This window comes from Pezoporus wallicus, unplaced genomic scaffold (genome assembly GCF_028554395.1).
Source record: "Pezoporus wallicus isolate ANWC-B61680 ecotype Strahan unplaced genomic scaffold, APGP_CSIRO_Pwel_v1 contig_4901, whole genome shotgun sequence".
NCBI classification, from domain to species: Eukaryota; Metazoa; Chordata; class Aves; order Psittaciformes; family Psittacidae; genus Pezoporus; species Pezoporus wallicus.
The window spans coordinates 145,826-265,175 of NW_026640354.1; the positions used below are offsets into that span (position 1 = coordinate 145,826).

General features: G+C 37.8%; 1 protein-coding gene across 4 annotated transcripts; it reads right to left on the bottom strand.

Moving 5' to 3' along the window:
* Positions 1-2,376: 2,376 nt before the first annotated feature.
* On the bottom strand, positions 2,377-81,524 carry MYO6 (myosin VI). Of its 4 annotated transcripts, XM_057418803.1 has the most exons (34): positions 81,390-81,524; positions 75,328-75,397; positions 70,436-70,509; positions 68,251-68,380; positions 67,164-67,269; positions 65,225-65,280; positions 62,825-62,922; positions 60,606-60,770; positions 55,955-56,035; positions 50,506-50,686; positions 48,041-48,185; positions 40,709-40,866; positions 39,642-39,733; positions 39,292-39,364; positions 38,040-38,167; positions 36,864-36,959; positions 34,984-35,157; positions 31,273-31,311; positions 29,561-29,654; positions 28,186-28,316; positions 28,004-28,081; positions 26,996-27,125; positions 25,102-25,192; positions 23,720-23,870; positions 22,138-22,346; positions 21,695-21,773; positions 19,755-19,915; positions 16,975-17,004; positions 16,480-16,518; positions 13,002-13,105; positions 11,522-11,653; positions 8,526-8,552; positions 6,399-6,617; positions 2,377-4,984 (listed from the first exon to the last, which is right to left on the bottom strand). In XM_057418803.1, the coding sequence occupies exons 1-34, from the start codon at positions 81,504-81,506 to the stop codon at positions 4,785-4,787; spliced, it is 3,858 nt and encodes a 1,285-aa protein (XP_057274786.1). In that variant the 5' UTR covers positions 81,507-81,524; the 3' UTR covers positions 2,377-4,784. The 4 variants fall into 4 exon arrangements, with proteins under 4 accessions (XP_057274786.1, XP_057274788.1, XP_057274787.1 ...); XM_057418804.1 differs by lacking the exon at positions 8,526-8,552 and having other exon boundaries at positions 2,379-4,984; XM_057418805.1 differs by lacking the exons at positions 16,480-16,518; positions 16,975-17,004 and having other exon boundaries at positions 2,378-4,984.
* Between the last annotated feature and the right edge of the window lie 37,826 nt (positions 81,525-119,350).

Sequence of the window (119,350 nt, forward strand, 5' to 3'; positions counted from 1 at the left end):
TTCACCTTTTCAGAACATGAGATTTCTACTCAAAAGTACCCTCCCAGGAGCACGTAGGTTACAGAACCGTACATGAGCATGCATGCTTTGAACTTGGTATACATAGGAATGATTTTGAAAGGTTACTCTTAGTTTTTTTAGAAGGAATCTAAGCAGACAATGTGTGGCCATTAAGTATTTTATGCTAAGTAATTAAGGCTTAGTAATTTATGCTCTATGGATGCACAATCCTGATTCACATACAAGTATTATTTTACCTAGAATATCTTTTTCTTGAGTATATCTGTATTTATGTCATACCAGTGTTGTACAATACCCAGCCAATACTTGCTGCTTGGTGCATACCAGAAGTTGTACTTACAGCTCAAACTGAGCTTCTACAAAGTTGATGATTAAGCTGGATGCTAGCTCCTCATTCAGATGGGAAACTTTCATGCATCCAGAACAGCAGCTGATTTTAGTGACAATTCTTTCTGCTTCATACCACACAGATACCACAGCCAAGACTGATCTTTGGTTTACCGTATTATCTATGCTCAAAAGAACTGTGCGATTCCAAACAATTAACTGCAAAGATCTGCCTGCAAAACCACCACAGCTGGTGACTGTGTATAAATGAAGGCAATGCATCAAGAATACAAGGTTGAGTTTTTGAAACCCAAGATGTGGTTTTACACAGTTATGCTAGAATAAAATTCTACAAATACTTCTGGCAGCGCACTGGATGTCATCCCTGCCAACAAACACTAGCTTTTCAATCTTCCTCACCTAAGTTAAGAATGCATTAAGAATGCTGAAAGCATTCGATTTTTTTTCACCACAAATGTATTTTTGTATGTGTTTAGTGTATTTCAATTTGTACTAGTAATCACCAGTCAGATTAAAAAACTAGTCATTTTAAAAGGTGTATTTTAATAATGATTATTCATGACTGTATTTATCACTCTCAACTATTAATTACCAAATATATTTGCTGGATGTATGCCTTTTGTATTTCAATAAAATATAATAAAACTATTTACTTGAACATTTCACAGGGAATTGAACTGGTATCTAATCTCACACTGAAACACATCACATTACCTTAAAACTACACGTATATAAAGCTACAGCTGAAAGCTGTAGAGAAAGGGAAACAAAATTATATCTTCCCAGGTATCAAAGTCTGAATAAAACATAAAGCTCTTCCTGCCACACACAATCTCAACGTATAAGTGGTTTCACGCAGCATGGCAAGTGATAAATACATTGGAAGTGATGGCAACAAAGGTTACAAAAACAGTAATGAAAGCTAGAAGACACTTGTTTCAACAAATACTGAGAAATGAGGGAGCAAAACCATAGTTTTTTTAATACCAGAGTGTTATTTTAGAGGAACACTTACCTTCGAAGGTACAGACAAAATCTCTACTACAGTAGCTTTAAGTACCGCAAATTTCCGATAGAAAGGCAGCATGCAGCTCCAGCCCAGAAATCCTATTATCCTATTCGTAAATTAATTTACCATTAACTTATTAGGCTTTAAATCTTTAAAGACAAAACGGCAAGAGAGATACAACTGATATTTCAATATGGAATGTATTTATTTATTTTATTTTTTTTTTTATTTTTCAGTACAGGATTAGGAGGTCATTTAAATACTTTAAATAAAGATTTTGGAGAAAACCCCGAAGAATTCAACTAGGTGAAGAAAAACAATCTTATCAGTGGATGAAAGACAAGTATTTAATGATCTGGTGATCTTGAAGACACATTCTCTAGGAAATTCCTATTCCTGAGTCACCTAACCAGGGAGGAGTCTCACATGCTAACTTTCTACCTTTCCTGTGTTTTGGGGAGTGTTTCATGCAGAAGATCTCAGCTATGGTGGGCAACTTCACTGAGGCAGGATGAATTATTATTTTTCCTTTTAATCAAACACACAGAACCAAGCCAACATGTTTACCTCATCCCTGCACTTTAAAATGACAAATTAAATGTTTTGGTACAACCACAGATCAGAAGGGCATTAGGAACACTATAATTCTACAGATCAGCCCTCTCCCCGCACCTTTTATTTCCTCTCCAGATCAACCAGCAGCATAATTATCTGACACTGTAGACAGGTCTATAGAAACTACCTGTAAGCAGCTCAATATTGCCTGATGTGTAAAAAAAAAAAAAAAAAATAAAAATCTGAAATGAATTGAAAATTAATTCTGCTGCACAAAAAGATCAGTAAAACTTGAGGCAGATCCTGCTTTTAGTGCAGAGAAAAAAAAGAAATAAAACAAAAACCAACAAACAAACTGGACTACCCTGATTTTTGGAATGCATCTTCTGCCTGTCTAAGGCATACTGCAGGAGCAATGCAGAGAGGTGGGAACATCTCATCTGGGAGCATCTCATTTGAGGTCACCCAGCCACCAGTTCCTCTTCCACTATTTCAAAGTCAATTTAATTTCCCTGATAGCTGATATTTGTTTGCCCTTTAGTTAAGAGAATTTCTTGCATACCCCATTCTGAAAAACAGATTTTCTTTCTGATGCCAGTCAAGGAAATCCTGGCATAATCAAAGGAACAGACTGGGAAAAATCAGTTAACAGTCTTATTTATTTGAAGTTCCCCACAAGTGTTTTTACACATATATATACACTAAAATATTTAAGCATATATATGTGTATGTACATACACACATACTTACCATGTTCAGTCTCATATGATCTGTTTCATATATATATATAAACTGAGACTGAATATGTTAAGTCAAGAAGCTAAATCCAGATAGAAATAATTACAGGGCAGGGCACCTCCATCCTATCAGTTCAGTGATTTTTCTTCCTTGTATCTCATTAACAATCATAGCTTCTTGCAGTGCCAAGTTTCTGGATACTGGCAGTCCAAGTTCCAATTCAGTAACACATTAAAGCAGTAATCTTAATTTCATAAGCAGCACCCTTAGACTCATGCAACATTGTACACGTTTGTACACAACTTGCTAGCCAGCAGTCTGATGCACTTCTCCTTTCATCTTCCAGGCAAAATCACTGCTTCAGTTAAGAATTTGGGTAAAACGAAAACATTTTCTTGTTTGAAACCACATGACTGATTAGTGAAGCGGGTAGGTAGGGGAAGCTGAGATTCCCTGACATGGTGGACCCATAAACATTGCTCAAGTATCTCCACACGTATGACAGTAAGGGGTGCATTTATAACTGAAAGCAGACTGTGGCATGCAACCACGATCTGAGTTTGGAAAAGATGTATGCATTGGGAGCCTTCTCTGTGCTTCAGAGAAATTTATTAATTTAGTTTTTAAATGCATAAATATACTTAAGTTTCCAAGAGGTTTCAAACTGAACAAACAGCGAGGAAATTATTCTACAGTGTAAGCAAACTTTGTCAATTCATAGAAAAACAGCTCATTTTGACATCAGGTTGAATAGTAATTGGACATCAAGCTACTTATGTTTTGAGTTCCTATCAGAGAGATAATAAATAATCAAGTTTAATTTGTTGAAATAATGGCCAGCATGGTGAAATAATGTTTGCATAAGTGAACAAGATGCATTTTAAAACTGTATGAAATTAATAATTCCCACCCAAAAAACCTCCCATAACAAACTGCTTAATAAGGGAACTGTTGCAAGCTATGAAACCTGACAAAGGAGATTAAGATAAAGCTCAGTGTCTGAATCAATACAATATTGCAGTATACTAAAAATTGTAGCTATTTCATCAGCACATAGCATTAAGATGATTCATTATGTTATTGGAACAAAGTTTTATACAACCTATAGAAGATACAGACCTTGAGCTCATTACAACTAAAATAAACAGGATCTCTGAGGCTCAGGCCTCTTTATTCAGGTAAGTTATACTGCCACCAAAAAAGCTGAACATATTTCCCTTATGTTATCCTGAATCTTATATGCCTTCAGATACAAGTCTTGGACAGTTTTGCATAATATATTGAAATTACACTACCTGGATAAACAAACCGTCCAAGAATTCCTAATCAAAATTTGGTCAGGAAAAGAAAAGTATAAGGAAATTTGTACTGAAAGAGAAAAAAAGAAAAAGAAACTAAGAGAGAAGTGGTATAAACCCTAATGAGCAGTACATTCTTTGAGTACCTCCAATATTACACAATATTGACATATATGAATGCTCTTCTCAGAATGTACAGAAACCCATTTCTCTTAAACCAAGACAGAGAACACATTAAATAGGAATTTATGGGTCTCAAATTTAGGAGGATTTCCCGTCATTTTCTGGAAAAAGTCAGTAAAACAGACACTAACCAGTTTTCAAATCAGGACATAAAATGTCTCAGACTATATAAAAGTATACTCCAACTTCTCCAGAACAGAAGTCAAAGCTAAGGCCTCACGATTCCAGTTATTAGAAACAGCATATCCTCTTTACTAGGCCACCACTTGAAGCTGATGACTCAGTGTTTTAAAGAGGGATTTTACAAAAAGGTGGTAGCAATATGTACCCAAGTGTTAAGAGTTATAACAGAAACTGTTAAAGAAAATGCAACATATAAACAAACCACAACAAGCTACACTGACTGAAGTTTCTTCAAGGTCCTCAAACCTAGTAAAAGTCACTACAGAAATTAAAACGTCATAAAGTACAAATTAACAAACCTCATGATTAATAAAATCTGTTCACTTTATATTAAACATCTCTAATATGATTATAGAATGTGTTTATGTCCTCTGTCGTGCAGAGGAACTCTTCCCTTTGAATCACAGGCAAGGGTTCTCCTCTCAAACGCTACTGGGCAAAATGATCATTTATTTCAACAGGTTCTGCAGCATAGCTGTAGCATATGTAGGACGAGCTTGTCGGCTTTCAATGGCATTCTGAAGATACTGGATACCTCCACAGCGCTCCCAAATCTCTTCAAATTGTCTCGGCAAAATTTCAGCACCTCGCTTTCGAGTTAAGCCAGTCTCTTCAAGATTAAGCTCACACATATCCATATCATCCTTACCTGAAATGATGAAGGGAAGAAGAAAAAGGTTTTACATCATTCTAACAACCCATTAACAAAGACTGATTAGATCTTTCTTAATTAGATTTCCTCTCTCAAGCTCTGCATTGTTAACAGACTGCAGAGCTTATGAGGAAATCAGTTTGCAGAGAGAGATTTTTTTGGTTTCATTTTGTTGTGACACACAGAGCAGAAAAGCACATCAGAAAAAAACTAGTATCATATGCTGCAACTGACAAAATTGTGCTTAAAAAGCGAGCAAAAAGGAACAAAGGAAAGAAGCAGAGAAGATCAGCATGTTTATATATATTCTCCCGAAATCCACTGCAGGATGACAACTACATTTGTTTTACACTTTTGAGTTTTACACAGTTTTAAAGTAAATTTCTGTTCTTATTTTTTTTAAAAGAGGCAAAGCAACTAAAAACTTGAGACTTTTGATCAAGTGGACAGTATTCTTATTCTGTCAGCCTCCCAGGCTAAACAAACAGTATTTACCAAATGGGACTGACACTAGGAATCCAATGAAATGAGGAGTGTAGCTCACTCACTATATTTTAATCTTATTTTTAATAGGCAATCCATTGCATGTGATATTCACGACAGCAGAGCTACTTTTAGGTAGGGGCTTTGACACTGAACAGGCACAGTTGCTATATGGAATTCTATTAAAAATAATTAGCAGAAAACAAAGGAAGTTTTGTTGCTAGCAAAGCATCTCTTTGAAGCTAAACAAATTGGTTATGGCCTTTTCCTCAGTTTCTAAGTTAAATACAAAACCTCAAAACACAGAACAATAAACATCATTTCTCCAGTGTTTTCTCCCCTTCTATTATCCTCCAGAACAGGAAGATGCATTTCATTACCAGATCAATCTCTACCTATCCACTGCTGCATTTAGTTTCTATTTTAGATGTTTAACAAGTTAGATCCCCATCTAGGCAGCATAAATGTGGCAAAAGCTTCAATTTGCTATCAGCACCATACTAAACAAACTGGAAAGGCAATATATCACACCCACAACTTGTTTTGATACAAACTGCTGTAATTTTCCAAAGCTGACTAAAAAACCAATGCAATGATAGGGAGAACTTTCACAGATGAATTGTGATGTTTATCTTCACACGGTCTCCTGAGAATAATCTGAGGACACCTAAGAAAAAAGCGATTCACATTTGGATTCCCAGATAAAGTACATGTACAAGTAAAACGCGTGATCGGTTACATCTCCAAGGGATATTTTGTAACATTAGCCACTAGTAACAGCAGTCCCTAATCCTCACATTCTGCCTATACTAGAACTGCTGATGTAAAAATGAGGATACAATGTGAAAAACCTGTATCATCAGCCTCTTCTTCTAAAGTTGTCAGCTCTGAACCTTTCCAACCTCTGAGTTTTGCTTTCAATACCAACCTGCTACAAGAAGAATGGGTGCCTTGTCAGGATGGAGTTCCATTTGTCGAGCAATCCACGGCCCATCAAAATGTGCATACCACCAACCCTTCTTCTTGTTCTGGGGATCTTTGTACTGGTCTGCGGGACGGATGAAGGGAATACGGAAGTAACGCTGCTGCCTGTTCATTTCAATCTCCTGTTGTCTGCCTGGTAGCTGGGTGGTTGGATTCTGTTGAGCTATTGTACAAAAAAAAAAAACAAAAAAACCAAAACATAAACAAGCAAACAAAAAAAAATAATTAGAAAAATCAGAAAACAAAAAAACTGAATTACGACTTGCCTGGTTAATCAGCAAAGCAAGAAAAAAAAACAAACCTCCAAAACCAAACCAAACCCTTCAAAACCTGAGAGATTCTCTGAATACAAGGTCATATGAAGTCTCACTGAGCCAAAAGACTACTCCCATCTCATATAATGCGCATTCTTCTAATCACTTTAACTACCATACCGGTGAGGAAAGGCTCCCGTTAACTACTGTGTCTATTATGTTGCTCAGTGGCATTGCGTATGTTTAGACAAAACAAAGTGAGTAAAATAACACATTCTGCTTTAAATCAATATTTAAACTTAAATTTCACATATAAAATTTCTTACTAACCAGAAACATTCAGTCCATCTCTTTGCAAAACAAGGTCACAGAGCAAGGAAGCATTTTCAGTTACAAAAACACAAAGCACCACTTGAAGGCTTTTGACAGTCAACATAGAAGGGTGTTATAATACTGTTAAAAATCACTGATTTATTAGTAGAAATGCTGACAACAAATACTGCTTATTATAAAGCTGCCTCCCAACATACCTTTCTTCCTAGATTTCTGCGTCCTACACTCCAGCATTCGAATTACTCTCTTGATCACTTCCTTTTTTAAAGAAATTTGTGATCAACAGACCAAACTTCTAGAGACAGTTATACAGAAGCTTCTTATATATTTTTGGTAAATGTTTCCCATGTGCATTTTTGCACTCCCTCGGAGTCCCACACATTTCAAACTTAGAAACTTTCTTTTGGACAAAAGCAAATACTTTATGTTAACCCATCAATTGATCAATCATCTTAATGTTATATATATACTACCATAATCAGGTTTAAATAGTAAATGCTTTTACAAGCAAGATCCTTTCCTTTAATAACTGCCTCCTTCAAAAATTTATTACTGATCTTGTTTTAGAAATACCCTGTTCAAGAAATTCTGAGTATGAATTTCTCCTCTACAAAGAAAAAAACCCAGTATTAACAGTTCCGTATTTCAGCTTAAAGGCATAATTGAAAGTTAATTCCTTTTTTCATCCATTGCCTATTAAACAGCCAAGCTAATTTTTGAGCTAAAATCTAATAAACTAAAAATGACTATCACTTCTAATAATGCATTTTTTACAGTTATGAACAAGACTAACAGACAGGGAGACATACCTTACAGTTTATTAGAAATTAATTCTACTTTCTGCAAATTGTCTGAACTTTCACTTTTTGCACTGCAATGGTTATTGCTAAGGCCTGTTTCTACACCTATGGATACCTAAATCCAAGAAGAAATCTAGATAGGAATGCTAAGCAGCCAATATAGCTTCTACTTTTAAGTACTATGGAACTGCAGTGCTTTATTCAAAAGAAACCACCACCTGCATGTTAGTCTCTGTGCTAGAAAAATAGCTGTTATTTTGATTCCAGAGTTTTGCTACAACAAAGTCATTTGCAGACAGTAAAAAAATGCCAGAACAAGCAAAGTATTTCTTGGAAAGGGGGGTAGGAGGCCAGGAGGGAAGGAAGAAAGAAAGAAAAAAATAGGAGGGCATACCTTAAAGCAACGTACATAAAAAGGTTATTTCTTCTTCCTTCCCATGACTACTCAGATAGGTAGGATCTCATGAAGATGAGTACATTCAGAAATTACTAGAGTAACATGCAATTTCCAACAGTTGAATAACATCACCAAATTGCTAAAGAGACTGGGTTTTGGTTTTGTTTTTTTAACGATTAAATTTTATGCATATGTGTAGCAAAACACTGGATTAATTAAAGTTAGTATAAAGCTCTCAAGTCTTCCTATTCTTCAAAGTTAGCTTAAATAACCATCTTCCCACTTACGTGAATTGGTCAAAAATGGTGCAAAATCTGTGAACAAATATTACATGTTGAACAAAACTTTAAAGTGCTGATCCTTTATAAGTTATTGGTTCATTACCTCAATATTTTTTACCAATGTTGGTGACAGACAAATGGAAATCCTACTTACAAAATGACAGATGTTGAGCTAAGTATTTTATTCATTTTTTGCTCACAGACATATGTAAAATGTCTCCTTTTCTCAAGTTTCAGAGATATCCAACTGATTCTATTTCCATCAGGATTTAATTTTGGAATTGATTACTTCAATGATTTGCAATGCCTGTTATGAAACCTCAGTTGTATAGATGCTAAACACAGGTTGCTGTGACAAATCTGCTAGTTAATTAACGTATTCCTTTTAATTTTTGACATTTCTGCTAGGAAAAAATTTCCAGACCTCCATTAATACCAAATCTGCCTATTCCAGTAATAAAACACAAACCAGTGTTTAGCTTCTATAATGAATGTATGAACTTAATTAAGGAATACCTGTAAAATCATACTACATCAGTGAAAAGACAGTAGGAAAAAACTGTATCACTTGAAGCACATATTCACAGACACCAGAAAGACTTTTAGCTTAAACAGCTAAGAAATCAGAGTTCCTTTCTACTCCCTTCTTACTTTCTACTCCCTTAGATCACTGTAATGCATAGATGTGAAAAGTACATGTAGTATAATTATTTGCAATAGGAAGAATTACTTCGGACATTAATGAGAATCTCTTCTAAGGTCACTCTCACTGACTTTCTTCCGAACTGCAATGTTTCTTTAGGAACACAAAGCTGTATTTCAAGAAAAGCAATGCAATGAAAAGCACTGAAAATCATGCTGTAAATGTCTGTGATAAGAACATGAATATTCCAAGCTTTGTTTACACAAATCCAAAGATTAGGTGCTCTTTAATACTCCCCATTGGCAATACTGTGCACGAGTATTTATTTTACCCATTTAACTCCAGACAGAACTTACAAACTCAAATTCAGAGCAACTTATCACTTTGCACAAGTGCTTCAAATGCCCTTTCCTGCTGTTTCAGTCATAAATTTTCTTTAAAACAATGTTATTAGGCACAGCCACAAGGACCTGAGCATGTAACTCAGTAAATTAATCAAGCGGAAAGGGACACCTCTGTGTAAGGACTAACACTGAGAGTAACTAGGGCACCTGTGCCCCTTGGGGTCTGTACCCCTCATGTCCTGGGACAATGCTCTAATCCTAGGCTAACGGGACTTTGGGCAGAGCATCTTCTGCCCTTTTTTCCCTTTTCTGAGCCTCTCCCGTTAACTGTGTGGCCATGAACAAAAGAATCATGTAATAAGAAGACAGCAGGAAAGAATCAACTAAATTATTATATCCATTTGCTATGATTCCATTAATTCCTCAGATCCCTTTTATAACAGACAATCACTGGACTTTAAGGGTGGGTGGCAGGAAGAGAGTAACAATTCACTCTGCAAATATTGCTCCAGAAACCAACCACCTAATTTTCAGGTCTGCAAGTGTTTAATATGGTAACTCCAACACCACCTTGTTGAATTTGAAAGGCACTCACTTATTCTCATTAGTGCACTGCTTTCACAATAAACACCCATCTATGAAATCAGCAGAATGACAGTCTAATAAGAAAGCAGGAACTACACAAAATTTGATATTGCAATTTTTGTTTCTGGGATGACAACACACATAAAATTTTAAAAAAGAGAACAGAACCTAAAGTACGTGAGGCTTACAGTACTGTAAATGAGGAAATTATTAGCACCTTTTAAAAGTATCTGCATCTATGTCTATATACCTATACCTTGTGAAAGAATAAAATAATGAGAAAAAAATGTTATCACCAACACTTCTGCTTGTGTCAGGACCCTAAATATAACAGCGTACTACATAACAGAACGATTCCTTCCAATCTTACTTTTCAGAGCATAAAAAAAAAAAAGAAACCCAAACAACAACAACAACAAAAAACAACCCATGCAGTTCTGTTAAACGGACTATTTGAAAACAGCCACAAGTGGTGTTCCCCAGGGCTCAGTACTGGAGCCATTTCTGCTTAGTATCTTTTTTAGTGATCTAGATGAGGGGATCAAGTGCACCCTCAGTAAATTTGCAGAGAACAGCAAGCTGGGCAGGAGTGTTGATCTGCTTCAGGGTAGGAAGGGTCTACAAGGGAATCTGGACAGGCTGGCTGGATGGGTGCAAGGCAGGTGTCAGTCTCTTCTCCCAAGTAACAAGTGATAGGACAAGAGGAAATGGACTCAAGTTGTGCCAGGGGAGGTTTAGATTGGATATTAGGAAAAATGCCTTCAGTGAAAGGGTTGTCAGGCAATGGAATAGGGTGCCCAGGGAAGTATGGAGTCACCAGGCCTGGAGATATTTAAAGGACATGGAGATGTAGCACTTATGGACATGGTTTAGGGCTGTACTTGGTAGTGCTAGGTTTGCAAGTTGGATTCAATGATCTTAAAGGTCTATTCGAACCTAAACAATTCTAAGATTCTAACTATTTTTAGAACCTCTATTCTACCCTTCATTATAATTCTGTGTACTAAACTCTAACTACTCTCAGAAAGCAGCATTTTTAATTACAGAGTTCAGAACAACCTTAAAAACAAGTCTCAAAAGTCTCAAAATGCAAACCACAGTTTCATAAATGGAAAATTATCATTTAGGAAAAATTCCAGGAACGGCAATAACAAATCAAGAATTATTTTTAACAGACGTGAGATGGTATGAGAAAAGGTTTTAGGGAGAGCTATTCAGTACCTCTGGGTCTCCTGAAAGTACTCTACTTTCTGCAAAGTATTTGTCAGTTCCCATCTTTTCAAATATTTACCTTAAATCAATATAAAAATACTCTTTAAAGAAACCCAAGAATTTCCTTCAACTTAGCAAACCCAAAAGTCATTCTAGAAATATTTTCTTTGGAGTATTGTCACCAAAATTATTAGAAACACAAAATTGTTTTCCCTTACCATAGTCTGTAACTGATTTGGGAGCACGCTGTTCTGCTTCTGCATTACGTTTCCTATTCTTGGATTTCCAAGCATGATACACCTTTAGCCTTCTGTGAAACTCTTCTCTGCAAGCTGCCAGCAGTTCAATATCTGTCTCAAAAATAAGAAATGAACAGAAAAGTGAGAAAAATTGGAAAAATAATTTATGAAATGATTTTCTATATTGAGGTGAAGAACTTTAGAGCACGTTTTAATACTAATATGTTGTATAATAAATCCTTATTCTCTGCAGCAACAGGACCTGTATTTTATGGCCCAGAAAGTCCCTTTAGTGCTATATATCATTTTCACCTTTAGAGTAATGGCAGTCCCCAAAGTAGCTGTTCTACTGTGAGATATGGAGCAGTGAAATATTACAAATAAAATTTTCACTTCACTAAATTTTCCTGTTGACTTTATCACAAGTCAAACAGTTCAGAACCAGATAAAATTTCACTGCTGAACTTTATGTCTGCAACTGAGAAAAAGAAAAAAAAAATGGCAATGTGACTGCTCAGATCTAGGTTCTTCTTCCACTTTTTTAGACATATTTTAGTTTTTCTGAATTTCATGAAACTAAGAGACTGAACAATTGGAAAGCTTTTTCATTAATATCTGAAGAGTATCCAAACTGGCTTCACTAGGGGTGAAAACAAATTAGCATTAGTATTACTGTACCACCTATTCAGCTAAAAACATTGCTCCAGTCTTTCAGATGTAAAAAAAATAGATGCAGAGTCAGAATTTGGAGCTAACTTCAGGTTTTAAATAAAAATAAAGAGAATGGGTTTGTTTCCATTTTCTACATCCATGGAGAAATTCTCAATTATCTTAAATCAGAAATTAACCAACTGCTTTCAATCAGAGGAGGGAATATTTAATAAAGTAATAATTACTGTGTTTCTATCTTCTTAACATTGGGGGAAAAGTAATAAATGTCCCAACTGTGAACTTCCCAAATTAAGTTACACATTCTGAAAATTATATAATAATCTGAACATCTAAGGCAGAAAATATCCTGTGCTTTACATGTCATTCGCTTCTTTGTGATTTGGTGACAGCAAGAAGTGATAGCAAAATATTTCTTAGAACACACATATTCTTGGTAAAGCACAATAACAGTTATTCACTTTGTGGAAATACATAAAACTGAGACAATTTAATTAAAAAATTAGAATGCGTATCTCATGGCCCAAGCAGTTTAACATCACAAATATGCAATCACTAAAAGAGGTAACAAAGGAAATTCTGTTTCCTCAATACAGAAATACGTTAGTTTGCTGTTCCCTTTAGGGTAACAGAACTTTGTAAAATTAATTTAACATTCATTCAAACCTGAATAAATTCCCAAGCAAGATTTTATCTCTGTCACAGGAAGAAAGTAACAATTTTCATATTAACTACAACTTGACTTCTCAAATCAGGTAAAAAAACCCAAACCAAACAAAACCAAACTTACCACAGGATGTGTTGATTGTATCACGAAGCTCTGCATACTTCCACTTACTGAGATCATGCTTCTTAGTACCAGCAGCAGCTTTCGTAGCTTGAACTGAAGGACCCCTGCAATTTTTTTAAAAAATATAAATGCATTTTTTAAAGTATGAAACAGGAACTTTTACAACAGGATGAACAGATCCCACAATCAATACTGCAACGTACTTATTACAATGAAAACCAGCAGCAGAGAGACCGAATTAAAAAGCAAAGTACCATATTATTTTCAAGATGTCCAAATGATTAAGTGAAAGCACCTTTTACATCCAAAATCATATAATAACCTGATTTGTTGCCTAGACATTAAAAGGAGTTCTCATAAATAATGACCCCTTATGTGTGAAAAGATACATATTCTATTTATGTGTACATCACCCCGTGCTGGTGTACATTTTTCTTAGCACTAGTCAAAATGCAGAATACAGGCAACAAAGAGTAGACACATATACATTTTTAGTTCCATTCATAAAAATAGATGAGGGAAAGTATTTCTAGAGTAGACAAGAAGTAAGAAAAGGTGTTTCTTCTGCTGTTTAAAACTGGACTAGGACAAAATCCTTGTTACAAGACCATAAAAAATATTCCATGCCTTTGACTCAAGTCAAAGTTGAGAGAAGAAATCAAATTAATTCTGTATTAATTATAAATTAGCTGCCTGACAAAGGCAGTATTTATTCACGGGAGGAGGGGGGAGAAGGAAAGAGGAAATCATCAAGAGGTACCAAGGCAAAAAAAAAGACCAAAAGAACTCTCAGAACTCAGAAACTCTCAGAAGAAAGGCCGACCAGTACAAAAAGAATCATTCAGAAACAGTGATTTTCAAAGACAAAAAGTATTCATCTTGCAGGTAGTATGCAAAGTCAACAGCAAATGGAAATGAGAAATCATTACTAAAATCTCCGTCATCTTAATATGTATAAGGTTATCCATACAACAAACAAACAAACAAACAAACATTGCCTGTATGCATATAAAGATAAACCAGATATTTTTTATTACTTTCTTTTTTTCTTTAAAAATTGTAAGGATGAGAAGTAAAAGAACTCTCCCTTAGAAGGGGCAAACTTCCCATGATTGTTTGGATATAAACAAAGTTCAAAATACCTCAACATTCAGTTCAGAAGGAAGTCAAGAACAGCCGCATGATTTTACCAATCTCTGCATAATGCCCATGACTAAGAACATGAGGCAAACTGAATTATCTTTCAGGATCTCAGAAGATTTGTTCAGAATAAACTAGATATTTAACAGGGTAGCAAAATACTTGATGCAGTATGTCACATTAAAAATTCACAGGAGAGAAAACCAGGAGAAACTGGGCCTTTTCATTTAAAGTCTGTGCACAGCACAGTATTTTCGTGGGACTATTACCATATTACAGTATTTAAAATCCAGTTAATATAATTTTGAAGTTTATTTTTCCATAAATGTCTTATGAAGTTTGATGTTGTTTATTTTCCCTATTTAGTTAACAGCTCCATGTAAATGTAGCAGTTTTGAAAGCAGTTAACAAATGCAATTAAAGTTTCATAGAATAAAACAATCTGTTTAACCAAATGTTCTTTTTAATAGTAACTGAACCATCTCTACAAATGTAATTAAAAATACACAATCTTAATGTTTATTGCAGCATCAGCTTAATTATGACTACTCATACTACTAATCTGATTCAACACACAGCTTCCAGTTATGGTGTCTGAGAAGTCTGACACAAAATTACCTCTTTGACTTTTAGTCAGTACATAGATGAGGGACACGAACTTTTCCTCACCCTAAGCACTACTTGTAAGTGTTAAACAAATCATTACAGTCTCCTTCAAAACACATATTTTAATATTTTGTTAGCATTGGCATACCTGTACGACATTAAAAGATTGCTGATAAATATAACTTCCATTGCCTGGTCTCTAACCTTCTTGAACCTAATTTGACAAATCCTATGGATTTTCCTTATTTAGCAACACTACCCACCACTCTAAGAGTTTGCTACATAATTTAGAGCAGCAGAACTAGGCTGTAAAATCTCTGGTTAAACTTGTAATCTTTAAGAATGCTAATCCAATTGAACAGCTTAGTCTTTCCATTCCAGTGTTACTGTGCACTCTGCAGATCATTCTTCTGTTTTCTACATGACTTTAAGCATAACATTCTGGCAGTAAGAGCAGCATCATACTTGATAACCAGTCTTCACTGTTCAGTCTTTCACCACTCAATCTGACAAAAGTTATGTATCATAAACAGTATTTTCAGACTTAAAAAAAATTGTCAGTCTCAAGTCAAGAGTTCCAAGTATATGAAAAGTGATAATGAATATGAAAAAAAAAAAAAGTTCAACAAGCATGCAGTAAGAAGTATTGTATTTAGAATTCAACCCAAACACAGAGCCTCTGTGTTTTGGCCCAAAGTTCTGTGATACTTTGCACACTAAGAATTGACCATTGTTATTGGAACTATATAAATATATGCAATATAAACTAGCCATCTAAATTCACATGCAAATTTAATTACACACAACATTGTTTATTCCTATTCTTAAAATACCACTGCAAGAAATAAATTGGTTAACAGCTGCATTCCCAATTTTCAATGCAACAACTAGAAAATTCATCAATCACGTGAGACTGATCACTTTCAGACTACATATACACAGCATAGTACCTTGCTTAATAACAGATTCACTTTTTAAAACTAAACAATTTTACTTCTTACGTAAGCTTCAGAAAATGAATGTCAAAAGGTTATTTCTGTCCTCAAGCTGTACAAAATCATTTCTAATTACTCACTGATATGGAGGATATTATAACAATTTATTTTAACAGAGAATTAGTATTCTAACAGAAACTAGCATGAGACTGTTCCAAAAGAATTTATTCAGATCAAAATCTCCATTCTCCCTTCCTCCCGCATTGTGTGTAAAATGTTGCATTAGCATTCAAGAAATCTCAGAAGGGGATTTTGTTTAGATGTCTTAAGAGGGGTTTTAATATGCTTTTGACATGCTAATTTTCAAAACTGCTTTTATTTGAAGGAAATTGTAACTTGAAGATCACCTTATTAACAGCACTAACAGTTACATTATCATTAAATAACCTCATTAACTCAGTGGTGAATCTGTAGAAACACTCCTTTGAAAGATGTGGAGCCTAGTTTGCTATTATAATTATATGAAAGGTGAAAAGAGAACAGAGCACAAAATACCAGGGTATGTGAACTACTCTTATTCTTTTTTCTATATATTATCAATTAAAATAGCAGAAAAATAATTGCTGAAAAAGGTGTTGATAGAGGAGATTTATCTGAAAGAAATAATTGTTAATCTGCTTAGCACTTAAAACGCCCCAGATTCCAGTATTTTTCATTCCATAATAATTCAACCCATTTCATGTGTGTGATTTCTTTGTATAAATGATTGATTCATTTGCTGTTGTCTTCTCACCTACCTAGACAATATTTCTGACATTTCTGTGGCCATTTGTTCCCTATAAGAAAATTGATAAATAAGCATAAACCAAGCATACTGATATAAAAACAGCCTTTTTAACTTTGAAAGTCTCTTGCCAACTAAACTGAAGCTAATTCAAGGGTATAAAACAAAAGGCTATGTATTTTAAATCCCTTTCCATTCTAATATGCATGCATACATACAGTCCTGATCCTGCATAGAGAAATAAATCACACAGGGCAGGGAAAAACGGACGGAATGGGAAAATGTTTACACTAATTACATAATAGTCTTTAAATTGATATTATTAGGTATATTAGATTATTAAGTTGTTTATTAGACATCAGCAAAGTAGTGGATATAAGGTATTAAAAATCAATCTGAAGATTATTATGGGGTATTAGTAAATAAGAGGACAATATCAATTTTATTTGAATTAATTAGTATTGCTTTTTTTCCTATTAAGGAATTCAAATAGAAAAAAATGCCATACGCAGTCATTTGCAGTTTTGTTCCATCAGCTCTGTAAATAAAAGATATTTGTGTTAGATAGACTACTTCATAGTTACCTTTCTAATAATGTGAAAAAGTAAAAGGTGGGTCATAGCATTTCTTGCTCTCTCATCAAAGATTTTTAGACATGCTACTGTTGTACGTTATGCCTGGATAAGCACATTATAAGAAAAAACAGCAATTCTCTTGTAGGTACTCTGGTAACAGGACAAATGGTTTCTTCACGCAAGCTGTGAAAAGAGAGCGAGTTCGACTGCCTTACAGAAGACCAACATGCACACACATGCAGCACTGAATATGGTACAAACTAGAATTTATTTGGATTGCTCCATGCAAGGCATGGAACAGATATACTGACACCACCTTCACTGAGGCTACCTTATTTTGGTGCTGTATGCTATACTATATGCTTCAATAAGACACATAATTAAAAAATATTGTAGTTGAAAACAGATGGTTATTATTTAACTAATTTTTTATTTAAGTGCTAAGCACTTCTGTTATTTCACCCCTATGTATGGTAACATGCTTTCAAATTACAGATGAGTAATACAATTGGATGAAGTTAGGAGAAGTCCAGTGTATCCAGAACAGAATAAGCACAAATAAAAAATAGTCTATCCACTGCCACAACAAACAACTCTTCTTCTTTGACAGCCAATGAGTATATTTTTCAGAGAAACTACTCATGAATCCTTAAATATCTATGAAAACTAATGGTGAATGGAGCAAGGTATTAAGGAGAAAAGAAATGAAGCAGGGGCTACTCATTTTTAAATATGACAACAAGCAAGTATGACATTGTTCCCTAAAAATGAGCAAAATACAAGAGTTCCTTCAAAGTGGCACATCAAATTCACCTTGTTCTTACTATTTGCACTACACAGGTAGTTCAGCACAATGGAAAAATACCCCTTTATTCATGCCAACATAAATATAAGCAGGAAGTTATAATTTGCAAAATTGTGTGAAAACACTGCAGAACCAGTTACACTGCATTAATTCAATATGGAGTGATACCTGCTTTATCTAACAAAAGCAAAATTTAACAGAAAAGGCAAATATACATACATAAAACTCACAGTGATTTCAGTGTATCATATGGTAACACACCTGTTTTGAATACAGAAGATGGCAGAATATAACTTTTTTAGACTCTAATGAAATTTTAATTTACATCAGTTAAAATAAGTCCTGAAAATTTATATAAATCATGATGTGTTTTTTTCAAACCAATAAATAGTTTTAATTTCAGAGAATTCCCACAGTTTCTATCTTTTAGCCAATTCCTACAGTTAAGTGGAAATCTACCCCTGGATTTCCATAGAAGGCATTGGAGTCTGGAGAATGTTTTCATTTGTTTTTAAACAAACCAAAACAAAAATCAAATCAAAGCAGAAATTAAAAGCACTTTCTTCAATTTTTGGACATGCTTAAACTTCTTTGAAGTAGACTGCAGAAACTGAAGTGAAAAAATTTGCTAATGGCTAAAAAACCCCTCATAATAAGCTGAAAAATCTCTCTCTTGCTTTTTCTAGATTTATATATTATCTTGTTCAAGAAAGTATTTACATCACTATGTTAACATATTTATACCATTCTGCACTTTCCAATCATTCAGGAAAGTATCTTCATGCTCCTACTGCTACCTACACAGTGAAGAGAAACTGGCAATCATAAATATCAGGATGGTGAGTTCATTACCATTCTGGGACTATACAAGAAAAACAAATACCAGAATCATCCATGAGCAGTTGGAAACACTGTGGAGATCAGAGCTGATTGAAAAGTTACTGAATTGTCCAAGTACTTCCTTCCTATTGCCTCCCTTCTTTTGTATTTAAGAGAATTCTGCCAGGTTGGTGCACTAGAGTGGCTTTGAGTTTACCTTTAAAGTATTGCACCACTATGCAAACAGGTGAAGTATGAAAAATCTCCTGAACGCTTCTGTGAAGCAATTGGACATCTGAGTATATCAAAATCTTATCTGAGACAATATGACAGCTATTTTATAAATGAGGACAAAAGCACAACAATTTTAGTGTGTCTAAAAACCAATATTATACATAACAAAAAAATTACCCAGCTATCTCACAAAGACACACAGTTATTTAAAAAGTATGTATCTAGATAAAATTTGAGTAACAAAGACAACAAAGGTGGGAGCTTGAAATTTCATGGACTCACTTGGGATTTTCTTACACCCCTTCTTTCAACAAGAACAAACTGGGCAGACTAGCACTAATGAAGTCACCAATTATGTGATCATGTTTATAGGTCTCCTTACACAATTTGACCAATAAGTACCATTTTTATTGAAACTTCTAAGTTGCTTCTAAAGCATCATCCTTTACATGTGAAGAGCTCTTGCTCTTCAGGCAACACGGATCCATATACCAAAAGCCAAGCACTTCTTATGACACATAAAAATTCACACAAAACAAAAAAGTGTAAAAATTTAATTTTCAAACCCATCTATGTTAAATATATTAATTATACCTTAAAAACCAATACAACTACTACTACTATAACAGAAAGGGTATAATTTATACTTACCACTGAAGAAATTCCATTCAGTAGTTTAAACGAGTCATAGAAATCATAATTTAAATTGGCTATCATCCTTGCCAGAACTCAAAAAGAGAACTGTGGTCATATTCACAAGCACCTACTAAATTACTGATGTAGCAAGATGCAAAATGGAGACAGTTTTTGAGCAAAAGCAAATTTTACAGGAGACAGAAACACTTAATTCCATACCTGCGCAATCCTAAATCAAGCTGAGCCTCATCATTGATGAGTTCTGCCTCACTCTGGGCAATTCTCATTGCAAGTTCATGATCACGACGTTCCTGTTCAAGCACTGCCTGGTGCTGGGTTTCCTCTTCTCGTTCTCTAGCTAGCTGAGCTTCAATTTCAGCCTGTTTCATAAAAAATACACCTTTAACCTTATCCAATCAAAATAATTAGATGATTTTAAGATCCCTTCCAACCCAAACAATTCTATGAGAATGCTATGTAAGCAAATTATTAGAAAAATATGCCAAGTAGTATATTTATAACTTCCAAAACATGCAAATTTATGGAACTGAAAAAGTATCAGCATTCTGAAGTAGCAGCAGTCCCAAGAAAAACAAAACAGCTACAGCCTGCATCTTGGTTTTTCTATAGTTTATCAAATAATTATTGTCCACCACTCATATTTTGTTTTTAAATTATAGTGCCAATCAGTTATTCCTTATTTAAAAACATGAAGCTATTATGAATATCAGAGTTAAAAAGTTTTTAGGTTGATTCAAACTCATGATACACAGCAATACGGTTATTCCTCCATAATACTAACACAATACTCCCTTAATATTCTGCACTTGGCTTTATCGGACTTTGCAATAGGCATTGCTTTGCATATTGATCCGCGGTTCCTTTTGAAAAGGGATCAAGTCAAACACTGGAAAACTCTGTTTGAGGTTTTGAATTTAAGCAAATGGTCAAAGTCCAACCCATGGCAATGCAGAAGCAATACAGATATACTGCTTCTGCAGAGTAAAACTGTAATTGCAGTTTATCAAAGGGTCCTGCACACACAGTAAGTGAAATGCAGCCATCCAATTCATATTTCTGAAAGTCAGACACCTCAAGGCTTAGCAGTACCTTTCTTGGTGCCCAAAAGCCAACAAAGAAGACAAAGTTACTTCCCACTCATCACTGAAAATTTGCACCACTAACGCAATGTAGTAATATAAGTGACTTTATCCCATGAATCCCATTTTAGATTAGCTGACAGTAACAACCACCAGAATGACAGATAATGAGTAAATAACTGAATGTAAAAGAAAGGTAATCTAGTAGGGTATTTCTATCTGCTTTGTATTCAAACAGCATTTCTAAGTAAAAGTGTAAACTACATTCTGCATTGCAGATATTCACATCTCAGAAACAAAGAAACATAAAGATGGTCCCTAGAATGCCAGCAGACCAAGTTTTAAAACCTCCTGGCCATAGGCCATCTTACTTTCTCAGTGGACAAAGTTTAATTGATTTAAATTGCCTCTGAATGCAAACAACAGAAACACAAGTGTAAAGGGGACAAACAGCCTCAGAGTGAGAGTTTATGATGTGATCAGTAAGAAGTGTCAGGAATCAAGGGGTAGGCTGTGAAGGAGCAGGGGTTAAACTGCATGTATTTATTCTACATGAAAGTAGCCACAGGGGCTACTAGAGACAGTCCTGTATCCTCTCACTATTACTAATATTCTGAAAGTGGTTATGGTTAAGCTGGTACATGACGCAGCCCGAGGTCCAAGCACGATTTCTACTAAGGGAGTCCCAGACTTGCCTGACATAGAACATTGGCAAAAATTTCGAAGGCTAAGCTAGGGTTCTCCATTGTAGCGTATTTTTAACTTTAAAATAACTTTAAAAACCCCTTAAAAGCAAATGCACCTCTAGTCAGAAGACCAGAACTTGCATGTGAATTAGAAATAGGTGATCTGTGATGCCCTAATCATAATTTGTGCTTTACATTTATTACTAAAGCAATGCTGCTAAACGATTCTCAGACACATATTTAGAAACTGAAGCTGTTAAGACTCAGTGGAGGTCCTAAGCTGTGAAAAAGATTTTCTGAAAAATTAGAAAACAAACAAACAAAACCCCACAAAAACAAAACAGCACAACCGCCACACAGCTAAAACATTAACCTGAATACGCTTTTCTTCCTCTTCCCTCTTTTTCCTCTCTTCCTCGTCCTGCTTTCTCTTTGCCTCAATCTCAGATTTCCTATTACAAAAGAGAAGGAGGAAATGAAAATATGTTATTATGATGCAAGTGAACAAGACATAGGAAAGGATCTCCCAGAAAACTGAAGGGTAATCCAGAAGTCAGTACAGTCCTGATGACAGGACACTATACTGAAAGTGAAGAAACTAAGTTTATCTGTATTTGCAGCTGCATCGTATCATTTCTTCCATACTCTGACTACACTTATAAATCACTGGGAAAGGAAATGTTTTGACATTGCATAGCACACCAGGAGTACAATGCCAGCAACTCTTTTAAGCATAGGACTGTGAAAAATGACCTCATTAAAATGCCTTTCCTATTTTCTTCTTATTCCATAACCAGCAACTTATTCAACACTCACAGGCGTCTTTCTTCTTCCTCCTTCCTTCGTTGTTTTTCTTCCTCTTCACGTCTCTTTCTTTCTTTTTCCATTTCTTCCTGGATGCGTCGTAGCCTCTCTGCTTCCTCCTCTTGCTGCTTCTTCTTTTGCAGTGCACTCAGAAGCTGCTCTGAGCTTCTCACTAGAGCATCATATTCTTTCTGTATCTGTTCCCTAGTCATTATAGTGGTCTGCAAAATTAAAATAAGAAGAGGTGATTATATTCTTTTACATTTGCACTTCACTTTTAAAACATGCATATTGAAAAAAAAAAATGAGAGCATTGAGCAGTACAATTAAATTACATATGCTCTTTAGGTTGGGGGAGCTTGAGCACTAGCTTTCCCTTTCTTCCTGAAATCCTGGAGATCCATTACTCCCCTTATTCTCCTCTCTCATATAAAACCATACAAATTAATCTCCATTTTACCTCTGAAATTAAGCATGAATTCTCTTTAAAACATGCCTTTTTTTTTTTTTTTTTGAACCATGCAGTTTTAAGCAACAGAAATTAATTATCACCATTATCATCATTAAGGGCTTCCTACGTGCATTGTGTTTCATGTTGTTAGCTGCTAGAGTGGCTATTTACAGCTCTGCCTTTTATGTCATAGCACAGAATAGTCTTTCTTACTATGTGTGCTTGCATGCAGAAAAAGTATTGGACTGTGCTGTGAATAACTTCTTAAAAAAAGTTATTAATAGCAAATAACAGGTTGAAAATACAGCAATAACCTTTGCTACATGTGTAGCAAACCTCATTCATAGCTACAATTTAATTTTACGATTCACATTAAGGTATACTAATAAAACTACAATATGGGATGTTTGCTGACCTTTCGTGATGGTACGTCATGCAGATGATCATATTATCTTGTCTTAATTATTATCTTAAGAGATCTCTAAGTTGACAGGTTAACTCTATCATCTTTTCAACTGTGATTTTAAATAGGAAAGTCTTAATATGGTACACTAGGAAAGCTATAATTTTGCATGAAACAGAAATTCAACACATCAGTTTTTTTCTAACATTTGCAAACCCCAGCATGCTCTCATTTTGTCTGTGTGCTTCTGTGGTAAGAAATAGAGAACTATAGATCCTGAAGCATAATCAGCAAGCTGAATTCTCTTTACTATCAAGTCTGAAGAAAACTCATAAGTGGAATATAAATCTCTTCACTCTGTGATAAATGCTTGCATGTTTCAGTCCTGATTAATTTAAACCATTGCTAATATGAATTATTCCAATAATAAAAGCAACAAGCAAATTATTAACAACACTTTTCTCACAATAACAACATGCATTTTTGCTTTACATTTCCTAGTGCCAATTTTGAAAGACAGACAATATTATCAAAGTCTAAATGTACGCACCCAGATTCAGGACTCACTTCAGTAACACTCACAAGTAATTTTAAAGAGGATTTACCAACTGCCTCAAAAAATTAAGACCTCTATATTAAAATGTCTTTTCTATTAAGAAAAATACATTGGTCTTTAACTTAATCTAAAGTTTTTAAAAGATTCCAGCAATAAGAAACTATTTCTCTGTTTATTATCATACCTTAATTTTGGTCATTGATGCATCAATAGAATACTCCAGCTCCTTGACCTGCTTGCTCGTCTCTGCCTTGCCCTCCTTCAGAGCACTTACTACTTCATTAAATTTATCAAGTCTCTTCTTCAGTGTACGCACTTTTATAAGGCCATCAATGCTGTGAAGGTAAGACAGTTTATTTCTATCTTGAGATGTTTTTACAAAGTAATATTTTTAAAGTTCCAGTAATCATTCACATTAAAGAGGTAGATAGGGGATACAAGTTAAGCCTTCTGATAAAACCCACTTTTTTTGAAATTCAAAAGTTATCACATGAAGTCACCAAGCAACGGAGACTTTTGTAAACAATATTTAAACTGATTAGCAGACAGCAACTCAAAATGTAAAAAGGCAGGTTTTTTGAGACTTCATGAGGGGTTGGGTTGTTTTGGTTGTTGTTTTGGGATGTTTTTTCAATAACAAATCACTAGTATCCATTAGAGGATTTTGACTGGAGTGGATAAAGGTTGAGTTGTTCCACTTATTCAAATAATGGGACTGCATCACATAAAACTTAACTACATGAACCTAGTCATTAGTCCCACAGGTGGAGGGGCTAGAGGGAGAAGTCTGGGGAAGAGTCCAAGAAAACATGGAGCTTTTTTTAAGAACCAATGCTGAAGGCCACACATACAAGTTACAACACTGCAGAGACATCTTCTTAGAAAGAAATCACTGAACTGTAATTCAGGAAAACAAGGCACGAAAAGTAGAAACTAAATCAAATCATTAAAGATGAGTACAGAACAGCTTAAAAATACAGGGCCATGGTCAGAAATGACAAGGTACAAAATGAAATACACTTATCAAAGTCTGCAAAAGAAAACATTTTATAAGACTAGAGAGTTGGATCTCTATCAAAGAAGAAAAAGATGTCAGCAGAATATAATGACTGAAGTGCTTTTTCTGCCAGTATTCCATGCAGTCACATTTAAGCTAATGGAAATATTTAATTTCACGAGAAGAGAAGACAGACGGAACACATAATTATTTTTAAGATGAAAAAGAAAGGGTGCCTATAAAGGAAGGTGTGAATGGGAAAAGGACAAGAAATAATGAGCTTAAGTTTCATTTAGAGAGGCTTAACTAAGGATTTCTAATAACTAGGCTATCACTGAAGGTCTTTATGAACAGACAGCTAAACAAATATCTCTTAGGAGGTTCAGATTTAATCTATACACCTTTTGAAAGAGAAGAGGAACACAGAACCTCCTAAAGTCTCTCAGTCATACTCAGCATCATTCTATGAATTCAGATATATTTAGTTAAGCATAGTAAATCTCCTCTTTACATTCACAACAAAATATTATTAAGAATCCATTTTCTTCAACCAAGGAACATTCTCTTACCGTGGTTTATGCTTTCTCTTGCACAGCCACATACGAATAGTCTTTTGTATCTTAATGCAGGCACCGGCTCGATACTTTATCTTATTTTTTACTGCAAACAGAAAAAAAACCATACTGAGACTCAACGGCTTCTACAATTTAACACAACTCCTTATTACTCACACACTCGATGGCTCAAAACTATGCAGACAACATGTGCTTGAGAGCTAGGTCTATACCACAATACTTAGGACACAGCAGACAACAGAATTCACAATCCTTAGCCAAGGCATGGGGACTCTCACCCAAAACAAATAGGAAGAATTCAGCACGTGCACGCTAGCACACATGCATGCACACACACACACACACCCTTCTAGATTCACAGACATCAGAAACCTCAGTGAAAAGTCACTGGACCTAGTGAGCAGGAAGTGCTCAACATAAAGTCTAAGTACTGTGCTAAAGGGTAATCAAGTAGCCAGTATCTGCTAGAGATAATAAAGTGCCTGCAACTTTGCTGAGGATTTCTCTGCAATACTGAAATTAAAGAATACAAAACAAAAACTCCAGCTGTTTCTCCAATAGTGTCTTCATCTTAAAACTCAAATGGCTGGGACCAGGAGAGCGGTTAAACAGAATAATGTCAAGGTACAGGTACTAGCATGTGTGCCAAGTAGCTCAGAATTGCAACAATAAATTTTTTACATGTCTACTAGATGAATCATAGACGCCTAAAGATCAATGGTGCCTTCTGTTATCAACTGAGCATGTTTTGTGAACACGGTGGTTTTTAACTACTGGACTTAGATGATCACAAAGATGCACTCTACTTTTTGTGTACCTATTTCAACTTTATTCTGGATATAAAATTAGCTTCTAATTTCCTATAAAACACTAAAAAAAAAAAAAGCAAGGGACATCATAACAATATATTATTTTCCTGGGTTGCTACTATTTGGACACAGTGACAGACTTTCTGTCCTATCTTTCTGACTAAATGGCATAAATTTCTAGGTCAAAAAATTATTTTAGTGTTACAATTTCTGATGTCTGAAACCTATATGAAAAGAACTTATAATTTCTGTTTGCCCTAGTATAAATAGCAACAAATAGTATCCAATCAGTGATGGATACAGATGTCACAACTGTGCTGGCCCAAACACACAGCCAAAAGGCATGAGGCCTTTATGCTTTTCTTTCCCATATTAATGTATACTTTCCACCCTCCGTGTTATTATATAGATCCCTGACATCCTGCATCAGACCTTACCCCACCTCCCAGATAACTTTATTGAAGCACCCCACAAGCACCAGTCTCTATTCCACACCACCTTATTCCTACTCTGCACAGTAAACTGGGAAGGCCAAGCACTTAGGAACTGTGTATCAATAGTGATAGGCACTTATTTGCTCATCCCCAGTAATTGCTGGAGCAGAGAATGTTTGCCCCATAATTCAGGTCAGTGCTTTCAAACATGCAGTTTCTGTCTGAAGATGACAACCTCTGTGCAGGCACTTCCCAGAACTACGTGACTCCATGTTAGCTGAGAGTCGAACTACTGTTCTTTTCTGCTGATGCAGCAGTCTCTCCCCTGCAAGACCTGTGGCAGATAGTTATTTCTGTGCAATTGCCCAGACTTCAGCAAGCACTGAAGCAGACTGGACTCAGGAGATTGCTAGTGGGCTGGATGTCCCACTTTGAAAAACCCCTGCTCTAAGTCCCACTGTATGTCCCTAACATAAAGCATTTAAAAAATAACAATAAAACCAAATCTCACTAAACTTGAAGTCAATTGCTCAGACTTCAGTATGTAACCATCTGCTTACCCATCCTTGGCCACATTTCAAGGTGATAATAATTTCTTAGCTAGATTTTTTTACATTTTGATTTAATAAAACATGAAATACGCACATTTAATCACTGATAGAGAACACCACTGAACTTTCTTCCAACGACTGCAAATGAGCCAGCGATTTACTCGCTTCACGAGCTCTGCTAAGTGATCTGGATCAGACTTCATTATCTGATCAAACTCTGCAAACTAAAGAATAAAAAAAAAAAAGTTTTACAGAGCAGGAGAACAGAGAAAATTAGACATTATTAAAGAGCATGTTGAGTGTATGCAATCATTATATCAGTTTCAATTACTTCAAGTAAGCAGGTACATCTAGCATTGGTTTATTCTTTGATGATAACAGAAATGACTACAGGGTTTTTTTGTTTAATTGATGTGCAACACTTTGCATTTTGAATAATCCAACAATTTATTAACCACTAAAAATATTTCTTGCCACAATTCTCTCTATATCATGAATACTTATTCTGGCCTTCCACAACTTTGAGACATGTATCTGAGAAAAAAATAAAGCCCTGAAAACACTTCTTAATTTTCAACCTTTGTGTATGAATCCAACTACAGGCAACCTTTTCTGAAAATCTTGCACTATTACTTTTCTGTTATTATGGCAGGAAGAACATTCTTCTGGGACTACAATAATTCTCCTTTCCAGTCACAACAGCTCCCTACTTCATCTTTCTCTGCATAGCAACAGCAATGCTCAAAATCACAGCAACAGTTTTCAGCTATGAATAGATTTCACTGGAAAATACTTTTTCTTTGCTCTGACTAGCTCTTTTTCATAGTCAACATAAGTCTTAAGTGACTGGTAGCACATCTGGGAATACAAATATTGCATTAGGAATTGAGCAGCATTAGCAACAAGACTATGAAACAAACTAAATCAGTATTAATACTGGCTTTTTTCATAGAAAATGAACACTATTTACAAAAAACCTTGGGCAACCTTATTTAAGTTGGCCACACTTTTAGCAATGCTCTGAGCAATGTCACCTTCAGAGGTCCCTTCCAACTGAAATTATACTAAGACTTATATTCATGAAGTCCAAGAGAAACATTACCTTGCCAGGTCTAAAAAACACCTTGGTTAGCCCAAATTTGTAATCATTTTCATTCAGTCCCAAGGCTTTAAATAGTGCCTGAAACACCAAAAACAGTCAGGATTATATTCTGCCACCACTCCTCACCCTCCCCCAGTACATTTTCTGTCCTGGATATTATAGGTGAAGAATTTGTTTCTTACCTTGCAAAACAGCCTAGGATCCAGTCGAGCCAATTTTTCAGGCAAGTATTTCTTGTACATATTATATAGTTCATGAAATGAAGCTCGTGAAGGGAAACCACCTTGCATCAAATCCAGAACTGACACCATTCCTAAATTCATAGAAACACATGCGCAAAAGCTGATATCAGTAAAATGCAAAGGAAGCAGCAACTTTTATTATAACCAATAGTTTATGATGTAAGCCTTAAATATTGTTCAGAGATTAAATCACAAAGCTCAGATGGGACTTGATCGAGACTCTAATGATCATGTGATCATTCACAAAAGGTTAATACTGAACAGATAAGAAAAGCCTATATGATCTTCTTTCTATTGGAGAGGTAACACCCAATCTAATATTTCTCCTAAATATTTTTTCTTTTTAGCAGAATTGACATTTTTATTTTTAAAATAAAATGAAAAACAAGCAAATAATGCCCAACCGGGCTTTTCTTTCCATCATGTCAATGATATTTGGGAGATGTGGTGCAAATGCAATATCAAATACATATGCAGTGCTTGCTTTAGTGTGTTTGCACTGCTAGGTATCAGCTGCTAAGATGTAATTTTAATGTTGTTAACCCGCAGAAACCTACTACTAGGGATGTTAATGCAATTTTAATTGCTGAAAAATTGTTAAGCTTTTGTGACGATAACGTGACACGTTAAACACACGGGTTGGTCAAACCATCAGCTGCAGAACCTGGAAGTATCTTGACTTCAAAAAGAAAAAACATTAAGCACAAAAATTAAGCACAAAAATACAGAAAAGCAGAAAAATAGTACTATTCAACTCTATCATAATATTTAATAGATCAAAGAAAACAGGTATGTTTCAATTATTAGGTATTTCAGCTATAACTGACTGCCCCTAAATGCACACGTTTCTAACACTTCACTTGCCACAGTGATTTAAAGGGATTCTATTGTTCTGGACTGTACTGCTGCCCTATTGACTTTGTGGGCAACACGAAGAGAAGGGGTTCAACTCCGCCTTGGGAAATCTAAATTTATGCACCAATATATGGCTATATGGCTTCTTACACAGGCACTTTGTGGCTAAACTCTCATTATAATCAATGGAAAAGCAACCAATGGAAATTACACCAACTCTTCTTGTGAAGAAGAGACATTATGGCTGTTCAGATGAATTATTTCTAGGGCTCTACTGACCGAGAGCTAACTTACTAAGAACTAAAGTTACCAAGAATCTAAATAACTGTTCATAAGACATAAATAAGCTACCTTCAAGAAAGCAACTGTTCAAACTAGGAAATTATTGCTTCCATCTCACATATTTCAAACTTAGGTCAATCTATAATACACAAAGTAATAAACAGAAGAAGAACATTACCTGAACACTGAAGCTGAGAAAGAATCTGTCCTCCTTCAAAATGGTGATTTGTCATCTTTAAATTAGGTTTGATACAGCGAATAAAGCTAGAACCCTATTACCAAAACAAGAATTTAGAAGAATCTACACATTTTAAACCTTCTGAAATAGCAATTCATAATTTAAGAACTGGGGGGGAGAATGAGATACAAAATAATAGTATTTTAATAGAGAATTGCTGACGTTCTTTTTCTCTCACATATCAGTTTTGCACCCTAGCATTGGTCGTGATGTAACTGATCTCAGTGTTCAAGCTATTAATTGGACCCTCAACTTTAGAGTTTTCACTCAACTGTTCTCCTTAACATTAGCACAATCTAATTACAATTTAGCAGTCTAGATTCCACTACCCTCATTACCTTCTACAGGCACAAAACCTAAATGCCTCAGTCTTCCCAAGTTCACGTTAGTGAACATCCTGCCAGCCCCCTGACACTGGGATCACACCAGACGAACCTGACCTTCCTTTCTCCTAATTTTTACTTTTTATAATTTCTTTTGGCACAGTTTCTCTCTCCCTTCATGTTGTTCTAGTCTGCTCCTCTTTTAGCACCATGTGTGCTACCTCTACAATTTTGACCATTGCTTTGTCTGATCATTTCACATTCATTAAGAATGACATTTTTGCAAAACACCACCCAATTATTCAGATTTTCTTGCAATAGGTGGCTGTTAAAGGTAACTTATATACTAAAACTAAATTGGCACTTAGAAAACTGGTTTGCAGTGTCTTCTCTCTTTTTCCATCTTTCAGCTGAAAGACAGCACGTGCCAAGGGAGCTTGTCTTAAAAATACACCCTCAGTCACAGGTTAGCTAAATTCAGAGTACAGCAAGCCTGGCCACATACTTTTTTTCCTAGACTGGGTCTCAGTTACAGAGTGTTCTGTGTTAAAGAGATCATCTTTCTTTCAGACCAGCCTTACGAGTACAGTAAAATCTTAGTTTCCACTACACTCCAGCACCTGTACCATTCGTTTCCCATGTTTCCCCCACCACCACTTTTTTTTTTTGACAGGGCATAACCTTTTATCTAAATTTATTAGAATATGCAATCAAGAGCAAGAAGAACGTGTTCCTACAACTCCAAATTCTAAAAAAAAAATGGGTATGTTGAACTACATTCCACAAACTCTCAAATTACATCTGCTAAATTAGCAAATATTCATTATGGGAATCTGGGTTTTTTGACCATATGTGCATTTACAACCTAACACAAAAGTGAAATGAAACACTTTATTTTTAATGGCTTTACTGAATCTGAAAACAGTTAATAGTAAATTATCATCATGTTACTTCTACATAACATCTCTAAATCTTCTGCAAATTAGTTAGTCATCAGTGATAAGCAGGGAATGGAAGGAAGTAAAAGTGACAAAAAAGGAGACTGCAGCCCACACAGATTTCATATTGTTTACCCAAATTGTGTAACTTTCATTCTACAACTTTTTTAAAGGGGGAGAGGGAGAATGGGTGAAGAGGGGGGAAGGGGAAGGGAAGAGGGATAAGTAACTCAATAAACATCACCAGCACAGGAAGATGTTTCAGAAGTGTCATATAACATCAAACGCTAAAGCAATTACTTATCACATTTATTGTAAGCCATGTTGTTTAGATAATCTATTATGACATTATTTCAGAAAATTATTAGCCTGTATCTGCATATATACTTACCGTACTGTGAAGCTTCTCAAGAAGCAAATTTAATTGTGTCTGCAAAAGAAAATAGGTATTTCAAGAGGCTTACTACAACAATTACAGAAACATGCACACAGAACAGTGGTACAGCATTAATGCATGCATGTTCATTGTTAATATATCAGACAGAACTGATAAACATTCACAAATTTTAACAGACAAAACCATGCAACAGTTCATGAATGGTCTTGCGGGAATTGACTGTGTTTTAACAGTGCAACAATACTGTATGGACTAGTTACTTACTACGAAATAGTTATAAAAAAAGTGCAAGCCCATGTGTGAAATTAAAGGAAATAATGCCTATACAATACAATTATAAAGAAAATGAGACTGATCAGCAATAATTAAAAGAAAAACAGACTTAAAATTTATTGAAGCCCAAATTTAATCTATAACAAGCACATATTTGTATGTTAAGTAATTAACATAAAAAGCAGGTATGTTCAGAGTTTTCTTGGGTTTTTCTGAAGCTAAGACAATATTTATGTGAATGAACCTGCATAATATATTTTTATTCCAAACTTCCAAATTTTTAATACTGTTGATGACAATAGATTATAATTTTAAAATCACATTTACCAAAGTTTCATTTAAACATACAATCATGATAAAAGACCACAGTCATATAATTATCTGGGGGCAAGTCTACAGGATTTCCAGAGACTTAATACTACCAGGGAAAACAAGTTTCAGTTGCTATTGAATGTAACTGTTAGGGACTTAAAATATTCCAGAACCACATCAGGAAAACGTCTATACTTTTACTTTACAGATGTGTCTGCTTCACCCCATTGATTACTGCTGTGCCAGCCTTTCTAGTTACCAGCAAGCTTTAAATATATATAGACTGAAGTAAGACAAAATTCTGTACGTCCTAACATATTCCTCATTTTCCATACTGGAACCAAAATTGAAAGAATCTGACTTTTGACTGATATTTTTAACCAGATCTTTCAATTACTTTGAATCCAAGAAACCAGATTTGTATGGGCAATATGCATCACCTACAGCTGCCAGACATCCTTCCAGTGGATAAAGTCGGTTTATTTAAAGTATCATGGTTAGAAAAAGAGGAGTGCCACAAGAGGCATGACAAACACTAATAACCTCCTGCTCAGTTCTCACTTACACGTACCGTTTATATTTCTATTTGAATATAATCTTCATGTTTTCTTGAATTAAAAATACTTAATTTTGAAAGGGACAGCCTGATTTCCATCAAAAAAAAAAACAACAAACCACATTTCTGCTAGAGGCAAAATACCCCTTCCTTATACTCTGTGATTTGACAAGAAATAAGCCAGTCATTCTTAGGTAAATTTCACTAATTAAATGATCATATGAATAAAACATTCTGCTAAAACTACTGCTCTTTGAATTATCAAGATTTAGTCCATCATTACCATAGTAAGAGAAAATCATCCCAAAGATTCTTGAGTAGATCTGATTAACTACTTAATCATTATTCCCTCAAATCATTCATGAGAATTTTAATTAGTTATAAGGAAGGGATGTGTGAAGGATTTCATAAAGAGAAGTCTCTGCAACATCATCCAATAATATATGCAATTAGAAGAATTTGAGACAGACTGACATAGTGGTAAACAAAAATTCTTATTCTTAAAGGGATGAAATTTCTAATAAGATAACAGAACTCATTTTGATTTCATCTGAAGTGAAATAGTGAAATTTTCAAGGCTATTAGTGTTCATCAGCAGCACGTATTGTGTCTGGGAAGGTAATACTAAATGCATTACTGGAAGTAACACATACATTCAAAATGCCATGAAGCTTGAAAACATTGAAAGAATTAGATTGATGGGCCAGATCCAAAGAGGACTTCAGTCATGTTCGAAGTGAAGAGGTGAACATCCAAAGTCCAAAAGGCAATCCAAAACGTTCCCACTCAATTGCTGCTTAACTTAAAAAGTCTCCCTTTTCATTTCAGCCCTCCTTGGACTATGGTATCATTCACATGTCTACATCTACTGTACGTGGGGTGCTAAATATAAGAGGAACTGTAAACCCAGATGTAAGAAAGTAGAAACTATATCACAGAAATCACAATTGGTTTCATTTTGAAAATTGAATAATAAAAAACAACGGATCCTAGCTTCACCCACAAAAGACTCATGGTGCACGGTTTGCTCAGGAGATGGCTTATTTTTATGTAACTCCATTGTTCAGTCTGCATTCTGATCACGTATTTTATATTAAACCAATTGCTACAGTCTAATTCTACAACCGCTATATAATAAAAAGGAGGATGAAATAATCATCAGAGCAAAACTCAAGAGAGCAGGCTGTCCAATTCCCAGTTAAATACCAAAACCCACTACAAGTCAGGCTCTGCCTCTGGCTCCTAGTCTTCCTGGCCCCATGAAAATTTTACTTCTGGCTACACAGCAACCCGTCTGCAGAAAGGTCTAAAGAGAATTCTCTTTGGCAGAGTGAGCAATAACTTGGTGCTACAGGAAATACAACAGACATAAAACACTGAATAAAGTACAGACCTTAAGCAGAATACTGTTTCTACACAAAAAGCAAGTGCTGCTATCATATACTTCCCATTCTTCAACCCCTGCGTTATTAGAAAAGAGTTCTAAACAGTAGCCACAAGATACAATTATGCAAGTAGGAATTTATCTTGCCATCCTGATTCAGCAGTTAACCTTGACATGGAGCAGAAATGCTTCTCCACATAGAGTAAGCAGTGCCCCACTTCAGAGGAAATTTTGGACTGTCTAAGATCTGCTCTCCACACAGTCTGCGAAAGAAGTCTAGCTAGGAACATAATGCGGGGTTTTGGGTGCCCTAGGTAAGGTAGCATACCAAAAATGGTGCAGCACTTGACTTGAAAGGATACAAATCCTTCATTGGATCTGGCCCAGATGTGTTGAGAAGAGCTCTTGCTGAAATTGCAGCAGCTCTACCAACAGTAAATCCATGAGATTGAAAAATTTACCTGCAGCCCATGCTTGTGCCTGCTTTTCATCTCTTAATTCCCCTATAGTTCTCTTTCTAGCCATCCTGAGCTGGAATAGTCCAGCTAAAATAAAGCTGATGAATGAGAAAATGATGCAGAAAATATTTGGAGAAGACAAGGTTTGAAGGTCAGCTTTACAACAAGCAGAAGAAAGGAAAAAATGAGGAGAAGCATCAGATTCAGGTATTGAGAAAGGAAACATTCAGCACAATGAACATCCTTCTGTGAAAGCCATGACTACCTTTATGCTTACAAGAGGAAAAACAGTAGTTAGGTTAGGTACTGAATTTTGAGAAGGCAAACTGTAGCCAATCAATATATCTTCTAGAATGCACAATTAAGAGAGGAAGAAAGAATAACTTTTCTCACATTTAGAACTGCTTAAAGTCCACAGAATCTAAATTTAGATCTCAAGATTTGAGATCTTCCTTGTGGATTCGCAAAATTCCCACTGAAAAACTACTGTATAATCTCTGTAAGGACTATTATGAAACATCTTTCTAACAGAAATGCATAGCATGTAGCTCGAATATACTGGTTTCTTATAATTCAATAGAAAAAAACATCTATTTAACAGAATTTTCTTTATTTGAATCTCAAGTTACCACTTGTTCTCCCAGCCTTAGGTTCTGCTTATGTCAGTTAACTTAAAACTAGCAACTACTACAAGAAGATAAGATCATTTGCTATACTGTTACCTTGAATTTGTTTCCTACACTGATGAAACTAAGTTTCCCAGCTTTTTGTCTGGGATCCTTGTTGTTGTTGGTGTTAGATTCAAACAGCTGTCGAACAAACTTATCCTTGGATTCACATATAAGAGATTCAAGGGACATGTGCAAAGCATCGTTGTTTTTTTCCACAAATTGCATCTGAAAAGACAACCCAAGAAATAACAGCACGTTTGCTTCACTGCCCCAGTTACTTAAGTTTTAAAGAAAACTAAAAGAAACTAGTTAAATATGAGATTCAAAAATCGGCAAGAATATGTGGGGTAAGCACTCATACATTAGTTCAAACAACTTTTCAACTGGGCACACAAGACACTTTGGCAGAGAGAGAATATATATTCTTAAATTTGAAGGATGTTGGAATCATGAAACCCAAGGTAAGGTTTAGTGCCTTTTAAGAGATGAGTTGTGTTTTTGTCAATGATTATCCTCCTTGTTTCCATTTCCAGCACTCAGCATATCATCGCTTGGGAGTTGTGAGAAGCTTAATTCTTCACTGCTTGTAATATCACTTAAGATCTGTTGTGAAATGAGGATTAACATGCACACTTTAATTGGTGCATTTACACAATTTGGAAAGTGAAATGAAAAATGGATAGTACTATGATTATTTAAGAACAGTTGATTTCATAAAAGATATTGTCCTTTCCTACAAACCTTACCTCTCATGTTTATTTTGAATTGGCTTACCTAACTTTAGAAGTTAAAAAAAACGTTACACAGACATTCTGAGATCAAGACACTACTATGCAATTCCACACTAACAGAATTCTCAATAGCTTTTGAAGCAACTTTAATAGTTACTTTGGTAATTATGAACAGAAGAGGACAAGGCTAATTTGAAGAAAATACGAATTTGTCAGGTATCACATGAAAGGGATGAGAATCAAAAAACACAGGCCTCTAAAATTTCCTTGGACTATGAAAACACCAGATCGGACTCTGAATGCAGCCAGCTGAATGTCCTCACCACAAATCAAATTGTGAGAATTGCCTCAAATGCATTGAGAAAGAGAAACAAATAACAGGTGAGGTACAAGGTAGCTATAGTCGAAAAGTTTTAAGATCCAGGCTAAGAAAGTTCCTCTGGGGAAAGGAATAAATTAAGTCAAGCATATTAGCATAGCTTCTGGACCAAAGCTAACTCATATCTGATTCACTCTGACAGCACAGCTTATGTGCTCGTATCTGGCTTCTCTGTTCCTGAAGACACTCCAAGGTAGTATTAACATATCATGATGAGATACACAGTTAAATATAGAGCACCAGGAAAAACGTGTTCCAATTTTATTGATTATTTTGACACTGACTCACTCAGTGACCTCAGAAAAATGAGGTAGGTTACACAAAGACTTCAATTTTCTTATCTGTAAAATGACCCTACAGGATATGCCTACTTCTAACAGCACAGCAATCATTACAATTCTTGGAGTGCTCTGAAGCACATATGAAGAAGTATGCATTTTTAAATGACAAAAAAGCCATCTCTGGAAGTAGCTTTGCTCTTACACACTGGAGTTACAGACCAGAACAACAAAATAATTATGGATCTTCTGTTTATCCTAAAACCTGGTATTTTTAAAGTAAGAGTTCAGATATTGGCTTCAGGTGTTTCAATGTTTTTGAATATATCTGTATTTTGAGGATGGCAACTTCAGGTATTTTGTCAGACTGTTAATTTGAGAAGTTAAAAGAAACAGTCAATTCTGTCACATACAAAATTAGTTTCAAATCTAAGACATCAACTTTGGAATTTCTCTTCTGTGAAATTAAATTTTATTATTTAACTGAAAAATACAAAAATACTACAAAGCATAACAGAAAGAGTTTTGCGAAAGTAAACTTACAGTCTCGTAGCATACTGCTCCTGCAAAATGCCGGATAATAAAGCCTTCATCATCTCTGATATTTCTGTGAACAGCCAATTTAGACTTTCTAGGAATCTGCAATTTAAAAATTGAATTACAAAGAAGAATTACACTGGAGAATGAGAAAAAGTTTATTCTTAAAACATCACCACAACTTTGCCAGGAGCACTAGGTTTTAAAAATGGCACTTCCTGCAGTACAATTATGTTGACCACTGACCTTCCCATTCAACACAAGATACTCAAAAACCTGCTTTCATTTTCATTCTCATTCACACCCTTAAGATACCTCACATTCAAAACAAAGGTCACCAGGATTGTTAACATTAGCTTTTGATTTTCTTTCTGCCTTTAACCAACGATTTCAACACCATTCATTTCACAGCTGATGAACAGCCTTGTCATATGAACAGGATTAGACGGAAGTTGAAATTATATGTTTAGATGCTATATTTTAAAAGACAACCACCTGCCTGATCATACACATAGAGACAAAAATGTTTCATTGCACAGTAATCTAGTTAAGCAAGATTAAGTGGGAATTTAACGAAAGATAAATGGAAGACAATTTTATTTAGCTCCTTTTGCTTGCATTTTTCAGCAGGGAACAGAGTTTTGTTTTGTTTGGGTTTTTTTATTTTGCATTTCAACAGAAGTAATGTAAATTGCAATAATTTGTATGACTACTCTACAAGGTGCTGTATGTTAAAGAATTAACAACAAAAGGTTTTGCTTGTTTTCCTTATTTTCATCTGTGAAGTGCTAGCTAGACACTCCATGTGAGTCACATATTCTCTAAAGCAAGCAATTTTTGAAAGGAACAACAAAACAGTTCATAGTAGATATGAAATAATCTAAATTAAAATGTGGCTTTATTTCCTTTTCATGCATTACATGTTAATAAGCTCCAAGTATCAGTGAAGAATATGGCTTTAGCTTCAGCAGGAAATAAGAATTGCTACTTAAGCAAGACTTAAGCCTTCAGTGAACTTTTTAACAAACTAATAACTAAACGTGGCTTTAACAAAAGGATATGGATTGTGCAAACTGGTCTGGTATGAGATTTCTTAGGAAAGGTTTTCATTAACTTGGAAGTGTTACTTTCAACTGTTCCAAGAACTATTTTATTAAAACAAGACAGCAAAAATAAACCTACAGAGAGCCTGAAATGGTCCTTGTGTTTTTGGTGCACAACTGAAGTAAAATGCTGGTCGCTTGGTTGGGGAAGACGATTTTCTTCATCCAGAATATCCAGTACACCTATTAATTTTGCTTCAATCAAATCTATCAATAAAACAAAATATATTTACAAAATTTGAATATATAAATTCAGATCAGAACTGAACATTACAAATTTAAAATACTACTTATCCAATTCTGTATAAAGGTACCTAGAGAGAGCTGTGAACACAAAACACAGAAAGTAATTTCAAATTAATTCTACATATCCAAATTGTTGATTTAATCTATGTCCTATACATACCAAGTTCTAAGTCTAACACAAGCAATGTTGGGAAAAAAAAAGATAAGGCATGGATTGTTTGGTTTTTACTCTTGGTCTCAAGTTTAATTCAGTCATCTAACTCCCAAAAGGTGCCAAAATACTTCTAATGGTTGTGTGGTATAACTATAGGTCTTTATGTGGTAATTGGTTATCCCACTTCCTAAAACAATAAGCATTACAAGGCAAATACTTCCATTCACAACAAGATCCAGGAAGGAGAATTAAATGCATTTAAGAAAAGCAGATCAGACTTTAGCATACAGTAGTGGCTTCACAACTTTTTACAAGTAACTTTTCACATACATATACAAAAGCCCTTGAAAGCTCACATAAAAATTCATGCCCTTGAAAATATTAGACACAAGAATTTTGCAGCTTTTAAAACTTTTTTGTATTATCTATGAAACTGTTATTGTAAGAGGAATTTTTACTACCCAATTTTCTTCTGTGGGAAGGAAGAAATAATACTTGTACTGCAGCAAGGCCTGTGAACTCTCACCACAGACTTTAAACAGTATGAGGCTATATATAAAGCACAGAGACAGCTTCAAAGCAAAGAATTTATACTCATAAAATCTGAATACGCTAATTTAGCTACAGACAATATTTTTCACCAGACACCCTTACATGCTTCTTTATTTACCCTATTTAGGGGTTCCACTTAGTTTTCTAGGAAAACGCACAGGAAATTCACAAGTCCTAGCTGCAGTTAACACACACTGTAGGACAACATGGCTCTATTACTAACCAGAACTAGAATGTTATACAAAGCTGGAAGAATTCACAAGGTTGCAAGTCATTATAAGCATCAAGTTACTAGTACTATGTATATCTTGCTTTTTCTCCTTGAAGCTTTTTCTTCCATGACACTAATGAATAGCTCAACATTTCAAGAAGTACATACCTATACAGTCCTGATTATCTACATAGCGCACTTCATTAACCCCCAGGCCTTCCTTTTGGTAAAGTTCTTGCTCCTAAGAAAGGTAAAAAAAAAGTAATTGAAAAGATAAAGCACCATTCAACATATGGATGCTTCATTTTAATGGATGGTAAAAAAGAAGAGGAAAAAAAGACTGTTGCTTTTTAAAGAGCTATATTATTTTCTGACACAACTAGATGTCACACAGTAGGAAAGCTGTCAGCTGATTTTTTTTTAATCTAAGCATAATGTGCAGTCATACTGAAAGCAGTGCTACTTTAGGTATCTCCCTACTTAAAAATATAAAGCCTCAAATATAAAATTAAACTTACCTCTTTCAGAATCCTTTCATTAAAAAACTGCTGCAGTTTTTCATTACAGTAGTTAATACAGAATTGCTCAAAACTGTTGTGTTCAAAGTATTCTGAAAAACAGAAAATAAACTTCTATGATAAACCAGTGTTCCAAGAACTTACAGTAGAGAATAAATAAGAGAAGCTTCACAGTACTAGTACTTGAAGATGTATTCAGATCCATATCTCTTTACTTTCAGTAAAATACAAGCTTTCACAGATTTTCAAGTTGTGAATAAAACAGATATAAAAATACTGCAACAGATCATATTTCCAAGACAAATAACAGCTTTATCTGGCAGCAAACCAAAGCAAGATGCTACCATACAGTAAAACTGTACCAATACATCCTCACCCATCCATGCTACAACAGGCTAGCATAGCATACCATAGCTCTAGAGACCCGAAAACCAAAATTTCCTTGGTTCATTCTTTATGGAACACCTTAGCAGGGTGAGAGCACACCATAAAACATGCCCTAATCTGAAAACATGCCCCTAAAACTGGACAAAAGCTTTCCAGGAATGACCAATGCCCACCACTTTCTTGGAGCAACCAGAAGCCCAAAGTCCAAATCTGTAACAGCACTATCCACCCTCCGGGAAACAGTATCTTAATTTGGAGACTTCAGTTGGCTGTTAGTATCCAGTGATCTTCTCAGGACTGAACGGGGAAAGAGCACGCACATACAATATGTTTCCTAATTCTACTAGCTAGCCACAGTTCCAAATTATTAGTCCTTCAAAATCTGCGTGTATGTAGACATTACAGGAATCTGAAATCATTACAAAGATGCTTAGTTTCACACTAATGCTTGTTAGTGTTATTAGGTCACCAGGAGAAGCTCTAGACCTCCTCTACTTTCTTGGGTCTCTGGAAAGCGAAACTTTAACTGCTCTCTTGATATTTTCTTAAGTCCCTGTAACTCATCCCCCCCCCACAACCACCAGAAAAAACCACTCCCACTCTCCATTGCAAAATTTATCACTGAATCTTTGGTGGCAATAAAAGACAACAAGAAATTAATTTGTATTTTTTATACTTACCAAAACCAGCTATATCTAGAACTCCAATGAAGAAAGAAGAAGTCTCAAATGGAAAACACTGGTTTACCCTATTCACTACATGGTCAAACAGATGACTATACACCGTTTTAGCCAAGGCATCACGAGCATTGTTTGCTTGTTCCACTTTCAAGGGTACCCTAAAAGCCAAAAATACAGATCTTATTTTTCAGAATTCCTTACTCTGTGTCGTGGTTTAAACCCAGTCAGGTAACTCGTTCGCTCACTCCCCCCCTTCTTTCCCTCCCCCTACTCCCAGAGGGACGGAAAGGGGAATCGAAAAGAATGCAACTCCCACGGGTTGAGATAAGAACAGTTTAGTAACTAAGGTATGACACAAATCACTACTGCTACCACCAATAATAACAATGATAAAGGAAATAACAAGGGAAGAGAATACATCACCTCACCACCAGCCAACCGATAACTCGCCCCCCCCAGCCTGACCAAGCACCAACCCATACCTCCTCCAACCCTGCAGTCTCCCAGCCCTTCTGGCTAACTCCCAGTTACATCCTGGGCATGATGTGCTGTGGTATGGAATACCTCTTTGGTCAGCTTGGATCAGGTGTCCTGTCTCTGCTACCTCCCAGCTTCCCCTCCTCCCTGGCAGAGCATGAGGCTCACAAAGTCCTTGGTCAGGGTAAACATTGTCATCAGCTCTGCTCCCGAGCTGAAAGTCAAAACACTGCACTGCACCAGCTACCAAGAAGGAGAAAAATGACTGCTACTGCTGAACCCAGGACACTCTGAAATACTGAGCTTGAACCCTAAACTTAAAAAGTCTAATTTTTGTATATATATAAAAAAATAAAAAAATAAAAAATAACACCACCACCACCAAAAACAAAAAGGAAAAATAAAACCTGAGCTGTAGGCCTAGGTAGGAAACAATCTTGCCAAGTTAACCTAACTATCCTATTTACATAAAAAAAGAATTTTTCACTATCCTCAGTAGAGGCAGAATGCAGATGTTTTCATACTTGTTTATTAGATAATTAGAAACTATATTGACAATTATCAGAGAAAGATATTTAAAGTATATACAGCTCCACCTACAAAAAACACTTCAGCTATTTATTTCTGAGGTGCCTCGTTACAATAAAACCTATAGTTCAATTTTGCTCTGACATCTTTGTCCCTGTGCTTTCATAAGGGCTGTAACTAAGGTTATAAGGCTGTAAGTTAATCACCAATAGGTTAAAAAACATAGATAAGGGAGTGTGAAAGTTAGATGCAATTCCAAAATAAGGATTCTTTTAAAAGACTGGAAAGAGAGGCCTTTTAAGAGATGATAATTTATTCTCTCTCTCTTACTCATAAACCTTTATTCTGCATTGTGATTATTTATTGCAAGTCTATATCCCAGTTTAGCAGCCAAAAAAAAAAAACAAAAAAACAAACACCCCCTCCCTCAAAAAAAACACACACGCACACAAAAAAAAAAAAAAACAAGAAGAAAAAAAAACAAACCCACACACCAAACAACAAAAAACCCCACCACCCAACCCCTACAAGTTTTCTCATTTTTACCCTTCCAATTCTCTCCCCCATCCTGAGAGTGCAGCTGAGTGAGGCTTAGCTGCCAGCTGGGGTTAAACCATGACAACAGCTTACTGATACTGCATCATTTCCTTCACTTCCCAGAATTCACAAGCACTAACTAAGTCATATTTATTATTTCTTTATTTTTCAAGGATGGTATTTCTGATAGAGAAACATGAGACTGATGGATTTCTATTGTGACTTGTGTTAAGTCAGGGAATCAGACTCCGTTCACTAAGGACGCCTGCAGCTACATTACATTTGATAGTAATTAGCTTTAACACACAGTCTTGTCTTCCGATAAGTATCTCCTGACTTAAGGTAACAAGTACTGACAGAAATCTTATCTTATAAATAGAAAGAAGGTACCTTTACATTCCATTCTGATACGTTTAAGAGATCAGAATACTAATTCCCACACGTCAGCTGCAGGCCTATTACATAATACAATACACTAAAATCATTCATGCTTTCCATTTACTTTTTTTTTTTCCTAACAACACAGCAAACAGTCATACTTCTAGAGAATGTATTTATCAAACAGCCCTGTTCTTCAAAAATATCCTATTCTGCCATTATTAAGGAGGACTCCAGAGGCTGCACAAAACCTTATTGTTAAATTTCACAGTATGCAGCAGAAATCTACAGAAAGTAAATGTATCCCTGCAATGCATTTTGCACAGCTGAAAGTACAGAATCACAAAATAATGCTGAAATTGCATTGGGCCAGGAAATACAGAATAGTCCTATTACAGAAGTGACATTCAGAACAAGTAACTTCCTTCTCATGAACTTGCTCCCAACTCTGCTCCTCCTTTCCTGTGGTCTGCACACTAACAAAGGAACCTCTTTTGTCCTCCTGACTGACCAGGAAAAAAATATATTTTCCTATCGCCGTTTCACCTTCTCCCTTCATCAGCTACATGTAAAGAATAGGGAAGAAATTTTACTAAATTCTGAGCCATTTGGTAAGGTTGCAATAAAAAACAAAACAAAACAACAAAAAAAACCCTCAACTTGTTTGGTTTTCATACTAACTTATTCATCATGTTTTCCAGCAATCCAAGGAATCTGAGGCCTAAGGGAAAGCATTCTCGTGGGCTAGATTTATCCTGTGGACAATTCTGTGCAGTACCCAAACATTTTCTAGAACACATAAACTGCAATTAAAATAGGCACAATTTGCCCATGGTTGACAACAATTAAGGGAGAGAAAGCAGGTGAAGTGATACCCATCCATTACTGTCATCCAGTAGTTACTGCTTCACAAATAAAATGGCCTGGATGAATTAACCGTACCTAGTGAAAGGCCTACATAACTAAAGAATATAAGCAGCACATTTGTAATTTGAGAAAAGTTTCAAAATCTGTAGAAAAACCTCTTCTTTTTTTAACACAGTACTTTTCCAACAGAAGCTTTGGCACCACTATCCAAAAATATTGCATTCTGGTAGAAAATGTACTCCAAAAGGAGCTGGAAGATCAGGAGTGATGTAAGTTAAATTTTGCACACTGTAAAATAATTTACTTTATGATGACGGAAACCTTTTTGAAAGTCTTCTTGGAAATGGAGAAACTGAGCAAAAGAGGAGTACAGCACATTTACAGTCTAAGAGGTGTACTGGATTTTGAATACTAACACATAATTTCTGTATGTAAACATACTTCACATGGATGGCAAAAACATCAGCCAACATTATGCTCTTTCTGGGAGACTAACAGGGACAGATAAACACAGTGCAGCTGTCAAGTGTCCCTGGCAGTCCACCGCACATTAGTATCTAATAAAAGTCAAAGAGACAGTATTTAACATCACCCTCCTACTGTTCCTTGTTGGCTCCGTTGTGCCCAGCAGAACAAAACCTTTGTTATACTCTAAGCAGTGATTTCAGCTGAGCTATTCATTCACTGTGACCTGCTAGGACTCACATGATCTACTTGCACACAAAAGGTCCCTAAGAAAGAGAGCAAAATGAGTAGCTCTTTGGGTTGATGGAACAAAATAAAACAATGTACTTGTCAAAACCCTAATTTTGATGGCAATCAAATAATTTAGAAACTATTGCTACTGTGGAAAACCTGGTGGCTCTTTAATAAACATCTAAAACATTATAATCCACTTTCCTTGCACATGCAGTAAGGCACACGAGAAAAAGATATTTGTGTACTTGTTAGCATATGTTTGCATTTAGCTGCACAAGTTTAGAAAAGGCTAGATAAAGAGGCTTAATGCATTAATCCTTTGAGTTAGTGGAAGGAGTCCTCTGAATTAATTTTTGCTATTCACAAAATAAAACATTGGGGAAAAATGAAGTAGTTCCACAGGAACATAGCTTCTTGTGCTTGCAGACTTTTGAAACAGTACACTGCTAGCAATGCACCAGGCTTTTCAGGATAAATATGCTGAACAGAAAATCTTTACAGTCTTAACCCAAACTGAATTTGAAGCTGTATCAGAAATTGAATTTGTTCTTAAGAAACCTTCCTTGACAGGGTTACTTGAGATGTGGTGAAAGGGAAGCCATATATTATGAAAAACCTTTGCTTTAGTGCTTGCTGTGTGCCATCAAACATTCTCAAAGGGAAACTATACAGAAACACTTTATATGTTATGTGTACAACAGACAAAACTAATCTGCTCTCAGAGGATGAGTCAACAGTTCACTGAGAGCATTTCCAGTGGGGTGGCATCTGAATCTGACATGGATATGATTTGTTCAACCCCCTTCTTCTTCCCATTAACACTTTCACTTAAAAGGAATACGAAAGTAAGGGTATTTTCAAAAAATGGTCTGGTAATACCGAACTAAGAAAGCAGAAAATCTTGGTAACAACATCAGCATACAAAATTATTTTCACAAATTGAAAACACAATCTAAAAATCCACAAGATAAATTTTGGTAAAGGTGTGTGATGGTATACGTAGGAGAATTCAAAAATGCAAATACAAGATGAAGATTAACCAGGTAAGCAGTGAGCTGGCAGAGAAAGTGGATCACAAGTTGAATTAGGTAAAAAACGTTACTAACTTTCAAAACCTTCAATTGTCATACTGCCCTGTGTTAATATGAGCACCATCTGTACTGTATTATATATAATTTTCTACTCTTAATGTTGCCCATAATACTGCTAAAATTTATCCTGGATGAATACATCAACGATTTTGTGGTCAATTTAGACACGGTCTGGAAGACAGCAAACAGTAAAATCTGGAAAATACTGGCCACTGGAGGCACTATGACCTGCAAGACCCATGTCCTCCTACACGTTAAAAATTGTTATAAGGCAAAAATTACTTGTAACTTTCTGTATCAGTTAATAAAGCAGCAAGAAGATAGTGACCAAGAGTCCTCAATTTCTAATAACTGAGGGGGAGAAGAGGAATTTATAACCACTTTCCAGTAATACATTATTGGATATTCTGAAGAGATCTAGATCTTGAGCTTTTAACTGAAAGCAGAATAACCGCTCCCCAGTCATTACTTACTATTTGTCCCAGCATTATAACTCTTTCCATGGTAGTCACTATGAAGTTCTAACTCTTGAACATCCCTTCTTTCAAAGTACAGAAATAAAAAGACCACCAAAAAGCTACTTGTTTTCTCTACTAGAAATACACCCCAAAGATCAGCTATTTGGTAATAATGTCTTACTGGAACAACTGCCTATACCCATGCTAAACTTAAGACTCCTGAATATGAATTAATTCAGAAGAGCTTCTGTGTTTCCTAAAAAAAAAAAAACCATTATGGTAAAACAGCACAGACTGTCACTGATGGCTTACTGTGCTCCAGTTTTGGCCAGGAAGATCAGTTTCACCCTGCAGATTAGGAAGCAAACACTGAACAGTATTTCCATTAAAGCTATTGTATTTTAATTTATCTTTATTGGTTAGAATTAGGTAGAGTTCAAGATTACTTTTCCTTCACAGAATGAGTTCTTGACCACTGGAAACCTTCATTACTCAAATCCATTACATCACTTGAGAACTAAAAATGCTGATGCTCTCAAGTTCTCAAAGGTCCACTTTTCACCTCAGAAGTCCGACATAACTTAAGCATGCATTAACTAACACCGGACACCTTACTGGCCACAGTGACATACAAAGGTTAAATCAATCAGCTATTACTTTGTTTCAGTCCACAAGTTTATGATGTATTATCAAATACTTCATACTACAAGACATAAATATAAATTATAGTAATACATTTCAAAAGACATAAAATATGGGAAGAATTTATATATTCCACATTAATGCAGATAATTTTAACTTTCAAATATTAAACTTCTGGTATAATATGCATAAAGCTGTATTTCTGATTCACTAAAACAATCTGGTTGTTTCCACAAGTCAATAGGAAGTACCTGTGCATTCTTCCAATGACTGACGTGAATGCCAATCGGCTTCTGTATTAAAAGACTAATGCATTCAGCTAAACATTGACAATTACTTTCAACATCCTTCAAACTGTTTAGCCCAAGTTCAGTTTTTGATGCGGTGTTTTCTTTACCTCCAGAAAATACACAACACAGAAACCTAAATGTTAAAAGACACAATTCAGTTGCATGCAGCTTAGCTGGTATCCCTGACAGCTTGCATGCTAGTGGGAGCAATCTCAAGAAGAAAAAATTGTGGTGGAAGTTAGAGGTTTCTCACTAGAACAAAGGAAACATCTCCACATACAGAAAGAAAACACTACCCTAATTCTGTGCCTAGGCAGTTACCCTGATAATAGCTTCTTGACAAAATGAAAGGAATAATCACAATTTTTTAAGGTCATATTTACTTCAATAGTGATGCACTCATAAAAGCTACAGGAAAAAAAAAACAAAACACCAAACAAAACAAACAAAAAAAGACCTTTCCCTTAAATTCATCCTGTTCACTATTCTTATTACAAGAAAGATTCATCCAAGTATCTTCTGAAATACTTCAGGCACAGCACTAACAATCCTTGACCTAGTGTACCTGTTAGATCTTCTAGCATATCTAATTTTCAATGTGAGCTACGGATTTAACAGGCTGATCGCTATGCTTTCTTTGGCCACACAGCGCACTCACTGGAACGTGAGGGACTTCATAAAATGTGATAGCGACTTATTCAAAGCTGTTTTTTTCTTGAAAATGAAACACACTTTAGTCAGTCATTGTACAACTGCCACTCTTCCCAACGAAGATTAAGATAATACTCCAATAAACTAAAACCAAGCAAGCCCAGGCATCTAAAAACATGCATTTGGACCAACTGCTTTGGGAAAATAAAACCAAATAACTAAGAAAAACCCAAAAAAGCTGTGTTAATAATTAGCCATCTCTAAATTATCGTTTGCATGACGGAAAAGAATAGCACGTTGTTGCCGTTTTGAAGGGACGAAGGATGTGAGTCTGCTGCAGACTCGGATTTTTGCAGCACCATGGGGTTTGTATTTTTGTAAACCACTAAGTAAGCGACATGAACAGCTGCACTTGCGCTGACTGCAACTCGGTTAATACTCGTCAAGAGGGAGTCTGAGCGCGTTTTTCCCGCTGGTACGGGAGGGGACGAACCCCGTCGCAGGGGGCAGACCAGACCTTGATGCGCTGGGGCGCGAAGCGAAGTCTAACAGATGGGAGAGGAGCTGGGCCGGTTCCACGGCCCCCGGCCCCGAACCGCACTTGCTGCAGACGCCCCTGTGAGCACTCCAAGGCAAACCCCGGCGTACGCGCGTCTCCCCCCGCCACCCCGGGGCCGCGGGGAAGGAAAGAGAGGGGCGGCGCGCAGGACTCACTTGATGACCGTTCCTTTGGCGCCCCCTGCCGTGGTGAGCATGACGCGCGTGGTTAGGCTGCCGCGCAGGTCCTCCCGGTCGAGCCCCAGCAGCGCAGCGCAGCACTCCAGCGCCGGCTCGCTCCGCGGCCCCACCGTGCAGCCCCCTGCGAGCAACAAGCACAACCCAGCTCCGCTACACCGCCGGCACACCAACACCGCCAGGCGCTGCCCGCGGCGGGCAGGCGCTGGCGCGCTCGTCTGCTGTAAAGCCTACTCGCTAGGGTCAGTTCAACAGCTGCCATTTGGGCCGTTTTATAGGAAATTCTAGGGAAAAAACACTGAACTGGTGATGATCTTGTCATGGCGACTAGAAGTAACATCAATTTTAAAGGAATTAAAGATTGCCTCTGGAAATTAATTCCTGTATTAAATGTGAAGAGCCAGTTCTCAAAACCAAGAGCCCCCAAAGCCGAAATAACAACCCAAACAACAACAACAAAGTCAAAAAAAAAAAAAGCCAAAAAAAGCCAAATGAAAAAAAAAAAACCCAAAACTATGTGTGAAATTCTGTATTTTTTGAACATCGTTCTAAGCATGGGCTGTTCAAAAGCTAAACTGCTTGTAAATGAAAGAACTACCCCAAAATGCTAAAATGCTAATAAATACCTAGCAAGTAACTGCAGCGATGTAACTAACTGCATCTAGGTGTTCCTGCAATCCCCCAGACTTCCTTGCACTGCAACAGAAGTTCCTGGCGCAGCACTCCCAGCACTTAACATTTTCAGATACTGGTATGTACATTTTCCCAGGTAAACAGCAGGGAGGTGTGCTATCTTCTGCCTGGCACAACGGCCTCAGTGCCAGAGCTTGTCCAGCTACTACAGGTTTGTAACTCTCTAACTGAAGCACTCAAAACACTTCAGCAAAATCTAACACTTAATTACATGTGCCATGATTACATTTCCTGTTGTTCTCAGTAAAATTTATTTCTACGGGTTAAGTAAAGAGACCAAAAGGGATAGATAAAAAACTTAAACACTATGTGAAATCCTTAGCTCTACAATGACACTAAGAAAAAAAAAATAAAAAGAAAAGGTAAAAGGAGTCCTTAAAAGATTGAGGCTTTTGTGGCTTGATTTTGGAAGCTCTGAAACAGCATTTGTCTTGTAGTAACCAGCTTTTGTTTGGTGTTTCCCAGGTTTTTGAAGCAGCAACAGGACTTCAGAGGGTCTCTGCTAAGAGACACACTGCCGTGCACCCTGTGTGTACACATACAGTGTGAGAGCAGAATACAGCCTGTATTTGCAACGAACATTTCAGAAGTTCAGTAACTTATTCCAGGGGGGAAAGGTTTGAAATTCCAAATTCAGAGAAAATAAGTTTTCTGGTATCCTCTTTCTCTTCTCTAAATCCTGACTTTCCTCACTCTCTGTGGTTCTTTCTCCTTGTTTGTTTGCTTCCTGAAACTGTCTCTGCACTCACATTTGCACCCTCCTCACTCTGTCCCACCCTGTCAATCCCAAAATCCCAAATCACAGCTCAAAACAGGGAGCTCCCTGTCAGCTTACTGCTGAGCCCTGTGAAGCCACTGCTCTTCTCTACTCTGATGTTTTCCCAGATTCAGTCACATTAATCATGTTCATTTCATGAAGATGGAGACATCATGAACTGATACTGGGAAGGTTCTGATTTGACCAAAGTGGGGAAAAAAACCCAAACCAGCAAACAAAAAAAAACCCCAAACAAACAATAAAACAACCCTCACCTTCTCTGTGACAACCCTTCTCTGTGAACTAACCAGTCTGAATTCTGTATCGGCACTACTTTGTTGAGGACAAATTGGACTAGAGAGCTCCTACAATCTCTTCTGAGCAGAGTGTCTGTACAGTTCTGTGGTGACTGTGCTTGGGGGTGGGAGCCTGTGAATCAGGCTCGATTTACCATTCAAAAACTAGCTATACATACTTGAAGCAGGAGTAAGAAGAACCAATTTCACTGTATCTGTGTATCTTGAAGATAAATATCTACATACATATCTTTTCTACTATAGTTAGATTTGTAGTATATTCAGAACGTGAGTTTTTTCAGTCTTTCAGGAACCTGTGGACAGCAGTTCTTAGAGATGCTGATTTCAGTACTGAGGTAAAAACAAATGTTTCAAAAGTACTCAATCCCCCTCTCAGCTTTCCTGCACATTCTACTATTGTCTCAGTTATGCTTATACCAACATATCTTTATATCAAATTTCGCACTGAAAAATTTCTTGAACAATTTCAGTGAGAGCCTATTTACTTTCAAAGCACGTAAAGAATTACAATTTTAAAATAAACAGGTAAACCTGACTTCAAAATGGAGTGAATTAAGACTAAATTACCCTTGAACACAAGGTAATTTTCTAAAGCAGTAATTCACGTGGAAGGGAATCATCGATAAACAAGAGACATTTTCAGTATTTTTACAGAAAACTGATTTGTTTTTTCTAACCTGAAGTGCTCCCAGCTTCCTCAAAATCAATATTTCCAAGGTGAAGGACACCAGCCACTACTCTAAAAAGATCAAGTTTTTCTGCATCATCCAGTCCAATCTTTTTCATTGCTGTGCACATTCTGTTGAAATCTCCATGATCATCTAAGAGTGGATCCTTCAAGGAACCTGCTTTGAGATACTATAAAATAACAAGATAAGCAAAAATTTCAGTAAGTGATTTTAAAGTAAATGCAATTATTAGCAGTCAAGAAAAAAAAACATAACAAAAGGCAGGGAAAAGCATGCTAAACTACGTAGAAAAATATTAGAGCTCTTCATTGCAAGAACCCTAATTTGTTTTAATTTGCTGACACTTTGAAGCATGATCTTCAAACTTCAAAGAAAGCTTCAGCCTATCTTCAGAAAGCAAAAGTTGGAGAATGTTACAGCTAAGGATGGGAATACAGGACTGTACAGGAATACAGCAGTGGAAAGGAAGACTCCAGCTAGGGAGCTATCTAAACATTTATACAAAGGAGTGCTTCTAGCCTCTAGCAGTTGAAAGAAGACTGACGTCCTTGTGATAGCATGACAGAACGTCTAAAAGGCCATGGGAAAGGAGTATAGGACAAACCAGAACTGGAAGAATTATCCCTATCCTAAACAGACTTATTTAGAGAAATATACTTGCAAATGTTTGCTGGTGATTAAGAAACAGAAAAGTTGTTTGCAGTGCTCTATGGGTTAGAAGAATACCAGCTACTTTTAAAACACCAATTTAACATTTTGTTGATTTTCCCAATTTAAATACATCAAAAGCCATTTTAACTATTAATGGGTTTAAATAGTAGCTAGTAACACATCTGCATGCAATCAAGAGTAACTGAACATGCACAGACTGAGCTACATTTTTAGTTACTTTAAAATGTTTTCAACTAAAAAGGATCATTAACTAAATAGAAGCCTCCTAATGTCAAATAAGCTAACACAATTTTCATCAAAACACCACATGCATCTGAAAAATTCACTTCACACAATACTTAGACACATCAGTAAAATTAAACTACATCTCAATTATGTAAAATGATCACCTCATCTTCCTGATAAGGAAAACACAAAAATAATTTTGAGTATTAATTTACTATTCCTTTTATTAAAATAAACAATTATTTTTCATAAAATGACAGAGAAAACACTAAATTTCTGATTTAAAAACCTGAGCAATGCAATATATTTCCTGTTTAAGTGGCTACAATAAGTTTAAATATCACTGGAATTTAATCCTTTATTGAGCCTTCAAATTCATGTGGCTGTGAATTTGAAGGGATTATGTAGTACGGCCTCATATAGTAGTTCCACTACTTAATGTCTAAAACATATTTTCAGAATTACTCTGTCAGTATGTTTTACTTTAGACAATTATTTCAAATCAAGTCCTTTACAGAGCACACTTTATGACAAAACACCCGCCTATAAATCATATCAGTAACAGAAGATTGCACAGTTCATCTTCCAGCAGCAAGAATAAGTGAATATTGATATTTTATGCCTACACAAATGATCAACTTTACAACAGATCTTCATTTAAGGCAAATTAGGTAAACTGAGGCAAAAAGGAAAAAGAGTAGGAAAAAAAGAATAGGGAAAAAAGATAGGAAAAGCCTCACGCTTGCAGGCCCTTGTTCTCATGGGTGACTTCAACCACCCTGACATCTGTTGGAAGGACGGTACGGCCCAGCACAAGCAATCCAGGAGGTTCATCAATTGTGTAGAAGACAACTTCCTTCTGCAAGTAATAGAGGAGCCAACAAGGAGAAGTGCCATGCTTGACCTCGTGCTCACCAACAGGGAAGCGCTCGTTGGAAATGTGACTCTCCAGGACAGCCTTGGATGCAGCGATCATGAGATGCTCAAATTTAAGATCCTCAGGACAGTGAGAAGAGCGTGCAGCAAGCTCACTGCCCTGGACTTCAAAAGAGCAGACTTTGGCCTCTTCAGGAACCTGCTTCGGAAGGTTCCATGGGATACAGCCCTAAAGGGCAGGGGGGCCCAAGAGTCTTGGTTGATATTCAAGGATCACCTGCTACAAGCTCAGGAGTGTTGCATCCCAACTAGAAGGAAGTGCAGCAGGAGGGCCAGGAGACCTCCTTGGATGAATAAGGAGCTGCTGAGGAAAATTCAGATGAAAAAGGAGGCTTATAATAAGTGGAAGCAAGGACAGGTGGCCTGGGAAGAGTACAGGGATGTTGTCTGGGAAGCTAGGGACCAGGTTAGGAAAGCTAAGGCCCAGTTAGAATTAAACTTAGCTAGAGGTATTAAAGATAACAGGAAGGGATTCTATAAGTACATAGCAAATAAAAAACAGACTAGGGAGAATATAGGCCCCCTCAGGAAGCTGTCAGGAGAAGGCTGAGGTTCTGAATGACTTCTTGGCCTCTGTCTTCACTGGCAAAGGCTCTGACCAAACCACCCAAGATTTGGAAGGCAGATGCAGGGACTGTGAGAATGAAGACCTTGGGCCCACTGTAGGAGAGGACCTGGTTTGAGACCATCTTAAAAATCTGAATGTGCACAAGTCCGTGGGTCCTGATGAGATCCATCCGCGGGTCCTAAAGCAGCTGCTGAATGAAGTTGTGAACCCACTGGCTATCATATTTGAGAAATCATGGCAGTCAGGTGAAGTTCCCGATGACTGGAAAAAGGGAAATATAACCCCCATTTTCAAGAAGGGGAAAATGGATGACCCGGGGAATTACAGACCAGTCAGTCTCACCTCTGTGCCTGGCAAAATCTAGGAGCAGATTCTCCTGGAAGGCATGCTAAGGCACATGAAAAACAACAATGTGCTTGGTGACAGCCAACATGGCTTCACTAAGGGAAAATTCTGCCTGACCAATTTGGTGGCCTTCTATGATGGGGCTACAGAACTGATGGACAGGGGTAGAGCAGTTGATGTCATCTACCTGGACTTGTGTAAAGCATTCAACACTGTCCCACACGACATCCTTGTCTCTAAATTGAAGAGACATCAATTTGATGGATGGACCACTCGGTGGATAAAGAACTGGCTGGATGGCTGCACGCAAAGAGTTGTGGTCAATGGCTCAATGTCTGGCTGGAGACCAGTAACAAGTGGTGTTCCTCAGGGATCAGTGTTGGGACCGGTCTTGTTCAACATCTTTGTCACTGACATGGACAGTGGGATTGAGTGCGCCCTCAGCAAGTTTGCTAATGACACCAAGCTGTGTGGTTCGGTTGATACCCTGGAGGGAAGGAATGCCATCCAGAGGGACCTCAACAAGCTTGTGAGGTGGGCACATGCCAACCTCATGAAGTTTAACCATGCCAAGTGCAAGGTCCTACACCTGGGTCGGAGCAATCCCAGGTACAGCTACAGGTTGGGCAGAAAAGAGATTCAGAGCAGCCCTGTGGAGAAGGACTTGGGGGTGTTGGTCGATGGAAAATGAACATGAGCCGGCTTCAGTGTGCGCTCGCAGCCCAGAAAGCCAACCGTATCCTGGGCTGCATCAAAAGGAGCGTAACCAGCAGGTCGAAGGAGGTGATCCTGCCCCTCTACTCTGCTCTCGTGAGAACTCACTTGGAGTATTGTGTGCAGTTCTGGTGTCCTCAACATAAAAAGGACATGGAACTGTTGGAACAAGTCCAGAGGAGGGCCACGAGGATGATCAGGGGACTGGAGCACCTCCCGTATGAAGACAGGCTGAGAAAGTTGAGGCTGTTCAGCCTGGAAAGAGAAGACTGCGTGGAGACCTCATAGCAGCCTTCCAGTATCTGAAGGGGGCTACAGGGATGCTGGAGAGGGACTCTTCATTAGGAACTGTAGTGATAAGACAAGGGGTAACAGGTTCAAACTTAAACAGGAGAAGTTTAGATTAGATGTAAGGAAGAAATTCGTTACTGTAAGGGTGGTGAGGCACTGGAATGGGCTGCCCAGGGAGGTTGTGAATGCTCCATCCCTGGCAGTGTTCAAGACCAGGTTGGGCGAGGCCTTGGGTGATATGATTTAGCGTAAGGTGTCCCTGCCCACAGCAGGGGGGCTGGAACTAGATGATCTTAATGTCCTTTCCAACCCTAACGATTCTATGATTCTAAAAATCTCCCAGCCAATGGGAAGAAATGACAAGAAATAAATATCTACCAGCTTTGTGCCTCATGGTAATACCAAATCAGCATTTCTGTTAAGTCACTCTCCACCATCCCTGATTATAGAAATAAGCCCACATTCAGGCAAAAGAAACTGGCATTAAATGCTCAGCATTACAACATACACACACTATAAATCCAGAAGTAGACATTACAACATTGACTTGAGCTATACTGTGTCTCATAGCTAGGCGTGAACTACATACAAGCTCAACTCCAATTTCTCAAAGGTAAAAGAGATGGCATGGTTGTTTTGGGAGAGAAGCTCTTGAGTAAAGCTATCTTTGTATTTTTCTACATGTATATGCAGCTTGCCCTGCTAATGAATCAGAAGTAAAGATCTGATTCAGATCTGAAGTATATTCCAGCTATACAAGTCAGAAATTCATACTTTAGGTATGAAGAGATGAAAATTACATTAGAGAACAGAGCAGAAGTTTAATGAAGTGTTTGAACAACTTCCAATTCACACATACTATTAATTCAGATCAAATTCTTTAGTGTCGTCATGTGAACGCTCAAAGGATTAAATGATACAAATTCTGGTAATTACAAATGATACAAATTCTGGTAATTACAGTTTTTCAAAATGTAAAGAGAGATGGAGCAAGAGGGAAGAAATGTTTTAATGTTTCACAGTTTCTTTCAGGAAATGCCATGCTCTGCTGTAAGTAACAATTCATAGCCAAGGGACAACAAAAAACAATAAAGAATGCAGTGTACTGCAAAGGGGTATAGACTTATGCTGGAAGTGAGGCTACACTGTTTTATAAAACAGTTTGGAGCATCACTTAAAAAATCTAGACAGTAAAAATAGCTCTGCAAAAAAAACTACTACTTATAGAATCATAGAATAGTTATGGTTGGAAAGGACCAAAGGATCATCTAGTTCCAACACCCCTGCCATGGGTAGGGACACCTCTTACTAAACCATGTTGCCCAAGGCTCTGTCCAACCTGGCCTTCTTAGCAGTAGCAAGATTTAAAAGGAAAATTACAAAGTCTTGGATAGGTTTTTGTTTTGCACAGAAGACAAGCTGCATCATTAAGTGTTATCATAATATAACAATAAAAATGAAACAATTTTATAATCTGTTCCATTTGGGATTTTAAATTGTTAAAATATATTGCTAGGACTGAACTCCAAAATCAGAGTTCTGAATATACCAGCATTGACAATACCCATTTAGACTTATAAGGATGTGTAAAATGAACATTTCGTTCCACACTGTAAAACTGTAATCATTATTTTCAACTCTATCTGCATTACATAATAATATAACTAACTGAAAATACAAACGTACCTCAGGACTCTTGCGATTTTGCAAAATCTGCTTGTCTGTTTCTTTGTTAGCAAAGTATCTGGTACAGCCTCGATTTAAATACTGTAACAACAAAAAAAGTGGAAATGTATACTTAGGAGTAAGGAAAACATGCTTTTACTTAAGGCTTGATCTACGTAGCTTGATTTAATCATATGATACCAACAACACAGTAGGTATTCAGAATCCATTCCTTGAAAATGAATTTATTTACATCTACAAAATTACCAAAGTGCAACAGTAACAACATTCTATTGAAAGCTTTTTAATTTTGGCAACTAAAATACTTTTTGATACAGTGGGATATTCAATGTTTTACTCGACTAAACCTGTGACTGGAAAAGACAACCAAAATCAAGAAACAAGAAAATAAATTTTCTGACCTATGTGTAGTATCAAACTTTACTCAATTTTTTCCTCACCAGTAAAATATTTCTCTAGGTAGTAAGACACATAGTGTATTAAAAAGCTTGAATAGTATTAAAAGCTTATAACATGGTACAAGCTGAAGCCTCATTCAGAAGCTGGCTTCTGATATCCATCTCATGTTGTATAGTAAAGGGAATAGACCAGGCATTCAGATAATGACTAACTCTTCCAACCAAATGGGACTGCCAGCTTTTTCCTTCTGATTCGTTCAGCTCAAAGTAAGAGCTCTGTCTAAAAGCTTGACAGAGTTCTTTGTCTAAAGGAAGTGAACTGATTCTTTGCTCTAGCCGCTGAACAAAGAAAATGTTTTCAACTAGGTGAACACAGATAATTCTACACTTTGATTAAAATTTCTATACAAAATTCTAAAAAGGTAATACAGCAATTCTAACAGCCAAAGAAAACTAGGTGACACATTTAATACTAAACTGACAAGAAACACTGTTCAAAGTTAGCGTTGTGCTTAACAAAATATTGAAAAGTTTTCTTTATCAACCAATAAGAATGCAAAGCACAGCATATTTTAAACACAGTGTATCCCTGTATTACAGTACTAGAAACACTACTGCAGAAACTGGAGATGGAAAATGAACTTTTCAATAGGAGTGTGTGGAAACATACCTGACAGGCTGACAATGTGAACTACTACAGTATTCAGTAATAGCCAGTGTAGGAGACATTTAATCACCAGATAATGGCTTTCATTTGAAAGCTAAAAACTCAACTATATTTACATATTAAATGTAGGAGAAATTGTATTTTTGAAGCACACGAATGCACAGCTTGAGGTTACGATATACTAAGCCTAACAAACCATTATTCTTTTTTTCCCTTTTTTTTTACTGTGAAGTACAACACCCCCATACAACATCAGTGACCCAAATATAAGATGCACTGATTTCTCTCATATTAATGAGAATTACCTTAAATTTGAGATGGTCCTATTTTCAAGTGAGTTTAGTGAAGATAAACAGGGCATGAAGTAAAACATGCTTGAATCTTGATAAGTGAGAAGGCACAAGACAGGTGGCACAAAACAGCCAATGCAAAACTGCGACTTTAGGGATGGGGTTTTTAAATAACCAATTTAAGAGTATGATTTTTTTTCTCAACTAAGTTCTTGTCCAAAAAAAAAATCAGCATCACTATCAAAATCCTGAACAATCATCAAATCTTTCCTAGTCTAATATCTCCATGTATTATTAGAAGCTTAAAAGAAGGCATTTATGTGACATTTGAGAGACATGCAGTCAACAAAAAATGTGGTAAAAAAGTGGCACAGGTTGATCATTCAGACCCATTTCATGATAGATCCTGGAGCAACAAGTAAGAATGAAGAAGACAGAAAAAAAAATTATCTTGACAAAAGTAATACAAATTTAGGAAGAAAATTAACCTTTTACAGGTCTTTTTTCCAAAATTCTTCTATAAAGCACTACTTCGCAAAAATTTAGTGCAATATAACTAATACATTTTAAGTATACTTACACTCATTTATATACATACAATGATGAAAATGATCCTAAGGGTATTTTAATTGAAGATAATGTAGTTTAACTTGGGTAGGGGGAGGGAAGAAGTGTCAAAATTTTTAAATATAACATGCAGGATGGCCCTTTCACATGAGCTCAGGATTGAAATACTAACTGATAGTACAGCAATAAACATTCTTAATGGAAATGAAAATACCTGCTGCAAAACTTAGAAGCAAACAAAATATGTCACAGTGTGGTAAGGCTGATATGACTGTAAATTATAAATGAAAAAGGCAAGTGCCTACTGTAAAGGCACTCAGGCTGTCCAGTACTGCACCAGCCTGATTTTCCGCAGGTTGCAATTCTGACCGTGACATCTACAACCTTGTGTGCTCACATGAGTGGAACTTTTGATTAAAAATGTCCCCAAGAGCGGGAACATGGCATAGTCAGTTCCAGAATTAAAAATCTATTAACTACAAGAAAGAAGTCTTAATAGAAAAATGGCTGCACAATAAAAAATATAGATTTGAAAATTTGTTCAAGATTTTAGCTTTAAATCATAGATGCAGATATTGTACAGAATAACTGCACAGTAAAGAAGAAAGTTTTGAAAATTAGTTCCATATTGCATTAAAATAAAATAAAAAAATTCCCAACCCTTTAAGTATTGTGTTGTGTGTTTCAAAAGAAAAGCCTTCCTCCTAGAGAAGAGAAGCATTTCTTAATAAGCATCAGATCAACTCACAACTGAGTACAAAGAGATGAACTATAAGAAGATACAAACTAAATATTTAAAGAAGTAATATGAGATTTATAAAGACCCCTAGGAACACCACTGAGGAAGTAAGGAAACTTACCCAAAAATATTGCCAGTGTCTTTTAGAGAGCAAGATCATCCAGACATCACAGTACAGATGTATGATGTGCACAATATGCAGTTCTGTGCCTGCTTCCTGGTTTATTAGTAATCAGAGATTGACTTGGCCAAGCCAAGGGGTAGCAGCAACCTGTTTTGTGATCACTGTACACCCACCTTCCCCACAAAGAATGCACTGATTCAGGTCTTTCCTATGCAACCCCTGCTTTGCACAAAACTAGTAAGAACTTTGTATCTTTAAGGCTTCCAGCCCTCTGCTGAATTCTGATGAAACTAAGCACAAAAGATCTTAGGGAAAGTAACAGAAAAGTACAGTCCAAGTTTTATTTAGAAAATCAAGCAGGAGAATACACCAACAAAGAAAACAACCAACGCAGCAAGGTATTCTTTGTTAGCTGTGCTCCTCACCTCATTTAAGATAAAAGAAGTGTAAAAAGGTGACAGTTGATTAAAAGAAGTCCTTGTAATTCCACATTGTTGTGTTACAAAACAATTCCAAACCCACAGCAGGGATTTGGTCTATTTTAGAAATACACAAAATTCTCTTCTGTGAGATTCCAAGCCAAGCAGAAGCCAAGAAAGCAGTGAGAAATGGAGACAAATGACAGAATACAAGCAAACTGACCAGCATTTATCAGTAGGATTTGATCTGCCAATATTTTTTCTTTTTAATACAAGTCAACAAAGCCCATTGCAGTATCTGTAGATACTTACAATTCAAGTGTGATTGTCAAAAGGAAAAGAAAAACAAAACTAAACAAAAACCTAACAATAGGTTAGCAGGAAGGAACGATTGAAGGCTAGTCTTCACCTTACAAGTAACATCGGTGATGACAGTGTAAAGTGTGAAAAGGCTTAGAAGGACTCTGAAAGAGAAGGGACAATCAGGAAGACAATGAGAAACAGCTGTATCAGTAAAGCTGCACTGGTTGTATAGGGGTTCAATAATATTCTTTCCTCAAGATTAAAAAAAAATAAAAAAGCAATTATTGAGATATAACATGCTAAGAAATTAAAAGAGAATTTAAAAATAAGGGAAATGGGGTTGGAGCCTCTCAGGGAAACAGTCAACGAAACAGAGAACACAAAAAAACACTGCCAAGAAGGAAAAGAAAGCAAAAGGAAACATCACATTATTTGATCATTTTAGAAAACAATTCTGTGAAATCTGAACATAGAGTAGGGCAGGGGAAAGAAGGAAAGCTGGAACAAGTTAAACTGAAGTAGTAAAAAAGGTGGAAAAATGGTAGGAAAGGAATGCAAGAACTGAACTTAATGGTAGGAGGGAAAGCCAGCCTTTCTGTGGGATTGGGATATCTACTAGAAACCTAACACAGGATCAGGGTTTATCAGGAGAAACCTCATGGCCTCAGAAAAGGGCAGAAACCCCTAAAAATAAAGCATAGGGAGAAGAAGGGAAGGAAGTAAACAAATCAGTAGTAGTAAGAACAGGCTAACTGGATTGAATTTAAAAAGCCCATACTATCCAAGAGCTTGTCTTCAACCATGACCTCTGCTTCACCCAAGGTTTTCACCGTACCTTTCCGAGTTGGGATGACAAAACCGTGTATGCTATTTGCAAACACGGATATACATTGCAGCATAACTATTTCACTCTCCCTTCATTTCCTAACTAAAATTCTACTCTGCTTTTCCCTGGCATTGAACATTAACTTAACATTTTTTTAAAGAACTATGCACAATGATTCAAGTCTTATTTTCCTACTGTTTAAGTTCTCTTTCATTTAGGTATATTTATGAGTATTACATTCAGCACAGATTTTATTTGCATCTTATTAGCTTGTATGCAATATGAGCAGCTTTACAAACAGTGACTCCTCATACTCACCCTAAAGTTGTCAGGAGAGCTTAGATACAGTTTTTCCCTAATGTCTTCTGGAGCACCAGCACAAAGCCTGTAAAAGATATGATAATTCCTCTCCTCTTTGCCTTGCACACAAATCCTAGATTTCTCCAGAAGGTAATGTGATACAAATCCACCGACCACCGAATTCTAGGAGGAAAAAAAATATTTTTCTGATTATCTGAATATTTTTTTTAATTATTTGAGATTCAGAAGTTTTAAATTTACATTTCTCTGATCATAGGTTACTCAAGCACTGCTCCAAAGAAGATTAAAATATATCTACACCTAATACATATTAAGCTTAATAAAGGAAACCATTGCCTCCAGCATAATTTCTCCTCCAGCTCATATATTGTTACTCATACATTCCTCTTAAAAGAAGGGTCTGCTTCACCCAAACAAGCAGAAATCCTTGGCAGAATTCCAGTAGCTCCTGCAGAGCATTGCTACAGCCACCCTTGTTCTGGCCAGCAATAAGCACCATTACCAATTAGAACCTTCTCTAGTTGCATTTCCCCAACACTGTTGCAAAGGAGAATGAAGGGTTAAAACTGAAGATGACATATTTGGACAGCATCTTAGGCAGACTAATTATGAGCAAACATTTTATTTCAAACACTTGCTCTTCTTTTCCGAGATGGAAGTCTGACAGAGATTTTGAAATCCATTTATCTGGCCTGTGATAAAATTCCCTGCACCTAGACAAATCTTAATAGCAAGGAAATTCCTGAGCTTATGGCCATTACAGCAACTAAGAAGGACTTTTCATTGATGAGAAAATGAACATGAGCTGGCTTCAGTGGAGACCTCATAGCAGCCTTCCAGTATCTGAAGGGGGGGCTGTAAGAATGCTGGGGAGGGACTCTTCATTAGGGACTGTAGTGATAGGACAGTAACGGGTCAAAACTTAAACAGGGGAAGTTTAGATTGGATATAAGGAAGAAGTTCTTTACTGTAAGGGTGGTGAGGCACTGGAATGGGTTGCCCAGGGAAGTTGTGAATGCTCCATCCCTGGCGGTGCTCAAGGCCAGGTTGGACAGAGCTTTGGGTGACATGGTTTAGTGTGAGGTGTCCCTGCAGTGGGGTTGGAACTAGATGATCTTAAGGTCCTTTCCAACCCTAACTATTCTATGATTCTATGACTTACTGACTGACAAATTTGATGCCCCAGTCTGTACTCATATTGCTTTGAGAAACCAGACCTAATAAGGTCACCACAAAGTGAAGTCTTGTGAAGCATGAAGTCTAGTAAAAAAGGGGCTCAAGTAAACAGGCTGATCTTACACTGGAAAGCTGAAACAAGCTTTTAAACAGTTTCTGAAGATATTGGGAATGCTATTTACTTCAGCTGAAGTAACATAAGCTTATTAACATGAACTGGATGAACAGATAGTCCCTCTACCCTTAAAAGGATTATCTAAACTTCCAAAGATTGGAAGTTTGGTTACAAAACCACGTGATGACAACTTAGGAAAAGACCAGATAATGAGCTCAGAGTCTGCAGCAAGGGAATGCAATAATTTGTTCATGTCATCAATCAGAAAGATTAGGAGGCTTGTACATAATCTATACAAAGATTGTCAACAAAAGTCTTCAACTTGGACATGCTGGAGAGCCATACACTCATACTTAGTTGTGGAATGTGTGTATACATACACTATCCAAACAAAACTACTCCCAAACAAAGAAAATTTTTCATAAGCTACACAGTGAATAGCACTTCTGACAAAAAAACTGTTCCATTACTTCTGTCACATATATAATACTAATGTGAGGTCCCAGAATTTCATACAAATACATAAAAACATCAAGAATTTATTCAGCATATTAAAACATTATAATATTACTATATTTGCTTATATTTAATATGCAGTTTACGCTTACTTGTGCTTTAAAGGAACGCATAAATACTTAAGAGCAATTAAGTTTTTCTTTAGATACACCTTTTTGCAAATGAAGGGAACAATTTTATTCTCTTGTGGATGAAGTAATTTTGCTGCTGACTTGACCCACTGTTTTCCAGTAGTGACACAGTACTGTGTGGCTTTGGTTTTCCTTTCAAGGTGATAGAGTGCAAAATAAATCTATTAAGTAGGACAGCTATTTGCTGCAAGATTAATATCTGTTCAGCCTCCTCAGTCTAATGTTTCCATTTTATGGCAAAAAGTCATCCCTGGTTATCTGTAACAAAATTCCAGTACCTTTTCATTGAAGTGAATTTCAACAAATTTCCCAAAACGACTGCTGTTGTTGTTGCGAACAGTCTTTGCATTTCCAAAGGCCTCTAATAGGGGATTTGCTGTTTAAAAAAAAATGAAAATTCAGAGTTTTGAAATGTTAACATTTGATCAATAAACTACCAAAAAGAAAGAGAGAACAAATATATACTAATTATTCAGTGAACTTACTGAGGAAAAGGTTTGAAAATTAAAGGAAAAATACCACCTACTAGGAATGATCAATTTCATAAATTGTACTGGGTATACTGTGGTGGAACTTACCATGAAGTACTTAAATATCACATAACACTGCAAAATATTTGAATCGATACTGTAAGAAATTCAGAGACAAACACTAAATATAATTCAGTGATATTCTTCTACAGCAAGTAGGTAAATAATTGATACATAAACTGTATGAGACAACACACAATTTGACACTTCCCAATGAGTTGTTAGTCATAAAATCTTAACTACCCACTTATCCTGCAGACAAAAATGCCACTTAAATGTCATGCATCCAACATGTCAGATTGATTGGGGAATTAAGAAGAAAAAAAAAAACCAAAACGTATTAGAAGAGTGCACTGATTTCACAAAACTTTAAAATGCCCTTTTAAATTAGGTCAGTTAAGTGACTGAGTGATTATATTTTTTACTGGCTGCTGTTTTCAAGTGCCTTAAAGCCCATACAGAAGGAGTGTCAGCAATCTCATGCATACATATATATACACACACGTATAAACATCATTTGCAGTTTAAGCAGTTTGAAAATGCTTAGTAGTTATGAAACACAAGGCCTCTGAAAGACTGCATTCTGATAGCTCTGAAGATCAGGGAAAACTGATTTAATGAATCATGCTAAAGATAAACCGTTGAAAATATCTGCAAGATTTTTTATGGCTTCTAACTAAAAGATATGCATTGGAAACTAAGCAAGCAAGAAACTCAGATTTAAAACTCCAACATCACCATCTAAAAATCTGCCCCTACAAAACCCAAAGAATGAAAGAATAGCTACAGTGGTTGGATAAAGCATAGATGATAATCAAATATTTAGTACAACAACATCAGCATTAACCTTTTCTTTTTGGCTACATTTTGTTTTTTTTTTTAATATTTAAACTTATGAAAATGCAAATCTGACTTTCAAAACTGAATTCTTAATATATCTTTCATAACTATTCACATATTTTACGTAATATTAACAGTTTTAAAGGAAAGATTATGAATAAAAAGAAACTGCAAGAGGTCTTTCAGACAGGTTAAAGGTTTCTCTAGTAACACATACTCCGTAAGCATGCTCATTAAAATTGTGCCTAAAAAACTTCAAAATTCATGCAGCAGATGCTGTTTCAGATTAAAAAACCCAAACTCTTCTAAGAATACCTACAATTACCAGTTAATTTTATGGCATACTGCATCTGGCATTATCCATCTCTTGGCCGCTTTATGAGTTCCTTTAGTACACAGTAGATTCCACTAAGGAATTGGTTTAAGCAAACCTACAGTAACAAGATATTAAAGCCCAAAGTACTTCTCTTGAATAATCCAGTGGCTCAAATTTGAAAAGAGAAAAATTTAAAGAAAAAGTAAATATTTTTCGTTTAATAAAAAGACACAGAGTAATGAAATTACAAAATAAATCTACCATATGCTATAGAAGACTAAATCTGACATATGAAGCATTATTAGTTTGGCTGAGGGTTGTTTGATTTTGAGAGATACATTTTTTCTCCAAAAGTTATTTTCTGTGCAATTAAGTAGTGCCTGCAACATTAAAGAGGCTCAACTGGATTGTCCACACAGTATCTTTGGACCTTGTTTGGGAGTCTACTATAAAGATAGTCACAATGAAAGGGTTAATCCAAATTATGTGCTTTCTGAAAAAAAAAAAAAAAAAAAGTAACATAAAAAACACCCAGAACCATAACTGAAAAGAACTTCCATGTTTATCTGATTTTGGTAAGTTTATGGTGAGGAGGAGGAATTACTGGTACTAACAGATAGTAGTGAGACTCCTGGTACTAACAGATAGTAATGAGAATACAATCTTGTCCTTGCAGATTTCATACAGCTTAAAATCCAATCTTGGGTACATGTGTGTGAAGTTCAACTCAAACACACACTTAAAACATTTTCTAGACCAAGGACTGTATGACACTGTACTAAATAAAAATAAAGTGAATCATAAATAAAAAAGAGATGTTTTCAGAATTTAGGATCAAGGTAAAGTACACAGCATTAAATTATGCCCTATGAAGTCTGACTGCATTCCTGTCCTAGCTCTTATTTAGTTAAGCTGATCTTGAAAATTTCAAATTTGGAAAAAAAAAAAAGAACACATTGGAACTTTTAATTCAATGATGGAAAATTCAATACCTTCTACAATTCTGTCATCAATATCTTGGCCAGTACCATAGGATTCTGTCAAATACCTGTAAAGCAAGATAAAAATATCATTATCATTCATGTGTCATGTTACTGCAATTCAACAGTTCAGCACGGCTGTGTACCATACTTACTAAAGGGAAAACATACAGCCTGTAAGTTCCAAATACCTGTATCTTTGACAATAAATGCAGCCTGACTTTTCTTTTTTGTTAAAACAGAAATATTCTTGCAGACTTCAGATTTTTTTTTTAATACTTCAAGGCACCTTAGGAAGTTCTTTTAGACATGTATATGGAAATTACACTCTTATTCAAATATAATGAAACTATTACTGTACTATTTGTATTAATTAAAAATCTTAGTAAACACATAAGGTTTCATGTGTATTTCCTGAATTAAAGACTGTTTTCATGCATACAGTTTCTGCATTTGTCACTATTAGTGTTATTAAAAATCCCACATAGAGACTGTGAGATAGGAAACTGCAAGTGCATAATTAAAGCAAGATTTAATTTAGCAATTGAAAAAAAAGAATTTGAAAATAAATCCACAACGTACTTGCTCCACAGTTGCAGCCTTTTTTTATTTTTTATTGTTTTCCGTGCACACAGGGCATGCTTCCGGAAATTTGGGACAAGTTAAAAACAGTTCTTGAAAATGGGGCCTTCAAAAAAACCCCAGCATTTCAGGAGAACTAACAGAGCTGTATTAGTAGCTTTTGCTTTCTGATTATACAAGGGAAAAACCTTTCTGCTTTTAAAACTCACTGTTTTGTACCTGGACTCTATGGGAGCAGCTGGTGAGGAAAAGCAACAGCAATGATGTTTGCTGCTCTGAACTTCCTTTGCTGAAAAGCAGAATAACCTCCTTTGAGAGCATTCATCAAGAGATATTCTCCCAATGCCTGCCATCATTTCTTACTCTTAGCAGGACCAAAGTTAGGATGTCCCCTGTAAAAATCATTACCAGCACCTTGCAGTAGTTGTTACAGCTATCTATTAAAGGTTGCACAGGGGCAGAAAAGAGCAGTATAAAGAACAGACAGTCATGACAACTCTTGATGGGATCTGGAAGATAATACTGCTACTGTACATAAATACTAGAGGACACATGATGTCAGGGAAAAGGGAATTAAAGATTTATGCAGGGAAACAAGGACAAGCAGGGGAAGAGAGTATATTTGCACTGCCTGCACTGTGCTTCCCTGGATAATCAGGCCACCTATGATATACATCAATTTAATGGAGAAGTGCTCTTCAGCTGCAGTGTTCCAATGTGACTTAAAGCATTTAAACTATAATGAAAATATGGTCAAAAACGTTAAGAATCATGTAAGAGGAAGCAAGGCTGATACGTATCAGCAATATGGCCTCTATGTAGCTTGATATGCTTGATTTAGTATCAGTCATACATGAACATCAATAAATAAATAAATCCCATTATTCGGTCTTATTTGAGCAAAGTATATTAAAGAATCCCTGCAGTCATCTCAAAATCAAGAGTTAAAAGCCCTGGATACTCAAGCAAACTAAAAAAAACTAAGGCAGTGAAAACAGAGAAATGCACGTTTATGGCAAAACCAACAGTGTCTTTCAAGATACAGTCAAAATGCCTAGTTACATTTTTATCTACCACAATACCAGATGTGCAATACCAAAATGACTGCATCATAAACCATAATAACTGCGTGGTGTCACTACAACTGAGCTAGGGTTTCTGTGAGTATGTAGTCATTTCCATATATTATCCTGTCAGCATTTAAATTTAACCAAATTAATTTCTTGTATTAAAGTGCACACAGAAGTATATATTTACCTTACTGACTTGTGTCTGAAGCCTACTGATTACCTTACAATTCACCCTGTGTGTCAACCAAATGCATCAACACAAGAGATTCACAGAGTAACTTTTGTCCAAAAGCACGAACCTCAAAACAAATTTCGTATTTTCTGTCTTGCCAGCTCCTGATTCCCCAGAGACTATGATGGACTGACTCATCTTCAGCACTTTCATGTCACGGAATGCTTTATCAGCTTAAAAAGAAGGGTATGTTAAACATGACAAAAAAATACTTTGTAGAATTGCAAGCATAAAGTTAGGCTACAATGCAAAAGTGAAAATGTAACATTTTCAGGAATAGAAAGTAAACCTTTAAAATTTATTAGAATCTGCTTCCCCTTATATTATAGTTGCTCACCCTCCAACACCGTAACAGATGTAAGAGCTTAAAAGTCTTTCAAAACAAAGACATACTGAACTATGTCCAGGAGAAAATAAAACAAAAATATCCACCGAGAACGAAATCTCTTGAATTACATGTATTTACAGAACAGTAACCAGTCTTACTTTAATATGCTTTTTAAAGGGAAACTTTCAGTTGTACTTCATAATAAGTAACATCTGAGACAAGGAAACTAGAAAAATGTGGGTTTCTTGTTATGCAAAAGGTACTAAAACCCCAGCTGTTTATACTTTTGATTACAAAACAAAATGCAACACAGTGAGAAGGCTTTTAACAAGTCAAGTGTTGATTTGTAGTTTAGAATTTTTTTCTTCTTAATTTGTGACTGAAATCAGGTTTAACATTTAAATGGACTTTCTGCCTAGAACACTAGCATATAAAACGATATAGTGCATGTCCTCTGGCAACATAATAAAAGGCAAAGGAAATCACTACACTAAAAGACTGTACCAATCATAATTAAGTCATTCTGCACTTGTACATTCTGAATTTCTTTTTATTTTTTTTTTAATGGTTGTAAATTAGATTTAAACTGCTTAGACATAAAACACTGCAGGTGCAGAATAATCATAGCAGTGTTGCCAGGGCTGCTAATTTCAAAGTTCTTTAAACTGCATATCAAGGATAAGAAGATCTGCAATTTTAGCATTCAGTGTTTTTATTTTATGATACCTTAAAGTAAATTAATTGCTGTTATAGGTGGCAATTTATAGATAACTGCAAAGTATTTAATGTTTGTTTTGTAAAAGACAAATACAGGCTCAATACATACCAATAGCAAAAACATGTGGTGGCAATGTTCCAAGTGATCTACCCTGGTACTTTTTAATCGTCTCTGAAGAATAAAACTTAGGTATATCAAAATATGGATTCACTGCAATAAGAATGTTGGCTACATAGGTCTGTGAAGAAAAGAATTAACAGCAAACTATTACTTAGTATCCAAGCAAGCAGTTAACAGCAATTTTCTGTTACTGTTGAAGACTTCAGCCTAAGTACAACAATTACATTTACAATTCACCCCAGCTAATGCAAATACAAGCAGGGATATATTTTCAGAGTTCCTTTAATTATCTTCTACAAAATTCTCTCTGGAAAATTTCCTAACTACTGAGCTTTGGATTATGTCCTGAATTTGACCTTTCCCCCAATCTCCTTTTAAATTATTTCCTATTGTGTGAGTTACTGGATGAAGGATAGGACAACACAGCCTCCTCTTCAAAAGTGAATAAACTAAGCTCCTGGCTAGCATAACACTTCCCCAGTGAGGAGGATAACTTTTCAGTATCTGATGGAAGCAGCTCAGCAGGAAGAACTAACAAGATCCTGCCTGGGAACACGCTAAAGCCAAGCAATAAAAGCATTCAGCCGAGAGAAAATCAGCTACGGCTGCTTCCACAGCCTGAAAGACAGAATGCAAATGTGCTCTCTCACAGAAAGAATTTGAGAACAGTCTCAAACCAAGACTGCTTTTTAAATTTACATAGCATAAAGAAGACTAAAGGGCGGTTTTAGGTATATGGAAAACCAAACAAAACCCAGCTTTCACAGCTTTGTTATAATGGCCAGATCACATACAAGGAAGTAGAGATATCAGAATCACAGAAAAAAAAAAAAGCAGATTTGCAGGAAAATATCAGATAAAGATAAAAAAATAAGATAAACCTTCAGCTTAAATAACTTATTTGGTTTGTTGTTACTGGACATATCCCTGAAATACAGACACTATTGTGGTATGTTGATAGAAGGCTGGATCACACACAATACATGAATTTTCTTTGATGTTTCTATTTTCAGCACTTATTTCACTGAAGGAAAACATTTCTTTAAGAGCTGCAAGTACTAATATTAGTTTTCCTTTTAGTAACAAGACCAATATTGCTCACCAGAATTGAACAAAAAGAAAAATAAAAAATAAATTGTTGACTCAATCTATATCTTAAAGCTACAAGAAAAAGTAGTTAAAATATAAATGACCTTTATTTTTTGTTTCTTCAGAAGATACACCCACTCATGGTAACTTATTTGTAGTTCTGCTTTACAATAAAAAAGGGGTTTATGAACCTAAACACTATCCTACCTTATAACCAATTAGATTTAGAATTTTACTTCTTTTTTTGTTTTTTTTTTAATTAATATTTTTCCAGAACAGCATTCAACTGGCCATTTTTATTCATTTATTTTTAAGCTGGTGCTTGATCTTGAGCCATAAGGTATTTATAGTGATGTAAAGTTAACTGCAACAAAGAAAAACAACTGCTTTATATTTATATAAAAGGCTTCAACTCCAATTCATTTTAGAGCAGTGTGACAACATAAAAGTTGATTATTTCAACACACTTGAAAACATGTAGAACTGTTTCACATTATCAGTAGATAGCTTTCTGTAAGGAAAAAAAAAATTGAGAAAAAAGACAACCCTTATCTTTCTTGTATTTCACAGCTATCAGTGTCTGGGCAGATGGCAAGGACAAAATGTAATTTAGTCAGAATTCATTAAGTACAATTAGGCAATTTGATAGCAATATAAAAGATTAAGATGGACATCTGAGCTAGGAGGTGTCAAAGATGGCACCTGTTTGCTTCGTTCAAAAATAATGAAGAAAGAAAACCATCTTTGTTAACAGCTACTCTACTGGCAAAGTAAGTTACCTGCAGGAACAGACATTTGTGATACAATGCTGTGCTGTGGTAGCACATAAACAGTTATGCAGAGAAAAAGACCATTGCTCTGCCTGGTAAAAACTAGCTAACATTAATGTGTGCTAAATGTAATTAGATCTCAAGTATAATGTAAAAAAAAAAAGAAAACAAATAATCCTGAAGCCTCCTAACTTTCCAATGTTACCATTTCTGTTTAGTTATAGGAAAAAATGGAATTGAAAAAACACTGGTTTTGTTGATTTTTTGAAAGAACATGTATCATTAGGTTGGTTGTTATGATACGTAATACTTACGTAAATTCTGTCCTTACTGTATCGCACTTTGATATTGTGAAGGAGAGTAGCCTCATTTAAATACATAAGAGAGCCTGCAAGCAGAAGACAATCATATACCATTAAGAACTCAGGACTACCTTCATGCGCAGCTGAAAAAAAATCAAATCTTAGGATTAAGGAGAATTTTACTTTCCCTCTCTTCAGTTACAGTTTAATCCTATCATTTCTTTATTCTGTCTTGAGGCAGAACTTCTGATTCAATATACTCTTTAAAAACGATAGACCTGCTCTATGCTGTACAACTGGAGTTACAGAAAGTTGCTGAACAAAGAGTCAGACTCTAGGAGTCTCAACACAAGCCTTGCTCAGCATAAGTTCCCTTTTACCAGCCTTGCAGATGAATATGGTGCGTCACCTTACACTCCAGTGAGAAACTACAGAAACCAGTGCCTACCAAAATCCTTAATGCTGGCTGTTTCCTTTCTTCCAGCTCCCCACTCCAATCTCAGGCACAGTGTCCCCATGATAATGCCACCTGACATTCGGAGTAACTACTGGCTCCTGTAGAGGTGGCCGTAAGGCATGACTGCAACACCAGACACCAAACAACCTTTTCTGTTTCAATTCTAGATTTTGTTTCTAGTGGGCCACCTCAAAGAAACTTCTGGAGGGGCAAAAGTTAACACAAAACCTAGCTTTATTTTCCTCCTTAGCTCATTAATATAAAATAATTGAACCAGCTCTTCTGAAATGTTACAAGCAGGCAGCTCAAGGTAGTGAGTGGGTACCCACAGAAAGCTTCAGATCATACTGGTTCACATTCTGCAAAGCTGGTCCTTGTTTTCAGCTATAAAGGACCAGAAAGTGTCAGCAGCCTTCATTACAGAGGCCATTCCCAGTTCCCATATCAAAAACATCAATAAAACAGCTGAGGGTACTACTTACTGCACAGCCTCCATTTTCAAATATGGTAAATCCCCTAGTAGTGTGCAACGCTACTTTGTATATTTACAACTGTCTGACTACCATACTGGTAAACCTTACAGTATTAGTGCCACTTAAAAAGTTGTATACATCTGGCAACTGGTGATGGAGAAGGCACTGTGCCTGTAGTAGTAACTGCTGGCCTGCGCCTCATATGAAGGGCACATATGTGCCTCTCATCTGTAATGACCAAAAGATTTTTTTTCTCAAGTTGGACCAATGCCTTTTCTTGAGGGCTCCAGCAGAGAAAAACATGTTCCAACTTATTTACACGTATGTGCAAGAAGGACCACCACTTCTTGTGACCTGAAGTCAACGTTGCCCTAAAAGGACACATGAAGCTCAGTATGCAGCTCTTAACATCTCCTTCAGCACTCTTCCTGCTGAACAAAAAGATACTGGCAAAGGATAAGGTGAGCTTCTCAAGAGCATCTGTTTTTGTTTTCAACCTTCTATCCTTCATCCCACAGCAGACCAAGGAGTGGCTGTGGCTCTGCCTCCTACCACCTGCACCAGACCAGCCTGAAGCAAAGGAAGGTTCAGCAACAATTTGCAGCCTGCCTTTGGCTTGTAGCTCCACTGAAGAGCCCTTTATTCCCTCACATGACTAAATGAGTTTTGCTTCTAATAGCTGGAATCATTCACTCTTCTCAAAAGACTTTGCAGCTTCTGGATTGCTTTGAAGAAAACATCTTCCTCCACAAAATACCTTGCATGCACATCCCAGTGTTGGCAGAGGCATACAAGGCACACTTCAGCTTTACCACTAGGCAAATCTCCCCTTGTATCACAACAGCCTTGCAATTGAGCCTGTGCACGAGACCCTGCTGAAGCAGCAGGCTGGCACCGATCACCATGGCTGTTCTACTGCCACCTCAGCAAACCTACTTTTCCCCCTAACCTCATGGTACACAAGGCAACAGAGCCCAGGCACCCAGAACTGCACTGCACTGCAGAATTTCTCCTCCTCCCCTCCCCAGGTACACTCAGTCCATGCAGATGAGAAAATGGTTCTGGGACCACAAATTTCCTCCACAGACCTCTTTCCACCTTCACCTCTCTTAATGAGGTCATCCCAAGAGAAAAAGACATTAAAAGGAAATGGGCCAGAAACAGAAACTCCTGAATGCTCTAATGAAAAAAAATCTCCTCCCCTTGTGTATACCCTGGGGGCAACAGGATGTTAACTTGTGAAGTTTGTTAATTTTTCAAGTCATCTGGATTCTCAATACTGAGTTGAGAAACTACTATATAGTAATTGTCTACACACACTTCAGAAACAGTCATCTCCCTTGACTCTATCTTCCTAAGAACCTCTCAGGGTTTTGCAGGATGTTTTAGAGGAAACAGTCATCAGTTAAGCACCCTAATAAAAACTTGATAATTAACTAAAGGACAGAGGACTCCAGGTTTCAGTGCTTCCCCAGAATTCTCTTTGAAAGTCCTTAAAGAAGTTACATCTGCAGACTTGGTGCATAATGGGAGCTTGCTACTGAAGGAATGTCGCTGCCTTCACTGAAGAGATGTAAACTAAGGCTTATGTCAGCAGCTTTGAAATGAATCTTCTTCAGAATAAATCCTTTAAAGAGGCATCCATATCCAGAGCCAAAGAAGTCACCAGAGAGAGAATTCTGAATATTCATATGGCTCATGACTAAATATAACCTAAATGCAATATGTATGTGCATTTTATAGTCCATATACTTACTTATACACACACACAGAGTTCATAGGAGCAAAGTCACTAAAAGCTAGAAAATACCAATGTCAAATTTACTCATATTGGCTCATCTCTGCATGATGAAGCCAATGAAGCAGGGTTTGTATGGAAAATAATTTTATAATGTACTTGCAAGGCTCTGATTCTCTAAAATGAACTTTAAGATTCTTATCTGATACCCTGTCCCCTTCTTTTTTTTTTTTTTTTTAAATTGTTTCACCCCAAACATAAAATTTAAAAAAATCTTTTTCTTGGCCATAAAAAAATTAAAATTCCACATATGGTGACAATCCCCAAAACTGAGTGGGGCTTGGGGAAAGCAGAAGAAGAGTGTGAATCACACACACACACACAAAAAAAAAAAAAAAACACAACCCAAAACAGGTAGTAAATGCTTTGTCTCTGTACTATTTGCAATATCCACTGAAAATTCGCATTTGAGAAAGGCTAGATTCTCAAAAAGGTGCCTCTTGCAGCTAGCGCATGTGGAATATGGAAGACTAAGGGTGCAAAAAAAGCAGTACTTCAGCAAATTACTTCCCAGAAGGGAGTTAATCGCTAATGCATAGGTTGGAATGCTAAGTATATTATTAACTAGTCTTTCAGGATTTTTCAGAGCAGTATTACAAAGAAAGACTGAGAGCACTCAGTATTTATTAAGTTTTTTCTTAAAGATCAGTGATGATCAGCACAAATGCTCTCTTACAGAGGAAAACGAACTTTAGCACATCCTGGAGATAAACCTCAACTATGTTAGAAAGATCTCAAAATAATGTTTCATACAGAAAAGATTACTGGACAAAGCATTTTTGAGTTTTTTTATTTTGCTCAGCAAGCCAAAGAAGACATTTTCTCTGATAGGAAGTGTTTTGATTTAACTGAATTTTGCTGGAGTCTCAAATCATATCCATAAATCTTATTCCAAATTTGAATTTCTGACTAGGACACTGAGGTGCTAGGACATGTCAGGACATGTAGAATCACTGTGACAGATGCACAGATTAAATACATTTGCCTAGCAATCATGCACAGAGAGTACAGATACCAGCTTTGAAAAGTTTCAACCCATATAATGTTTGTAAAAATATAAGCAACTGGAAACAAGGCTACCAGCTTGGTTCCTCCTGTAACAACACCACACCATCTAAGTCAGATCATAAGCCCCACGTTTCATGTTCCTTATGGAGCAGCTGTAACAGCTGTATTTCCTGTCATGGGATATAAATACTAACCCCTATTCCAAAACAGGAATTGTGGTTAAATAACCTAAACAACTTTCAAAGTCCTAGCATCTATTTTAAATGAAGAACAATAGAAGATACTTTTGCCTACCATTTACAAAGGCAGATCTTTTCACCAACCAGCAAACACCATAGGAAGTATTTAAAAGCATTCCTTCATCAGCTTCTCAGGACAGGAAAGTCTCTGTGATTTGTTCACACAGAGCAACGTCAGCAAAGTATGTAACAGTTCTCTAAAAGCTGATGCTAGACCTTACTTGGTACTCTCTCTCCTCTCTACAGATCTGAATACTGTGTATTTGTGTCCACACATCTAACTATAAAATATTTAAATAAAAGCCCTGCAGATCAACACTGAAGTTTATTACACAAGTTCACATCAAAACTTGTTCTCCAGTAGTACTCTGATTCACTATAATCTCTTTCCTTTTCCAGTGGCCCCAACAGGTCCAGATTCCCATGTCCAGTTTTGGGAAGGTTATCTTAAAATTAATTTTCAATTACCTGTACTTCCATGGGAATGCTATCTGAGAAACGGGTAACATGCAGGAAAATGTCATACATGCTGTACAATACAACTGCTGATAAAGCAACTAATTCTTTTGCTGCATTATAAAAGATAAATTTAACCCTCATAATGCTGAATGCAGTTGATCCTGATGCAGTTAGGTGAATATCTGAGATATATCCGAAGTCAAGTAACAGTTGTAAGTGGGAATAACGTAACTATGAATTCCTCTAAAGTGTCCGTCTGAAAACCAAAAACCACAATAAATGATATTTAAAATGGGCTTACTTTAAGAACTTTAAAGGACTAGTAGAGGTCATAAATAAATTCAAGCAAAGAAGCAAAATGACAGCTACAAGGAAGAAACAGGAAGCTTGTAAGGAAACAATATACTCCTCTATGCAGATTTTTTTTTTTTATTCCAAATGCATAATTTATTTTAAAATCCATAACTTACAATTATCTTCTACATCCTTCGTGCTGTCCTCTTCCGCAGGAAACACTTGATTGATAGCAGCCTGGAAAGTCTGTTAGATGAAAAATATTAACATTGTCAGAATTCCATAAAAATAGAAGCAGTTCCAAGATATCTGGATACAATGATAAAAGTGAGTGCACTGTGACTGTGTGTGATTTAAAATGAAGTTGCCAGCTTTACAGTTCAGCACTGGAAATTTTACTGAGTTACTAGATGGAGATAAGAGCTGCTGCATTTACATGGCTACACTACATTATAAAAATGTAGTCACTGTAATACATATTTTATTGCATTAATATCTGATGCTAAATTCCAAATTTTATATTGTAATATTGTGTAGTATAAAAAAATAAGGATAAAAAAAAAGTACTGGAAAGGGAACAGAATTGTAAAAGACAGTTTCCTCAGTTCTCCAAAGCAGCACAAAGAATTAAAACCAAATTACACAGTCAAAAGACTCTGCTGTCATTATCATATGCTGTTTTAAAACACTCCTACTTATAATATAGAAGTTCAATACATAGTATCCTCCGTATCAGTAAATACTGTAGCTTGGGTTGTTGCTTGCTGGGTTTTTTTTTTCTTCAGTAAATCAGTACTAACATAACCAAAAGCCTTCCTTCAGCCCTTGTATTCCAGTTACACAAAACAGCCATTTATCAAGTGTTCAGATCCAACTGGAAAAAATCATAACAAAAGCAACATTGTTTCTTCTTTATTCTCCAGAAATCATAATTTATATTGTTGTAAAAAGGAAGGAAAAACATCCTAGCATACACACGCATTATAGCATCTGCACAAAAACACCTATTGTAAGAGGTATGTGTTTAATTATATTTTTGTTTACTGTAGTAATAGCTTGTTTGAGTTACCTATGAATGAACAAAAACCCTGTTGTACCAATCAAACACAACAGCCGCCATGCTGCCACAGGCACTGTCTCCTTTTCCCCCATGGAAAAAGAGACAAGAAGTCTAGTCGAGTATTTGAAAAGGCAACCAACTGGATCTGAATAACTACCTTAATAAACAAACACATTTGCTTGTTTAACACTGTGCTTGGCAAAACAGTCCCAAGAGAAACATCTCACATGGAAGTTTAGGAGAAAGACAGCAACTTGCTTCATCTTTACTTCACTACCACAGACACAGTATGTGAGCTCTCTTTGAAGTGGGAAAGGTTAAAAATGTCTCAGAGCAGAACCAGTTGATGCCAGTAGGAAAACAATATCCCTTCCCTACAACGTTATCATGAAGTATAAAACTCATAGCCATAATAAATTGTATTTTGTTATCCCCTTATCAGAATCTAATGAAGAAAAATATGCACAAAAAGCTTTCCTCAGGGAAATTGAGCTGTTTGATTTCACTGGAATATCTGAACATCCATCAGACCAGCCTCCTCTGAAATATCCTTTATCAGAGACTGGTGGAGACAGGGAGGAACTGAACATCTTTATCTACCTCAGAAAGTAGCCAGCTGCTATTCAGATTTTTAGCAGAGCAGAGAGCCCCCTGCCCTTTCCTCCCTCTCACAATATTACAGTTAGAACATACTATCATAATAATCTTCTCTGCAATTTTCTCAACAATAAGTGTGTATCTCATTGGGTAAAGATATATTTGAACACAAGTTTCCCTTGTAATCAGTTCCTTGTGCATGAAACAGTAGAAAAGTTTAAAAAGAGTATGACTGACTTCAGGAAAATCTAACTTCACTTCCCATCTGCTGATGTGTAAACCAAATTTAACCACTAACAAAGACACAATTTTTTTTTTCCACAGGAGAGAACAAACACAATACCCAGCTATTCTGTAAGACTCTTCACAAATCTCGGATCTTTTTAGCATTTCATGGATTTAAAGTCAGCCATACCAGATCTATCCCAGAAGAGGAAGGAAGAGGTTTTTCAATGTGCTCACCACTCAGCCTTCTGATTCAAGACAGATTTCAATGAAAAAAAATGAGAATTCACCCTGGTTTCTCCTCCTTCATGTCTTACACTCAGTGTGAATTGTATGTTAATTTCTAGAATATTTCAGAAGTGATTAAATAAGCAATATGAAGGTGGCTTATCTGAAAGCTGATATTTTTTCTGTTGGACTTTCCTAGATCAGAACATGAAGCCCAGTTTCAATTATGTCAGCAAAGAATTTCATTCCTGTGTGTCACAGTTGGACTACTGCTTTATGTAAGGTGATTATCTGTTATGTAGGCAAGTATGCTAGCTAGATGTGCAGAGCTCCAAGTATTGCCAATTACTATTAAAATCTAATATAATAAATAGCAAATTGGGCAAGGTAAGCCAGGTCTATCAGTAAAAAAATATCCAAAAAATTCTTTACTAAGTTGTCCCTTTTCGGGCATTTATTACAAGGAGGAAACACTTCAGGCATTTGGTGGAAGACTTCTGCATTAAGACACAGCTTAAGACAAATTTATTCTAAGAAAATGGAGACGTTATTAATGTTATGAGACAATAAAGTGACTCAGGAGGCAAAAGACTGGGTTTAGGGTTTTTGGTATGGGTTGGGTTTTGTTTTTTTTTCCCTCTTTGTAATGAAGCAGCCCTTGAAATCCCATGGCAATCTTAACTATTCTCCCAGAAACCAGATGAGTGAAAAATGATATCTTTCCATTCAAGAAGGATCTTCTTTCTACCATGTAATCCAATATGTGTAACCATGCCTCCCTTTATACCTTCCAGATACAGACAGAAGACATTCTTATTCTCAGCTGTATTTCACAGACCAACCTCAAGCAGTACAAAACATTGTCTAAGACAGACAAGAACGTGTCTCATTTGTGCAAGCAAGCTGCACTAACTGCTAAAAAAACCCCCAACAAACAGCAAACCCAGCCCTTAGTTTGAAACACTGAACTTTGGACATTCTGATCCTTACTTTGAAAGTACATGTATTCATTTATACTTAGCCTGGAAAAATACCTTTCTGGTTATTCACAGCATACCAGAGCAGGTGTCCCATAAAGCCCTACCATGACCCTTCAGAACCGGAGCAGAGCCACACCATGAAGCTCATTTGAGGGCAGGAGGGGTGACAGTAAGCACCCACACTACCGCACACTTTCCCCATGACTGCCAGAAACTCATTACTGCTGCTGGTTTAGGAAATGCTGCCCTTCACTCCTCAGTGCCATGAGGGTCTCAGGATGGCATTTTAGGGTGCAAGTCCCTTTGAGGCATCTCTTACCCATAGCTTTACTTAGATTTGCTACCTCCAGGAAAACAAGTAAATACGCTGTTTGTCAGTTTCGCTGCCTCTACCTTCTCCCTGCTACAGCATCAAGCAACAAAACAAAATAAGGTATGTGCAACAGAATCTGAGGTTAGGATTTCCAGTAAATCCAGGAAAGTATACTCCAAGTAGAAGTGTAAGCTAATTGAGTTTAACTGACTGCCTTTCTACCCACATCCTCTCTTTTACACTGCGTGACTGCTGGTAGGACACAGGCCAGGGCTGCCAGCCCCGTGGGTCCTAGGTGGGACCACGCTCATTAGCGAACCACTCTCCAGTTTCTCTGTTTTCTTTCCCGTCCTGGCACTTATCAGCCTTGCAAGCCAATGATCTAGTTTTCACGGAGTCACTCCTGCCATGCAACCTCTGCTCTGATAACACGTTCTTGCAGCTTGGATTACCCTTCTTTGTACAGTGCAAGCTTGGTGACTCAGATCCTCACCTCTCTTCAGACAGCCAGCTTTTGCAAGGAAATCTAAACGCTGTTGTTAACTCTGTGGTACCCAAAACTGCTATTGCTGTTTATAAGTAAATCAGCATGTGGGACAATTTGACACAGTCTGGGCTCAGTAACTTGGTTTCGTAATACAAAGCAATCTACGGCCACACTGGCCTCCTGTCTTCCATCCTCCTGCCACTGCTTGCTGCCATCCTGAAAACTTTCCACTTCTTTTTAAAGTGGATCCGTTCTCTGACCCCATGTGCTGTGTCACATACAGCTCAGCAGGCAGAACTGACAGGGTGCTACTCTGCAACACCAGAGCTAGCTATGGGTGGGGAAAGCAGGGAAGATTGTAGGACATCATGAAAGTGCTGCCTTGCAGCATTTTTTGCAATTATTAACAACATACTTTAATTAACCATTAAGTGGTATAAAAGGCAATAATCAAACATATGCATACACATTTCCTTTCCTACCTGTGATCTCTGGTAAACTACCAGCACCTACAGAGAATACGTATGACATGTTAATGACCCAGATTAAAAAATAATAATAAGTTACACTGCCCGGATATGTTTACAAGATCAGTTTACTCCTCTCCTCCCTGTAATTAGCATGGCCAACTCTTGGAGCTGCTGGATCACTCCTTCTTACTGAAGAGTCTGAACTATCTTTTTATGTAAACAAAGTTGATAATCATGGGTAATAATGCTGACTACTTCAAATTAATGTTCTAAATGCATAAGAACAGAGTCATCTTAAAAAGAAAACAAGCAATAAGAAACATTTCACTATAAAAAAAAAAATCAATGACACCTTGAAAAGGCTGAGAAAGTAATTAAGAAAATGTTTTACTTCACCTCTATTAATATAATGAAGTTTGATAATTAGAAATATAGGACTGTAATCTCTATGGTATTTAAACTGTGAAGTGTTTGTTCCCTTGGATGAGGGAACATTAAGTCCTTAATTGATTTGCTTAATTCAAGAAAACAGCCAACAGCAGAATAACAAACTTTCTAAACAAAAGAGATTGTTCATTGTGAACCATAAAGCAAAATATTTGTAGTTTAATTTTTTTTTTTTTTAATATGCTCTCTGAAATGAACATATGTCAGAAATAAAGAGCGACTCAGGAATCTGCTTATTTCCTGTTTCAGTTTCAATATGCAGACTTTTGCTCTTTATCACATCAGAATCACTTGGGAATATAAACAGAAATAGAAGTGGGGGTCAAAATCATTGAAGCAGTTGAAGACTACTGAGCCATAGCTTTGTAATATTTAATATTTGTATCTGTGTAATTTTGCTCTTCCCCAAACTGAAGAATGCATACTGCTGATACTAAACCTGCAGACTTTCTCTCCGATGCACAAAAATCAGACATTACAATTACTTTGTATTTCTAAGGAAAGCAAAATCAACTTCCTCTCCAAGATGCAGAAAAAAATAGAAGTCCTCCGCTGAAAGGAAGGACTGCTCCATAACCTTTTGACCTGTGACAAGACATTCTCTACTACTGCTGACATAAAAAACAGAGGTTAACAAAAAATGTTTTGTCTTTTCCATACCTGAAGATACAGAAAGGAAAAAACACGTTAGGAAGGGCATATACCAGGTATTCACAAAGACCAGAGTCACAACTTTTACAACAGTGTCTGCTCTTATTCCAGCTAGTAAAAATAAGGATGCTGACCATCTGAACTAGGATAATTGATAGATTCAAGGTGGTTCCAGTAAAAGCTTAAATTTAATTATGTCATACTGAAAGATGTCATGATAAATGAAGTAGTTGGAAAATGCTAATTAGAATTATGACTTCATTTTAAAAGTGACATTTACTTTGCCTTTAATTTGATGAAGCAATTCCATAGGACCTTTGTTTGACATTATGTTACTTGTTAAGGCACTTGAAGTTAAAGATTTCATCTCTCAGTCTTCATCATCTAACAGCAAAGAGTCTAATCTAAAACAGAGCCTAGCACACTCCTGCAGGACACTCTGTGTGGGAAAAGACAAAAACTAATCTCAACAGTAGACTCTTAACCAGACTCTAGCTGAGAAGAAAGTTTATAATACTGAATCAAATGGCTGTGTAGATTCAATCCTCCTCTCTTTCATGAGCACATGCAGATAACTGACAGAAAGCATGCACTTCTTAGTGGAATGTTTCATTTGCAATGCAAGCTAAAGCTGAAGATCCTTAGCCAAACTTAGAACAGAAAACTGATCTTCCATTCTTTTAGGCTGCATATAATTGTAGATACTGGCAAAGACATGGCCTAAAGGCAAAATAGTTTTTGTAAGGTTTTTCTCTGTTTCTTTGGTTGCAAGACACTTACCTTGCCTTTCTGGTTCAAAGGTTCAATAGTTAAGTTGTCAGTGCCAATGTCCACAATCATCCCCATCTGAAACCCATCAGTTGGGTGTGGAGCCCAAACGGGCTTCCCATCCTCCATTGTGCGATCTATCCAGTATTTCCTGTAAGAAAAAAAAAATAATAATAAAAGAAACTGTATACAAATTTAGTAAGCTATCAGGATTCACCACACAGGCTTTAGTTTATGATGTTTATTCCTATTAGTCAGTGTGGAAGGAACCTGCCTATAGAATGGAGCCAGCTTGTCAGGACAAGACTCTTCCAGCCTTTTTCCAACCTGAAATGCTTTGCTTACAGAGAATACCCTCAGACTTGGAAAGTATGGAGAAGATTCAAGAACAGACAAATCTGGTGGGGGTGCCCAGGGAGACCCTCAAATTTGGGGAAAAGACTGCTCTCTGCAGCTTATTTCCTGTTTTCCCTGATTTGTGAGCCAAAAGGGGATCTACCTCATGATCAACTTAGAAATACAAGACCGATTCAAAGCTAGGGCTATACTCAGGAGTGTGTATATACACATATGTATATACGCCCGTACAGACACACACATATATATGTACATGCAGTGGGGTCATATGACTAATGGATATTTCTCTGTACGTGATTTGGTGTGCAAATACTTGACTTTCTAAAGGGCACATGTCAAGGCACATGAGCAGAAATGCAGTCTCTTGTCATCTGAGACGAATGAACGTGCTCACTCTTTTCATGTGCCTGGGCATATGGCTTTTAAATAACCCACAAATATATTCACTCACAATTGATTTATCATACTTTGAGAGACTGATCTCTGATACTGTAACATTACAACTCTGCCTCTTAAGGAACACCAACTTTACCGTCTATAAAAATACAGAAATTGTTTCAGAGGAACCTATGATATACAAATGAAATAGATGCAAAGACCAAGACATTCAAACCTTAGGTTCCTCAAGTTATGCAGCTAAATAAGCTCCCAATTAAGAGGTATTTGATTGCATGCAATGTGCATTGAGCTGACCAGGAAAGTTGCCAGGATTGGCACACTCTGAATGGCTAATGGTGCCATTTTAAATATACAGAATTAGTCCTTTTTGGGTTGTTGTTTGTTTTTTTTTTAAACCTGTTTTATAATCCTTGCCCTAATAAGAATAGAGAGTCCACACAGCTTGAAAGGCTCATGTCTCCTGGCCATTTCTTACTCCTTTCCAAAACTCATTCACATACTAAACTGGTATGCTTCAGTGATTCCAAAAATTAGTAAAAAGTATCTCATTTTACTAAGGTGTAAGTTACCTCTCTTAGCATGAACAAAATGAGCCTGCCAAGCAGCAAAGAAAACACTGGCAGCAAACTCCAAGAGTCTGTAAGCTAGGAAACATCGCATATTTTTCTTCTTCCCACATCTAAAGGAAAAAGGAGCTCCAAAATTTCTCGCTACCAACAAAGACTCCAACCTCTTTACCATAAGCAGCAGCAAGGAAAAAGAGTCATCGACCCATCAGAAAGCTGTACAACCAAGAGCAAAAAAGGACACTCTTGAACCATAGAGGGGATGTCAGGACATGCTGCACATGACCTGCTTTTTGCTGCCTGCAAGGAGTTGTAGAAAACTGAAGAGAAGGAAAAGCCTTGCTGTGACTGCTTTGAGAATGCTGCTCGTCTTAGCATCTTTTCAAGGAATAAGACCACTTACTGTTAACTTTAATGCAAAGTAACAGCAGATTAAAATTAATTCTAAAGCAAAGACTCAGAATGCAAAGTCAAATTTTTTTTAAATGAAGTAGCATTGAAAAAACTAGCTATAGAGCACTGAATTTAGCACTGGTGTCTCCTTTTGTGTTTAAATCTACTCAGTTAAACGGATTCCAACCCCCCCCCCCCCCCCCCCAACACAGTTCAGGATCTAAGAAGCTCATGAAGATTTTAAAAAATGTTTCTAGTGTATTCTAGTCATGTAATTCATGCTATTTAAACATTATACTCAACACAAGAAAGCTTGTGGCTTACTTTTCCCCCATAAACAGAGCATATTAACTTCTTTTAACTACTCATAGAAAGTTTATGTTCTAAAACCTCAAGTGTCAAATTCCCTTCTATTACTTCACACATTTTGCCACATCCCACAAACTCTACAAAACACCATCATCTTCATCATGTGTCACTAGCATCATATGATAAATGCTGTAAAACAACGTCTGTATTCACTCACAATTGGCTGTTGGCCATTTTGTCCTTACCTTAGAATCTTAGAATCAGATCTAGTATACACTACAGTTCTAGGGTTTAATTTTGGCTTGGTGGGTTTTTTTCAGCCAGATCTGACCTCTGAGTACAACTGCCATTGTGGGCACGGTTGCTAAACAGCTGAATTTATTTCTGGGTATACCCAGGCCTTCATTTCTTCACAAGCCTATAATTTGCTGTTAAAATGCGAGTTCAAATTAGTACTTAAGTGATATGTCACACAACCACTAAAAAACAAGGCTCTCTTTTTACATCCTGAGTAGCACGGCCAGGGCTCTGGATGTAACTCTGCTGCACAAGAAACAAACCCTGGAATCAGTGCCAAAACTTCTGCCAATAGTTAGAATCCAACCTCCCAGTTAGCAGCCGAAGGCTTCTGCTTTGCACACTGACGTGGGCTTTTGCATTCTTACATAGTCTTAAGAGCACTTCATGCTTTATGAAAAAATTATTCTCGGGGAGCATCACAAGGTTAAAAAAAAAAAAGAAGTCCTCTTCAAGGACAGAGCAGTGACTGAATTCAGCCACCACCAGGAAATGCATGTTTAAGAAAAATACCTGAGGCTTTGCAAGTGTCTAAAAAGCCACTGGGTGAAAGCATCTAAATACAAGTGTAGTAGTTATTCCTTTTAATAAATACAGTCCTCTGCCTGAGAAGTGACATAAAACCAGCTGTAACATTTTGGTTTTGGCACCACTCCATCTCTGTCAGCTGAGACTCCGACAGGCAGCACATTAAAATTGGATACTGAAACACAGCAGATCGTATCTGCTCTATTATCTACCCCTCCATCTGATGTATATGCCACTGCCCTTGAGAGAGATGCACAAAGTCTATTCCTGAACAAACTCTTCAATAGCCAGTTTCTAGCCCAGCATTCTAAGGTGAACAGAAACAAAACAAGTTCAAAGTTCAACTACCTGACACAGAATCATAGAATAGAACAACTCCCACAATGAGTGGGATCAAGCTGACTTTTTTTTTTTTTTCCCCATGTACATCCATCTAAATCCAGTCTACATGAAGCCAACTTCACTACACTGTTAAAGAGCTCACTGTTTCTGAAAGCAAAAAGATTTAAATCCAGGCTAAAACCACCAAGGCAACAAATTTAAGAACACCAGCAAACGCAACAAACCACCTGTATAATTCTTCCAAATAAAGGAGGCCAAAAGGAGCCACCTTCCACATTTGTATATATGTACTCAATACATATTAAAGTAGTTGATTATAATTTGCTAGGTCATTTGGGTCTCCACAACTAAGACTTCTCCAACATGAGGGAGAGAATTCACAAAGGCTACACTTATAACCGGGAAGCCAGCTGCCATTTTCTACTTCTAGAGTCAGTAGAAAAGGAGACCAAGAACCCCATGCTGGAGTTTGTCTCTCTGTTGAGCAGGAGAGGGACAGTAATAAAATAAGGCTTTGTCTGAAGTCAGTAAATTTAAGAGCTATTTCTTCAAATGTCAGACTTTATATTTTCATAATTGGCAAGCAGTAATAAACCTTGCCTTAATCACCAGTGAAAGTACTCAACGCATTCAGCACTGGCTAAACAGTAGCAACCAGCAGTTCAAACAACTTGCAAGACAAAACTGTACTGCACTCCCCAGACTACAACAGTGAGAAAAACATAAGCCAGCGCTTCTCTTTTTCTGCACTGTTATTCTCTCTTTTGGAGAATGTTTAATAACATTGTTTCTCAAAAAAATTACCTACATATCACATTGAGCATATGCAACAACTAAGAATTCCTCAGTTGAAAGCTGGCACATGACCATTCCATTTACATTTCCTGATTTTGAAAGAATGTAAAATAACTGCATTTTGATTTTGTAGAGTATTCAAAAGGAATTCAAACACTACTATCTGGCAAAAGAATTCTAGGAAGGCAAAATACAGTAACGCGATTTTAAACTTGTTACCTGAGACCAGAGGTAGGCATTTGCATGATCTGATCCTATTTACTACCTTCTGAAGTTTACTATATGAAGACACTGTACTGATTGCTGAATTAAGTAATTAAAAGAAATAAAAAATTAAATTTCATTAAACAACTGACAGTATCTCATTACATTCACTAAATCAAAATTCATTAAACAACTGACAGTATCCCATTAGGTTGGCTAAATCCAAGGGAAATAAACTAGTCAGAATGGGTATATTAGGTAATTATCACAGTGAAAATATAATTACATAACTTTATATTTTAAAAAATCTACTTATTGCGTGTTTAAGAGCTGCTCAAAATTCTGCAGATTACACTGGGCACATGCTAATGCTTTGGGAAAGGTCCTGTAAAAATACAGGACAGAGAAGACAGAGGAAAACATCAATACACAGTGGTAGCTTACTGTCAATAAAGTTTGGGTTTTTTTTTTTCAATCTAGTTGATTGTTTGACCGAAATTTGAACAAATCAAAGTTCAGGCGGCATTCAGCACTCTCCTGCAAGGGACATAATATTTCAAAGGAACTGCAGATACACTACAGCGATTTCGTTTGTTTTAGCTAAATGCAACAGTCACAACTGCATTATTTTACTGAATATTCAACCCATTTGCTTTTTATTTCTTATTTAATTTTTCAATGTACTAGAAAACTTCTCTGCACTAAGACACTTTATTTAGTTTCGCCATACCAAACTGCAGTTTCTCATACACACCACACAGCAAGGTAAATGTGGCAAGCAGAGACTTCTGCCAACTCAGGAAGGAAGAAAATAGGCTAGAATACAGCCCAGCAAAAAGGTATCTTCAAAACCAATTTGCCTTGAAAATGCTAATGCTGACTTGTTGATTGCCAATACATTTTGTAGATGTATGCAGGTGAAATAAAGAGTAGGAGTTCACACATTTGAATATTACTAGATAAAAACTTCTTTTAAAGCTACATGCTCTAAATGCCAGAGACAATTTGAGTTGATTAAATCATTTTCATGGCATGCACATTTTCTTGTATATTTGCATGTATCAACATGTTTTCAATACTTAGCAGCTAGAAACTGATTTCTGTAGTACTTCTATAAGAATCACTCTTTCACATTTGTATTCACTTCGTATTAATTTAGCATTCACATAGGAAATGTCTACTCTGATGTGTTTACTACTCAAAATGTTTTTGAAAAGGCAATCCCATCCCTCATGCTTAAAGCAGAGGAGAAATATTTTCTTTTTCCACATTACATGTGTCAATTCCCAATGACAAAAAACCTGTTCTGGACCTTGGTAAAGCAACCCTGCAACACTCTGCATCGTTTCTCAAATACCTTTGCCTGGAACACCCACTCTGCAGGTAGAACAAATTTTAAGGAACAGAAAAGGGTGTGTGGTAGGGACAGGATTAGCAAAAGACCTGTACAGCTTACTCTAAACCATGCCACCTTCCTGTGTCCTAATTGCTGCTCAAGCCAATTCAGCCCAACTACACTTCCAGCTTTGGTCCCTGGTCCTGCCTCCTCCCCTCCCAGCCACCTTGAGAAATACTGATACAGGTCAGGAGATGGTCTGAGGTAGAGCAAGTACTTTGAAAGAAACACACAACTACTTTGTCTGCAAATATTTATATGGCTGTTACATTCAAAGAAGATCCTAAAAAGAACAAATTTGTAAAATCAATTAATGGTAAAAATTATCTTCACAGCAATTGATTTTTCATGCTTTTTCAAATGCATTATGTTTAACCAATTATCACTTTTGTATGTATATGCACTTTTCACACAAACATGTAGCCTATTAGAAAAGGATGACATCAAAACAAAACCACCTATCGTAGGAAGCTCATCTAACATAATTTGTAGTTTAACTGAACAGATTTCTAAAAGGCCAAGTGCCTTTCAGCTTTTGTTCACTAAGTGCCAAGAGCTTCAGTACTGCCTAAGAAACAAAAATAAATACTGTGTGGCCAAGGAAATCTGCTATTGGAGACTACAATGAAGCTCCAAGAAATCCAAAAGAAGGAGGCTTTCGGCAATTACAACACAGTAAATCTGCAGGTATGGCAGAAGAAATGAGTCCACAACAGGGGCTGGAAAAAGAGGACCACTTGTTGCATGCTGGCAAACACTCTCACAAACTGTACTATGTGGGAAGACGATGAGGAGTAGAGAAGATGGAATGTTGAATGAGACTTTGCAAAGGAAGACAGCGACATGTATTTTGTGTGAACTAGCATATTGACATTGGTTCATATTAAATCCTGAGGTAAACATGACCACACCTGTACCTGACATGATGTACTTCCATGAACAAGGACCAATGCATATATGAAGAAGAAGAAAGAAAAAGTTAATTTCTATAAAGCTGAAAGAATAAACTGAAGGGAACAAGCAGCTTCCATCTGTCATCAGTGAAGACAGATGCAGCTCCCAGCATTGCTAGCTGTAGTGTGCGAGCATTTGCTTAGATCTTTGACAGAAAAAGCCATCTTCATTTTACATGAAATTCTGTTTGGGGACCCTATAAAAATGTTAACAGTAGTTCCAGCTTCAAGAATTTCAAATCTACCAGAAAGCAACATCTTACTTTTACCAGGCCTAACCAAAAGCACTGGCTGCAAAAACCTTGGTGCAAAGTTTCCCCATCTGCCAAACAACAGGGCCTTCAGGAGCGAGTGCTTGTGGAGGAAGCTTCCCAGTGGACTCTGCCCAACTTGGCTTACTATTTCTTGGAACTGCATCCCTCACCAGACCCTGCGAGCATCGAAAGTCTTTGTTGCACCTGACATAACTGTGCTCCACTTGCACTGTGCTACCTGCACTCTTAATGGCAAGTACTGAGTGGTTCTGTTGATATGTGACATATGCAGCAATATCCTACTGGAGGAACACTTCAAAATGAGAACAAAACACACACAAAACCCCCTCAATATCATGAAGGCTATGCTGAAACAGCTCTTACTTGCAGCAATGTAACATTCTAGTTAATTTCTTAATAACATTCTTGCTAGCTTTAAAATTCTACGACTGTTAAAATTCTGCCAGTATCTGTTAAGTTCCAACTGCCGTTATACAAGACTGAGATGAATTTTGTGCAACTTGTAAGCTTGTACAGCTTTAACCATAGAGGCTGTGATCTTTTCACTATGATATTGGGAAGTTAAATTTGATTCATACTAGGATCAACAAGGTCTGATGATTTCTTCTGTGACTCCTGCTCTTCTGCCAGCTTTTTAAGCTACTGTTCTTTCAAGAACATTGGTCTTATTTTAGCTCCGACTAACAAAAATGCAGAGGTTTCTGTCCCAATTCTTGCTAATTAAAGTAACCTGAGTGGAACTTCCTGCCAAACCAAGGAATAAGTATGCCAAGGGGATCTGCACAAGCAATACCTAAGCCAGTAATAGCAGCAAGCAGAAAAGACGAAGAGTAGCAAAACCCAAAACACAATGTTGAATTTCAGCAAGAACCCATACACGCACAAAAAAGCTGAAGTTACAATTAAAGAAAGAACTCCTCAGTTATGGTCTGGACACTACTTCAGAAGCAGTGCAAAACAGAAATGAAGACCAGAAAAAAAAAAAAAAAACAGAAGAAACCCAGTATGGCTAAGAGACAGTTTGAAAGAGGCTGTTGAAACTAACTGAACTCTTTCATATTGTGCAAATCAGCCCTGGTGAAACCAGCGAGCAGAAAAAAAGTACAAGGCGTAACTCAGCAAACAGATAAAGGAACCAAAGCAAAATCAAAGATGTCTTAAGCCGTCTCATGATAAAATATAAAGAACACACAGAAGCAGACACTCTGTCTTGCAGATTTAACTGGAGTAGTTCAAGCCGATGAGGTGAACTCTGGAGTTAACTACTCCTACAGCTGAGAGACCACACTGTGTGACCACTTCAATCATATTCAGTGATTTAAAGGCAGGTAACTTCAGACCCCTTAAGCCAGCACTTTAACATACACCCTTCTGTACTACCTTTTCCAAGTGTAAACATCGGAAAGAACAAGTACTTCTTGAAGGTTGAGGATGACTCTCTCTAAGCTAATGAAATTTAAATTCTCCTACAGTTATGTCATTTTCCAGCCTCCCCCACCCATTAATCTTGTACGACTCAAACTCTCCTACTGCAAATTAGAGTGCCCCACTTCCCCACCCAATGCACACTATTGCCAAGCTATTGCTCATCTTCAGGTGACCTAATAAAAGAACATATATGTTTATTCTCTCTTAAGACTATGTACCCATCAGTTTCTCTTTGGGCTTTTTATACAAGATAAAAACTATAAATGAGCCTCAAGCCTGCAAAACACAAGGAACCTCTGCTCCAGCACAAAAAGTAGAAAATTAAATTACACAAATAAATAAAAAAAATAAAATACTAAGATAAGAAAGTGCTTCCTTTGATATACTTACAAGAAATGCTATCACTTACAAATACTGGTTTGGTATGTAAATACCTGGTCATTAACTGCCATAATCTGAATCGCAGGAGCTGTACATTTTCAGTTATCAGGACCCCAGAATTTTAGTACTCTGTAGACCATCATAAATTGTCAGCTAAAAGCTCAATTTAGTGTACCCAAAGGGGCTTGTACCAGTTGAAACAAACATATACTGCATTTTAAATCAGCTTTTGCCAAGCTGATTCAGAAAGAGGCTGAGGTAGACCGAATCCCAGCAATATATTCTAATCCTATGAACACAGATAAAGCCAACGAAGTTCATGCCGTCACAAGAAAATCGAAGGCGGACATAGTCTAGAGTGAGGCATCTCTGCCCTTGGCAGGGGGTTTGGAACTACATGATCTTAAGGTCCTTTCCAACCCGAACCATTCTATGATTCTGTGATTCCTAACCATCAATTTAAAGGAAAGAGAGAAAGAAACAAACAAAGCCCCAACTTTTAAGAGCTTCTGAATTTTTGGTAGCTCACCAGGAAATTCAAGAACTCTCCTCAACTAATTTTTCAGGAAAATACCTGAAGAAGAAATCCTACACTAACCAGTGACAATACCATGCATTTTGCTCTTCAGCAAGAGTCATGCTCAGCCCCTGAAGCTGAGGCAATCCTACAATTCCAACAGAGAAAGTCAAGCACTAACTTGTAACTTTAAGCCTATCAGTAACTTGGCTGCATTTGTGAATCTTCAGAAATACTCCGGGGACAGTCAGGGGGTAACCATCACATAACTTTGGCCACTTCCCTGAACCCATTTGTCTTGTTAAATTCTGAATTTCACCTATATAACCCTCTCGCTGCAGGGTAATAAAAAAAAAAAAGTAAGTAAAAAGTAAATACAGAGATAAGCAAGAATGAAACCTGCACTGGGTTCTATCAGTTTTGATAAATACATATGCATATAAGTACAAGAACAGTGAGACACATTTGTGTGATGATTTGTTTTAGAAGTCCAGCAATCAAAAACATTGCAAAACACCACTTCCCACTACGTATCAGAGTGAAAATGGACTGATATTTTAGAAAAATACGAATACATAGTCAGGATCCAAGTCAACTCAAATAAACTAAGCACTGAGGAAGGCAGCATCAAAGACTGGGGAAAGGTCTGTAGGAAACCTCAGATGATTGACCTCAGACGACTGAAGAGAGGCTAGACTAGAAAAAATACAATTGTACTTTCTGTCTTACTACCAGAAAAATAAATAGCAAGTAAATCAGAGGTTTCCAAATAGTACCAACTTTGATTTGGCCACTTGATTAAAGGAGAAAATACTAGAAACTAATGACAATGAGCATTTGCAGATTAATGGGTATAATCCAGGAACTGTCTATTGCCATCCTTCTTTCTACAGAAATCGTAATTCTTTGAGAGACAGAATTAGTTCCTGAAAACTTTTACATGACATTTCTCTGTATCAGTTTGTACTTCTTACAAAAAGTAAGGGTGTAATTTACAGGCAATGGGCTAAAAAAAAAGACGATCCTCTACAGATCACAGTGAACTCAGGATAAATTCCTCCTTCACAAACACATAACTACAAAAGTAAGACTCTTGCCTGTATTTATTCAATCTTGTCAAAAAAAAAAAACATAAAAAAACCTATTGCCACGTTCATAAATGTCATTGATAAAGTAATTCTGATGGACGAGACTGAAAGCCTTCACTTAACATAAAAGCCATTTAAGGCAGTCTTAACAGCAAAGAACAAAAAAGCTACCCAGAGGAAGTAATACAGGACACATTTTGTTAGCAAATCCATTGGTTTTCTTGGGAAGGTGATTATAATGGTCCCGTTACTATGATGCAGGAAAACAGTAATTACACAGAAGGACAGTAATTGCAAAGACAGCATTTACACTTATCTTAATCTCCAAAAAAAAAGACCAGGAATGTATGTTTTCAGTATAAAATCCATCTAAAATCCATAAAAATTATCAGAGGGTTGGAGCACCTCTCGTATGAAGACAGGCTGAGAGAGTTGGGGTTGTTCAGCCTAAAGAAGAGAAGGCTCTGGGAAACCTGACTGTGGCTTTCCACATATAAAAGGGGCTTAGAAGAAAGACAGACAGACTTTCTACCAAGGCTTATAGTAACAGGACAAAGGAAACAGTTTAAACTGAAGGAGGGGAGATTTAGATTATACATTATATGTATATATATATATATATATACATATATATTTAGATATAGGAAGAAATTCTCTACTGTGAGGGCAGTGAGGCACTGTAACAGGTTGCCCAAAGAAGTTATGGATGCTCCATCCCTGGAAAAATCCAAGGCCAGGTTTAACGGGATTTTGAGCAACCTGATCTAGTAACAGAAATCCCTGTCCATGGCAGAGGGGGTGGGCCAGATATCTTTAAGGTCCCTTCCAACCCAAACAATTCTGTGATGCTAAAAAAAAACCCTTTAATTCTTGTACTATTCCAGAAAAACTCATATTTTACCAGAAGGGAAAAGTGCTGTAAAGGCTAGAAATCTGAACAGCAACAAATCAGACAAAATCCGCTATTAGCACTGACAGGATCTCAGCAGCAGGGAAAGCTGCAGACCGTAACAACTTCCACATTAGCCACATCCTGACCACACATCTCAACCCTCTCATTTTTCTGGTAAGACAGTAGCTCCCTGCAAGGTTTGAGAAAGTTTTGGGCTTTCCTCAGCCTTGGTACTGTCACGGAGAATAGGGACTCTGGACCACAGCTAAACTTTGCTCAAATTTTGCCATAGCCCAAGACAAATATACTGCTGCCATACATGCTGTTTTTCTCACCACTGACTCAGTGTCTCAGGGAGCTGCAGACAGTGATGATGCAGCTCCCATAGCTCCGTACTTTTACGGACCACAGGTCCATAAGAAATCCAGGTCAACAGGCTCAGTTCTTGTTCTGAAAATGGTTAGAAGAGCTAAGGCAGAAGACCAAGATAAAAGTCCAAGTATTTTACTGACTCATTTTAAAACCTCATACATCTTCTGAACACTAATCCCCATTCCTGCCACATATAAAATGCTATTTATTAATTTAACAGGAATTCTGCTTGAAAGATTCTGTTAAAGACAACAACGACTAAAAAATACCAACCAGCATTACCACTAAAACCATTATTAATTTTCTTTCCAAGTGCTACCAGATCTATACAACAGACCAGGCTTGGCCAAACCCATCTTTCAGAGAAATCTGGGGTAGCTTTAAGGCTTTCAATAGCAAATCTCAAGGCGCAGGCAGTACAGTGAACTCACTGGCTCTTCACATGCAAGAGAGCCATCCCTGAGGCTGGGAACTGTACTAAGGCACAGCAACCGCAAGCATATGCAGTCTCCATAAATCTGATATGAAATAAATTGAAAAGAATTCATGAAGAATCAAGACTACCAAGACCAGCCCTTAAGCATAATTATGAGTTCTGGGCACAAGCTCATGCAGAGGACAAACCACCACAGTCACATGCAAAGAACAGCCTATTTATTTTGGCAAGGAGGCCAGCAGCAGAGTCAAGGAAAGCTTTTAGTCAGGTTGTAAATTTAGCCACAAAATGAGGCTCAGGTGTTTTTAAATTCAAAACTTCCTGAGCAATTACAACTAGAAAAAAAACTCTGGGAGAACGAGCACTATCTTGGTGCCACTGCTACTTCCCAGTTGGACTCAACAGCTCAAAGATGAGAGCATTCTTCCATAGCACTTGGCCCTTCATTTCAGACTATGCAAAATATTTCATACAACAAGCATACCTCCAGAGGTCAGGAAACTTGTCTAAGAAACAACACCAGGTCACCAAGTCCTGACACCACACGCTTAGGTCAACTGTAACAGTGTCAGTCTAGACGTCCAAGACATATCCAGTCCATCTGATGATAACCTGATGGATAGACACTTTAAAAGGCATAGTGCATCTCAGGTTCTCTGATAAATAAAAAGATATTGCAATTATCATGAGCTCTTTTTCCTTTTCTTCCTACAATTACACCAATATTTGTTTCCATTTAACTTTCTTTTCTTTTACAAATAGCCCAAAATTTAACACTGCAGTGGGGCTAGGATCATATTACACTGATCTTCATCTCAGGAACAAAATGAAAAATGGAAACACCAATATTCTTTTCTACTCTAAATAACACATTTCTTCCATTTTGTTGCTTTTTAGTCCTTTTGGCAATATTCTGAATTCAGCTGTAGGGTAAAACATCTTAAAGTATTATTCTTTCAAAACCAAAGGTGTCTTATGGAAGTCCTGTATTTTAGATATTTCTGGCTTGGATTTTTTGTTTTTCTTTTTTTCACTAATTATAAAGATGTGAATAATATCAATGAAAGAACTTCAGAAATGGGAGAGTATATTATTTACAAATTTTTTTTTTTGTGTCATTATTTGTCCAGACATAAATCTGAAATAAGTTTTAAACTAAATGGATACATTTATGTTAGCAAGTAATACAGTACACAGGAGCAAATTTGTGCAGTGAAACAGCAGCTCCGGAGGGCCAGTGTCCATGCTATGCACATTTTGAGGGTTTTACTAGTTCTAGTCTGTACCAAGTATCACAGTCCTCCAGACTGGATTTGAATTCATGGCTGGAGAGTATCAGGTGTTTTTCCTAAGGAGTATCTTCCACTCCCTTTTCATCCAAATGGGACTCAGTTTGGTGCCTGGACCTGCGGGGCAGTTAGGTGTAGACAACTAGGAGGTTCCCCGCAAGAGCAAGCTCCCGAGATAAACTAAAACCCCAATGGAGACAAACCTCTACTCATTCTTCATCCAGCTGCCGATGGTTCTTGGCACGGGAAAAGACAGAAATTGTAGTCTGTTGTTCTAAACATAGTCATGGGCCAAGTTAGCGCATTTTTGCCCTTTTTTATCTGCACTTTATCTTCAATTTATTGCCATTTTAATCTAAGCTTTATACTTTCATACTAAGCATTAGTGATCACATAACATATGGCTACCAATCATACCGTGCTACCAAACCCGCAAAAAAGGCCTTAAAACAATGCAAAGTTTCTCATAACTTTTTTTTAAAATAACATCAGCTAAGTTATTCTTCCTTCTTCCCTCCCAAAGACAGACAACTGCTACTACAACATGAAAATTTTGCCTTAAACCTTCAAAGTTTAATACTTGAAATGTATGCTTCTTTAAAAACCAGAGTTCAAACCAGCTAAACCAAGTTTCCCACTTCAGAGCCTATATAAGAGTAGTGATCTTGCTCTCTAAAAACAAAGCATGATTGAAACTATCTTTAGTTGCCTCTACATTGTCCCAAGATGATCTAGCAGCCCCCAGCCTGTAAGCTTTCCCTGGCCCACCCACAGGCACTGCACTGAAATGAACACCCGAAAAGCAGCCCTCTCCTTGGCTGCAGGTAGACAACTGTTGTTAATCAAGAAACAAAACTTAAAGTATTGCTTATACACTCAGCTGGTAACTTGCCACCAACTCCCCATCAGATGATGCTGTGGACTGGAAGCATGGAAGCAACAGGAATGTGATTAAGCCATGTTCCTGCATGTTTTGACATAACCCTGTTCAGCAGTCCCAAACAAAGGCTTGCACTTATTCAACCTACAAATAACTTTAATCATCATGTTTTGTCTAAAACTGGGGTATGGATTCCTCTCTCTGGAGGAGATTAATCTTCCTGCTCCTTGTCCGACATGAGATTTGAATTAGGGCTTTAAGCCAAAAAGCACAGCTAACATTTGTAGTTGTGCAGACCTAATCATGTATCAAAATTTCTGCTCTTGTTCCAACACCACATTCTAAAAAGTAAACTTTTCTTCCATTTATGGGCAATATATAAAATTTAAATTCAAATTGTTTTAAAAACACACTGAAGGACACTATTAAAAATACCCTCAAGGAGACCATACAAGGTTCTAACACAAGTTTAAAGTTTCCAAATACAAGATCAGTGCAGTGTTACTCTCCTCCACAAAGCATAGCTATCTCTATCAAAAAAGCCAAGTAAAATATTCTTTCTTCCAGGACAACTCAGCACCCTTACTCACTGTGCAATGATCCACTCACATTCAAATAGGAAACTGTCAAGGGGTATCAAGGACATTTTGTGACTTAAGGAAGAGCTTCCCACCCAAAAAAAAAAAAACCAAAACCAAAAATCAAGCCACCAAAAGAGCAGGTGAGGTAACTGAACAGCTCTCTGCCCCAAGGGCAAAAGTCACATTCCCCATTTCTTGGTCCCCTCCTCCCAGCTCAGCTAGTACCAGCCCCAGTGCCTGCAAGCCAGCTCACTGCACTGCAACAGCAGAAAAACATCTCTGCCGAAGTGCATGGTTTAATCCACTTAAATAATTCTTCCCAATTCCAAAAGAAGATGGGTGAGCTCCACTGCTCACACAAGACAGAAGTAGATGATAGTATATCCACAACAAGGCGGAGATGAGAGTAGAAAACTCTTCCTTGAGGCAACGAGTTGTTATCTTGGCTCTCCCCATCTCTGAAAATGTGCAAAGGATGCAGTCTAAGAGAAACAATACAGATCAAATATCTGCTTTTTCTAAGGCACAAAAATGAGTCCTCTTGTAATTCAAAGTTAAGGCAGACTCATTTTATTTAACATACAATTCTTAGACGTAAAGGTTTCTCTTTACTAAAAGCAAAGTATTAGATGCAGAAATATGAAAAATAACTGAAACAGCAGAGCTTCTAGAATTGATTAGCAGCATTTCTTTGAGCTATCCGAAGTCAAGGATTGTTTATGACGTGTTCTCCAACTGTAAAAGTAGTGCACTTTATGTGGATCACAGATATTTGACTAATATTACCTTTATAATTTAAGTAACACTTTTCTAGAATAGTTATTTTTAACTGCTGCTTTGGCAGCCCCCAAAAGGGGATTAAGAAAAATTAATATTCAAAAAAACCCCACAGATGTGACATTTCTGACAGAATCCAGGGGCTCAGCAGAAACTTCAGGGGCTCAGAAATCAAAAATACTATATCATTTCTACAAGGTAATGAGCAAACCTGACATCACAGTTGACATGAGAGGTTCAAACCATGCATCAGCTACACTTCTACACATACAAAGTGCAGTCAATAGGCTCGATATCAAGACTATCCAGAAAGGCAATCAAATGGAATTGCCTAAATGAGTGAGAAGGACCCAATGTAGCTGAAGCAGAACCATACTGAACAGCCATTTCCACTTATTAATTTTAAGTTCTTGAAGTAATTTCTAACTTTCTCAATAGCACTCCCAAGAAACAGGCACAACCCAATTTAATATTTTATTATATATCCTGCTATACATCACTAGGATTCACCCAGAAGACACAAGAGAAAAAACAAATTTAATTAGATCAATTTAGATTAGTTGTTATAACATCCAAGGGTTTTGTTATTTGGCACATTTAAACCTATTATCCAGTTAATCAATTAGAGAAGAGGATAACGTGAAATAGTTCTTAAGCATGCTTCAAAGATACTTAAATCTTCTGTTTTTAATTTTCATTCAAACACCTTCTGTGATCAACAGCATCTTCCTCCAATTCTAGTCCAATCTAACCAACAGTTTCAAGACCTTCCCACTAAAAAGTACATTATTACTAATTTCTAACCTTGAAGACACATGCACTTTGTTTTTCCAAGGCCAAGGCAAAACATTTTCTTCTGACGCATCTTTACAACTTTCCTCTATATGCTACAGTTACAATTACAGCCACACAAAAATTCCATGTAGTTTTAAACAAATCCTTTGTCAAATGAAAAACTGTAGGGATAACAGAATCACAGATTAAATATATAAAATATTTACATGGAAAACAGGCTATAGAATTCTTCAGTCTAGCAGAAAAAGCTTCAATACAGAGTCACTGGAAACAGAGGCCACATAGACTAGAAACAGGCACTATTTTAAACACAACCATCAATCATTTTGAAATTCTTTCACAGAATTACTTTTAACCAGTAAAACAGATTTTAAATTAGGACAAGATTTTTTTTACTAGATTTTTTGTCTTCCAAGTTCAATATTTCCCAGTCTGATTTGCAAGACATGCTAACCACTCTGTGAAGGAGTTGCCTTTTTTACCTTTTTTCAGTACATACACAAACAGAACCAAAGATAAGTGCTAGCGCCTTCTGCCAGAACACTTGAGAGTCAATTCCTGGCTGGTTTCCACACTTGCAGGTATTTCAAGTACTCAAAAATGCCAACAATGTCAATCAAAATGCCTATGAGATTGTTAAAAAAGTCGCACACAAAGTCCTGATGATAAAAACATTTAATTAATACATTTATCATTACAAGCAAGACCTTCACTGCTGACTGCCAAACAGTAAATCAGAAAATAGTCCCTCATTTTCTTCATGGAAAACTAACATGTTACTAACTTTGAAAGGGTAAGAAATACAATTCTAAACCAAACAAGTTGATCAAAGATGCATAACAGGCTGTGTGCTATTGAAGGAAAGACTGTGGGATCACATGAAACTCATCATCAATTGACCTACAAGAAAACAACCCGATGACTCCCTTGCTCAGGTACTTTACAAAGTATCCTCTTCAGCTTTCAAACCTGTGATCTGTAATGCTCCAACTCAAGTTCACTCAAGCACTCTATCTGGGACTCCAGTCTGGAGGTCTTCAGCACTTTCTGTATTAGAGCAAATATATTCTTTATTGCAGATTCACATAGGCCATATATCTTCTTGGTAAATTCATCCAAAATTTGAGCTCCATAGGGGCTTAAATGACAGCAGATCAGGAAATCTACAAGGAAGTCAGATACAACCAATTCAAATAGTTCCTTGTGAACAGAAATATTTCAAATCTGCTTTCATGATGGGTATGTCTTCAAACTGTTGAAAGACCTGAGCACCCTCTTGAAGGCACAGGGGGATTAATACTAAACTCACAGATTTCCTGTATTTTCTCTCTGCAGTAAAGATCTTCCCCAGGGAAGATGTTTTGCTTTTGAATTATTATATTATGGGAAGTAGAAAACTAAAAGCTGATAAGTATAGCTGTCTTACAACACCAAATGATTAGAGATGTAAGGTCATCTTAGAAAAAATTTCAAAACACAATGTAAAAGAAATAATTACGTGTAAAATCTGACTAAAATGAAGAACCTGGAGGGTTAATTCAAATCAGGCACTTCCTCTGGAATCCAGAAAAGCTCAATTCCACTGTTTGGTGCAGAGACAGAGCAATAAATGCATGGGTTTCAGTAACATTCCAGAGATCTATGTGAAGTCTTAAGAACTCGAGAATAACTGCATACAAAAGTGTAAGATGATTGTACAAAGCAGACAAACTGACACAACTCACAACCCACCGAGCTAAAAAAAAGCAAAAACAAAACAAAATAACACAGTCAACGCACAGACCCATTTTGAAAATGCCTCAGCAGATGAATCAGTACCCACGTCACACCATGTTAGTGGAGACTCCACCTCTCTTTATGAAGATGCACGTTCTACCTTCCACAATAGCATACGTGTCTTCAATTACAGGGACGTACATGTTGCCTTTTACTGATTGAAAGACACAAGGTTTGAAGAATTAGCTTATTATTTCTATTAATAAATAGAGGATATTTAAAAGAAACATTCTACTATAGTTCAGAAGACTGAGAGCACATTTTTTGCCACAGTATCCCCCCAAAACCAAAAGCAGTTTACTTACTACACAAAAAGTAAATTAATCATATTTACCATCAACCTGACATTGCATTTCAGGATCAGTACTTTGTCAAAAGGAAATTCACAACAGAGCAGGAACCCGCAATGGACCGCAACAACAAAAATTACTGCTTCCTGCTGATTCACATGGGCAGCAAGCACATTCTACTGCAGGGCTTCCTAGGCCATGCTGAGCACAGATCAGCAAATGTGTCCTCCACATCACTCTTCCAGCCTCAGGCTAATGAGCAGGGTTAATTTTAAGTCAACAGCTTCCAAGCAGCTACAGCCATCTGCAATCCAGTGCTTACTGGTATGACATTGGTCATCCTCAACAAGGAAAGGCAGAGTAGAGAAAAATGTGGATTTTGATTAAAACTCTCTTTCCAATCCTTAAATCCTACTACCTCCAGATGTTCTGCCCTACATGTCTCCACCACCCTTCTCACAAAACACCAAGCCTGGCTGCCAAGTAAAACAAAAACCAACATCTCTTTCATCCTTAAAAAAACACACTGATGCAGCCAGTTTTACTGGCTTTATTGTACAAACTCCATTTGCAATCTGCCTTGGTATATACAGTCCACAAAGAGCATGTGAAGCTGGCATGCTCATTTGTAGAACTGACGCCATGCAAATCCTTCCCATTTCCAGCAAGCTGTGAAATACAAAGGGCAGGATATCCTGGAAGTAGCAACATAACAAAAAAAAAAATAAAAAGAAAACACACACACAAAAAGAAAAGGTTCTTTAAAAAAGACAGGTGTCCTGGGAATGAGTTACACAAGGCAGGGCTTCTTTAAGGGTAGCAGCTGATCCTGAAAGAAGCAGTCTGATTCAAAGTGAGCCACCCACAAATACCTGCACTTGAAGCACCAAGGATCCAGACCACACCTCAGCTGCAGCCTGGATCCCAGAATGATCCAGACAGATGAACGATGGGCAAGACACAATACAACCCAGGAACCCAATTCAGGTGACATGCTAACAACATACACTGGAGCATTCACTACATTTTATGCTCTGGTGAAATCCAAATGAACACAATCACATGCATCTGGGTCAAAATTTGACTGCCATTACATCCAGTACTGCAAAGAAGCGATATCAGTTATCACCGAACCAAGATCTTCATCCTTGCATACATGTATGACCTGCTATAGCCTGAAGCACCCATGCTCCACACCAAGCCATTCACATCCCAGCTGGCTGGGGGCCCTTGGAGGACAGTCCCAGTACCTGAAAAAGGGGAAATCCCCCCTCAACTACAAGATCTTCAAAAAAAACCTTCATTCTTCTCCCATGTTTTCTTCTTGATAGTACTTAAATATATGTGAAGACCTTGACAGAAGTACAATAATAGAGAAGGCACTAGGTACTAGTACAAGCTTCTAACTTGTATCAAAAATTCAGCAGAGTACAAACACCTGCAGCAGATATTTAAGGGAAGTGGTGTTGTTGCAGGAAAAAAAAAACTATCCTTCTTTTTGAGTAACAGTAATTTGAAGACTAAGTGTCGTGGTTTAAACCCAGTGAGGTAATTCGTTCGCTCACTTCCCCCCCCTTTCTTGCCCTCCCCCTGCCCCAGTGGTGGAAACACAGCCCTACCATTTGCCATGTACCCAAGAGTCGGGCCACTGAGGAACACCAGAACAACTCTGAGAGCAAATTAAACGTGAGATAGTTCATGCAGCAGCCCATTGTTCACTCACTCCCAGTGAGTGGTGCCGAGCTGACAACAATCACTTAGATTGGCAACATAAAGGTGAATTATTTTTGGCCACGTTGGGCCCCACGTTGGGCGCCAAACCACAGAGCAATGTCTCCACCAACTAATAAGAAAGAAACGCAAGATGGACATAGACAGATCCCCACAGATGAGATCAACATGATCAACGGGCATGAGCTTCAAAACACAGTCCCCACTCCAACCACCAAACTTTATTTAAATGCTTTCTAATTCAGTAGGCTAATTCCTCACAACATAAAACCATTTTTCCTGCCACATGGCTACTATTTCAGAGTCAACTTGTTTCCCCTGTATTTTCAAGCATGCAAGTTACACAGATTTTCCTCAAGCAAAGGCTTGAAACCAGTCAAATGAAATACTTCTTACAAATTCTGTATTTATCACAGAGATGTGCTTACCTCATTGTCAGACTGGAGGCTACCGGTTAGAGTTTTGTGGGTTTGCTTGCCTGTCCACCACAAAGTTAGGCCATGAATTTAAAATGGAGCAGCAGATCAAACAAAACACAACAAAGCCATGTGAACTTCATACACAGCTGTATCTTGCCTGTTGAAATTTCTCCATTAAGTATGTAAAGTGGAGGCAATAACAGATCCTTTTGAGAAAGCTCCTATCTTACCTGGATCCTCTCAAAACCCCTTGGCCATTTCCAACAAGCTGAGCGATGGAAATGAGAGGCTACTAGAGAGAACACGCCGAATCCTAGGAAAACATGAACCAATTAGCTTTCATTAATTACACCTCAGCACACCTTCAGATGTCACTCCAAAGCCTTCACCTGTCTTTGGGTGAAATGCTTAACCCAAATTGTAAGACCTCATGATCTTCTTACACCCACGGCAGGCACACCCAGGGTCAGTGCCCAGGCACGTATGGGCATCAGGCAGCATCCTTCAGTTGAGGGGGAAAACACATCTTTAAAACCCAGACAAGGCAGGGTAGGAAGGACAACCCCTGATGCTAAGCAGTTTTGCCTTCAAGCAGTGAAACCTGCATTTTGATTCCACTATGATCTTCAAGTGTTTCCTCTTCAACCTGCTGGAGACCTTTTGCCCTTTCAGCTTTCCAGCCTTTCCCACCTTGGCATCATCATTCCCCCTTCACATGTTCCTCCAGAAGGAGTTCACTTCAAACTAGTCTCCTGGTAGTTTCCCTCTCCTACCTTCTCCCTAGGGCTAAAGCAGCAGAGTCACTCCGCAAACACATCAGCAACATAAAGTGGCCTTTGTCCGCCCTCTTCCCCTCCCACAGGGATTCATAAAGAAACCAGGATTAATACACAAAACAACTCATCTGACTGCTACAGCTGAACCCAGAACAAACCACACAAATTTTCACTTCCATCTGATGTACTCCAGCAGTCAGTACTTACTACTTACATGAATTCACAATTTTGTAAAAAAGAAAAAAAAAAAAAAAAAAGAAAATCAGGAAATAATAGAACTGCATTTTTTTGAGGGGATAAAAAAAATATTTCTCCTTCTGCAGAGCTCAGTACTCAGTAACTGATCTAGGACCATAACAGAAGGGTCTGCAACAGAAGCTGTGAAGGGCATTTTAAAGAGTCTATGAACCAGCTTCATTTCTTAAAATTCCTGCTAGGCCAACTGCTACATGAACAGACACACAACTCTATCAAGAGAAATAAAGAAGGTTAACTCCCACACTTGTCAACACAAAAGTACTTTTAGTTCCAAGTTAAAAGAAATCTGACATATTTTCAAAATAGTAATATTTTCAAAAATACAGGAATGTATGAAAAATTGGGCAAGGCTGCAAGGATTTAAATTGAAAGAGAATAATCCATAAGAGAATACGGTTAACATATTACTTATGTTAATCATTGCTATTTTGGTGTTGAACATATGTAAGTTAGCATGTAACATAGAAATACCCATAGCATCAGATGCTGTATCACTGAAAGACCATAATTTCATTTACAATAGGAAAGAGTGTTACAGCCCCAAGAAAAGCAGCTACTTACCCACTGCACTGCAAAAAACATGTTCTGTGGGTGTTGACCTTTTGAGCAGACATGATTTGTACAGCGTACAGGCTAAGAAACTTCATGTTTAAATTTTAGTAAGAAACAATCTTTTTCTTTGAAAGGATGTAGAACTTCAAAGCAAAATATAAAACATCTAAAATTTGTTTCAGATTACCGTCAAAATGATACAAAACGTATTTGAAAAACATCCTTGACCTAAACAAAGCTTAAAATTTGTTCTTTTATACATGATCTAAAATACCCTGAGGTATTTTTTTCAAAAGCCCATAACGCATCTCCAAACATACAAAGAAAAATTTATTTTAATATATGATGTTCATGCAGTGAACCAAACACTAACTCAAGGTCCATATAATCTGAGATTGAATGTCTGATCCTAACTAATTTCAGATGCTTGAGAGGATGCAAGAGTACTGTAATGGGATGACAGCTGAAGGTGAAGATTATCACACCATTTCTGAGCCCTCTGTTTCTTCTGTGCACCTACAGTTAAATGCTTTGTTCCCAACAGCTCCAATTCAAGACCAGCCCATTTATTTTTGTTTCCCTAGAACTTTGGAATTTGAAGCAATGCCCTTAACCATAGCCACAGGAAGATCGGTAACTGAGATCTATAAAAACTGTTAAAGTCTGAGAAATTATCCCAGAAAAGAGCAAACGGGCAATAAAGTGATGATGCAACATGCACATGTATTCCCACAAATAAATACACAGCTGCCAAGTCTGTTTTGGGATTAAAAATAAAATAAAATAAAATAGTAAATAAATAAAAATAAATTAAAATAAGCCTTAGCAGCATGGTCATCAAAAGGAAGGCCAACAAGCCTGAGAAGGAGAAACTGCATCGTCCCTGTAGTGTCCACATAACTAGCACTCCCTGCAGTAGAGCAGGGATAATAGAATATATGCAGAATGCCATTCATGTACCCAAGCACCTGCCAAAAAGGCTCCCTGCATGAACACAGCAAAGGCTTTAAAGCAATCAGCAAACACTGCAAAAATAGCAACTTACTGAGAACCCATAAAACAAGACAAAAGATTTATCTCATTAGTTTTCCTATCATTGTAAAAGGTCCCAGGTAAAGGTAAAAAAAAAGAAAGTAAAGGGCCTCCCCACCCCCAAAACCACCACATGTTCTAAAGCCAAGTGTTCGTATCTTTACAGAGTAATAAAAGACAATGTTATCTCAGAGCCCTCTGAAGTTGGTGACCTTTTAAAATCCTTTCTGGTCCTACTGCTATGACTGAAATTCCCTACATAGACTCTTTAGGTCCACATTTCACTCTGCCACAGGGCTACTGGAGACACTTGTGTACTTTTTGGTAAAGGCAATGGAGGGTTGCATAGGTTTAAGAGACTGCAAAAGATGCTGTAGTTCGCTAAGAGAGGGTGCGCTGAAGGGGTAACAGCTTACCATCCTGAGAAGGGAAAACCCCTCATCTGCCTCCCCTCCTTCCTGCTTCTCCCTATGTGCTCCTGCTGCCCTGCAGCTGAAACACAATGTCTCTCTGCAGCAGGATACAGAGAAAAAGCAATGTGGCTTTCTGCAGAGGCAGCAGTTTCCACTGAGGTGTGGAAGACCCCAGTGACCATCAGTGCTGCTGGGAAGGGAGCAGAGGGAAAGGCACAGCCATGGAAAGATTTCCCCCTTTCAGAAGCCAGCAAGCCATCACCTCAGCCCCACAACTAACAAAACTGCAGCCCTAGGGAATCAATTAAAATTTAAATTATTAAAAATATTTGTCAGGTTCTTCATTCATTCCTGAATGCTTTGATCCCTGTCCTGGAAACTCTGCAGTAGGTAAGCAGGGCCAGCTGCAAACAGTGCTCACCCAGCTGAGAAAAAGGAAGACACAGCAAAATAACCTGTCTTTGTCAGGAAGGATTTTGTAAGAGATTTGTATGGCTATCACCTCCACACTGTAAAGGGGGTTGATGCGCTGCACTTGAATAAATCAGGAAAGAGTGAAATACAGGTGGGAACTCAGAAGAGGGTGTCTTCATCCCACCACAGGCACGGCCTCCCTCATGGATCATGCAGCTTCTTCTTCTGAAATATGGCTACCACAGTACCACCTTTTAGTCAGGCTGCTTCGGATGTGGGCACTAAGAACAAACCTGAGATGACCAAAACCTTGCTGAGAGTCATAGCAACAAGGATAGTACAGCAGATGACAGGGATGGAGCTCTGGACCATTCAAATCACAAGCTGCACTTGCTCAAAATCTGAAATGTAGCAAGACTCACACAACTTGAGATCAGGCCTGAAGGAAACTTAGACATAATTCGGAAAGTTGCTGCTACCAGTATAGCTCGACATCTTCCTGATGCCTGAAAGAGCTTTGTGAACCACTGACTTTGTTACATTTCCTACTTCTCTTTCTCCCCCCCAATTTCAAATCAGTCTGCTAAATCTTGTTAATTACAAATTTGTTCATGAAACTAAATAATTATCCACTGCATAAATAATACTCTTAATTTAACTGTCTGATTAACTACCATTGCAAAAGAAATCTAGTTTTCTCTTGTTACAAATGGCTCTTTGTTGAGTGTTTACAAATCCAGGGTTCATTCAGACTTCCTCCTGAAGACTCTGGGAATTTCTCTACTGATTTTTCCGAGAGCAGACCAAATGCCAAAAGATGCAGGTACAAATGTGGCCACCCTAGCTCTAGCAGTGCTCATGACTCCTCCATTCATCACTGCCAGGGCAGGATCCCAGTCTGGAAACTACTCCTGTTTGCCTTTCTCACCAAGAGATCAGTTGAGAGCAGCAGTACTGCAGACTGCACATATGAAAAGTGAAGTTTAACTCCAGATGCCTCATCCATCTCTCACTCCCTGGAGGAAGCAGTAACTGCCCTTCATCCACCCACTTGAAGAGTGGGGAGAAGCATTCCGCTGACAAGGAAAGACCCCTGGCTTGGCAGAAGTGCTTCAGGAGTCAGGTAAACCCTCGATATGACCTGCAGAGTAGCCATGGCAGCACAGATACCAACCCTTGCTAACCAAGCATTTGTACATGCGCGCTACTGACAGTAGCTGCAATGGAGCTTGCAGAGCTCCAGCATGCCTACAGGAGCTGCAGCCAGCACAGTGACAGCAAGGTAAATACTGCCTGGCTACAACTCACCCTGCAACTCACTCCCTTTTCACTGGGAAAAAATTAATGCGCTGTTGTTCAGCATTCCCAAAGCACCTTCACAAGGCTGTGCTAAGCGGTCCACAAGTGGAAACAGGCTTTGCCTTTGAGATACAGTACCAAGACCGAAACCAAACCAGCCCTCCTCCTCAGCCCCAGCTGCCTTTGCTCTGATTTTACATGTTGTTCAATGAGAAAAAAAGCAAGAACTCAGTATGGCTAAGTTAACTGTTTTTTTACTGGTATTCTAAGATAACTGCTTATTGAAAGACAGAATTAGTATGATCTTTCCAATAAAATACATACTATTAATTAGGTATGGTCATTACTTAGAGAAATCATTCTACCAGAGATGAAAGAGCCCACAGATTTATCTGTCTTGCCATCAAAACCTTAGGGAAAAACATGAAGGCTGCTGCTACTTCACATTTAGCATCACCAAACTGGTTTGGTTTTGTTGTTTTGTTTTGTTTTTTTTTTTGGGGGGGGGGGGGGAGGGGAAGTGTTCATTCAGACTTCACTTCAAAAACCGTATTTTTCCTATGTGTTATTTATATTATTATAGCATATATATCAATACTTCAGAAACATAAGTCTCAGTCACCAGTATTGACTACAAATGTAATACCGCTGCTCCAAGAAACATCAAAGCAAAAACCTAAATAGATGGCATGCGATGTTAAAGTGTTATGTCATTTTTATCTGCCCATGCATACTTTAAAAAACAGATTCAAAATGAGGGTACCTAAAGAAACAAAGGTACCTTAACAAGTACTTAACAAGTCTGCTTTATGTCTCTTGAATCGGCTGACAGTTCTTTAAAAGTGTTTCAGAACAGAAGATACTGTAACATTTCGACACAGATTATGAAGCCACATACAGTATATATTACAGTGGATAATGAATACCTCAGGCTTTATCCCTCTGATTTTCCTGGTTTAAATCACAGTATGATCCTACACCTACATTTCCTATGGGATTACAGGCTATGCTCCTAAACCACAACATTTTGCTGTTGAATGCGATAGTTTACCTCAACACTATTTTAAAACTAAATGCGTTAAGCTGTAACATCAGACGACCAGCAGTAACTGAAAGATTCTAGGTCTTTCTCACAGAGGCTGCATTTCTTTTGAGCATTAACATTACTTTTCTACATAAACCCAGGCCAGAATACAACAGCACCTGAAGAATTAATCAAGTTCAATCCCCTGCATGAGAACAAATAAAACAGTTGTAAGTAAAGTCTTTAATATATCCTTAACACAAGTCCTATTTGACTTTCAAAAATTTCTCATAAAGCAGATTGCACAACCTCAGCTCGTTCCAGTTTTCCCTAAAGCATAACAGATTTTAAGAACTACATTAAATCTTTTATACAAACTAGTTTCACCTCCTTCAATACAGTCACTGACAGAAGAACACAGACCACTTCTCACTAATTTTAAGACTGTAGCATCTTCCTGTGCCACCATCTCATCCTCTTTCTGCTGGAATTGAGCTTGTCTAGCCTTTGTAGAATACACTTTCCAAACATGTGTGGTCTTTGTAGATGATGATTTCCAAACCCTTCCTAAACCTTGATGATTATTTCTGCCAGACTGAGATGTTTGAGCCATTTACTAAAGGGCTGTGGCCAAAACTGAACACATTATTCTGTTAATTTAGGCTTCATTAGTACAAAAAGTTCATCATTTAACTTCAACAGTGCTGCATCCCACTGCTTCTCATGATCCCCTATAAGCCTCAGATCTCCTTCTGTGGCACTGCTGCCACAGTGAAGTTGACTTTACCTACCTGCATTATGGGATCACCTTCTTGAAAATAGTATCTCGTATTTGAACACAGCCACTGAACAGATCTAAAACCTCATCTTCCAAAACAGAGCATGAAAAATAAGGTCCAAAACCCCTCCTTCAAGACTTTCTGATAATTCTGTTTATCAAAGACATCAATGATAACGCCAAGTACAAAGGAGCCAGAACTGCCCCAGCACCACTTAAGCTGACGCCCCAGTTTGATGATGACTCATAATCACTCTGTAAGAATAAGCACCCAGAGTTGCTATCTCCAGACCTGGTCCCTTTGGCTTGGCTGTTCTCAAATGCTTCAGATGAATAATAATCCTAAGAGCAGCCCTACTGGGTTAGGCTGTTGTCTTCAGTATGCTGCCTGCAGCAGTCAATGCCTGAAATCAATATAAAAAAATCAGTAAATACTTGACAGCACTTTCCCAGTATGTTCTCCCAGGCTCCACATGCAGCTCAGTGACTCCCTGAGCTACAAGAGGTATTCCATGTGTGTCAGCCTGAGTGGATTTTCCTCCCATTGTCCAGCTGCTTTTCAACTCCTTGTAAACTTTAAATATCCACATACTTCAGAAAGGATTTCCAAAGCTTAACTAACTACACATTGGATCAAAAGCAAAACACACCCCTTTTGTTCAATTTGAACATGCCAGTTTAACCTCATGCTTTCACGTTTTGCACTGAAAGTGACAATTAAAAGTTAGTCCCTACTCAACTTGCGACATCACTCATGATGCTGTCAAAATTTCTAAAACCTCAAAGCTTTCCTCTGACCAGCACTATCAAATACCAAGAGAATATGAAGGTCAGACTGGGTCACAAAACCTTCTCAACCCCTGCAGACCAGGCACAAGGAAGCACTACTTTACCTTGCTTACAAAAACATTATGGCTAATGGGTCAGAATACTGACTCAGCATCAAAACAAAGCACATGGCGATCCCAGGTCCTGAAGGACACAGTACTTAGTGCAGATTGTACATGAACACCACTCGGGCTAGAAACAAGGAGATGGGGAAATTAGTTTATCTTGCAATTTCTGCAAGCTAATACTGACATGGTTTTAATTTAGAAAGCTATAAAGCCTCGCAGCAAACTTTACGGCCTTTATGTTCACATCACTGGTTTTATAGTTTCACAGTCGAAGGCATAACTGTACCATTACTAAACAGCTTGCTAAACTGTACCATTACTAAACTGACATGCCTTAAAAACGTATCCACTAAAAATACAAGTCAAGCTAAATCCCAATTTCTACATTAGTAAAAACAACATTCAAAGGTTCCTAACTTGAGCTCTGACAATTTCAATATTTACTTTGCTACCCCAACAACAGTGGTATTTTGCTTTTGCAGTTATTTCATAAACCGTACACTTCACAGTTAACTTGTACAGTAGCACAGTTTTATGATATTTTAAACAAATTCTGCAAGAAGACATTTGCTTATACTTTTAAATTTGCAAAAGGATAATTTCAATCCTAAAATCATTTCTACCATTATCAGGCTTTTCACCCCAGCATTTCCCTCTGTCTTGAAGAACAAAACCGCAGATGACCTTAAATCATGAGTTCCTCCACACCGTGTTAATTTGTCACATTTGCAATGGAAGGAAGACTCAGCCCCATGGCCAACCTTTGTACTCCGATGGCTGCAAACTCAGTTCATAGGCCGCTCTGCAGCCCAGCAATGCCAACTGAACTGTAAATCAGACTGCCTCAAAGGTCTTTTCCTTCAAGGAGGAGGAGCAAGTCAAAACTACTTCTCTCCACCTTTGTAAAAAAGGGCTGACAATCGGCAATATTCGGATGAAATAACAGGTAACAATCATCCTTCTCTACAACCTGTAATCTATTAGTTTAGTTATCTCAATCTCACAGGCCTCTCGTGGCATTAGGATTTAATAGGAATCTGAGGGATGAGTATTAGGCAAGCATCAACAATAAATATGCTGCACTGCAAGTTGTACTAAAGCGATGGCTCATGAAGGGGGTGAATCTTCTAAAGTTTTCCTATTCAAGTAGCAAATGCAAGTTACAGGAATCAGGTATCAGGTTTTGGTAGGACATCACATTTATGCACTCTGCTCTACAAAAGTGCAGCCTGCAAAAGTACATCAATAAGAAATCCTCCAAGACAAGATGGTTTTCAATCACACTCAGATCACATTGTGTTCGGCCAGTCAAGGCTGTAAAAAACCCTCTTCTGTGACAAGGGCAGTATTACCAGTGCAGAAATGTTTTGGAAACGAGAAGAGCTCAGCTGCAGCTCACCAGAGAGTGCTTCTTACAGAGCATGAGGCTCACAAAAAAAAAACAAACAAAAAAATGGAGAGGAAAGGAATTCCCATGACAGTTCACTTAAGGAAGTACAGGGAAATCGCGGCGGAGGGTGACTGCCCCTCACGGGGAGGTGCGGGTGCGGCACACCCACCCCACGGACCGGCCAGTCCCGCTCCCCCCCCCGCTCCCCCGGAGCTACCGGGTCTTCCAGAGCCTGCAGACCCCGACGCCGGCGCCAGGAGGGCGGCGGTAATACGCTCCCGCCGTTACTGAGACGTGCAAGGTGGGGAACACCGGGCGGCCCTGCCGCCCCGTCCCCTCCCCGCAGCGCTCGCCCCCAGCCCCGAGCAGCACTTACAGAGGGAACCGCGGAGACAGCCAGCGATGGCTACCACAGGATCTGCTGCCCGAAAGCCCTGATCCCCGCCACAGAGCCTCTGGCGAGCTCCCCACCGGCGAATCCGGTCGCACCTGCCGCCGGGCCGGGCCGCGCGGGCGGGAGATGCCGGCGGGGCAGTGCGCCGCGGCCTGGAGGGAGAGGGGCGCGGAGAGCCAGCAAGGGAAGACAAGGGGGGGGGCAAAGGCCTGCCGCGACACCCGGCGCTGCGTCCTTACCTCCTGCTGTTACTGCGCTGAGCGCCCGACTGCCAGCCCTGCCGCCGCCGCTACTGCTGCGCTGCTCTGCGCCGCCCCCCGCCGCCCGGCACGGCCCGGCCCGGCTCAGCCGCCCGGGACGTCACGGCCACGGGGGCAGGCCGAGGGCGGGGGCTGCGGGGGCTGAGGCGGCCCGAGGCGGGGGTAGGCGGCGGCGGCCGTGGCGGTAGTCGCGGAGGTCGGCCCGGACCCGGCGGCCTTCCCTCCTCACCGGCGTTGCCTGACAGAGAGCCCGGCTTCGCGCCTGCCCTGGGACTCCCGGCAGCTGTCACGGGCAGCGCAGGGTAGGGCCTGGCCTGGTGCTCCTCGGGCAGCCGGACACAGTTACAGCGGTGCTGTTCAGGGGCTGGCGTGGGGGCTTGGCTGTGGGGCATGGATCGTGGTTGTTGTGCTGGGAGAGGATGGGTTTCTTCCTTATTTCTTACCAATGCAGTTACATAGAGGGTCAGGTTTTGGGTTACCTTTGACTTCATCAGCCATTACCCCATAGAGAAAGGTATGGAGATGGTGATGGCCCTCCTGCTGCAGCAAACCTCAGAAGTCAGAGATTGTTTAACCCCTGTTCTCCTCCCCTGAGCTCTCCCAGGCCATTGTCTGGGGTGTCCCTGCCCTGACAACCTTATCCACAGGGGCCTACACCAACAGGTTTTGCACGGCTGTAAGCGGCCATGGTTGTGTCTGATGCTCAATGGTGGAACAGCACCCACCTGCCCGAGCCCCGTTCCCTGTAGCTTCTGCAGGGCTGCACAGGTGCCACCCTACATGGCAGCTCTGCGGGATTTCCCTGGCACCTGCCTACACCCGACTGTTCATCCCCGTGGTGGCTGGTGTGGCTCAGGGAGAGCAGCCCAACTGGATGCATTGCATCATGCTCAGCCATGGTGTCACAGCACCGATGGCACCAACAGCCGCCCCTCCCTGACCCGTTGTGCTGCAGTTTGCGTCCCTCAGCTTTACGAGCATTCATTCCAAGCATCGCCAGCTGGTTTGTCAGCTTCCCTGTAAACCCTTTGCTTTCTTTGCACAATGCTTCACAAGTGACACAATGTCACTGATTGTATGCGCAAAGCCTCTTTGCTCTCCACCTGATAGCCATAAAATTCTTCTGTGTTTTGCTGACAAAGGGAAACAAACCAGGCCATACTTCAAAATCTCTTGTGTTTTCCTTTATCTTGCAGCCCTGGCTACCTTTCTTTAGCAGGGTGTGCTTCACTGCACTCTTTTTGAGCATTTGGACAACACAGGGACATTGTGAGTACAGCTGCTAGCTGATAAATAATTTAAACAAAATTGCTCCAGCCATATCAACCCCTGTAAATACAACAGCCATAACAATGCCTTGGCCTTTTTTAGGCAATAGAGAAAACCCAGGGGGTTCTCTAGGTAAAGGTTCTGTCCGGGATCAGTGTGGATGTACACAGGGAAAGGAAAATGGGAGTACACCAAGTGCCTGAGTAATCCTGCATCCTGGGCAGAGCACGGGTGGAGTTAAATCCTGTGTCCTGATTAACATTCCCACAGCTCCCGAAATGTGCCGTGAGCTTGCATTGGTTTTTGAAACATTCCTCACGCCTGCAAAGCAGCAAGGTGAATGCGACAGTTCCATCTTTGCTTGAGGTAATTTAGGAATGTTTAACAGTTTGGACAAATCAAAACACTATATAACTTCTAGAGAATGGGAGTTGCCTTTGGCATTACCTTTCAGAGCAGGGCTTTGTTTGTTCAGCCTTACTTTTATTTGTAAAAGACAGATAAGGATAATAGTTATCTAGGAAAAAGGAAAAAAAGACTGGAGAATTAAATGCACACTTAAATTTGCTGACTGGTTGAACCTCCCTCTATTAACAGAATATCCAATACCAGGAAATAGCCACCAAAGTGTTTTCAGTGTGGCCTCCTCAGTGCCATGGAAGCCGAGCAGTGCCAAGTGCTATCTGACATGCCACTCCCTCATCAGGAGAAGCGCATCTCCATTCTCTCTTTTTCTCCCTGGAAAATCTAAAAATAACCAGAGACACAGCAGTGTCTGTTCTGTAAATCCTCTGGGAAAATACAGGAAAACTCACAAGTAAAATTAGAATGTAAGAACTTCAAAATAAACAAAAGGGGGTGGGGGAGGTGGAAAGAGAAAAACAGGCAAAATGTATTGACTGCACCCTTTGCCTGTGTATTAGTTGGCAGGAAGCATTTCCAGTTTAGTTCCAAGGAAAGCTGAACAAACCTCTGTAATTTCACACTAACCAGGACTTTTCACAACACCGAGAACAGCGTGGAGAAGACAACCAATTTTTACTTAATAGCTGTATACAGGAGAACCACAGTTGGAGGCTGGGAGGGAGAGCTGAGTGCCTTTGGCATCCCTCTGTTCCTCCTGCACCCCAGTGTGTCAGGCAAGGAGCATCCGTTGGCAATTTGCAATGCACAGATGAGGTCTGCCAGCATTGTTTTCACTCAGGGGCAGGTTCTACCATCAGACCATGCTCTATGCTCTACCTGTCAGACCATGAGGGTATGCGATGAACAAGAAATACAATGAATGGGAAATATTTATTAGTGCTGTGTTAAATGTGCCAATGCATTATTCCTTACAGCCTACCAGGTATCCCGTGAGAGCGCCAAAGGGAGAAAGATCACCAAGACAAGGAATCAGGACATTCTAACAGGACTATCAACATACACACACACACCCCTCTGCTGTAGCCCTGCTGCAAAGAACTGATGACATTCTACATGTCCAAGGTGTCTTCCTTCACTCAGGAAGTAAAACTGAATATTTTAATATGAGTTCAGGTTGTTACAGGTCATAGTAAACAGTTTCTGTCATTAAAGTTGTCACATATTTTAAAAATATGTGTTAATTGCACGAGCAACTGCATTTGTCAGAGGCTGATGACTGGTAGTTTGGAAGGGTGAGCAGGTAAAGGGCCCCAGGTGACTTCTCAGAAAACTCTGGGAGGTTATTATGTATGTTTTCATCTCAGGATACAATGTCCTGGCTATTTACATTTCTGTGCAAGTAGATTCTTATGTGTAATTCAGTCGATTAAAATTTAGACCGTTCAATACAAATACAAAAAAGGTAAAGGCTCTCACACTGGTTCTCAGGTGGTTAGTACGATGGGTGTTCAGTTTCTCTCCCCACACTTAATTATGAAAATTAAATGCAAAAATCAGGTTTGATATCGACAACAAGCCTTCACTTTATGCATCTTTTCAGACAAAACACTTGTGTTTACATCATGTTGGTATTAGCTGTTTCCCCATGGATTACACGTAGCTACAACTGTTTTACACATCGCAAGTAATGGGTTAAGTTCTGCGTATAAAAATGTCCATGGGCATTGACTTAAGTCAGCCACTGACTTAACAAGGCCAGAAGTTCATTTACTTCACATTGCTTTGTTGGCACACTCTAAATACGTATGAATGTGATGTCATTACACTGTCTCTGTGTCATGTGGTTGTGTTAAAATAACTCACAGCTTGTCAGCATCACCTCCTAGAGTTCCCTGACTGTTGAGTATTTCAGTTTAGTGGTGCCTTGATACTCCCCAACATGATTTTACAGTTTCGCAGTTAATTTCTGAGAACAACTAAACCCAAACTCACTGGGTTTAAAACTGTTTGGAAATTACCCCTGCAGAGTTTCCAAACGTAGCCATCGTAGCTGCCAATATAGTCATGCCAGCACGATTTATGTGTTACTTGTCTGAATAAAGAATAGCTTGCTCATATGTTTGGAAAAGAACAATTCTAACTGGCTCAAGGTTTAGCAGCTTATGTTCAGAGACAGAGAAAGAACAGGAACATTTGCTGGGACTTTAGCAGTAGTTGCTTACCAACTCCAACATGACGTTCCTTTCAGGATCAACCTTTGTTTTCTTTCCAAGGAGGCTTACTCTAGATAAGCACCACTTATTTCCTTATCATGTGAATTATGTACTGGAAATTGGAGTGCAAGTCGTTTTATCTGCATCCTTTCACTTAGTATTATGTGCACACACAATTCTCTGATTTTGACATCTGTGAAATTATCCTTGTATTTTTTCCTTCCTCTTTCTCTCCAGTAGACTTTACATGAATGCCAGTTTTGACTACATGTAATTTTTGTAATATTCTGACTTTTCCACAGGCCTTTTGTATTTCAACAGTTTTGTTCGAGTTAGAAAAAATTAGACATTATGTTTTAAAGCAAGAGCTCCTATTTAAATTCTTCCTGTTTCATTACAATTGGTAAATAGTTTCCTTTTTCTTGTTATCAGACAAGATGTTACTTAGGGAAGGTTAATGGTTTTGCCTTTCCCCCCTAACAATGTGTGACCCATTCTGAAACTCTGTTTTTTGACTGGGAGTGGGTCTCTTGGGGTATCCCCCATTTTTTAATTTCCTTTCCTTAAAGGATAATTTAATTAAGCAAATAGATTATTTTGAATTGTGGGTAGCTCCAAAGAAAGATTATTTTGAATTGTGGGTAGCTCCAAAGAAATAGACTTGTGTAAATAACAGCATGAAAGGAGGTAAAAGGAATACTGAACTTGTCAATTTATAATCCTGCTGAAGTCCATTTCTTTTGTTTTACTTTTGTGAGCAGATTCATTCTCTGAACCCAAATGGTGAGGGCAGGAAAATGAGATTACAGCTACTAGAATAGCTGGAAGATATTCTTGTAGTCATCCCAATATTTGAAGACAGATAGATTTCATTCCTGGTGCAACACGCCCCATGTCTCTAGGGAAAGGATTTGCTTTTGTTTCTGCTGAAGCTTCTCTCTGGCAAAGACAACACAGGCCCACTCTCATGCATGTTAAAAGTAGAATGGGCCCCACTGGTTTAGGTATTTCATCTGGAGAAGGAATGAGAGCCCAGTACAAGCCATGCGGATAATACACAATGGAAAAATAACCTATGGTAATTAAGTTTTGCTTCTTGCCTTCACCCCCCCCCCCCCCAGCCACACACTGTGATCACCTTTTTGGTGAGAAACAGCTATTGTCAATAAAATAACTGCAGGGTCATCTGAAAAATGAAAGTAGTCTGCAGTAAATAGGTAGCTTGTGGGTGCTGATGGCTTCTCACGCTTCTTAGAGAAGTGGAGACATTTTTTAGTGAATTCTGTGAGGATATTAATCAATTTTTAAACCTTTCTCTAAAGGCCACTGCTCACCTAGAATGTTCCTTGATGATCATGTCCTGTTAAAGATACTGTGAGGACTGCTTTTCTATTCTGTTTCAGACATTTCATTTTAGACATTTTTAGCTTCAGCTTTTGAGCCAATCTCGGGAAAGAAGTTAAGAGGAATGAGTGATCCCCTTCAAAGGCTGACACACCTTTGGGCAGGGACCAGAGGAGGTCTGGCAGTAATCTAATTCACGAAATATGCGGCTCTCCTACACTTTCACATTGATGTAAGAAGCAAGTTAAAAATATATAGTCTTGATTAAAGGCAGTGTGAGGAACACATTGCTAGGCTGAAAAGGAAGATTGCTAATGCTGCTAAAACAAGAATGAAATCCTGCAAAGCTCTTGCAGGCACCTCTCTCCTGTCTAGCCCTCCCATATCACTGTGGGGTTATTATCCAGAACAGAAACAGTTCAATTTACATTGATGGTTGATCAAATCCACTCTCAAAGATGCAGATTCTGTCACTGATACCCATCTGGGCAAACCACTCAATGAACTTGCCTGGGGACCATTGCTGTATGAAGGAAGGGTAATACTTTGCCAGAAACATAGGCTGCCAAAGTGGCACCGTGTTCAGTTTCCTTTGTAGTGCAGTTACACGTGCACTTGAACACTGTCAAAAGCACACACAAACTAAACTTGCCCCCTCATACCCTCCCCATACATGACAAACTTAGATGACATCAAACCTCACACTGAGTGCTTTCCTGCTGGTGAGTAGCCCCTGACTTGGGATTTACACCCACCCTTAAATTCCACCGCCAGCTCTTCAGCCCTTGTGGCAGGACTTTAAGTACAAGATAAGGCAATCCTCAGTGAGGAGGCAAATACCCAGTGCAGCATGGTATGCTCTCCTGGTGTGCGTATTTGGCTCTGGGAGTGCCAAATTGCCCAGTTCTGACTCAGTTACTAAATCTGCTAATAATGCAAATCACTTACCTGTTCACAGTTCTAGTAATGCGAACCAGGTGGGAAAGACTAAAGATAGCCTGGTAGTTTAGTTAATTCCTTGTGAAACCACATATCTGAAACAGATGCAGAATGACATCTCAGATGTTGATATTCAATGAAAATACTAGTAAATGGGGGTGTTTTCTTGGCATAAATAATCGAACCTCATGGATTCAGAATGCTCTTCTTAGCAATGTCAAGTTCTCAGACAAATGAGGATAAACTCTGTGGGTAAAATTGAGTTTGGAATCAAAATACATTTCCTCCCCTGAACTCAGGGGATTTCTGACTATATAAATAGTAATTTAGTGTCACATTGGCTGAAAAATGGGAGGACTGTGAATAGTTTGGTATACACAGGACACAAACTGGAGCATGTCATATGAACAAAAAGCAGAAATCATTAATACATCACAGAAGTTAATATGCTTGATAGGTCCTACTTTAAAGCACATTTAGCTTGCATGTTTCCCCAGAATAGCTGCAGCCAAGTCATATTTCTGTTCTAAAGGTAAAGTCACCAGTTCCTGATACCAGTAGTTCTGACACTTTCTAACCTTTTATAAATGATTTTTACAAGACTCCAAGGTTGCCTGTATAATTAATGTTTATAAAGTTATTACCTGAAAACTTCTCTGATGAACAAAATACCTAAATTATTCTAGAAAAACAGCAGGTATCAAAAATTGCTGTGTTTTTCTTTCAGTAGCTTGTAACGCCTTCACTAACCTTTAGCTGCTCAGTTAAAATGGTCCAAGTAAGGCATGTGCTGTAAATTGACTGCTGGCTAAAATGTTTCTGCTCATGACGTTAAAGAATAGTTAACACTGATCAAGTGCTGCAAGAAAGTTTCCCACAGAATTGTAGCATAGATTTCAACTCAACAAGCCATTTGCCTTGTATGCCAGAGATGTGCCCTTGCCATCAGTCTTTCAATGCCACCAAATTTAGCCAAGTTGCAAGCTTTTGATGAGTGTTACTAATGGGCTGGCCTCAACCCCTGTGGCTTCGCTCTCAGTCAGCACACCTGTAACTGCAGCACTCCCACTGCAGTGCTGCCCAGGATTTGCTTTGCAGCTGCCTACACCTCCCAGGTTTGTCTCACCAAGCACAGGAATCAAGAGCAAGCTTACACAAACACAGAGTGGTTGGGGTGGGCAGGAACCTCTGGAGGTCATCTGGTCCACCCCCTGCTCCAGCAGAGCCACCCAGAGCCAGTTACCCAGCACCATATCCAGATGGCTTTTGAGTATTTCCAAGGAAGGAGATTGCACAGGCTCGCTGGGCGCAATAACAGCATTTGAAATAGACAATGTCCCTGTGAAAAACGGAATGTCCTTTGACTCAGAGGACTTACTTGCTTCACACAGGTAACTGAGAAACAGGGATGCAAATTAGATCCAGAGATCAGGGTGACTGCTGCATCTGAGTTCATTAATTATATGTGAAAGCCGGAGAAGAATTGAGACTAGAATGAAAAGCTCACAAAAATGACTGGGCAGTAAGGTGTGAGCAAAAAAAGGACTAAGAAATTCAGTCAGGGAACACTATCTTGGCACAACAAAGGCCTGGTTTCCCTGGGCAAAAAAAAAGAAGCTGTATCACTTCCTAATTAAATATTGTATCATAAGCTGTCCATACAAACACATTCAGCACATTCATCCAGGCAAGCATTGCTTCTGGAACCTAAATATCCATTTGCAGTGTAAGGAGTCACTGCAGAGTTTGTCTGAAATCTGAAAACTTCAGTGGTCTTGTAGGATGGGAGGAGGCTGAGCAACTTCTCACGGCCTTTTACTGCCCTTTTGTAACACGGACACATACTATGACAATGTTGTTTACAAAACAGTTTAGGTTTCAGAACCAAAG

Coding starts and splice junctions, on each gene's coding strand:
- MYO6 (XM_057418803.1), bottom strand. CDS start 81,506: ATGGAGGATGGGAAGCCCGTTTGGGCTCCACACCCAACTGATGGGTTT. Junction 62,923..65,224: donor TGATGACAGAATTGTAGAAG/GTATTGAATTTT, acceptor TTTTTTAAACAG/CAAATCCCCTATTAGAGGCC. Junction 8,553..11,521: donor CAAATCAGTTACAGACTATG/GTAAGGGAAAAC, acceptor ATTTGTTCACAG/ATTTTGCACCATTTTTGACC.